Source organism: Salvelinus alpinus, chromosome 29 (genome assembly GCF_045679555.1).
Source record: "Salvelinus alpinus chromosome 29, SLU_Salpinus.1, whole genome shotgun sequence".
Taxonomy (NCBI): domain Eukaryota; kingdom Metazoa; phylum Chordata; class Actinopteri; order Salmoniformes; family Salmonidae; genus Salvelinus; species Salvelinus alpinus.
In genome coordinates, this window is record NC_092114.1 from 44,446,583 (window position 1) to 44,553,692 (window position 107,110).

Consider the following 107,110-nt stretch of genomic DNA (forward strand, 5'->3'; position numbering starts at 1 on the left):
AGCTTTGAAATAGGTTGATAAACCCTGTTTTAGAGTAGCCGACTTTCAAGGCAAGCCTACAGAAAACTCATGAAATCAAAATGTTCTCTACTTTAGGTTGACAATTAGCTAGTGATTGTCACTGACTGTCATGGACGATGAAGAGTGTAGCATGCTCTCTTTTGTGTTTTTGCTTTTCAAAGCACTGTTCTCTGCTCTGTGGTTTACTAAATATAGTCTACACATTTCAGTATTCGACAAATGTCTCGAATGTATGTTGATTTACTACGTCCCCTTTGACGTATCTATTTTGAATAGAATTTGCATCCCTGTTGTCTGCTCAGGACCTGTTCAAGACCATGTTGCTAGTCCCTTGCTTTGTCACAAAACTCGCTTGAGGAGAGGACAGGGATACGCGCCGTCCATCTGGCATTCCTTAGATTGAATTGGCTATGGACACCAATCATTTATCGGCTAGTGGTGCGAAAGGCTGTCAATCGTGTCGAAGGGCGTCTTCATAACGTACGCTGAGTGGCTACAGTTGCGAAACCTTACCAGACCGTCACATTTTCTTTTAGTATATTGAAGTGTCACCGGTCTATCACATTTGCTGAGGCGACAGGTGAAATGGAAGAAAACAGTGAACAGGAAAGACCCCTTTTGAGGACAGTAAGTCATCGATAACGTAATGTGATATATATATATATAGAGAGAGAGATGGAGAAAGATTATTTTGCCACAGTGGTCCGGTCTCTGTACTGGATTGAATAGCTTTTCTATTAAAACACATGGTGAGAAAATACGATTTAAAAATGTTTTGACAACCGCACTTATGCAAAGCAACAGTTATTTTATTTAGTTTTCTAATACTGTGTCAGATTTAGCTTCGGCTTTGGGGGATGCTAGCCAAGTTGCTAGCTAATGTCAACAAGACACTCGTGGCTTTCTGTTTCTGTCGCTATGACGCTTGTGAGGAGGATGAGCGAATCATGAACTCCTCATTGACTGTCCTAAGAAAATGTTGAAGTAAATAGCTAGCTAGCTAGTAAAGTTTACTTTTCTCTGACTGAGTTGCAAGTTAAATATGCTTTGATCAATTTAGTTTTGACTGTTAAAATTATACTGATATGACTTCCCAGGTGGACTAGTTAGCAGGTAATGTGCTGTGAGGCATGCGTGATAATAATGGCTTACTGTACTTCCTGTTTTGTTGGGTGGGTCTTTCATTTTGGTGAGAGAAAGATAAGTGTTGAAGAGGCAAAAGAGCAACATGGCCCAAAACCTATATACCCTACTTATTTCTTCTGTCCACAGTGGCAGTGCTCTCTAAAGTGAGATTAGAGTTGGTAGCCTGGTCCCAGATCGGTTTGTGCTCTTGCCTGCTGCATTGTTCTCCTTGTCAAGCATAAAATGTATGGGATGGCTATGAGTGACAAGGACTTGGCATCATAGCACAAATCAACTGGTACTCAGGCTAAGAATCGAGTGCATCTTTATATGTGGTTTCCCATCCTTTCTTACATTCATCAGTCCTTCCTTAGCTGTCACTTACTAGAAGGTAAGTATACTTGCCATTCCTCCTCATCCAATTGCAGTGTTATCATAATGATGTCTTAGGAAGTGTGTGTGTTGGGGAGGTGAGAGGGTGGAGTAAACTGACCCTTTGCTGCCCTGCGTGCATCTTTCCACTCAAGGCTGCCTCCAGTCAATCAGTGGCTTGACTGTGACACAGGAGACCTCAGACAAATGACTGCTTGAAAAGGACATGTTTAATGAAGCCCAGCTTCACTCTTTGTCAGAGCTGCTCCCCCCTCCATCTTGACTTGAAGGATACGTGATTGTTCTTATGTCAGCAGAGCATTAGATTTGCTCTGTTCACCTTTGGGACTGTTTAAATACAGTGTTACCAGGAATGTCATCATATAGGCCTAGCTGGTTTCCCATATTTAACCCTCAATCATACAATGGGTCGGTCTAATCCTGAATGCTGATTGGTTAAAAGCGCATTCCAGCCGGTGTCTATTCCACAAGTTACCACCGGCTAAATCTATGACGTTTCGTAAGTTATAAACTTGATCTCCACTATACAAAGCATGTAGACATTATCTCACATTTCTTTTAGACCAACATTTAGTTTTTAACAGCAGAGATTTGTATAAACTTGTATAAGCCAGTTGAAATCACGAATCAGCTGGCATAATTTGTATGGATATATACAAAGAAATGTCAATTGAAAAAAGGTACAACGAAACGAAGTGAAGCCAGTTTGCAGTCTTTCCAGCTTCAGTTTGAAGTGATTGTGTTGGCTGTGTTGTTGGCTAGCTCCTCTGAACAACAGTGTCCTGACGAGAAAGCACATTTTCTGTGCCAGGCGAAATTGCACCTCATTAGCTTATTGTTATGGATGTATCCAAATAAATGTCACTAGAAAACAGCTTAAAGAAATGCAAATGTGGCTACTGTTGTTATTCTGGCTGCACGTGACTGTAAGTTATCCGTAGTTGGCTAGCAAGCAAGGGATAAGAACGTTGCCAGCCAGTATGGCAATGAAATATTTAGGACAAACAACATTTATCCCTTGCTTGTACAGAACAAAAAGACGGAACGACTGGGTCGAGTCTCTGGCAACCGAACTAATAGAACGAAAGACCAGCCGGCAACCGATCCAATGGAACAAACAACCAGCCGGCTTGGGTAGCAACCCTAGATTTGTGTCGGGACTATATCTTGTGGAAGGATGAAATAGTATGAATAAATTAAATCAAAATAACGTTTTTAATGAAAATATATCAATCGTTATTTGAATTTGTTGGTAACCCTTTGTATAAAAGTGATAATGCCTTATCACTTAAGTGTAACCCTCCTGACCTCTCCTACTGCGCATGATTCCTCCTGAATCTGTTTATGGCATTTGTGGAGAGCCCCTGAAACTCCTGACAAACAATCATTGTAAACCTCAATGTATTAGATTATGAAATCAACTAACATTTTATTTGTCACATCATTTGTAAACAACCAGTGTAAACTAAAAGTGAAATGCTTACGGGCCTTTCCCAACAATGCAGAGAGAAAAATAGGGAAATTATAGAAAAAATGAAACCAACAGGAATAGATAAACAAATGAGGTGGAAGGGGTGGTGAAAGCTGTGGCCTGATTGAAGCCAATGCCCATCCAAATGGACAGCGCTGTCATGGCCACAGACCTTGCCTGTGCTCGGCAAGTCCAAATGAAACTACTTAGGTTTTAGACATCAATCACCCGACACTGAGTGAAACCAAAATAGCTTTCATTCATACACAGGCTCAGAGTACATTACTTGGTGGGCTTACTTTCCCCAACAAATGATAGCTTGTGTGTGTACACCAATCCCCTCTAAGTCAATTAGTGGACATGCTCCTACAGGATTTTTATGCACTTGGTGGGAAAGCTTTAGAACCACTTTTCAAGAGATGAAATTCAATCAGGCCATAGCTTTCACAACTCCTTCATCCTCAATTTAAGAATATCCCCCATAGTTTGAGATGATATGGGAATAATTTTCTCAAATATAATTTTGGGCATTTAGACCTATAGGTCCTATGACTGACCAGCGAACTCTTCCCATATCCAAGATGGCGTAGCAGTCGGACGTGTGTTTTGTCTTGTCCCGTGTAAATAATCGTTTTCCTCGTTTTTTCCGTTTATATTTTAATCTCACTTTCCATCTACGGACTGAATATACTCTCCTGCAACCCCCAACACCCAATGTGGTACGGATCTGCTATTTTTATACTTTAGAACCGGAACCCCCATCAGAAGCTAGCCAGCTAACTAACTACTAGCTAGTTATCAGTTAGTCACTGCTAGTGGTCTTTACCGTTAACTCGGACACCAGCCAGCCTCAGCTTGGTCAATACATGCCAGTCTGCACAGCGCGATATCAACCCAGAGAATATCGGACTGCTTTTTCTCTACCAAATCTCCAGATTACTACCGCAAGCTCTGGACCTTTACACCGGATCAGATAGCTAGCTGCAATCTGAGTGGCTACTCCTGGCTAACGTCTCTGTCCCGAAGCAAGCAACAGTTAGCCTTGAGCTAGCCTCGAGCTAGGCCAATCTCCCGGCTAGCCGAAGAGGTCCTCCGGCTAATTCTTGTGCTACAATACATATTTTGCCAATTGGCCTGGACCTTTTTTGCCGACACAGAGCCCTGCCAATCCATCACAACTGGTCTAAATCAGCTACAAGCTAATTTAGCAATTTTTTGCCGCTGCTAGCAGCTTTTACCTTCTGCACAGACACCAGCCCTGTTATTAGCCTGGATATTACTCACCAATTTACCAGCATCGGACTGTCTCTCGACAACAACGCCGGATTCCTGCCGTAATCCCTGAGCCACTACTTCTGATCCTCACAGCTAGCTTGCAGCTAGCGCAGCTAGCGCCACTGCCACGAAGCTAGCACCAGTTAGCAAACACAATTCTACAATTCACAACCTCTCTTTCGCCATCGCCATCCGGCTTGGATTCTCTGTCGACACGACCACGTCTGGTCTGCAGACGAATACCCCACCCGCTGTGCCCTCAACCGGCCTCCATCTGAGCAGACCCCCTCCGTCTGAGCAGACCACCCCCCGGGCTACTAACTTTAAACGCCGCGTGCTAGCTTAGTGGAGGCCTCCCTGCTCCATCTACGGCTGCCCCCTGGACACTATGATCACTTGGCTACATAGCTGATGCCTGCTTGACTGTCCATTAATTCACGGTACTCCATTCTGTTTATTTGTGTTTTATCTGTCGGCTCTGTGCTTTAACTCAGGATCTGTGTGTAGTTAATCCGACCCTCTCTGCCTAGTCGTCGCCATTTTTACCTGTTGTTGCTGTGTTAGACTAGCACCCTGTTATTGCTGCTGTTATCTTACCTGTTGTTTTAGCTAGCTCTCCCAATCAAGACCTGCAATCACTTTATGCCTTATTGTATGTCTCTCTCAAATATCAATATGCCTTGCATACTGTTGTTCAGGCTAGTTATCATTATCATTGTTTTGGTTTGCAATGGACCCCGTAGTTCCACTCTCCGTACCTCTGATACCTCCTTTGTCCCACCCCCCACACATGCGGTGACCTCACCCATTGAGACCAGCATGTCCAGAGATACAACCTCTCTTATCATCACCCAGTGCCTGGGCTTGCCTCCGCTGTACCCGTGCCCCACCATACCCCTGTCTGCACATTATGCCCAGAATCTATTCTACCACGCCCATAAATCTGCTCCTTTTATTCTTTGTCCCCAACGCTCTAGGCGACCAGTTTTGATAGCCTTTAGCCGCACCCTCATCCTACTACTCCTCTGTTCCTCGGGTGATGTGGAGGTAAACCCAGGCCCTGCATGTCCCCAGTCACCCTCATTTGTTGACTTCTGTGATCGAAAATGCCTTGGCCTCATGCATGTCAACATCAGAAGCCTCCTCCCTAAGTTTGCCTTACTCAACGCTTTAGCACACTCTGCCAACCCTGATGTCCTTGCCGTGTCCGAATCCTGGCTTAGGAAGGCCACCAATAATTCTGGGATTTCCATACCCAACTATAACACTTTCCGTCAAGATAGAACTGCCAAAGGGGGAGGAGTTGCAATCTACTGCAGAGATAGCCTGCAAAGTTCTGTCATACTTTCCAGGTCTATGCCCAAACAGTTCGAACTTCTAATTTTAAAAATTAATCTCTCCAGAAATAAGTCTCTCACTGTTGCCGCCTGCTACCGACCCCCCTCAGCTCCCAGCTGTGCCCTGGACACCATCTGTGAATTGATCGCTCCCCATCTAGCTTCAGAGTTTGTTCTGTTAGGTGACCTAAACTGGGATATGCTTAACACCCCGGCAGTCCTACAATCCAAGCTTGATGCCCTCAATCTCACACAAATCATCAAGGAACCCACCAGGTACAACCCTAAATCCGTAAACATGGGCACCCTAATAGACATTATCCTGACCAACCTGCCCTCCAAATACACCTCTGCTGTCTTCAATCAAGATCTCAGCGATCACTGCCTCATTGCCTGTATCCGCCACGGGTCCGCGGTCAAACGACCACCCCTCATCACTGTCAAACGCTCCCTAAAACACTTCTGCGAGCAGGCCTTTCTAATCGACCTGGCCCGGGTACCCTGGAAGGATATTGACCTCATCCCGTCAGTTGAGGATGCCTGGTCATTCTTTAAAAGTTACTTCCTCACCATATTAGACAAGCATGCTCCGTTCAAAAAATGCAGAACCAAGAACAGATATAGCCCTTGGTTCACTCCAGACCTGACTGCCCTCGACCAGCACAAAAACATCCTGTGGCGAACTGCAATAGCATCGAAGAGCCCCCGCGATATGCAACTGTTCAGGGAAGTCAGGAACCAATACACGCAGTCAGTCAGGAAAGCAAAGGCCAGCTTTTTCAAGCAGAAATTTGCATCCTGTAGCTCTAACTCCAAAAAGTTCTGGGATACTGTAAAGTCCATGGAAAACAAGAGCACCTCCTCCCAGCTGCCCACTGCACTGAGGCTAGGTAACACGGTCACCACTGATAAGTCCGTGATAATCGAAAACTTCAACAAACATTTCTCAATGGCTGGCCATGCCTTCCTCCTGGCGACTCCAACCTTGGCCAACAGCCCCGCCCCCCCCGCTGCTACTCGCCCAAGCCTCCCCAGCTTCTCCTTTACCCATATCCAGATAGCAGATGTTCTGAAAGAGCTGGAAAACCTGGACGCATACAAATCAGCTGGGCTTGACAATCTGGACCCCCTATTTCTGAAACTGTCCGCCACCATTGTCGCACCCCCTATTACCAGCCTGTTCAACCTCTCCTTCGTATCATCTGAGATCCCCAAGGATTGGAAAGCTGCCGCGGTCATCCCCCTCTTCAAAGGGGGAGACACCCTGGACCCAAACTGTTACAGACCTATATCCATCCTGCCCTGCCTATCTAAGGTCTTCGAAAGCCAAGTCAACAAACAGATCACTGACCATCTCGAATCCCACCGTACCTTCTCCGCTGTGCAATCCGGTTTCCGAGCCGGTCACGGGTGCACCTCAGCCACGCTCAAGGTACTAAACGATATCATAACCGCCATCGATAAAAGACATTACTGTGCAGCCGTCTTCATCGACCTGGCCAAGGCTTTCGACTCTGTCAATCACCATATTCTTATCGGCAGACTCAGTAGCCTCGGTTTTTCTAATGACTGCCTTGCCTGGTTCACCAACTACTTTGCAGACAGAGTTCAGTGTGTCAAATCGGAGGGCATGTTGTCCGGTCCTCTGGCAGTCTCTATGGGGGTACCACAGGGTTCAATTCTCGGGCCGACTCTTTTCTCTGTATACATCAATGATGTTGCTCTTGCTGCTCCACCTCTACGCAGACGACACCATTCTACAGTGGGGAGAACAAGTATTTGATACACTGCCGATTTTGCAGGTTTTCCTACTTACAAAGCATGTAGAGGTCTGTAATTTTTATCATAGGTACACTTCAACTATGAGAGACGGAATCTAAAACAAAAATCCAGAAAATCACATTGTATGATTTTTAAGTAATTAATTTGCATTTTATTGCATGACATAAGTATTTGATACATCAGAAAAGCAGAACTTAATATTTGGTACAGAAACCTTTGTTTGCAATTACAGAGATCATACGTTTCCTGTAGTTCTTGACTAGGTTTGCACACACTGCAGCAGGGATTTTGGCCCACTCCTCCCTACAGATCTTCTCCAGATCCTTCAGGTTTCGGGGCTGTCGCTGGGCAATACGGACTTTCAGCTCCCTCCAAAGATTTTCTATTGGGTTCAGGTCTGGAGACTGGCTAGGCCACTCCAGGACCTTGAGATGCTTCTTACGGAGCCACTCCTTAGTTGCCATGGCTGTGTGCTTCGTGTCGTTGTCATGCTGGAAGACCCAGCCACGACCCATCTTCAATGCTCTTACTGAGGGAAGGAGGTTGTTGGCCAAGATCTCGCGATACATGGCCCCATCCATCCTCCCCTCAATACGGTGCAGTCGTCCTGTCCCCTTTGCAGAAAAGCATCCCCAAAGAATGATGTTTCCACCTCCATGCTTCACGGTTGGGATGGTGTTCTTGGGGTTGTACTCATACTTCTTCTTCCTCCAAACACGGCGAGTGGAGTTAGACCAAAAAGCTCTATTTTTGTCTCATCAGACCACATGACCTTCTCCCATTCCTCCTCTGGATCATCCAGATGGTCATTGGCAAACTTCAGACAGGCCTGGACATGCACTGGCTTAAGCAGGGGGACCTTGCGTGCGCTGCAGGATTTTAATTTATGACGGCGTAGTGTTACTAATGGTTTTCTTTGAGACTGTGGTCCCAGCTCTCTTCAGGTCATTGACCAGGTCCTGCCGTGTAGTTCTGGGCTGATCCCTCACCTTCCTCATGATCATTGATGCCCCACGAGGTGAAATCTTGCATGGAGCCCCAGACCGAGGGTGATTGACCGTCATCTTGAACTTCTTCCATTTTCTAATAATTGCGCCAACAGTTGTTTCCTTCTCACCAAGCTGCTTGCCTATTGTCCTGTAGCCCATCCCAGCCTTGTGCAGGTCTACAATTTTATCCCTGATGTCCTTACACAGCTCTCTGGTCTTGGCCATTGTGGAGAGGTTGGAATCTGTTTGATTGAGTGTGTGGACAGGTGTCTTTTATACAGGTAACGAGTTCAAACAGGTGCAGTTAATACAGGTAATGAGTGGAGAACAGGAGGGCTTCTTAAAGACAAACTAACAGGTCTGTGAGAGCCGGAATTCTTACTGGTTGGTAGGTGATCAAATACTTATGTCATGCAATAAAATGCAAATTAATTATTTAAAAATCATACAATGTGATTTTCTGGATTTTTGTTTTAGATTCCGTCTCTCACAGTTGAAGTGTACCTATGATAAAAATTACCGACCTCTACATGCTTTGTAAGTAGGAAAACCTGCAAAATCGGCAGTGTATCAAATACTTGTTCTCCCCACTGTATATACTTCCGGCCCTTCCTTGGACACTGTGCTATCTAACCTCCAAACGAGCTTCAATGCCATACAACACTCCTTCCGTGGCCTCCAACTGCTCTTAAACGCTAGTAAAACCAAATGCATGCTTTTCAACCGTTCGCTGCCTGCACCCGCACGCCCGACTAGCATCACCACCCTGGACGGTTCCGACCTAGAATATGTGGACATCTATAAGTACCTAGGTGTCTGGCTAGACTGCAAACTCTCCTTCCAGACTCATATCAAACATCTCCAATCCAAAATCAAATCAAGAATCGGCTTTCAATTCCGCAACAAAGCCTCCTTCACTCACGCCGCCAAACTTACCCTAGTAAAACTGACTATCCTACCGATCCTCGACTTCGGCGATGTCATCTACAAAATAGCTTCCAATACTCTACTCAGCAAACTGGATGCAGTTTATCACAGTGCCATTCGTTTTGTTACTAAAGCACCTTATACGACCCACCACTGCGACCTGTATGCCCTAGTCGGCTGGCCCTCGCTACATGTTCGTCGTCAGACCCACTGGCTCCAGGTCATCTACAAGGCTATGCTAGGTAAAGTGCCGCCTTATCTCAGTTCACTGGTCACGATGGCTACACCCACCCGCAGCACGCGCTCCAGCAGGTGTATCTCACTGATCATCCCTAAAGCCAAAACCTCATTTGGACGCCTTTCCTTCCAGTTCTCTGCTGCCTGCGACTGGAACGAATTGCAAAAATCTCTGAAGTTGGAGACTTTTATCTCCCTCAACAACTTTAAAAATCTGCTATCCGAGCAGCTAACCGATCGCTGCAGCTGTACATAGTCCATCTGTAAACTACCCACCCAATTTACCTACCTCACCCCCCATACTGCTTTTATTTATTTACTTTTCTGCTCTTTTGCACACCAGTATCTCTTCTTGCACATGATCATCTGATGATTTATCACTCCAGTGTTAATCTGCTAAATTGTAATTATTCGATTTATTGCCTACCTCATGCCTTTTGCACACATTGTATATAGATTCTCTTTTTTTTCTACCATGTTATTGACTTGTTTATTGTTTACTCCATGTGTAACTCTGTGTTGTCTGTTCACACTGCTATGCTTTATCTTGGCCAGGTCGCAGTTGCAAATGAGAACTTGTTCTCAACTAGCCTACCTGGTTAAATAAAGGTGAAAAAAAAAAAATATATATATATATATAAAAAACAAAAAAATAAAAAAATAAACAAAAAAATATCCATTTCCCCTCAATTACTACATGCATGGTGACCGCATCCCCTTGCCTTCCCGATATACAGTGCATTTGGAAAGTATTCAGGTCCCTTGACTTTATCCACATTTTGTTATGTTACAGCCTTATTCTAAAATGATACAATTATTTGTTCATTAATCTACACACAATACCCCATAATAAAAAAGCAAAAAACAGGTTTTTAGAAATATTTTCAAATGTATACAAAATTAAAAATAGAAATACCTTATTTACATACGTATTCAGACCCTTTGCTATGAGACTCGAAATTGAGCTCAGGTGCATTCTGTTTCCATTGATCATCCTTGAAATGTTTCTATAACTTGTTTGGAGTCCACCTGTGGTATATTCAATTGATATGACATGGAAAGGCACACATCTGTCTATATAAGGTCCCACAGTTGACAGTGCATGTCAGAGCAAAAACCAAGCCATGAGGTCGAAGGAATTGTCTGTGGAGCTCCGAGACAGGATTGTGTCAAGGCACAGATCTGGGGAAGGGTACCAAAACATTTTTGCAGCATTGAAGGTCCCCAAGAACACAGTGGCCTCAATCGTTCTTAAATTGAAGTAGTTTGGAATCACCAGGACTCTTCCTAGAGCTGGCCGCCCAGCCAAACTGAGCAATCGGGGAAGAAGGGCATTGGTCAGGGAGGTGACCAAGAACCCGATGGTCACTCTGACAGAGCTCCAGAGTTCCTCTGTGGAGATGGGAGAACCTTCCAGAAGTACAACCATCTCTGCAGCACTCCACCAATCAGGCCTTTATGGTAGAGTGGCCAGACGGAAGCCACTCCTCAGTAAAAGGCACATGACAGCCCGCTTGGAGTTTGCCAAAAGGCACCTGAAGGACTCAGACCATGAGAAACAAGATTCTCTGGTCTGAGGAAACCAAGATTGAACTCTTTGGCCTGAATGCCAAGCGTCACGTCTGGAGGAAACCTGGTACCATCCCTACGGTGAAGCATGGTGGTGACAGCATCATGCTGTGGGGATGTTTTTCAACAGCAGGGACTGGGAGACTAGTTAGGATCGATGGAAAGATGAAGAGAGCAAAGTACAGAGAGATCCTTGATGAAAACCTGCTTAGGACCTCAGACTAGGGCGAAGGTTCACCTTCCAACGGGACAACGACCCTAAGAACACAGCCAAGACAAAGCATGAGTGTATACGGGACAATCTCTGAATGTCCTTGAGTTGCCCAGCCAGAGACCGGACTTGAACCGGATCGAACATCTCTGGAAAGACCTGAAAATAGCTGTGCAGCGACGCTCCCCATCCAACCTGACAGAACTTGAGAGGATCTGCAGAGAAGAATGGGAGAAATCCTCAAATACAGGTGTGCCAAGCTTGAAGCGTCATAACCAAGAAGACTCGAGGCTGTAATCGCTGCCAAAGGTGCTTCAACAAAGTACTGAGTGATGGGTCTGAATATTTACAGTACCAGTATAAAGTTTAGACACACCTACTCATTGAAGGTTTTTTCTTCATCTTTTACTATTTTCTACATAAGACATCAAAACTATGAAAATTACACAAATATATTTTATATTTGAGATTCTTCAAAGTAGCTTTGATGACAGCTTTGCACTCTTGCACACTCTCTCAACCAGCTTCATAAGTTAGTCACCTGGAATGCATTTCAATAACAGGTGTGCCTTGTTAAAAGTTCATTTGTGGAATTTGTTTCCTTCTTAATGCGTTTGAGCCAATCAGTTGTGTTGTGACAAGGTAGGGGTGGTATACAGAAGATAGCCCTATTTGGTAAAAGACCAAGTCCATATTATGGCAAGAACAGCTCAACTAAGCAAAGTGAAACGACAGTACATCATTACTTTAAGACATGAAGGTCTGTCAATCCGGAAAATTTCAAGAACTTTGAAAGTTTCTATAAGTGCAGTCACAAAAACCATCAAACACTATGATGAAACTGGCTCTCATTAGGACTGCTGCAGAGGATAAGTTAGAGTTAACTGCACCTCAGATTGCAGCCCAAATAAATGCTTCACAGAGTTCAAGTAACAGACACATCTCAACATCAACTGTTCAGAGGAGACTGCGTGAATCAGGCCTTCATTGTCGAATTTCTGCAAAGAAACCACTACTAAAGGACACCAATAAAAAGAAGAGACTTGCTTGGGCCAAGAAACACGAGCAATGAACATTAGACCGATGGAAATCTGTCCTTTGGTCTGATGAGTCCAAATTTGCGATTTTTGGTTCCAACCGCCGTGTCTTTGTGAGATGCAGAGTAGGTGAACGGAGGATCTCCGCATGTGTGGTTCCCACCGTGAACCACGGAGGAGGGTGTGTGATGGTGTGGGGGTGCTTTGCTGGTGACAGTGTCTGTGATTTATTTAGAATTCAAGGCACACTTAACCAGCGTGGCTACCACAGCATTCTGCAGTGATTTGCCATCCCATCTGGTGTGTGCTCAGTGGGACTGTCATTTGTTTTTCAACAGGACATTGACCCAAAACACACCTCCAGGCTGTGTAAGGGCTATTTAACCAGGGAGTGATGGAGTGCTGCATCAGATAACCTGGCCTCCACAATCACCCGACCTCAACCCAATTGAGATGGTTTGGGATGAGTTGGACTGCAGAGTGAAGGAAAAGCAGCCAACAAGTGCTCAGCATGTGTGGGAACTCCTTCAAGACTATTGGAAAAACATTCCTCTTGAAGCTGGTTGAGAGAATGCCAAGAGTGTGCAAATCTGTCATCAAGGCAAAGGGTGGCTACTTTGAAGAATCTAAAATATATGTTGATTTGTTTAACACTTTTTTGGTTACGACATGTTTCCAAATGTGTTATTTCATAGTTTTTATGTCTTCACTATTATTCTACAATGTAGAAGATAGTAAAAATAAAGAAAAACCTTGAATGAGGCGGTGTGTCCAAACTTTTGACTAGTACTGTATGTAAATGTGATATTTCAGTTTTTTATTTTCAGTAAATTAGCAACAATTTCTAGAAACCAGTTTTTGCTTTGCCATGATGGGGTATTGTGTGTAGATGAGGGAAAAAAACGATTTAATCAATTTTAGAATAAGGCTGTAACAAAATGTGGAAGAAGTCAAGGGGTACGAATACTTTCCGAAGGCACCGTAGGTCATTTATTTTCCTTTCACACACGTTTCCCTTGACCACACATAAGGTTCTGAGCTTTTACCACCACCTGCGTTTGACCTTGGCTCTACCTCTGTTGTCATGGAATTGTATCTCAGGTGCCAGGAGAATCGTGCCAAAAGGCTTTGTGTCCTGCTGTCTTCCCCCACTAAGATCTGAAATAGGTTCTTAGTTCAGCAGGTTCAGGCTCTCTGCTCTATTCCATTTAAAGCTCTGTAGAGGCGTTATCAAAGAAGCTGACGTCTTTCTTAATTGCTGGACTCCAGTATCCAACCAAGCCTCCATCTTCACCCTACATTTTGTACCGCATGAACCTACACAAGACACAATGGGGCTTCTGTTTATACAGTACTGTATGTATAATGCTAGGCATAGTCTGGGGTAGGGTTGAAGTAAAGCACAGTCTGTAGTGGGCTAAGACTGTAAGCTTTTAAGTGCAGTTTTTCTTGGAAGGCTCACGGCCAAGAATGTGAAAATAATACCTTTTTTGTACGCTTTTGTTTGTTTATGCTTGGTTACTTACTTTAAAATGAAATGTCATTATTTGCCGACAGAATTCTCCCCCCTCCCTAATTAAATTCCAGTCATGAGAATTTGATTGAGTTTTTACTGCACTGAACTTATTGCTTCGTCTAAGCATGATTTGTAGGAGTGGGGTCGTGAAGTAGGTACAATGGGGTATAAGCCTAAAGGAGAAACAGACCAAAATGATGGCTGGTGATTCTGGTCTCTACTCCCTACCACTGAGGTGTATTGTTCAATCTGATTTCATTGGGCTTCACCTATATCTGCGTGTGTCAGGATAAGCAGGACAGGTTATCAAATGAAAGGAAACCTCGAGAGCCCATGAAGCCCAGTAGTTAGTAAGCTTTTCCGGTTTGTGGAGACTTGATTCTGCAGTCATATGAATTTACAGGAGGTAGCTTAGTCTGAGGAGTCTGTATACTAGCTTCTCCATGTCTGAACATTCATACTGGAGTCTGGACAATAGCCTGTCTGTCTACGAGACTCAATTAGACTGAAACATTTCCTGCTCTGGATCTTTCCCAAGGTCAGGTGCTGAGAGGAGCCTGAGGACGGTGGTTTAGCCGTGAGCTGGAGTGCAGAAAGTCCCCCATCCCCACTCCAACCCCCCAAAGCAGTCAACCCATTGGTTCCAGTCCGACACCTTCAGTATACAAAAGTATGGCCCTATAAATGTGCGATACGGATAACATGGACGGGATCACAGAATCCGACATTGAAACGGAATTGTACAATATTCAAAAATGCATTTAATTTAGGGAATCAACTAAAATGTATTGAAAATGAATTAAGTTAATCATAAGACATGGACAAAATGCATCATTGATTCGTATTTCCTGCAACTTTCTAAAGAGACAATGAGAATTCCCCGTCTGTGTATGTGCGTTTACCACTTTGTGTAGCCGTTAGCGATGATGCTAATGAAAAGTCTTCTGGTAGATGGAAAGGCATTCAATTAAATGTTCACTACAACGTAGCCTATGCTTACCAGGCATAATGATACAATGATTATTTGCATCTATCCAGTGGGTATTTGTTTTGCAAACTCTACCATCACGTGTGCAATACAAAAACACAGCTTCACAACAGCCTCTTGCTGGTGCTCACTGGAATTAAAGGGTTACTACACCCCAAAATCTAAATTTCACAAATTTTTCCCAGACCTCAAAAGTGGACTCCTGATGTAGTTTAAACATTGTTGTGGACTTAGAAAATCGAATTTAGTTGTTTTTCTACATAAAAAAACAGGGGGAAACGGAAACCTGGAATAACTGAAAAAAATGAATTTTAGGGGAAATTACGGAATCAGGCAAAACATTTTTACTGATTTTATAGGGCCCTACAAAAGGCAGTGTTTTTATGATTTGATTGTTGGACCTCATGTTTCGTAAGTTCAAAATGTCATGTCTGTGCAAATGATGTTTTTCGGGCTATGATAAAGTAACATAGTTGTACTAACATAGACCTAGTTCAGGCATTTGTCATATCCTCCAGAACTGGAGGGGTGTATTTCAGTTAGGGCTGGCACAATTAGTATAATCGTGGAACTGCCAATTATGGTTGAAAAAAAATTACTTTAACCGTTTAATTTTTGTTTTTGTGGGGGACATCTGACTAAAGACGGGACAAAAAAAAATCACACAAATATAAGATAGACAGTCTGGGAGAATCAAAAATTCCAATAATGTTGCATTCAGGAGTATTTTTGGTTAAGGCATGGTGCCCCCATTGATTTTGTTATAATGTTTGAGTCACTCAGATAGCATAAACCTTAGCAAAATGTGTAGAATTCAGGGCCTAACATTTACTTTTTGGTCCACCAGCCACTGTGGCAGGTAGATCTAAAAATCTACCAGCCACTCAGATTTTTTACCAGCCAAAATATGTTTTTTACAGCTAAAATTACACCAACAAAATACCGCAAATGGATGAACATGCTTTGTAATGTTTCTAAAACAATACATGTGTTACTAGTTAGAAGTAATGTGGTATATCGTTTAATTTCATTTTTTTGTGACCTGAGTCTTTTAACCAAAATATCCCAGATGAGACAAACAATTTCACCTTCCCTTTTAAGGTTACCTTGGTAACGCGACATTAGTCATGTTTGCGACTGTGCGATTGAGAGTTTGAGTAGTTGCCCAATTGTCTTCTCTTGTCTAACAGTTGAAACTCAAACATTGAAAAACAACCTAGCTTGTGAACAAAACAACAAGAAGAAACACAAGGACAAAGTCTCACGTCAGTAGACTTCCTTTCAAGTAAATTAGACCAACTTGTCTACCTGTGCAGAGCGCTTCTCAAAATGAATCTTTCACTCAGCTCTTCACCTGCGCACAGCCCCCAGCCAGGCAGTGTTGCAGCGCGAGGCGGGATTGGCTATAGTAGGATTCGTAGTTCTTTGACTTTGTGCGTTTAAATTTACCAGCTTTGAAACAAAACGGAAGAAATAATTTGAGATCAGATACAGCAGCATTTATTTTGCTATACATGTGATCATACTTGACTATTTTCATTCACTAATGCTCGCACTGTGGAGCCCTGACCACCCGCCATCGTGGTTGGTGAAATATACATTTTACACCGCCAATACAAAATCGACCCGCCTAATTTTAAGCCGTGGTAGAATTGCAGGAAATGTGCTTCAAAGTGGTAAAATGTTCTCAGTCACATGGCAAAATATGTAAAATTGCAGGAAATGTGCTTTAAAACAGCTACATTTTGTTACTGCTGCCAACAGGCGGGTTTAAAGAATGTTGGTCAGCAACCTCACCATTGGCCATGCCCATGGTCACCACTTTAGCCCCATTTTTATCCAGAAAAAAACCAGGAGTAAAATGATGCCCCAGGGGGAGCACAGCACACCTCCAGCCAGGGTGCCCAGCCTTCTCACGGATGATCTGGGGTAATCTAATTGATCATGGCTACTGGTCAATCCCACCTGTTGGCTTCATGTCTCAGCTCTCCAGCCCTCTACTATACTAATCCAATCTGGTTAATAATCCTCTCAGATTAAAAGACTTGAGTGAGTCTTTGCTTTCGGCCATGTGATCAGTCTCTCTCCGTGCAGTGGTGGATAAATGGTCTCCAGAGCTGGTGGTGAGTCCATGGTGCTTACAAAGAAGAATAGACTGCCTGTTGCAGGCTGAGTCCCAAATGGCACCCTATTCTCTATATACTGCACTACTTTTGACCAGAGCCTATACTTAATTGGGACTCATCTTGGTCAAAATGAGACGCTGTCTTGCTGACAGTACACATAGTACAAGAACATCATTGGAGAGCCTGACCTTCAAATCCGGTTTAGAATAAATAAACTGAAAGGTCGCTGGTTCGAATCCCAGAGCCAACTAGGTGAAAAATCTGCCGATGTGTCCTTGATCAAGGCACTTAACCCTAATTGCTCCTGTAAGTCACTCTGGATAAGAATGTCTTCTAGAATCTAAAAATGTACTGTGTGTCAGCTGGCGTGCCAATGCTTTGCCTCCATGTGAGATTCAGAGTTGGCCATTAGGTGTCACCCTGCCCCCCGGCTTCATCAGAACTGTATTGTACGTGAGGCAATGATCAGATGTATGTCTTCTGTCCTGTCTTTAGCCATTCATTACTTGTTGTAGGCTAGCTTTCTGTGATTGCGACTAAAAGTTGAACATTTTCTTTTCTTTAGGCGGTGTAGGCATAGGCATCCCAAATGGCACCCTATTCCCTATGAAGTGCACTACTTTTGACCAGGACCCATAGTGCAGGGCACTACTTCTGTAGGGCTCTGGTCAAAAGTAGTTCCATTTGGGACAGAGACCTTGATTTACCATCTTCTGTCTATTACCATTGTATAAGTATGATGTTACACTGTTATTTCCCTATGTTTGACGACCTCATGTGGTCATGAGTCTCTATGGGATTAGAAGGTGCTGAAAGACAGGTACATGACCTTGAGACTGTGATAAAGATCACTAATGTATCAGAATCAAAGGAGGCAAAGACATTTAATGAGTACATCTCTGTCTGTCCTTTTCAATTCTATACGCCCTCTCGGTAATGTTTGTGTGTGTGTGTGGGCGGGCGGGTGTGTGCCCTGAATGCCATTGTGGGTGATTGAGTGTGTATGTGTGTGGGGGGGTATGTGTGTGTGTGTCCTCTGTGTCTGTGTATGTCCTCTCTGTTTGCGTGCACGTCTGGGTGCGCTCTTTGCTGGGCAAATGAAATATTCATGGTGGCGGGGGATTGGCTGCTGAGAAAGGAGCGGGCTGTCAGAGAGGAGCAGGTCTGTTTTAAGACAGGCAGCACTCTGCTTTCTCCCTCCGTATAAACACAGACGAGCAGGCAACAGCAGCCCAGTATTCCAGTGTCTTAGTCAGAGCTCAGAAACACACACACGCTCACAGAAACACGCACGCACGCACGCACGCACACACACACACACACACACACACACACACACACACACACACACACACACACACACACACACACACACACACACACACACACAGGGGAGATAACAGAGAGACAAAGCCAGCTAACGCCACAGCTGCCTCGGCTGCCGTTGATGTTTTAGCCCCGATGGAGGGGAACCATGAAGGGGAGCATGTGCTGACGGTAGGTCTGCTCTGTCTGTTTGTTTTGTGTGCATGTTCGTGTGTGTGTACGTGTGCGTGTCTTCTCCATCTCTGACATTGTCTTGCTGTACCATAGAATAGTGGTCGTGGTTACCGAATAGAATATTGGATGTAGCTCAGAGGGGGGTGGGGGGGGGGGTGATAGGGGGAGAGTCCCTGCCTGCCTCACCAACAAATGCCTCTTAGAAAGGAAATGGTCCTTCCTGCTCTTCACTAGCCCTGAGGAGCCAGAATGGGAGAAAATGAGACAGGAACAGATATGGCTGCTTTAAAGAGCGTGAGAGAGAAGGAGTAGAGGAGGAATATGGGGCAGCAGACTAGAGTATGCTCCTTTGATAAAAATGTATAGATTATGTATATGATGTTTATTGTTTATCTATTGAACATAAGTTGAGGGAAATACAAAATGTTTGGCTATTGAAATAGCCTAGATAAGGCGAGAATGACATGGAAGGGGGAATATGTAGACACCTGTGGTTATTAGGTTGTACATACAAGGAGAGGAAAATGTGTTTTAGAGAGGAATGGAAATGGTTTCTGTGACTGTGTAGCCTATGCTTTAGCCTATTTTCTGGGGGCGGGGGGCATGCAATTTGCTGCTGGCTCTGGTATTGCGTTTGGCCCATGTGTGACGGTGGAGATACAACTCAGAGGACTGGTGTGTGTCTCTAGAGCTATGTGACTCCTCACTTACGTCACCCCCCCCCCCCCCCCCTGCCTGGAACAAGGCCCAGTAACAACAGCCTGGAATAGAGGGAACCTGGCTGTCTCTGAAATCACTCCTACACTAAACACCAGTCATCCACACCGATTCATTTCACATTCACACACAGTCACGGTGACAAGCACCAGTGTTCAATGCTCAGTGAATTTAATTTCAAAAGGTAGCCCCCATTTTAACAGATATTGTAGACTATACAGTAACTGACCCTTTACACACACATACAGTTTATTGGTCTAACATGTTAAGCTAAATCAAAACCATGGATGACGGTAATTGGCCTGCCAAATGACCGCGGTCTCCGTAATATATCTTTTTCGCTCCTGACTGCATGTGCCGTCATAGAAATAGAATGAATAGAACTGTCGGCCATTGCGAGTGTACCCAATAGGAGCAAAGCAGGAAGTAAAAGCTGGAAGTGTACCCATCAGTATGTGCTGTGATTTGTTAATTCAACTGAACTGACATTACCAAAAATACATTCCATTGCATGAGCCACATCAGTTTACATCATTTGAACAAACATTCTACATTACCATGGAAAGTATTGCATCACAATACCAGGCAGCCATTGCGAGTGTACCCATGAGTTTACCAGTCAAATTGCCAGTGTCAGAGGTTCCAAACCCATTTGATTAATTATATTTCTGTGTGTGCTGTTGCATTGTGGGGCGTTGCCTAGGCAACCAACGTGTCATTTGCTAGTTTCTTGTTTCAGCAAGGAGCAACAAAGTATCATCACGTTTTTAAGAGTCCACGTTACCGCAGAAACAAACTCCCGTCTAAGACTGTTGTGGTGACCGTATTACCGCCAGTCATGAGTCATGACCGCAATAAAATTCAAAGTGATCGCTGTTGAGTCACGGTAATCTCCTTTTATGCACTCTGGACATGCGTTGGTAGTACCCAACTTGCTAACTACCATCAGGTCTCTAATGGCCTGGTACTCAGGGCTCTATTGTCCCAATAACCACACTGGCATCAATGCAAACGCAGTTGAAAATCACATCAAACACTTATCATCAAAACAGTATCATGCCTTTTAAAACTCACCTCACTGTGATGATCAATTTGGAGAAAGAAGTTCAACAGCAGGTTGAAACAGTGTAAAACATGGTTGTTTGTGGACGTTGTTTCAAAGCCTAACAACAAAATGAACAGCGCTTTCTAAGGTGATGATGAATGCAAAAAACACCCATATGCATATTAGAGCTTATTAGGCTAATGAGCCCAAGCACGAAAGAAAAGCCTGAATTAAAATGTTGATTGTGCTGTTATACAACACATAGCCTACCGCATATTACACATGGCAGAAAAACATAAAACAAAACTGATTTAAGATGTCTTTGTTCCATAACTGGTCAAGCCTATACTCCAAAATTACACAAATTGGAGTACTCGCCTTTGAGTGTGGACTGTATTATTGTGCATACTGGATGGACCTTACGCTACACTCCAAAATGTCTTTCCATGAGTCGGGGAGAGAACTAACCCGAGACGATGCTGTTGGTTCATCGATTGTGCAGGGCGGCTTACAGTTAGCCTACAATTAGTGAATTTCTATTTGATTTTGAATAGACGAGTAAAAGATAATTAATTGGGTAGCAAAAGGTCTGAATACTTATGTAAATGTGATATTTCAGGTTTTAAAAAATATATACATTTGCAAACATTTCTAAAAACCTTTTTTCGCTTTGTTGTTATGGGGTATTTTGTATAGATTGAGTTTTCTTTTAGAATAAGGCTGTAACGTAACAAAATGTGGAAAAAGTCAAGGGGTCTGAATACTTTCCGAATGTACTGTGTATACAGTACCAGTCAAAAGTTTGGACACACCTACTCATTCAAGGGTTTTTCTTTATTTTTTACTATTTTCTACATTGTAGAATAATAGTAAAGACATCACAACTGTGAAATAACACAAATGGAATCATGTAGTAACCAAAAAAGTGTTAAACAAATCAAAATATATTTTATATTTGAGATTCTTCAAATAGCCACCCTTTGCCTTGATGACAGCTTTTCACACTCTTGGCATTCCCTCAACCAGCTTCATGAGGAAGTCACCTGGAATGCATTTCAATTAACAGGTGTGCCTTGTTAAAAGTACATTTGTGGAATATCTTTCCGTCTTAATGCATTTGAGCCAATCAATTGTGTTGTGACAAGGTGGGGTGGTATATAGAATATAGCCCTATTTGGTAAAAGTCAATATTATGGCAAGAACAGCTCAAATAAGCAAAGAGAAACGACAGTCCATCATTACTTTAAGACATGAAGCTCAGTCAATGCGGAGAATTTCAAGAACTTTGGAAGTTTCTTCAAGTGTAGTCGCAAAAACCATCAAGCGCTATGATGAAACTGGCTCTCATGAGGACCGCCACAGGAAAGGAAGACCCAGAGTTACCTCTGCTGCAGAGGACAAGTTCATTAGTTACCAGCCTCAGAAATTGCAGCCCAAATAAATGCTTCACAGAGTTCAAGTAACAGACACATCTCAACATCAACTGTTCAGTTGAGACTGCGTGAATCAGGCCTTAATGGTCAAATTGCTGCAAAGAAACTACTACTAAAGGACACCAATAAGTAGAAGAGAAGAAACACGAGCAATGGACATTAGACCGGTAGAAATCTGTCCTTTGGTCTAATGAGTCCAAATGTACGATTTTTGGTTCCAACCGCCGTGTCTTTGTGAGACGCAGTGTAGGTGAACGGGTGATCTCCGCATGTGTGGTTCCCACCGTGAAGCATGGAGGAGGGGGTGTGATGGTGTGGGGGTGCTTTGCTGGTGACGGTGTCTGTGATTTATTTAGAATTCAAGGCACACTTAACCAGCATGGCTACCACAGCATTCTGCAGCAATACACCGTCCCACCTGGTGTGTGCTCAGTGGGACTGTCATTTGTTTTTCAACAGGACAATGACCCAAAACACACCTCCAGGCTTTGTAAGGACTATTTAGCCAAGGAGAGTGATGGAATCCCCCTGACCTCAACCTAATTGAGATGGTTATGGGATGAGTTGGACGGCAGAGTGAAGGAAAAGCAGCCAACAAGTGCTCAGCATATGTGGGAACTCCTTCAAGGCCATTGGAAAAGCATTCCAGGTGAAGCTGGTTGAGAGAATGTAAAGAGTGTGCAAAGCTGTCATCAAGGCAACGAGTGGCTACTTTGAAGTTTTAGATTCTTCAACTTTGAAGTTGAAGAATCTAAAATAAAAAATATATTTTTTATTTGTTTAACGCTTTTTGGTTACTACATGATTCCATATGTGTTATTTCATAGTTTTCATGTCTTCACTATTATTCTACAATGTAGAAAATAGTAAAAAGTAGATATGACAGTTATTTTATTTCTTTACATGCTCTTAAACGTCAAGATAATAGATTTCCGTAGGCACTAGGTATATTTTAAGAGGCTTTGAACTGGTAATGAACCTGGAATAATCTGCTTTTCTCAAGTGTAAACACTGGCTTAGTATAGCCTAGCCTATTTGATGCCTTGTATCCGGTCAATTTATTAAACTGATTCAGTCTCTAGCCTCCCCAAGTCCCCATCACAATGAACAGTCAACAACAGTAGTTATGCAGCCCACTGAGCCCAGCCCAGCATCATCACTCCACTAGTTCTGGCCCGCTATCAAACCCGTCTTTATTTCCTGGCTCACCTCTCACTTTTATTACCATTCCCCCATCAAGAGACTGTCAGAGAGCTAATTGCCGTGGAAATCCATGAGCAGCAGAAGAGAAGTCGGTTACTTGCCAAATGGCACCCTTTTCCCTATAATGTGCACTACTTTCGACCAGGGTCCATAGGGCTCCGGTCAAACGTAGTGCACTATGCAGGGAATAGGGTGCCATTTGGGACACCGAAGTCAGTTCAGCAGGCAGGTGCTCACTGTTCTCCCAAGGTGGTATTTCAAACGGGAGAGAAGTGATTATGGTAATGTATAGGTGGCGTGAATCTCAATGTCATCGTAAGACAGTCACATGGAAAGGAATGGAATAGATCACTGCTGCAGTTCCCTGGCCAGTGTGATGACTCTTGAAATCGATTATGGATGCTATCTCTTGAGGGGTGAGATGGAGACCCAAAGGCCATCCTAATGAGTGTACAAAAGGTTAAGAACACTTTGCTAATATTGAGTTGCACCCACCACTTTTGGCATCAGAACAGCCTCAATTCGTCAGGGCATGAACTCTACACAAGGTGTCGAAAGCGTTCCACAGGGATGCTGGCCCATGTTGACTCCAAATGCTTCCCACAGTTATGTCAAGTTGTCTGGATGTCCTTTGGGTGGTGGGCCATTCTTGATACACACGGGAAACTGTTGAGCGTGAAAAACCCAGCAGCGTTTCAGTTCTTGACACAAACCGGGGCGCCTGGCACCTAGATGAAGGGTATGCCCCGTTCAAAGGCACTTCGTCTTTTGTCTTTCCCATTCACCCTCTGAATGACACATACGGAATCCATGTCTCAATTGTCTCAAGGCTTAAAAATCCTTCTTTAACACGTCTCGTACCCTATATCTACGGGGATTGAAGTGGATTTAACAAGTGACATCAAAAAGGGATCATAGCTTTCACCTGGATTCACATAGTAAGTCTCATGTCATGGAAAGAGCATGTTTTATATGTGTGCACTCTCTGTTTACAGGTAGACTAGCTGTGTGTGGTAGACATGTTTTTTCAAGACGCATGTCACTTGTGCTGTGACTGATATGAAAAATACAATTTGTTCCATTTTAATTGACTCTTGTAAGACTTTTAGCTAGGCCTAGTTTAGATTTAAAACACAGCTTTGTGTTGGCAGTCCTAAGACACACTTGCACACTGATTGGCAGAATAGTCAGCTCTGGCAAATCTCGTTTGTCTCTCAGACAGCGCTCTCATTCACATTTCAGTCATTTCACAGACCCTCTAATCCAAAGCGATTTACAGGAGCAATTATGATTAAGTGCCTTGCTCAAGGGCACATACAACAGATTTTTCACCTAGTCGGCTCTTGGATTCGAACCAGCGCCCTTTCAGGTACTGTCCCAACGCTCTTAACCGCTAGGCTACCACCATGAAGTGTCCTTCAAACAGTGTCCTTCACCATGGATGCTCTGCTCCTTGGGGAACTGCCTTTGTGAGCACTGCAAATGTGCCTGTGGTGTACCTCTGTGTGTCTGTATCTGTGTGTCTCTCTTTGTCGTGGCTCGAGCATACGTGCTCTTCATGAGAATGGGGGCTCAGTGCAAGAGGGGCTTGTATACTTCAGTGGAGAGAGGGGTCGGGGCAAAAGGGACCCCAATGTCAGAGATATGTGCTCTGTGCATATCATGTTCCTATCCTCCTACTGTGTTTAACATCCTCACCCATTGTGTCAGCTCTCTCCGCTGCTTAGCAGCAGTGTTTCTTTGTGATTGGTGGGATATCTCAAATCCTCCTCCAATGGAGGAGATGTTGCATTTAAAGCCCTCAAATATACTGTTATTCTTCTTCATCACTTAACCAACCAAGTACCATATAGGCCTTAGGGCTGGGCGATATGGCATGACCCTAGGATGTCTTTCCCCATTCTGATTGAACAGTATAAAACAATCTCATTTGAGATAATTTCCACACTGTCATGTAAAATGTAGACCTTATTTTTGACCAAATATTGCATTTGCGATTTGACTTGCAATTTAGATCAAAACACTTGGGTGAAATGTTGGGCACTTTGAATACAGTGCCGTTTGACATGACAATGGATGGCAAAACCAGGGAGGCATTCATAGAATTAGGAATTAGAATACTAATAGGATCTTTTTGGATGCGTTATTGTGACAGGGTAGGAAGCAAAGTGTTGGTCAGCGTTTCCCAGGGGTGTGGGACCCTATAATCTTTGGCTACATTAAATGTTTTCTCTTACTTCATGTAGCCAACATATTCATGCTTTGCCTGTTCCCCTCTCATTTAGAAAACAACATGCTGATTTAGGCCTACAACAGCACTGGTATCAGGCTTTATTAGCTAGCTACGCTTGCTCTGACTCAGTACATTTAGTAGCTAGCTAGCGATAAGCATTAGCGGCTAACACGATTTATTCGAGCCATAACTTGCTAAGAAAAGACGAGCTAGCTGTTTGCAGACAGTAAGATACACAAACTAATAGTGTAATTATAGAACACTTGCGGATTTATATTAAGAAGTAAAGTGGAAGGCAGCATGGTTGTCATCAACATATTGTTGCATCTGCTCCATTGACCATGCAGACCAAAGAGTGAACCAAAGACAGTACAGTAACTCTGAGTGAACTGTCTGCAAATGACCTTGTGATCGAGTAACAACAACTGCGCTCCTTGAGTGACAGGTGGCGGGGTTTGGTGAGAGAGAGAGACGACACAAGTAGCGGAGTAAACTATAAAAACGGATTGGTGTATCCGATTTAACAAACAAACATTGAAATACCATTATAGACGGTAAAGAAGAAGAAAAAAACAGTCACGGCATCAATACCGGCATTTAGTAAAATACGGTATAGCACCCAGCCCTAATAGGCTTATTTCTATTGTATTAAGAATTTCTGAAATAACCTGTCTGTAATGACGGACTGGACAAGTGCAAGCACAGACAAGTGCTGCTCTGATGTTTTCTTAACCATAACTGAGCGGTCCAGTGGACAGCACTCCTGGTTTTACAGAAATAAAAGCCAGAAACACTAGAGAATTCTACTTCCAGCAACATTACTTTCCCCCTCTTTTAGCCATACAACATGTCCCCGTGTCCAACTTAATCCAGCCAAACTCCTCAGTATTTTAGACCTAAGCCAGCAGAGTTGTGGTTCACCCGGTGGTATTTTTGCATCCGTTATGGAGGCTCAGGCAGGTCAAAAATAGCCTCCTCTCCCAGTCACAATACCTCATGTGGGGCTGAAATAGATTGAGAGACTTGTCTGTCTGTCTGTCCTCATGGGGGGGGGGGGGGGGCAAAGGAAACAGAGGGGAATGTTGTGAAACATCACTAATGAGGGCTAAGAGGCGTTGTATTAGGTTTGGTTGGATTCTGGTCACATATCAAGTGTAATTATTATTATCAGTATAGCACTGATAAAAAATAAAATAAAAAGTTTTAATTGGACTTTGGGACCAAGAGGTTGTCACTATGAAGTGTGAACGTTTCTGTTAGGCAGTGTTGTTGCTACAAGGCGTGAAATATGAATACATTTTGGAACGGTGTAAATGGTCCTTTTGTCTAGTGCTCTGATGTATTGCCACGATCACGACTATTACGCTATTTAATTTCATTGGGCTCATAGTATTGCTTTATTTGTGGCGTTTCAATGTAACCATAGCCTGTAACAGACATCTTGGTGATTTCATTTATTTTCCAAAGCCACCTTATTAAAAATTAAAGATGTTCTGCTGCATCATAGTTCAAGGCCCTGTTTCCCAAAAGCACCTTAAGGCTAAGTTAATCGTTAGAACCTTCACAGGAGCATCGTTAAATCTCCGAGCTGTTTCCTAAAACTATTGCTCTTGAAAACGCTTGTTATATACCAAATCCGTTTGCCTTCCAGGCCAGAACAGTTAAGTGCGTTGTTAGAAAATGTTTGGCCCTTCCGTGTCACTTTATACACAGAAGATCTCCGCTAAAGATAAACATCTTGATTTTATCTGTCATTCTGTGACCGCTGATAACTTCAGAATGAATATGACTACAAATACAAAGATGCCGATTTCTTTGCAATTGTTAATAACAAGCTTATGATAAAAGGATTATTCAATGAAAACCGAGATGACTGTATTAAAATATAAATACAGTATAGGCTACATAGACCCAGGGGTTGGAACCGGTTCAGGAAACAGAACCAAAAACTGGAGGAACAGAATCAGAACTAAAGTGATTTATACTGTTTTGGAACAGAACCAATATTTTAAAAGCATGGGAACCGATTAATAGCGTTGTTTTACTTTCCGGGCATTTTTTTCAGTCCCACAAAAAAACACAACAAAGCCCTCTCTTTGTCACTCAGAAACGTATTCCAGTGTCTGCCTGCCAGCTGAAAATCCTTGTGTGTGTGTTCGTGTGTGGGCTACCTGCCTCTCCCCTTCTGAAGCATAGGATACTGTAGCCTACTGACATTACAAGCGTGATTCAGAAATTAGGGAGAATTTTTAATTACAGAAGAATGGATGAACTTTTTCAATGCTAGTTAAGGATACTATAGTTATCATGTTTCACATTGGATTTATTAACTACAAAAAGGTAAGACATGTTTAGTTCTGGTGCCGCTCTGCACACACAAGCTTGCTTTCGCTCTAGTCCAACGTTAAGCCAACTGTCGATAGTTCAAAGACATTCAAAGTTCCTCCATAGAAGCCAGTCCTCCGTAGGTATAATTCTGTGGGCCTAATTCAAATAATGCATGTCATAAGATGCCAAGCGCTTCAAGCCTAGCCTCCTAGCCTCCTCATCCACCCTCCAAGCCTCCTCATCCACCCTCTCTTTCTTTCTCCCCACCTGCAAAAATCACATATCTCGCCCTACATTTGTCTGTACATCGTGCATGTAAACAACTATAGCTTGCCCGCTCCTAAACTGCTCTATCAGCACTGATTGATGAAGTAAATAATGTCGAGCTAAATGTAAAAAATATATATTTCAGAGGTTTAAAAAGGAACGATATAAACCGGTACTTTTTGGGTTCGAACTTTATTTTGCAGGTCGGAACAGTAGAACGGAACGAAAAGAATAGTGGTTCTGTTCAGAATAGAATTACTGTTCCAACCCCTATATAGACCTATATACACTGCTCAAAAAAATAAAGGGAACACTTAAACAACACAATGTAACTCCAAGTCAATCACACTTCTGTGAAATCAAACTGTCCACTTAGGAAGCAACACTGATTGACAATACATTTCACATGCTGTTGTGCAAATGGAATAGACAAAAGGTGGAAATTATAGGCAATTAGCAAGACACCCCCAAAAAAGGAGTGATTCTGCAGGTGGTGACCACAGACCCCTTCTCAGTTCCTATGCTTCCTGGCTGATGTTTTGGTCACTTTTGAATGCTGGCGGTGCTCTCACTCTAGTGGTATCATGAGACGGAGTCTACAACCCACACAAGTGGCTCAGGTAGTGCAGTTCATCCAGGATAGCACATCAATGCGAGCTGTGGCAAAAAGGTTTGCTGTGTCTGTCAGCGTAGTGTCCAGAGCATGGAGGCGCTACCAGGAGACAGGCCAGTACATCAGGAGACGTGGAGGAGGCCGTAGGAGGGCAACAACCCAGCAGCAGGACCGCTACCTCCGCCTTTGTGCAAGGAGGTGCACTGCCAGAGCCCTGCAAAATGACCTCCAGCAGGCCACAAATGTGCATGTGTCAGCATATGGTCTCACAAGGGGTCTGAGGATCTCATCTCGGTACCTAATGGCAGTCAGGCTACCTCTGGCGAGCACATGGAGGGCTGTGCGGCCCCACAAAGAAATGCCACCCCACACCATGACTGACCCATCGCCAAACCGGTCATGCTGGAGGATGTTGCAGGCAGCAGAACGTTCTCCACGGCGTCTCCAGACTCTGTCACGTCTGTCACATGTGCTCATGTGCTCAGTGTGAACCTGCTATCATCTGTGAAGAGCACAGGGCGCCAGTGGCGAATTTGCCAATCTTGGTGTTCTCTGGCAAATGCCAAACGTCCTGCACGGGGTTGGGCTGTAAGCACAACCCCCACCTGTGGACGTCGGGCCCTCATACCACCCTCATGGAGTCTGTTTCTGACCGTTTGAGCAGACACATGCACATTTGTGGCCTGCTGGAGGTCATTTTGCAGGGCGCTGGCAGTGCACCTCCTTGCACAAAGGCGGAGGTAGCGGTCCTGCTTCTGGGTTGTTGGCCTCCTCCACGTCTCCTGATGTACTGGCCTGTCTCCTGGTAGCGCCTCCATGCTCTGGACACTACGCTGACAGACACAGCAAACCTTTTTGCCACAGCTCGCATTGATGTGCCATCCTGGATGAACTGCAGTACCTGAGCCACTTGTGTGGGTTGTAGACTCCGTCTCATGCTACCACTAGAGTGAGAGCACCGCCAGCATTCAAAAGTGACCAAAACATCAGCCAGGAAGCATAGGAACTGAGAAGTGGTCTGTGGTCACCACCTGCAGAATCACTCCTTTTTTGGGGGTGTCTTGCTAATTGCCTATAATTTCCACCTTTTGTCTATTCCATTTGCACAACAGCAGGTGAAATGTATTGTCAATCAGTGTTGCTTCCTAAGTGGACAGTTTGATTTCACAGAAGTGTGATTGACTTGGAGTTACATTGTGTTGTTTAAGTGTTCCCTTTATTTTTTTGAGCAGTGTATTTAAATTATATTAAAATCAATTTAATGTACATCCAGTTGAGTTTGATTTAGCTATTTGTACATTACTGTCTGTAATTTTTGCCTCAATATATTTAATGATGCTGTAGCAGGCTCAAGGGTGTGGGGTTTCTGCGTCACCAAGTTCAATAACAAAACATGCACCAGTAGCACAACTAGAATGCAAATGGGAAGTTTACGGGATTTTTGTACACTGGGAAAGAAGGGGGATTTCACTAATTACTTCACAGTCCACAAGCCGTTCTTGTTGTCCGTTCCGTTCTCCAGGGGTAATCCTGGTTAGTCAATATCTTGTCGGGAACGCCTACTCGGGAGAACAGCATAACCAACTCACGTGCGATTCCCTTGGTGGCCATGGTGCGCAGGGGAATGGCTTCCGGGTACCTGGTGGCATAATCCACAATCAGTAGAACGTATTGGTGCCCTCGGTTGCTCTTGGGTAGAGGTCCCACCAGGTCCATTGCGATCCTGCTGAAAGGAACTGAAATAATGGGTAGGGGAATTAAGGGACTGCGAAAATGGGGTTTTTAGAGCCACCTGCTGGCACTCTGGGCAACTGCGGCAGTATTCTTCCACTGCTTTCTTCACCCCTGGCCAGTAAAATCGTGCCTTGATCCTGTCTAAGGTCTTTCCCACACCTAGGTGAGCCCCAAGAAGGTGGGAGTGCACCAACTGCAGGACAGATGGTACAAAGGGATGGGGCACCAACAACAACTCCAGACATTCGTCATTCTTCTTCACGACCTGATATAGCAACTTCTTCTTTATAGAGAAATGGGGGTAGGTTATCTGACTTACCCCCTCCACGGGCTCTCCGTCCACTACGGTCACCTGATAGAGAGCGCTGGCCAAGTTGGGATCCTCCAGTTGGGCCGTGCCGAACCGACCCACTAGAGAGACGGGCTCTGGTGCCACCTCATGATCCATTGGGAACATGTCTTCCAGACTCGCCACCTCTCCCTCCAGTCTGACTTCAGAGTCCCCCTCTGAGAGGGGATCGGTTGATGCCTGGGGGTCCACTTCCTGGAATCCACACATCCGGGCATCCCTCCTTCTGGTGTCCCTCCCACCTCCCTCCTCCCTTCTGGTTCCCTCGGTTCATCACATCTCCAAAAATATTGGTCCACAGTTGGCGGAACATCAGGAAATCCCTTCCGATATGGACCGGCACAGGCAAGTTTGGGACGACTCCCATTGTTCCCGTGTGTTGTCCCTTTGTGGTCTGTAGGTGGAGGAGTGTGGTAGGGTAGTCCTTAGTCTCACCGTGTATGCATGTGATGGCCACAGTGTCAGTCAGGTTCGGGGACAGGGCGAAGTCAGGTTGGATCAGGGTCACCATACTCCTGGAGTCCAAAAGTGCTGTGGTGTCCTTTCTGTTGGCTCTTACCGGGGTGACAGGGGAAGTACCACTCTCCTCAGCACAGTATGCCCTCAGTAAGCCGCAAGGACACCCGGTGGCTACCTCACTAGCTGAGGCCAAAGGCCTCGGGACATCGTGATTTGGACAGTCCCAGGTGATGTGTCCCGGCTCGCCACACTTGGAGCACTTCCTGCTGTCCAGGTTCAGGAAGGGGCATCGTCTTGGGAAGCTAGCTGTTGGCATCCCCCCCATCCTTGGCTGGGCTCCCAGCATGGTCCTCCTTCCTTTTTTGCTCCTTTGGTCGAGTGGAGGGTTCCGCCTTCTTGATTGTCCACTGCGCAGGACCTCCAAGGCCACCTGTTGTCCTTCCACCAGTTCTACCAGCTGATCTTCACTCTGCGGGTTAGCTTGGCTGGATAACCTTTTAACTTAGAACAGGAGAGAGCGTATAAATGTATCTATGACCACTTTCTCGATGTCATGAGCGTCAGGGGTTCAGCAGTTAGCCAGCTCTTGGCCAGCCTAATTAGATCATGCATTTGTGATCGGGGGTTGCTGTAAGATCATACGCCCAATCATGGAATCTTTGTGCCCTGTTAATCAGGGTGTAACCATACCGGCGCAGGATTTCCTTTTTTCAGCACCTCGTAATGCGTCGCCTGGTCAACCGTCAGATCCTGATAGGTCTTCTGTGCCGCGCCTGATAGGAAGGGTGCTAGCAGGCTGGCCGCATTGCTCATGGGTCCATTTCTCCCTAGCCGCCGTCCTCTCGAAGGCTTGGGAGGTAAGCCTTGATGTCGTCAGCCTCTGTCAGCTTCAGTATAAACCTGGGACGAGAGACTGCTGCGCCTGCCGCTATGCTGGCCTGGGCGGCTGTCAGCTGGCTGAGTTCAGCTCGCAGGAGAGCGGTCTGCTGACGCTGTTCCTCCAGCAGCTCCCGATGCATAGCCTGCTGTGCTATGTTCGCCTCCAGGTCTTGGCGGATTTCTTTTGATTTTCCCCATGATGTCAAGCAAAGAGACACTGAGTTTGAAGGTAGGCATTGAAATACATCCACAGGTACACCTCCAATTGACTCAAATGATGTCAATTGAAATAATCTGTCTGTAAACAATTATTGGAAAAATTACTTGTGTCATGCACAAAGTGGATGTCCTAACCGACTTGCCAAAACTATAGTTTGTTAACAAGAAATTTGTGGAGTGGTTGAAAATGACTCCAACCTAAGTGTATGTAAACTTCCGACTTCAACTGTAACTGGCCTACAACAGTTTTTCTATTAACTTTCATCTTCAGGCAGAACCTCCTCTGTTCTACTGCACTAAGACCGTTTGAGCATGAGGCTAACTCCACTGCTTTGGTCCTGTAGCTATCACGTTGTAGCAGCGTGAAGCGCGCCCTTGCACATGCGCAGATATTCTGTGTGCCTGTGTGAGAGCAAAGTGTTACGTCGCGCTCATTTGAATATCTGCGTTGCTGCTCGTACCAACATATCGCTGAGACTCAGTTTAATATGACATTATTTTAAAGCCAATCTAGGAACTGATGTGTGTAACTACCCAAAGTTAAAAGCCAGTTACTGAGCATTGCTGACAGTGCTGGTTAATATTATATTATTTCAAAGTCCATCTATGGAGTGATGCTGCAAATTCGAGCAAGCTTAAAGGACAGTGTTAAAAAAAAAAAAAAAAAAATCTCTATTTGCTGAAAGGACACACATGCTTACACACTAAAAAGTATTGCTTGAGTTCAACAAAATAAAATCTATAATTGCGGATAGTTTGGAATGCCACAATTTCATTGTGTACAACATTTAAAGACCTGCATCACTATACTGGAAGCTTTGCCGTTTCTGAAAGGACGTATTTGGGTGTTTTTGGAGCTTTGTTCGTGTTTTCTGCGTGCCCACATACTGCCGAATGAGCCTGAGGAGGTCGATCACTGGTGGGGTAAGTTTCTCAAAACCAAGTGAAATCACAAAAAAGTGTCTGAACACTTCTATAGCATGCTATTTACATCCCAAAATAGAGATTTAGTTTTTAAAAATGTGCTTGCCCTGACTAACGATAGGCCTAATTCAATGTGTCAATGTTTGAAACTGTTCCTTAACAAATACACTTTATTATTAAATTGCCCCATTTCTGGGATGCCGCTTTTTGCATCCCTGCATTAGTACATGTATGCTAAATGATACATCTACTTACTTACTCTTGCCAAACTGTGATTTATGTTACCTTATGCTTGTACTGTATCAGTACAGGTCCATGAAGAATACTTAAAGCCGATATATGCCTAATCCCCTAGTGTAGGGCTATTCAAATCATACCCTGCAAGTTCTGGAGCCTGCTGGTGTTCTTGTTCTACCTGATAATTCATGAATTACACCCACCTAGTATCCCAAGTCTAAATCAGTTCCTGATTAGAGGGATTTTTTTTTTTTTAAAGCAGTGAAACTGGCTTCGAGGTCCAGATTTTAATTTGAGGGCCCTAGTGTATCTCCCCACGAAGACTCACTGAAACATCCTTGTGATAAAGTACTATTACCTTTCCTCCAGAGGGTGACAAATCTTCATCCTATCCGATAAGCTACATTTCCCCAAACTTCGTTAGGACCATCCTGATCTCACGAGCGATTGGTATTCTGTTTTGCTACACGGATTCAGTTAAGTGAAACGAAACGAGAGCACAGTGTTCTGGATGGTGGGATCAGGCTAACATTTCCTAGCCCAGGTGCAGGAATACTGTCAAATATGCCTATTCCCGGAGACAATATATTATAGTAGCCTGATTTTTCCTGAATCCTGAAATCAAATCGAACACACTGAAATGGCGTGTGTGTCAAAGCAGCTTGTTCTCTGCGAAGGCAACAAAAGCTGCTGATACACATGTTGTTCCCTGAATATCAGACAGACATCAATCTTGTCGGTGATTTCGGTGGTAAACCTAGACTAATGGTTGGATGTGCTGTTATGCCACTCTGGCAGTCTTCTAAAGTCGTTTTCAATATGCCTCTGGCTCAGTCTTGGTTTCAACTGTCAGTTTATTGGTCCATTAAAGGTCTGACACCTCTTTCCATCTCTGTCTCTCAGGGTCTTGACGAGGAGGCCATCGTTGACCTCGGGAAGACCAGCTCCACCACCCACACCAACTATGAGACGGAAGAGCTGGAGAGTAAGACCCTACAGTACAGCCCTACCCACTTACTGTAACGTTGTGTATGTCTAGTCCTGTGGGGAATGTGTTGGAGTGGTGTAGCAGTCAGGATGGGGGTCAATTCCACTTCCAATTTACTTCCTGAATTGATATTGAATTGACTCCAACTGTGGGCTCATGTATCAGTCAGTGTGTGTGTGTGTGTATAGCTACAGTATGTGCGTTTTCCTTTGTTACTGTTGTCTACATGCCTGTTTAGTTGTCTCTGTGTGGGCGCTTCCTGTCCACATATAGGCCTAGAGACGTGCTGTGAATAGAAAGAACAGGTGTCGCTGAGTTCTTGGCAAGGTTAAAGCCAGCCCCAGCCTGGCTCTCCACTCCTGTAGCTTCCCAGAAGGGTATGTTCATTAGCCAGGCGTACATGAGCCCACAGGAATATTGTAACTGTAATTGCACTTATCTGTCATGTACAGCTTTATTCAAGTTCAGCTGGAGACTCTTTGTGTGTTTTTTTTTTTTAAACACACCTGTAGGGCTATATAAAAAAATAATGATGTATAATTATGTCACAATTTTCCCGAATTAGCCTAGAGCTTTGGTTTCAATTACAAATAAGGATTTCCAATGGGATGAAATGCCTTGCCAGCGGGGAAAAAACGTCTGAAATGATGTCATTGCAACCAGAAACTGGTTATGGGAGGATTTGGACCAGTTTTGCCCGCTGGGATAGTATCATCTGTGGTATTGTAGTGTCATATCACATAAAACTACAGTACATAACAGTACGGTGGTGTCTCCTTACCGCAAACATTCTCTGGTTATCTAACTTTGATTAGCCGCACATTGGGAGATTAGGACATGATTAGCTGTCCACATGGCCTCTGAGTATCTCGGCTGTCTAGGTTACGATGCTAGCTTTCTCGATCGGAGCTGTACATTCAAGGGGATTTCAAACAGGACCTGTCATTATCTCTAATTACTAGGTACTGAGCAAAGACAACACATGCCAATACCTGGCCCTGGCAGAAAAAGGCTGCATATTTCGTTTGAGGTTGCAGCGCAGTATACGGAATGGTTGACCAAGAGAGCACTAAATAGTCAGTAGGCTATTTAGGGTCATACAAATCAGTATGATGAGTCATTTGAAACATGAAACATTCACAGTACGTGCTCACAAACATTCACACCCCTAAAAAAAAATATATAAAAAAAATAAAACATTCACAGTGCATTTTTCCAGGATGAGGGCAATATTTGAGTTATATTCATTTTAGAAAATAACTCTGTGTTGCCTTGAAACAGAGCTGGCAGTGAGCCAGCTGTGATTGAGAGTGATCCTCTGTGGTCCGTCTCCTGGGAACGAGGCAGACAGAGGAGAGGCGTTTAACCCTTTTGATTAAAATCAAATTAGCATAATAAAAGAATCCGCATTAAAAACCGTCTGTTTAAGCTAGAGATATTGACCTTCCGTGTTTTGTCGGACCATGAGACATCCCGTAAATCGGTCTTCTCACGAAAACGTCTGTAGTGTCCGAACGGTTTAGCCTACAAACTATTATGACATGTCTATGGAAACACGTACATGTCGGTGGTTTTGCTCTACGACCCCCACAAGCGTCACAGGACTTGAAGGTAGCCCGGTACCAGTTAAAAAAAATGAATGGACGTATACACTGACTGTACAAAACATTAAGAACATGACATAGACTGACCAAGTGAATCCAGGTGAAAATGATGATCCCTCATTGATGTCACATCCACTTCAATCAGTCTAGATGAAGGGGAGAGACAGGTTAAAGAAAGATGTTTAAGTCTTGACACAATTGAGACATGGCTTGTGTATGTATGTGTGCCATTCAGAGGGTGAATGGGCAAGACTTAAGTGCCTTTGAACAGGGTATGGTGGACATACCAGCTTGTGTCAAGAACTGCAATGCCGCTGGGTTTTTAACGCTCAAAACTTTCCTGTGTGTATCAAGAATGGTCCACAACCCAAAGGACATACAGCCAACTTGACACAACATGGTCCAGCATCCCTGTGGAACTCTTTCGACACCTTGTAGAGTCCATGCCTTGATGAATTGAGGCTGTTCTGAGGGCAACTCAATAAAAGGAAGGTGTCGTTACTGTGTTGTACACTCAGTGTATATTGAAGTAGTTTAGTGCCTAAAAAAGGGTTTAAATGTGTGTCAAAGTATTTTTTTTTCTATATCTCCCACACTTCAAAATAAACTTCCTCTTGAAGTATTCGTAGAGGTGCTGACTAAAGGAATAGGAAACGGTGTAATACATTTATGAAGTCAGACACTTTATATGCTGACAACAATTTAATAAGTTAACCATTTTTACCCATTAGCTGACTAAAGCAATAGTAAAAAAGAAAAAAGGAAGAAAGTCAGACACTATTTTCTATTTTTCCATGTATGAATCTGTTATTCAATGCTATGGGCTAATAGCAGTACGGCTACTTAGACTCGAGGGTTAAAGGAAGTGTCAATTGAGGCTCACGTCTGGAGAATGCTGCTAGCCACAGCATCATTGCCACACGTATCTCCGATTCCTCCCTCGCTGTATCTGTCGTGTGTCTCTCTCTCTCTCTCTCCCTTCGTTATCTTTTCCCTCTCCCCCCTGTTCTGTTCTTGTATTCTCCGTCTCTGTATCCCTCTAAAAGACTCTATGGCTCCTTCCCTTCATCTCTTTCTCTTTGTATATTCATCTGATAGACTCATGTCTTTCTCTTATCCTTTCCTTTCTCTTCTCCCCTCATGTCTTATTTTCGTTATTCCCTAACTTGAGAGTATCTCACAATTCAAAGTGCATCGACTCCTCCTCCAACGTGACTATTGGCACAGAAACTAGGACATTTGCATTTCAGAGCAACAATCTAACAATCCAGTGGAACAGAAACTATAATGAGGGATTGTGGAAAAAAGTAACAGCAGAAATAAACAAATGTGAAAAAAAGTGATGGTCTTTTCCTTCCCTATCTAAGTAGGTTATTCAGAGAAAATGAAAACCAGGTAAATCTCTCTCTGGTCTCGTCTGGTTTGTCTTAGGCCACAGGGCGGTCTACGTCGGGGTCCATGTGCCCCTGGGCCGGGAGAGCAAACGCAGGCACCATCGCAGAGGCCACAAACACCACCGCAAGAGGCGGGAGCGGGAGGAGGACCACGAAGAGGAGGACCGCGAGGACCCCACTTATGGTAACCAACTTCTACCTTAAAGTCCAGTAGAAAGCTGACTGTTAGAAATGTTCGTAGAGGTGCTGACTAAAGGAATAGGAAACGGTGTAATACATTTATGAAGTCAGACACTTTATATGCTGACAACAATTTAATAAGTTAACCATTTTTACCCATTAGCTGACTAAAGCAATAGTAAAAAAAAGGAAGAAAGTCAGATACTATATATGCTGACAACAATTTAATAGGTTAATGTAGTGTCTTTTTTTTTTTTTCACAATTAACTTCTATTCTACCTTCCGTGGTGGTCCTCGTTCATCTCCTCATGCAATTGAATAAATATGTGGTGGCACATATAGTGCATTCAGGAAAGTATTCAGACCCCTTGACTTTTTCCACATTTTGTTACGTTAAAAATGGGTTAAATTGTTTTCTTCCCTCATCAGTCTACACACACCCCATAATGACAAAGCAAAAACAAGTTTTTAGAAAATGTTGCTAATTTATATATTTTTTTAAAACAACTGAAATATCACTTTTACATAAGTATTCAGACCCTAGGCTGTGTGCTTAGGGTCGTTGTCCTGTTGGAAGGTCAACCTTTGCCCCAGTCTGAGGTACTGAGCGCTCTGGAGCAGGTTTTCACCAAGGATCTCTCTGTACTTTGCTCCGGTCATCTTTCTCTCAGTCCTGACTAGTCTCTCAGTCCCTGCCGCAGAAAAACATCCCCACAGCATGATGCTGCCACCACCATGTTTCACCGTAGGGATGATGCCAGGTTTCTTCCAGATGTGACACTTGGCATTCAGGCCAAAGAGTTCAATCTTAGTTTCATCAGACCAGAGAATCTTGTTTCTTATGGTCTGAGTCCATTAAGTGCTTTTTGGCAAAGTCCAGGTGATCTGTCATGTGCCTATTTTTTCAGAGGAGTGGCTTCCGTCTAGCCACTCTACCTTAAAGACCTGATTGGTGGAGTGCTGCAGAGATAGTTGTCCTCCTGGAAGGTTCTCCCATCTCCACAGAGGAACTCTGGAGCTCTGTCAGAGTGACCATCAGGTTCTTGGTTGCCTCCCTGTCCAAGGCCCACCCCGATTGCTCAGTTTGGCCGGGCGGCCAGCTCTAGGAAGAGTCTGGTTGGTTCCTGTAACGTGTACGCTAGGAGTCGGGAAACAAGTACAGGGAGTGAATTTAATAATCAATAAAACAAGAAACACGAGTAGCGTACCGACATAAAACACAGGAACAGAATCAATAAAAGGGGAAAGAACCAAAGGGAGTGACAGATATAGGGGAGGTAATCAGGAATGTGATGGAGTCCAGGTGAGTCTCATGTGCGCGTAACGATGGTGGCAGGTGTGTGTAATAATGAATAATCTGGCGAAGTCGAGCGCCGGAGAGGGGGAGCGGGAGTAGACATGACAGTTCCAAACTTCTTCCATTTAAGAATGATGGAGGCCACTGTGTTCTTGGGGACCTTCAATGCTGCAGGCATTTTTTGGTACCCTTCCCCAGATCTGTGCCTCAACTCAATCCTGTCTCGGAACTCTACGGACAATTCTTTCGACCTCATGGCTTGGTTTTTGCTCTGACATGCACTGTCAACTTTGGGACCTTATATAGACAAGTGTGTGTCTTTCCAAATCATGTCCAATCAATTGAATTTACGACAGGTGGACTCCAATCAAGTTATAGAAACATCTCAAGGATGATCAATGGAAACACGATGCACCTGAGCTCAATTTCTAGTCTCATATCAAAGGGTTTGCATACTTATGTAAATAATGTGTTTCTGTAGTAGGCTACCATGGGCTAATTTGGATAACGAGTCAGTAGTGTAGCACTAGACATAATCATAGCGTATTGGAATCACATCAACTCAAAACAACTCCCACCCCAGCTGCTACCCTCAAGCATTCTCCCAAATAACTTGGATTATTATTCTCAATTTGAATAGTGTGTTGTATCATGCTTCCCAGAGGCAGAAACAGAAACCTGTAGTAGCCAGGGTACCTGGCAAAGTCTCTCAGGCATCTGTGAGTGTTTGGCTGAGCTCTTCAAATGGAGGCAGAAACATGGAGACCTATCTATCTGTCCGTTCGTTTAGAGAGAGTGTGCATGCTGTGAATGGAACGTCACTCTTAAAGGCAAACCCAGGCCTCCAGGAGCAAGCAGTGACACTGATGGAGGGGGAGTGTGTATGTGTGTGTGTGTGTGTGTGTGCGTCTACGGGAATTCACAGCAGTCCATTCAGAAGCTAAGCGGTGGATCCTGCTCCTTGCACGCGCTCCTCCAGTCCTCGTCTCTATATCTCTGTCTTCTCCCCTCCCCCCTCCCCCTCTAGACACGCCCTCCCAGCGGGTGCAGTTCATCCTGGGTACGGAAGATGACGACGTGGAGCACGTCCCCCACGACCTGTTCACCGAGCTGGACGAGCTGTCCTTCAGGGACGGGAGCGCCACCGAGTGGAAGGAGACAGCCAGGTAGTTCACAGCCCAGCCCAGGGTCCAGCCTCCACACTCCAGGGTCCATGTGACTTCATCATGTCATTCTTTGTTCTTTGTTCGTTCAGGTCTAAATTCAGCGGCACTTTATTGCTACCGTAGGTTTTCCATGAAACGTCGATGAGTTTAGCTTTGCGTCTTGAGAATGTTGAAGTCGTCTTCTTGACTGTGGTAAAATATTCAGGGAAACCAACTTTTTAATGGCCAAAACGGTAGGCTGGTAAACTGTGGCCTTTTATAACCCCCTTGAAATTGTCTTGCGGGGGCTGGGGAACAGAGAACTATGAGATAGTGACGCGTCTTGTGTGTGAGTGGCAATGTGTTATCATGAGTAATGGGTAAGATTGACAGAGCTCTACTGCCTACAAGTCTGGCTGTGAGTCAATCTATCTTAGTCATCCTCCATAGCCATGGCAATATCACCATCCCAGACAATGTCAGCCTACGCTCACGGCTCAGACACAAATACACAGCAATTTACCTCTCTTAAAAAAACTGGTTGAAACTGGTTTCAGGCTGACAGGAGGTAAAAGCCGGAAAAACGTTATCAAACTTTTCCCATTACCTCTCAAAAGTGAACCACTCAAGGGAATGCAAATTGTCTGATATGTCCAGGCCTGGTCTTGACCTCTGGTCAAGCTGTTCTTAGTCAGCATTGGGGAAATTTGATTTCAATTTTTTTTATTGGTATGTGCTTGTCTGTGCGCGTGCGTGTTTAGGTGGCTGAAGTTTGAGGAGGACGTGGAAGATGGAGGGGAGCGTTGGAGCAAACCTTACGTGGCCACCCTGTCTCTACATAGCCTGTTTGAGCTGAGGAGCTGCATCCTCAACGGAACCGTCATGCTAGACATGAGGGCCACCTGTATCGAGGAGATTGCAGGTATATTCATATCAGAAGAGTTTGTGTGTGTGTGTGTGCGTGTGTGTATGCTCATGTGCATGCTATTTGATTATTTCGATTTGGGTGTGCAAATGATAAACAAGGCAATAATGAAAAGTTGGTTGAATAAGGTGAAACTGAATTCGTGTGTGTGTGTGTGTGTGCGTGTGTGTGTGTGTGTGTGTGTGTGTGTGTGTGTGTGTGTGTGTGTGTGTGTGTGCGTGCGTGCGTGCGTGTGTGTGTGCGCGTGCAAGCTCATGTGCAAGTGTGTGTGTACCAGTGGTGTGAACCTCCAAATGAACAACGTTACAAGGCAATACAATGCGTACGTGTGTGTGTTTACATGTGTGTGTCCAGACATGCTGATTGACAGCATGGTGGCGTCAGGCCAGCTGCAGGAGGAGCTGTGTCAGAAGGTGCGTGAGGCCATGTTGAAGAGACACCACCACCAGAACGAGAGGAAGCTCAGCAACCGCATCCCGCTGGTGCGCTCAATCGCAGACATAGGCAAGAAACATTCAGACCCGTTGTTGCTTGAGAGACACGGTGAGATCCCCTGCACCACGCACAGTCCATTTCCTTTTCCTCAAGCCTCGAGGGGGTTCACATAATCTTTGCAATCCTTGGTATTCCAAAAAAGGAAAGGTGACAGCATCTCCCACACACTCTTAGGAAAAAGCCTTCCAAAAGGGTTCTTCGGCTGTCCCCATAGGAGAACCCTTTTTGGTTCCGGGTAGAACCCTTTTGGGGTCCATGTAGAACCCTCTTTTGGAACCCTTTTCCCTAAGAGTGTATGTTTGGAGATGCTATGACCACAACAATCATGTATGTAATGTATGCCGTGTAGCCGGCACTTTTATTCAAAGTGACTTACAGTACAGTGAGTGCATACATTTTAGTATGTGTGGCCCCAGCGGGATTTGAACCCACGACCCTGGCGTTGCTAGGCGCCACGGTCTTACCAACTGAGCCACACAAGACCAAATCCACCATGGCAGTTCAGGAGGTGTCAAACTAATGAAGTGAGTAGACGCTACAATGAGGGCATAAGCCTCATAGAGACAACTACTACCCCTTCCCCCCCACGGTAAAAGATACATCTGGGTGCGGATGGTGCGTGTGGCTGGCCTGGCTCAGGGTTTGGCCTCAGAATTAACAATGGCTTCTACTCTATGTCGGAATGGTCGGGGTGATGCTCTTCTTGCAGTTTGAAATGTTTCGTTTGCTGAGCATGACCTGAGGGTGTGATGTGTACGATGAGTATGGTGTGTGACTATTTTATGTGACTGAAATAACGAGCCCGTGCTACAGTTGTAGTGGTCTCTGTCCTACTGTCACATTTTGTTCTATTGAATGCATTGAATGCAATGTTGCCTGGGTATAAAATACGTGTGAAATGTCATATATTCATGTGCTACACAATCAATTATTGCACGGCTTGGACAGATATGAAATATGTCTGGTTTGTGTGTGGTTCTGTATTTGTATGCACAATATACTGTACCCTGACACTATGCTAACCAGCCCACACCTCTTCTCCTGCTTGCAAGCATCTCTCTACCCAAAATGCTCCCCCTCAGTCTGTCACTGTGTGATTGGTGAGTGGACAAGCCTATTGGTCTGTTGTGGACACCTCACCTTTCCCCTGCAAGAACCTCTCGACGCCTCTGTCTCTCTCTAACCACACTCCTCCCAAGCTCCCACCACCTTCTCTCTCTGCCCCCAGAGAATGCACCCCTAAAACCACCTCTCTGATGACATTCTCCCTCATATGTTCCTCCTTTTACCACCCCCCCCTTTTCCTCCCTCCTCCCGTTCTTCTCTCCCTCTTTTCTCTTCTTTGTTGTTGTGTCTTCCCGCCGCTCCAGGGGAGGGCCTCTCTGCCTCCCGCCACTCCCTGAAGCCGGGGGCCTCCGTCTCCAACCTGTCCCAGAGGCGAGAGTCCCGGGTCTCCGTCCTCCTCAACCTCCTCCTGCCTAACTCCTCTTCCTCCACCTCCGCTGGGGGGCCCTCCCCCGGACCCTCGCCCCTCACCACCCCCCAGAACACCCCCCCTACTCCCCGCCGCTCCCCAGACCCTCCCCGCGCCCCTGGCCCCGCTCCGGTCCCCCAGGCCATCCCGGAGGTGGTGGTGTCACCGCCTGAGGACGACGAGTCGCCACCCACCGACATTACAAAGGATGAGGAGGCGTATACCAATCGGCAACCGTCGCTGCAGACTAAAGGGCTCCAGCAGCTGCCCTTAGAAGGCAAATATCTGTGTAGCCTGCCAGTGTGAGTCACGGCTTGAACAGAGAACACTAGCACCAGCATGCTGGCTGTGCCTTCCTTCCCTACCCGACTACAAATCCATGACAAACCCCCCAGCAAGGTTCACTTTTTATACCCCTCCTCTATTAACTCAACAAGACCTCACACTGTTTCCCTCTACCTTGTTCTTTTCTTGCATACCTCTCTGTCTGTGTTTCTCTAGTTTAGTCTTATCAAATACATTTGTCTGCACTCTCGCCTTTTCTCTCATATCTCGCGCCATTCCTAGGCTATTTATTGTTCACGTTCCTTTCTCCCTCTGTCTCCACCTTTCTTCATCCAGCCCTTCCACACTAACCCCACCTTGCTTGGCTTGGTCCCTCCACTTCTCTCTGCTCAGTGTGTGTGCATGGCTCCCCTCGAGAATGTGTTTCATAATTTACCATACCATAGTTCTGCAGGGTCCGACATTAACAATGGCCCGCTGCGGCGGGGCCGGTAAAAACATGTCGAGCCAGTGGATCTCCTCAGTCACTGGGCTGACCGGGCCAGTAACTTCTCAGTGCATTTTGGCGTTCCAGTTGACATTTACCTGCTATGTAATCTCTAATGGACAGATCTAGGGAAACATAACTGGTACCTTAGAATCTGTTGGGAAGGAATGGGATGTGTGGGATAGCAGGGAGCAGTAGTTCTGGTGTTAGGGTTTTCCGTCACTGGTTATTTCCGTCACTGACAAGTCAGGATCTCGTAGGTAAGGGAATGGTAAGGGAAAATTCAGCCCGTGACTTGCAAAGAGAGAGGGTGGAACTCGTCGTTCCGGTTCCGCTCCTCGTTCTAGCATCGTTCTAGCACCTGGATGGCAGTGATGTACTGGGCTGTACACTCTACCCTCTGCAGTCCCTTGCGGTTGGAGGCCGAGCAGTTGCCATACCAGGCAGTGATGCAACCAGTCAAGATGCTCTCGATGGTGCAGCTGTAGAACCTTTTGAGGATCTGAGGACCCATGCCAAATCTTTTCAGTATCCTGAGGGAATATAGGTTTTGTCGTGCCCTCTTCACGACTGTCTTGGTGTGCTTGGACCATGTTAGTTTGTTGGTGATGTGGACACCAAGGAACTTGAATCTCTCAACCTGCTCCACTATAGCCCCGTCGATGAGAATGGGGGCGTGCTCGGTACTCCTTTTCCTGTAGTCCACAATCATCTCCTTTGTCTTGATCCCGTTGAGGGAGAGGTTGTTGTCCTGGCACCACACGGCCAGTTCTCTGACCTCCTGTAGTCTGTAATAGTTTGCAAGCCCTGCCACATCCGACGAGTTTTGGAGCCAGTGTAGTACGATTCGATCTTAGTACTGTATTGACGCTTTGCCTGTATGATGGTTCGTCGGAGGGCATAGCGTGATTTCTTATAAGCTTCCAGGTTAGAGTCCCGCTTCTTGAATGCGGCAGCTCTACCCTTTAGCTCAGTGCGGATGTTGCCTGTAATCCATGACTTCTGGTTGGGGTATGTACGTACAGTCACTGTGGGGATGACGTCATCGATGCACATATTGATGAAGCCAGTGACTGATGTGGTGTACTCCTCAATGCCATCGGAAGATTCCCGGAACATATTCCAGTTTGTGCTAGCAAATCAATCCTGTAGCTTAGCATCTGCTTCATCTGACCACTTTTTCATTGACAGAGTCACTGGTGCTTCCTGCTTTATATTTTACTTGTAAGCAGGAATCAGGAGGATAGAATATGGTCAGATTTGCCAAACGGATGGCGAGGGAGAGCTTTGTACGTGTCTCTGTGTGTGGAGTAAAGGTGGTCTAGAGTTTTTTTCCCTCTGGTTGCACATTTAAAATGCTGGTAGAAATTACGTAAAACGGATGTGTTTCCCTGCATTAAAGTCCCTGGCCACTAGGAGCGCTGCCTCTGGATGAGCATTTTCCTGTTTGCTTATGGCCGTATACAGCTCATTGAGTGCGGACTTAGTGCCAGTATTGGTTTGTGGTGGTAAATAGACAGCTACGAATAATATAGATGAAAACTCTCTTGGTAAATAGTGTGGTCTACAGCTTATCATGAGATACTCTACCTCAGGCGAGCAAAACATTGAGACTTCCTTAGATATCATGCACCAGCTGTTGTTTACAAATCTACATAGACCGCCACCCCTTGTCTTACCAGAGGCTGCTGTTCTATCCTGCCGATACAGTGTATAACCCGCCAGCTGTATGTTATTCATGTCGTCGTTCAGCCACGACTCTGTGAAACATAAGACATTCCTGTTTTTAATGTCCCATTGGTAGGATATACGTGCTTGTAGTTCGTCCACCTTATTATCCAGCGATTGTACGTTGGCCAATAGTACCGATGGCAAAGGCATATTAGCCACTCGTCGCCGGCTCCTTACCAGGCACCCTGATCTTTGTCCAGTTCAAGATGAGTAATCTCTGTTCTGATGTCCAGAAGCTCTTTTCGGTCATAAGAGATGGTAAGCAGCAACATTATGTACAAAATAAGTTACAAACAATGCGAGAAAAAATAAAAATAAATAGCATGGTTGGTTTAGAGCCCATAAAATGGCTCTAAATTACCTGCCGTGTTGCAGTCTTGAACACCATTGAAGACTACACGCGGAAAAGTCATGCTGTTTGTATTTGAGAAATATGAACAACAGATTTTTGTTGTTTTGTATTTGAGAAATCATTCAACCACGCTGACCGCGACTCACAACTTCTCGAGCAGTACATAAGTTGATCTGCTCACGCGGCACACGCGAGCCGTCCAGAGTAAAAAGAAGAGCTCACCAATCCATTTACTTTAGGGAAATTGATTTACAAACGTCAACCTTCAATAGTGAAGATGCTAGCAATATGCTGGCTACATTTACATTTAAGTCATTTAGCAGACGCTCTTATCCAGAGCGACTTACAAATTGGTGCATTCACCTTATGATATCCAGTGGAACAACCACTTTACAATAGTGCATCTAACTCTTTTAAGGGGGGGGGGGGTTAGAAGGATTACTTTATCCTATCCTAGGTATTCCTTAAAGAGGTGGGGTTTCAGGTGTCTCCGGAAGGTGGTGATTGACTCCGCTGACCTGGCGTCGTGAGGGAGTTTGTTCCACCATTGGGGTGCCAGAGCAGCGAACAGTTTTGACTGGGCTGAGCGGGAACTGTACTTCCTCAGAGGTAGGGAGGCGAGCAGGCCAGAGGTGGATGAACGCAGTGCCCTTGTTTGGGTGTAGGGCCTGATCAGAGCCTGAAGGTACGGAGGTGCCGTTCCCCTCACAGCTCCGTAGGCAAGCACCATGGTCTTGTAGCGGATGCGAGCTTCAACTGGAAGCCAGTGGAGAGAGCGGAGGAGCGGGGTGACGTGAGAGAACTTGGGAAAGTTGAACACCAGACGGGCTGCGGCGTTCTGGATGAGTTGTAGGGGTTTAATGGCACAGGCAGGGAGCCCAGCCAACAGCGAGTTGCAGTAATCCAGACGGGAGATGACAAGTGCCTGGATTAGGACCTGCGCCGCTTCCTGCGTGAGGCAGGGTCGTACTCTGCGAATGTTGTAGAGCATGAACCTACAGTTGATACAGTTGATACAGGCTACTGTTGATAGTCTGCACAAAGAAAGCTACAAAAAGACACCTAGCATTTGTCTTGGCTAGCCTACTGTGGCCAGATCAATAGCTTCTCTTTTGAAACACAGTCGTCTTAAAGGGGCACTGTCCTATTTTGAGATGTAAAAAAAATATTCTCAAAATGAAACAAAGTGAATGCGGCAGGTAGCCTAGTGGTTAGAGCGACGGGTAGGCTAGTGGTTAGAGCGTTTGGCCACTAACCGAAAGGTTGCTGGATTGAATCCCTGAGTTGACGAGGTAAAAATCTGTTGTTCTGCCCCTGAGCAAGGCAGTTAACCCACTGGTTGCCGAAGACAAGGATGCTGATTATGGCAGCCCCCCCCCCCCCCCCCGCACCTCTCTGATTCAGAGAGGATGGGTTTAATGCAGAAGACACATTTCAGTTGAATGCATTCAGTTGTATGACTGACTAGGTATCCCCCTTTCCCAATTCATGCAATTTTAAATAATTATATCGCTAGATTCTATTACACAGCGTTTTGATACATTGCTAGCTGAATATAGAGAGGAAGCCTGCCAACCTATAGGCCCTGCTTGGGCAATGCATTTTAACTACACAATGTCCGGGCCTGTAGAAATTCTGTTCAGGCCAGTAGATTTTTGGCCAACAGTAATAAAAAAGTATTCTGTTGAACACTGGTTCTGTGATATTTCTTTGTCCACTTTTTCCATTGCAAACCTTTTTTTTTCATTCAGTCCTAAGATGAAACCTGAAGGGGGTTTTAATCGACTGCACATTTTCCATCCCTTATTTTCCATCCCTTGAGGGCCTGTTTAATCCAGTCAGTGTAAGAGTTGAGTCGCCCGACTCGCCACTATGGCAACAGGTCTCATATCATGGCGTATCCTCCCAGCTATAACTGTCACTGCTCTGCATGACTGTCCTATTGTGAATATACAGTCGGGACAGACTTAAACAACTTAAAGACGTCTCGTCTTTTTCCAGAGCAGCATTGTTTGGCGTCGCTCCTCCGTAATTCCCGAGTATAAACACACAGATGTCTCAGAGACGTTTTCTCCATTAAGAGTCTCGCTAGAGACTCCTACGTGTGCAAATAGCATGCTAAATATAAAGCCATAGAGTGGGGTTGGGAGGGTTGTAACGTTGGCACGTAACTCTCTCAGTCCCAGTGTCATCCACCGTGACTATTTGTCTTCCCAGACCTGGATAGTCTTTATCCCCTGTGTGTATATATATATAGCAGTGTGTGTAGAAGAGAGCTGAACTGGAAGGTTGGGTCATGACAACTAGAGACTGCTGGTTTGGAGAGAAACATGAATTAAGGGTGGCAGCTTGTGGTCTTGTTATAAGTACAAGTGTGGTTCTGTAATCTTCCATTACTTAATGTCTGTAAAGACAACGTTTGCCACGAAACAATATAAAGTACTTGACCACGTTGTGAGTATCGCTCGAGTGAACGTTGAATCCCATGCTTGACAACATTTGCAAACAAACGATATACTACGTACTTACTTCACCTCGTTCTGAGTATCGCTCATTTGAGTTTGAATCCCATGCTGGCATAGACAGGCGGTTAAGGATGATTTGTTGGAGCTTTTAGAAGCATACAATGAATAGAACACCCTCCCTACAATCAAAGATGGGGAGGTTTGATAATGCTGTGGGGTTGCTTCGCTGACTCTGGTACTGGGGGCCTTGAACGTGCACAAAGCACAATGAACCTGCAGGTGTTTTGGAGTGCAATGTTCAACCCGGTGTCCAAAAATTGGGTCTCCATTGAAGGTTTTGGGTCTTCCAGCAGGACGACGACACCAAAACACGCATCCAAAAGCACCCAGGGATGGTTCAAGAGAGACGATGGACCGTAATGGAGTGGCGAGAGAAGAGGCCAGATCTTAATCACATCTGAAACTTATGGCGAGATCTGTAAACAGCAGTTGGTGGAGGGCACCGCCTCAAATATCGAAGAATTAGAGCAGTTTGCTGCTAAAAAGTAGGACAAATGACCCGTAAAAGGTGCAGCAAGCTCATTGATGGCTGCAAGAACGTCTGCAGTCATCTTGGCCAAAGGCTGTGCAACCAAGTACTAGCTCCGGGATGCCGATCATTTTGTCCATGCCATTTGTCTTTATTTTCTAAATTAAAATGATAAACTTTATATAGTTTACAAAACTAAAATTGGTTCTGCAATGTTGGATGCTGAGTGTACAAAACAGTGTACTGTTATTTCCATGACAGACTGACCAGGTGAATCCAGGTGAAAATCCACTTCAATCAGTGTAGATGACGGGTTAAAGAAGGATTTTTAAGCCTTGAGACAATTGAGACATGGATTGTGTATGTGTGCCATTCTGAGGGTGAATGGGCAAGACAAAATATTTAAGTGCCTTTGAACGGGGTATGATAGTAGGTGCCAGACACATCGGTTTGAGCATGTCAAGAACTGCAACACTGCTGGGTTTTTCACGTTCAACAGTTTCCCGTCTGTTTCAAGCATGGTCCACCACCCAAAGGACATCCAGCCAACTTGACACAACTCTACGAAGCATTGGAGTCAACATGGGCCAGCATCCCTGTGGAATGCTTTAGACACCTTGTTGAGTCCATGCCCCAACGAATTGAGGCTGTTCTGAGGGCAAAAGGGTGTGCAACTCAATATTAGGAAGGTGTTCACTCGGTGTATACAAACGTATGTGGACACCGCTTCAAATTAGTGGATTCGGCTATTTCAGCCAATGTCAGCACAATAACTGTTTGTCAGGAGCGTCATGTAAGGGTTTCCATGGCCGGACAGCCGCACACAAGCCTAAGATCACCGTGCACAATGTCAAGCGTCTGCTGGAGTGGTGAAAAGCTCGCTGCCATTGGAGTCTGGATCAGTGGAATCACGTTCTCTGGAGTGATGAATCACGCTTCACCATCTGGCAGTCCGATGGACGAATCTGGGTTTGGTGGATGACAGGAGAACGCTACCTGCCCCAATGCATAGTGCCAACTGTACAGTTTGGTGGAGGAGAAATAATGTTCCAGTGAAGGGAAATCTTAACGCTACAGCATACAATGACATTCTAGGCGATTCTGTACTCCCAACTTTGTGGCAACAGTTTGGGGAAAGCCCTTTCCTGTTTCAGCATGAAAATACCCCCGTGCACAACGCGAGGTCCATACAGAAATGGTTTGTCGAGATCGGTGTGGAAGAACTTGACCGGCCTGCACAGAGCCCTGATCTCAACCCCATCGAACACCTTTGGGATGAATTGGAAGGCCGACTGCGAGCCAGGCATGATTGCCCAACATCAGTGCCCGACCTCACTAATGCTTATGTGGCTGAATGGAAGCAAGTCCCCGCAGCAATGTTCCAAGATCCAGTAAAAAGCCATCCCAGCAGGTGACGAGCAGGTGTCCACATACTTTTGGTCATGTAGTATATATGTAGTGTGTGTATATATATATATATATATATATTTATTATTATTTTTAAACCTATTTTAGAAGAAATAGAGAATTATTTATGAAAAGTGAAAGGGTGACAAATTATTTGGCCGAAACTGTATATACAGTACACCTACTCACATTTTGATTGCCGGATTCTCTGGTAATAACTATCTAATGAACTGTCTAATGCCACGGAAGCACTCATGCCACAGTACCACACATTAACATGTCGTGTCAGCTCTTAGTATGCAGATGAAGGCAGATTATCATAGAGTCAGTAGTTTTTGTCCTCAGTGTGCCCCTGGTTTTGGAATGATATGATTTGATTATTGGGACTCGTTTGCATATGGACCGTGGCCTGAGGTCCAGCGTGGAGCCCGCATTCCCGGGCTTTATCTTCCTGAATGAAGTGTGTCCGCGGACGCAACCTCCACTAATCCCCGTCACTCCCAGAGGCTTTGTAAGGAATGTGAGCGATGGCGCTTCTGTTCATCCCGACATGGCTGCCTAGTAGCCCGTAGGGCCGGGTTACAACAGGTCACAGGTCAAGGATGACCACAAGGAAACTCACCTATTCATTTTCAACATTCATCTACGTTCTAGATGATTGAGACAGAGGGAGGGGAGTGTGTGGTGTCGCTATGTTACAGTTCATTCATTTCTGTGGTAATTTCCTCAATGCATGTCTCCCTCGCTGAAGTGCTGGCGTTTCCTGTGTACGGCTCACCTCACATGGCTATAGGGTGCATTGAAGTGGGGAGGCGGATGTGCAATTTCTTGAACCCTTATCACTGTAGGCCATAATGAATTTTCATTATGTTAGCAATTTGTTAAGGTCTTTGAGAGTGTATAAATCAAACTATGTATCAAATACTATTATATATGCATATGTAGTCTGGGCCTATACAGAGAACCTATTGAAAAATAATTGCAAATCTGTCAGAGTATAGCTACATCATTTCTGAATACATTTCAAAAGAAGAACCTGTATTGTGTTTTGATGCTTTGCAAACTCTGCATATAAATGATATATGAAAAACACAATGTAATCAAATGTAGGCATTCTAATGTATCCACGAGAATGCACTGAGCAGGTGCCTCGGTCCTCCAGAGCTGAAATTTCTAACACTCTTCTGCCGCTATCCCATGTCTGTCTGTCTGTCTCTGTCTGTCTGTCTCTGTCTGTCTGTCTCTGTCTGTCTGTCTCTGTCTGTCTGTCTGTCTGTCTGTCTGTCTGTCTGTCTGTCTGTCTGTCTGTCTGTCTGTCGTTACAGGGCCACTGATGTCCACGCACTCTGTCCCCAGTAACCTGGATAGCAGCAGCAAGACTGGAGACAGGAGGCCCTCCAGAGCTGGGGTCAGTAAAGAGAACAGCAGTGTGGACTTTAGCAAGGTAACCCCTGCTACTGGGCAAAGAAACCCCCCCCATCATCAGCCACTCTCATCCAGACATCCAAGACAACCATCATCAATCACAGCCCTTACTCTCTGAGCATAAGAAACTTCACCCACTCTCTGCCTGCTAGAACCAAGAGCCAGTCTCAAAGTGAACTGTACATTGTTTTAATTCAATAACTGGGTTTGGTTAAGTGAGATCTTATCCCTCATTATATCCATTTATGACTCTTTTCAGCCATGAAATAAGTAGGCTGGCGGCCGTGAGGAGTCATCAGCTTTCATGTGTTTGCCAAGAAGCAAGCTCATACTTGACTGGGGTAGTCTAATCAAAAGAGGGAGAAGGAGACAGAGTGTGTGTGTTTGTGGAAGAGAGAGAGATGCAGATATTACCCATCTCAGTGGGCAAGGTCTCCCAGCTCTGTTACATCGTTCAAACAACCGACCTTGTGATGAAAGGGACTCCTTTGCTCAGTACTGCCCCTTATAGCTTCCCTCTACGCCACTAACACCGTAGCTTCCTCCAACCCTAGCGTCCATCTGCCACTGAGCATGATCGCTCCATCCCCGTCATTCCTTCCTTTCATTTGAAGTCTCTCCCTACTCTGTTGTGCCAATTGGGCTCCAGGTAGATATCATGACATAACGTATATATTTTGCTCGGCTTGATTTGTTATACCAGTGTTTCCCAATATAGGGCCGCACTGCCGTGTGCATCCCGCGGGACCTATGGTCCCCGACAGATCATAGCAGCGCGGTTGGCATTTTTCATGCTGTGGGCGGGCGGTCAGACACAACTTTGGGATGAAAACATGTTACAGTCCCACAGATAATTTTGAACGGTTGTCTTTCTGTGTTGTATGTGTTATCTATTGTATAAAAACACCTTTTTGTGTCACAGTTCACAAACTCGTATAGGCTAGTTCTGCTTCCTCGTTTTTGTTGGGCGCGCGAGAACAAATGCGCCTATGTGTGGTCTCAATTAAATAGCCTGTAGCCTATATGCATGGGCGGAGAAGCACGACGCAGTTGTCTTTCCATGGAAAATGACTTCCTAAATAGGATTGGCTATAGTTTAGGCTCCGACATTGACTGGAAATAAACATTGATGACGCATGAATTTGTCTGCCTGCGAATCGTCCTGCTTCTTTTAAAGTTGTGCAAGGTTATTTCGAAAGGGTTAGTCTTTCTGTTTTGTATGTCATGTGTTATCTAAATTGCTGGGACCGGGGATGCAAAAGCAAGCTGTGTCCCATACACCTACATTGCGGGCCTGGGGCCAGATTTGGGACCAGTTCTTGCGGGAGTGGGTGGGAGTTGGACGAGAAGTCAGCAAGAGCGGGCGGGCGCGGTAAGAAAAGGAGTGGGTGGGAGTCGGACGAGAAGTCAGCAGGAGCGGGCGGGCGCGGTAAGAAAAGAAGTGAGCGGGATTAAGAATTCAGTCCGGCGCTGTCCTCTATTTCCCAATCCTGGTTCTGGAGACCCAAAGGGATGCACATTTTTTGTTTTTTTCCCCCCCTAACACTAACATGTTGTATGTGTCGAATTGCGATCTTGGACAGGTCGCAGTTGCAAATGAGAACTTGTTCTCAACTAGCCTACCTGGTTAAATAAAGGTGAAATAAAAACACTAACACACTTGATTCAACTAATCAACTCATCATCAATCCTTTGATTAGTGCACACCTGATTCACAGGACCAGGATTCACAGGATTCACAGAAACAGAGCCAGGATTGGGAGACACTGTCTCATATAGTCGTTACTTCCTAAAGTCTCTCTCTCTCTCTGTCCCATTCCGCTTCTTTTAGGTGGACATGAACTTCATGAAGAAGATTCCCCCGGGCGCCGAGGCGTCCAACGTGCTGGTAGGGGAGGTGGACTTCCTGGAGAGGCCCATCATCGCCTTCGTACGCCTGTCCCCCGCCGTCCTCATCACAGGGCTCACAGAGGTGCCCGTGCCCACCAGGTAGGTACACTACATCTCCACACCCACTCTCACTGCTCTTTCTCTGTCTAACCTGCTGTTTCTAGGTTTTATTCATGCACCTGCTCCCCTACCAGTAGCCTAAACCATTTTGTATTTGGAGTCATATCACCAAATATACTAAATTATGTTGGGTTTTGAATAAAACACATTGTATCTGCCTATACCTGCCTATACCTGCCTACATTGCGTTCAGTCTAATGCGTGAAAATGGTTTGTGTCCCCTACAGGTTTTTGTTTCTGCTGCTGGGTCCACACGGTAAAGGCCCTCAGTACCATGAGATTGGCAGATCCATGGCCACACTGATGACAGATGAGGTGAGAGGACGGGAGACGTTTTACGTGCTGCTGTTTGTGCACTTATCCTTATAGTCTTATGAAGATTGGTAACATTCAGTCATAAACATGAATTAGCTCCCCCCCACGTGCATAGAATAGACTAACTCCTTTGAGTAACTTTTTCCCATCGGGGGGGATGGGTGTGGCGTTCAGACTAGATCAATTTTAAGATCAAAACGTAAAAGGTATACTCTTTCCTGCATTTCTCTGTAGATATTCCATGACGTGGCGTACAAGGCCAAAGATCGGATGGACCTGCTGTCTGGGATAGATGAATTTCTGGACCAGGTGACAGTCCTGCCCCCAGGAGAATGGGACCCCTCGATACGAATCGAACCCCCCAAGAACGTCCCATCGCAGGCGAGGGTCTAAGTTGACATATATAAACAGAAACAGAAAATCAACATGAAGTCTGAAGTCAAGCCTGATTTCAGATGATTGGTCACATAGTGCTCTTCAATCTTGATCCTGGAGACCCACAAGGGGTTTTTGTTTCAGCCTAGCACGAGCACACTTGATTAAATTAATCAAGGGCTTGATGATTAGTTGAATCAGATGTGTTGGAAGTATAGTCTACCCTGTACCACCAGTGGGTCTCCAGGATTGAAGAACACTGGCTTGCATGTTAGTTTTCCATGATGTTTCCATGATGTGTATGACTGTGCCTCCTGGTGGCAGTAGAGGATATAACAGCCCTGTAATAACTTAGTCATGCGGTCATGCGCGCATGTATTTTTCGTATGGATGGCCCCAGCGGGAATCAAACCCACGACCCTGGCGTGGCCAACTCCATGCTCTACCATCTGAGCCAAACCTATAATGGCTCTCTCACTTGTAGTTGAAGAGGAAGATTCCCTCGCAGCCCAACGGGTCGCCCTCACCCTCTGGGGAGATGTTGAAGGAGGAGGACGAAGGCCACGGAGCTGGGCCCGAGCTGCAGAGAACCGGACGGTGAGCTATGCGTACGAATTCATAGGGGAGGTTTCCGGGGACACAGATTAAGCTTCATTCTGGACCTAAAAGCATTTTCAATGGAGATTCCCCACTGAGCTTGCTTTTTATTCCAGGACTAGGCTTAATCTGTGTCTGGGGGAAACTGCCCCATACAGAAGAGTTGATAAGGGTAAATCTCAAATGACACCCTATTTCTTACAAAGAGCTGTGATCAACAGTAGTGGACTACCATACATGTGGAATAGGGTATCATTTGAGACACTGCCTAAGACTTTGCTTTAAATACTATGGTATGACATAGGCAATAGGTTGTAAAACTCTTCTTTTTTTTTTTACTGTTTTGATGCTTTTTATTCTTGATGAAATTCATTAAACATGTATAAGGTAATCCATTATTGAGACTGTTTATGAAGACAAAAATGAATAACATACCATGCCCACATACTGTGACATGCACCAATGCACTGCACACGTTACAATTACGATGCTGACATAAGTAAATACTCATGCTCTTCTGCTGAAAGCCTCTGAGATCGCGTGGCTGCCCTGCTGGTAGAGTGTGATTATTTGTGACCTCACTCCCCCAGGACACACACACCTCGCAGACTGGGCACTGCATTATTTACCCCTCCGCAGATCCACTCTCGGCGTGCTGCTATAAAAAGCAGCATGCCGGCAGAGAACGACTGAGAGAGAGGTAGAGGGGGGGAAGGATAAGGGATAGGGGATAAGGGATATAGAGAGAGAGAGAGAGAGAGGGACTAAGGTAGGGATAAGGGATAGTCTTTACGGGGTGTTATGCAGTCCCTGAACACACAAAGGTGTGGTGACTTAGACCTGAGACTGGTAGGTTGAGTGTGTTTGTGTAAGTTAGCGGAGTGTGTGTGTGAGGTAGGAACCTGGGTGTGAATGGGTTGAGTGGTGTCTGGGTCAGAGAGCAGGAGTGTGTCCAACCTCGGTGGGAAACTAACAGGGTTCCCCTCAGCAAGGAACCTAGCTCTAAGCATCACAGTTAGGAAATTACCATTAACCAAAGATCTCTAAAATGTCAATTAATTCTTGTAGGAAGTGTCTATAAATGTGTACCACATTTGGGGGCTCCACATTTTTTTCTGGCAGACCCTATTGATGGTAGTGTTGTCACGATACCAGAATTTTGACTTCGATACCAGGTTTAGTATCATAATACTCAATATCAATACTCGATACCAAGGCAAAAAAAAAAGTGGATTAGCCAAAGTCACAGAATAACCTATGGGCATCTTTTGAGTTTTTGTCGTACTTTGTGTGAAGGAAGTTCTAACTTCTAGCACAGATGTAATGGTAGGCTGACTCGCTGTAGCTGATGTGTGGACATTAGCCTAAAATCCTTCTGCAAAACCATATATGAGCATAGAAACATTTTACTATTAACTGTTTTAAAATGTAATTTGATACATATCAGGGTACATCTACTCATCCATGGTCATAATATTAGGTCAAATTATACTGAACAAAAATATAAAAGCAACATGCAACAGTTTCAAAGATTTTAAACCCACCGCCACCATGAGGCACTCTGTTCGCAACGTTGACATCAGCAAACCACGTGCCCACACGACGCCATACACGTGGTCTGCAGTTAAGACATCTGTGGCATTGTGTTGTGTGACTAAACTGCAAATTTTAGAGCGGCCTTTTATTGTCCCCAGCACAAGGTGCACCTGTGTAATGATCATGCTGTTTAATGAGCTTCTTGATATGCCACACCTGTCAGGTGAATGGATTTGCTTACTGCCCCAATAGATCCACAGATCGCACTGCACACTGTCCTATCCCATCTGGACAAGAGGATTACCTATGTAAGAATGCTGTTCTTTGACTACAGCTCAGCATTCAACACCATAGTACCCTCCAAGCTCATCATTAAGCTCGGGGCCCTGGTGCATCAAAGCAGGGACCGAGAGACTGAAAAACAGCTTCTATCTCAAGGCCATCAGACCTTGTTAAATAGCCATCATTAGCCAGCTTCTACCTGGTTACGCAACCCTGCACCTTGGAGGCTGCTGCCCTATATACATAGACTTGGAATCACTGACCACTTTAATAATGGAACACTAGTCACTTTAACAATGTTTAAATAATGTTTACATACTGCTTTACTCATCTCATATGTATATACTGTATTCTATTCTACTGTATTTTAGTCTATGCCGCTCCGACATTGCTCAATCTAATATTTTATATATTTCTTACTATATATATATATTACTTCCATATATATATATATATATATATATATATATATATATATATATATATTACATATATATATTACTTCCATACTTACTTTATATATTATTTCCATTCTTTTACTTTTAGATTTGTGTGTATTGTTGTAAATTGTTAGATACTACTGCACTGTTGGAGCTAGTAACACAAGCATTTCGCTATACCCGCAATAACATCTGTGTATGTGACCAATACAATTTGATTTTATATATTTATCTTGGAAAAGGAGAAATTCTCACTTACAGGGATTTGAACAACTTTGTGGACACAATTTGAGAGATACAAGCTTTTTGTACGTATGGAAAATTTCTTCTATCATTTATTTCAGCTCATGAAACATGGGACCAACACTTTACATGTTGCGTTAATATTTTTGTTCAGTGTACTGAGCTGAAACAAAAGATACTAGAAATGTTCCATGGTATGGGCAGGCATAAGCTATGGTCAATGAACACAATTGCATTTTATTGATGGTAATTTGAATGCACAGATATACCGTAACGAGATCCTGAGGCCCATTGTGAGGCACGTTTTCTTTAAGGTGTCTGTGACCAACAGATGCATATCTGCATTCCCAGTCATGTGAAATCCATAGATTAGAGCCTAATGAAATTATTTAAATTGACTGATTTCCTTATATGAACTGTAACTCAGTAATATCTTAGAAATTGTGGCATGTTGCGTTTATATTTTTGGTCAGTATAATTGTCGAACTGGAACGCCAAAGGCGCTGAAAGGTTAGGCTGCTGGCCCAGTCGTCATGTTACTAGACAGGCTTGATCATCTCAGTCAGGGAACCGTTTCTCATGTTACAGTATCAGAAAGTACCTAGGTTATGGTGTACCGTACAACACTGATGTTCTGAAAAAGTTATCTGTGGGTCCTAACAAATCTCTGGGAGCCCTATAGATCCAAAAGAGTTATCTCGGAGTCCAATAATGCGTTCCCACTGGGCACAGACGTCAATAACGTCTATTCCACGTTGGTTCAATGTCATTTCATTGAAATGGCGAGGAAAACGTTGACTCGACAGGTGTGTGCCCAGTGGCTTGTATGGTCCCCTGTATGGTCCAAAAAACCTAATCCAGATGTCTAAGGATGTAATCTGGGATTCATCTGGGATACTTTAGTTAGCCTGCTGTGAAGCGTTGTGGTTTTGCCCGTCCTCTAGGATCTTTGGAGGCCTGGTGATGGATATAAAGAGGAAGGCGCCGTTCTACTGGAGCGATATCCGGGACTCGTTGAACCTGCAGTGTCTGGCCTCCATCCTGTTCCTCTACTGCGCCTGCATGTCCCCTGTCATCACCTTCGGAGGGCTGCTGGGCGAGGCCACTAAGGGAAACATAGTGAGTGGGTCCTTGTCCATGAGTGTCAATGAATGCCACTCCGATTACAGCAGTCTGTCTTCTATCTGTGCAGTATCCCTTAATGTATGCAAGTCACTTAGAGTTTAACAAGTCAATGTAAGCCTTGCACTAATTATGTATACGTTTAACAAAAGGTCTTACCAAAAGGTCTTACCCTATTTGCTTATTACTATATACAAATATCACTAAAAGCATATAGGATTCATATCACTATAAGCACATCGGATGTGGTTAGACAGTGTCCCTCTTCCTCACTGCGAGCTACTCAGAATACTGTCTCCATGCTTTGATCCTGACAATGAGTTACACACACAAATCCTACAGTAACTCCAGAGGGAGACTGTTGGCGTAGCTAGCGTCAGCGTGCCGGGGTGTGTGATGCGTCTGAGTAAACTCATTAGAAGGCCAGTGGCGGAGGGATATAAGTACAGACAGGCCGACGGGGTGGATGAAGTAAAGCAGTTTATCTACACTGTCTGATGCTAGGCAGCCTGAGCTGGAATGTCACTTTAAACTGATGTGCTATGTTATGTGGGGTGTTCTGTCCACTTTGCCTTATTCCCCTTAGTCTCTCCCTCTCTCTGGTTTCCTCTTATGTATTTACCACCTCCTCCTCTTCCTCCCGTTCTCACTGCTTCTTCCCCTCCCTCTCTTATTTTGCTACAGAGTGCCATAGAGTCTCTGTTTGGGGCATCCCTCACAGGAGTGGCCTTCTCTCTGTTTGCGGGGCAGCCCCTCACTATACTGGGCAGTACGGGGCCTGTCCTAGTTTTCGAGAAGATCCTCTTCAAGTTTTGCAAGTGAGTGTGCAACCATATCCTGGGTTCACTGTCATTTGCACTGTGGCCCTCTGGTGGTAACAACCTGCAAGTACATGCTCACCTGCCATTTGGGGATTTCTAATTTGTTTCTGATCAGTAACTCCCTGAGTTTTATGTACTGTATACATGCACAGTAAATCAAGTGCCTGGAGTTTTTCTTGGTCAAGTCACATGGTCAGGAAAAACTCAGGGCCATAACTAGTTATGAAAGAAGTCGGGACAGGCTCAAGGTCATTCAATCATTTCATAAGGCATGGTCCGAGTGCTTGCTCCTCCCCTACAACTGTCATAACGTTTATATGCTTTGAGCTCACTGCTTGCAGTACCTAATAAGATATGAATGTGAAAATACACTGAAAACATCCAAAATACATTATATATATACAGCTAAAATCGAGTACAATGCCTTGTAAAGTTGATATTGAGGTTAAATAAAGTGTGCTTTCTTAATTTACCAAATTTTTCTAACCGTTGCTTTAGATAAAATCAAGACATCAATATTCTTGTTATGTTTTCTTGTATGAAAAATCTTAAATTACAGCTCACTTTGAGCAAATTTGTAATTTGCGAATAATCGCAGAGAATCCCGCGAGTCAACTCGATTGCATTGTTTAGTGATTTGACAGCCCCACCACTATTGAGTCTCGAACTCCTCTCCTCTCCTACCCAGGGACTACGGCCTGTCCTACCTGTCTCTGAGGACCAGCATCGGCCTGTGGACGGCCTTCCTCTGCCTGGTCCTGGTTGCCACAGACGCCAGCTCCCTGGTCTGTTACATCACCCGCTTCACAGAGGAGGCCTTCGCCGCGCTCATCTGCATCATCTTCATCTACGAGGCCCTGGAGAAGCTCTTCCACCTGGGGGAACACTACCCCGTCAACATGCACAACGAGCTGGACAACCTCACCCTCTACTCGTGAGTCTGGGTCAGAGAGCCTCGGCGGAGGGCAAAAGCCGCGGGAAATGGGAGCTGCCATTTTTCCGCTGCCTTTAAAAAAAATAGCTGACCAAACACACATTTTATTCAGGAAATGTACCTTTTCTATTTGGATTGCAGTGTTTCAGATGATATTACCACCGACTCGCGCCCAAAGATGGAAAAGGGGAAATGATGGTTGTGTGGGGAGTGTAAGGCATGGAGTGTGTAAGATTTCTTCTCTTGACTCAGGTGTCAGTGTTCTCCACCGGCCAACGCCTCCACTGAGATCTTGCAGACGTGGAACCAGACAGGACACACACCAGACTCTATCTCCTGGAACAGTCTCAACGTATCGGTCAGTCAGAGGACACACACAAGGAACACACACACTGCGAAAACATCTGTTGAGCCTGTGTATTTCTCTGACCCTTTTACTCTCTTTGCCAGATGTGTAACCTGCTCCATGGAGAGTTTGCTGGTCCTGCCTGTGGTCACCACGGCCCCTACATCCCAGATGTCCTCTTCTGGTCCATCATCCTCTTCTTCACCACCTTCTTCCTCTCCTCCTTCCTCAAGGAGATCAAGACCGAGCGATACTTCCCTACAATGGTGTGTTATTCACTTGCGATCAGGGCGTACAGCTAGTGTGTGTGTGTGTGTGTGTGTGTGTGTGTGTGTGTGTGTGTGTGTGTGTGTGTGTGTGTGTGTGTGTGTGTGTGTGTGTGTGTGTGTGTGTGTGTGTGTGTGTCCATGTTCCTCTAAAAGTGTATTGTGCTGCAACAACATTCACAGTTTAATTTCAAGGTCGTCACATTCTTCCCACACAATATGTCTCATGCTTTGCTGTTACCATTAGCTACTGTGTGTGGGTGTTCCCACTGAGTGAATTACAATGGCTTTGTTGTTTACACTTTACCACGTTTATGAAAAATGTCATTATTATGGGTTGTGCAGGTACGCTCCACCATCAGTGACTTTGCCGTGTTTCTGACCATTATGATCATGGTGCTGGTGGACTATCTGATGGGCATCCCCTCTCCTAAACTCAACGTACCCGACCGCTTTGAGGTAGGACTCTTTTGATACTGTATCTCTGTGTAGGCATTCAAAAGACGCCGTACTGCCATATGGCATACTGATCATATCAACATGTCATGTGATACTGATGACAGCAATGATATATATATATCCTGGGCTGATACTAGAGGCAGTAGTGATACCAGTAAGCTAATGTGGACACTGACCTATTCAGATCTGTCGAGCGCAACGGGATGGCTTTCTTTTAGCCTTAGCGTTGAAGCTAACTCTCTGCCCTGCTGCAGATCCACCTCCAAGCACCACGGCAGGTGTAATAGTGTAATGCGATAGCTAGATACTAGCCTTTTGCATTATAGCTAAAATCAATCAAAGTCACACAGGATACAGTAAAGTGTACACAGGACAATGCAATGTACAATGAAAAACATCATGAAGGACCACACACAACCCAGCCACGGACTGTTCACTCCCCTACCGTCTGGCAGACGGTATCAGAGCATCAGGTCATGGACCACGAGGCTCAGAGACAGTTTTTACCCACAAACCAAACACTTGAACTGGAACTGACCATTTACACTGACTCTCCGTACCTTAGCACACCTGCACTCACTCAGTCAGTCACTCAGTCACTAAGTCAGTCAGTCACTAAGTCAGTCACTCACTCAGTCACTAAGTCAGTCACTCACTCAGTCACTAAGTCAGTCACTCACTCAGTCACTAAGTCAGTCACTCACTCAGTCACTAAGTCAGTCACTCACTCAGTCACTAAGTCAGTCACTCACTCAGTCACTAAGTCAGTCACTCACTCAGTCACTAAGTCAGTCACTCACTCAGTCACTAAGTCAGTCACTCACTCAGTCACTAAGTCAGTCACTCACTCAGTCACTAAGTCAGTCACTCACTCAGTCACTAAGTCAGTCACTCACTCAGTCACTAAGTCAGTCACTCACTCAGTCACTAAGTCAGTCACTCACTCAGTCACTAAGTCAGTCACTCACTGTCACTCAGTCAGTCACTCAGCCACTCAGTCACTCACTCAGCCACTCAGTCACTCAGCCACTCAGTCACTCACTCAGCCACTCAGTCACTCACTCAGCCACTCAGTCACTCACTCACACAAGCCCACACATATGCAGGTACAAACACACACACACACACACACACACACACACACACACACACACACACACACACACACACACACACACACACACACACACACACACACACACACCACTGCTGCTATTGGACTTCTGTTTAATATTGCACAACACACTTCATATCTCCCTTCCCCGGCACACGTGTAAATATTGTAATGTGCCTTCCTTGTATTTATAGCTCTGCTAAATATCTATTCTATTTTATTTTAGCTTCTATTGACTTCTACTCTTTTTATACATTTGCATTACTTAATTATTTTCTATTCTTATTGTTGTCGCATTGTCGAGAGGGGAACCTGCAAGCATTTCATTGTACTGTTTACACCATGTGTTCCTGTGCATATGACAAATAAACTTAACTCGAACACTATAGCCTGACTGCCAGCTTTGAGCATTATAGTTTAAAAGCTAACTCTATGCTCTGGTCTACAGCCTACCTCCAAGCATCGCGGCTGGCTGATCTCCCCGCTGGGCACCAACCCCTGGTGGACCCTGCTGGTGGCGGCGCTGCCCGCTCTGCTCTGCACCATCCTCATCTTCATGGACCAGCAGATCACCGCCGTCATCATCAACCGCAAGGAGCACAAGCTCAAGGTGAGCCGGCGCTGGTTTATGGCATCGACTTCCGTAGTCTACAGACTCCATTCACACCGTCAAGGTGGGGTGGAACAGACGCATTTCTTACAAGGATGTTTTGTTCTGTCACCTTGTCCTGTCCATTATATTATCATTCACTGTGTTGAATGTAGCTAGTGTTTTCATGAAGCGTATTCACTGTGTACAATTCGGTGCTCCCAACTACAGTATACTATAATCACTTTTTATCCTCGTCTTTTCCCCCCTGGTCCCCCCCCCCCCCTTTCTTCTCCGTCATGTAGAAAGGCTGTGGCTACCATCTGGACCTGCTGGTGGTGGCGGTAATGCTGGGGGTTTGCTCCATCATGGGCCTGCCCTGGTTCGTAGCCGCCACCGTGCTCTCCATCTCCCACGTCAACAGCCTCAAGGTTGGCAAGCCTGCGGCTGTCTTTTGTTTATTCGTTCTAGGTCAGCGGTGTAAAACGCAATTCCCTTGTACCTCATTGATCAATTAAGGTCATCAATTAGTTAGGGACTGCTCTCACCTGGTTGTCTAGGTCTTAACTGAACATATTGATAGGAAATGACAAAAACCGGCAGACATTCGGCCCTCCGGGTATTAAGTTTGACACCTCTGTTGTAAGTGATTAGTTGTGAGTTGGGTTTTTGTTAGAAAAATAATGTATTTCTCTTGAGTATAATAGACATTCGTCTAATGTGATCGAATCAAATCTAAAAGGTGGAGTCGGGCTGCTCGGCGCCAGGAGAACAGCCCAAGTTCCTGGGCATCAGAGAGCAGAGGGTCACCGGCTTCATGATATTTGTCCTCATGGGCTGCTCCGTCTTCATGACCTCCGCACTCAAGGTGACACCTCTTTGGGTTTCAGAAAAGTGTTATAAAAAATAAGATGGGTTATTAATATAAGACGATGGGCGCTGGACCCATAATGCAATGTGAATGACTCTTATGTGTTCACCTTACAGTTGACATGGATGATTTTTTTTAAAGACGCTTGAAATTATTATTATTATTATATACTGTATGTCCAACCTTTCTCCCCCAACCTCCAGTTCATTCCTATGCCGGTGCTGTACGGGGTCTTCCTCTACATGGGAGCCTCTTCACTCAAAGGCATTCAGGTGAGATTATATTCAATGATTAGTTGAGGATATGATCAGAGATTTGGATCTTTAGACAGTAAAGCAATGCAATGCCTTTGTCTGTAATGATGAGCCTACTCTTTTTGTAATTAAACTCCCTTTGATCAAGAAAACATGTCATTGCAGTTGAACTCTTTCATTTCAAATGTGTTTCCTGACAAAAAAATGCGAAACGGATGATGAAATGGTGCTCAGGACAATGTTCACATCTCTCTCCCTCTCTCTTAGTTCTTTGACCGTATCAAGTTGTTTGGTATGCCAGCCAAGCACCAGCCTGACCTGATCTACCTGCGATACGTTCCCCTGTGGAAGGTCCATGTTTTCACCCTGGTGCAGCTCACCTGCCTCATACTGCTGTGGGTCATCAAGGCCTCCGCAGCCGCTGTCGTTTTCCCCATGATGGTAATACCCATAGAGCTAAATGTTTTATAGTAGTACTGCCATCACTCTATCTCTCCATGGTTAATATCACTCTCACAATTTACAAACTGGAGAAATGTGATATCTTGTCTACCAACAAGGGTGTTTGTAAACATGAAAATATCTAAAACCGTGTGTATGGGCCTGTGTAGTTCTTTTGCTTCCTCTCTCCCTCTTAAAATATCCTGTTTTTGCTTAAAGGTGCTGGCCCTCGTCTTCATTCGGAAGCTTCTCGACTTTTTCTTTACCAAGAGGGAGCTCAGCTATCTGGACGACTTGATGCCCGAGAGCAAGAAGAAGAAAGAGGATGACAAGAAGAAGAAGGAGAGGGTGAAACGGGTAACAGACAGTGGCACTTTAAAGCCATTAGTTCCCCCCCCCCCCGACAACATTCCCCGTCTAGCACGCTAACATGACTTGCCCCCGCAGAAATCCAACTAGATCGGGCAAAGCCGCCGCTCAGACGATGTCAATTTGACTGCACTCTCATGGGTACACTCGATTGTAATTCTCCGCTTGTCCCCTTGGTCCCAGGCTTTATTGCTCATAGAAGAACAGGTGGGCGCGAACGCTGTGAAGGTCCATTATGACGGTGGGAACCTGCTCAAGATCCCAGTCAAAACGTTCTCAGGGAGGTGAGTGGCGCCCACCACGCAACAGGAGTACAATACGAAACATTACACTAGATAGATAAATGAAGGGCACACTTTTCTTTAGCTTTATCTTTGTGTGATTTGACGATATCATTTTATTATGGTATAAAACAACAACAACAAAAATCTCCATCTCTACATTCTCGGTATTGCAACGTGAAGGTAACCGTGACGATGTTAGTTCGGTAACGTGTTTATCTTGAACAGATCGTACAGAATAATCGCTCATACCTTCCCAGTGGATGAAGAGGCGGTAGGGGTGGGTGTCTGATATATCCAGCCCACGTGATGAGTTTTAACCCTACTCAGGAATATACAGTAACGACAGTGAGCGCATGGCCAAAATCGTAACTTGGCTATTTACTATACCTGTAGATGATGCCTTTTTATCGAACACACACTCCCTGCGTGTTGCGTTTGTGTGTTGGGGGGGGGGGGGGGTTGTTATGATACATACTGCTCCATCGTATCATGGCAAGGTAAAAAGGCTCTAAAACCATGTGAATACTAATGACTAATGTACACATTGATTACATAGAGAACTCACCCCAGACAACCATCCTCCAATAGTCACAATTGCCTCCAAAGCTGGTGCCAAGTAGCCCTGTTTGCTTCAATCTTTTGTTTGTTTACCTTATCCATATGCATGCATGTCTCCCCTCCCTTGTTCTGTCCTGTTCCTCGCTGCATGTAGCTCATGTGACCTCGGCAATGTTAATATCTCTGAGGAAATGGCCAAAAGCGGGGCATGCAAAGCAGTGGCGTTGAGCGCCGACTTCGGCCCGTCTATGAAGCGTAGCCAAAGGTAGCTATGCCGACAACGACTCGTCTTTAGCTGTCACCCCTCTTTGTCCTGAAAATGGAGGGGCCTTTTTTCCCAGGCACACCTCAGGTCTACTGAAATCTCATTAAGACAAGATCACATTGATAACTTACCCCTTGTAGATCATATAATTCTATTATATTCTGTGACTATTCTTATGGACAGTAACGAATCTAATATAACTAAATAATCAACTTAATTCTGTGACTAGCCCATGAATTAATTAATAGGTATGATAAGGACAATCTATCCATTCGTATGTAACGAGAGTATTAAGTTATTGCTTTTGCTGTGTCATAACTTGCATCATGTTCAGTCGCTTGTATGTTGTGAGATCTGAATTGTGTGTGGATATTTCCATAAAACAAGAATACATTCTATTCTCCTGAATATTGTATTTGCCTACGGATATATTTGCCTACGATATACATTTACATTTACATTTAAGTCATTGAAGAGGCTTTGCCCTGAGGTTCTTACATGTCCTGAGGATCTAACTCGGTGCTGCCACGTTTTATCCTTCCGTCCCAATTATAATAGTTAAGAACAACATAATTTAAGACATGAGCCCGCCATCTTCAAGTCTAGGGTGTTAACAACCGTATATTCTTAGAGCATGATATGAGCTTTGAGTTTAATTTTAGCATTGCCGTCTGACACTTTCACAGACAGCATTGCACTTACATCAGAAACACATTTCCTGCTTATCCTTGACACATTGATATCCTGGCCCAGCACAGCACAACCAGCCCATTGATGCCTCTCTTCCCATCTGCTTCCCTCCCTTGTCTCTGGCAGCCAGGAGAAGGTAGCCTGTGTTAGAGTCAACATGGACACTACCGAGGCAGGAGGAGAGAGTTCAGCCTTAGAGACTGCCTTGTGATGGAGGAGACCTTGTCCTACCCCCCACCTAACCCCACAGAGGGCCACCCTGGTACAGTGAGCAAGCTAGGACTTGAGCAGAGCAATCAGACTGGTCTCTGGAAAAGAAGCCCCTTTTGTGGGTCTGCTGGGTCAACAGTTGAGCTCCAGTGACCTCCAGTGGTCCAGTGTAGCTATGGGGGTCTTGAGGCCCACCAGTGCACAGAGGACTGACTGCCCCGCAGTGGCGAGCACATTGCCGGGACATGAATGAACCAGACTCACACTGCCTACCGAAACCCCGTGTCAACCAATCATTTCCCACCCACTGCCACAGATGCCAAAGGATGGGGCCACCACCGTCACACATATGCGGAATCTTCTTCAATTGTTGTGTATGCGTAAATTTACTTAATTGTACTATATAAGGTATATTTTCTCATGTACATTTTAAGTTATATTTTATTACCAATTAAGAGATTCACCCTTGCATCCTGTTTTTTGGGGCACATGTCATATGTGAGCTATTCTGGTTTGTCTACATTTTTTAAATAATATATATTTCCTTTCCAAAAATGTACTAAACACAAACCAGCTCCAGAAACACATGTCAGTCAAGCCATGATGATTCAAGTTGTTATTTCTGTGATTTTCGTCAGTGCAAACTGGTTACATCATGACTTAACACGGGGAATCTAAATCTAAACTGTTGCAAACCAAACAAAGAATGTAGACATTCGGACGCCTTTACCCCCATAATCTGTCTTGCTTGTGAAACATTGACAACGGTTGTAGTGGCGACATCTTTTCACTGCCCCTGTACTGTATCTGTACTGTATACTCTGCAAGTTGCATTCTCACTATTGGTATTGCTGCTCAGATGAAGTTGTTCAACTGAGAATATTTCTTTGTTTGTAAGTATATGTTGTTATGCTGTTTCTGTGGGATTGTGTGCTTTCTGTTGTATGTTTCTATGGAACATTTTCTGAAATACTAATTTTAAGGTTAAGAAAGTGATGGGATGAATACTACAATAAGCACTTTAGATTTGTTTGCCAGTAGGAATTAGTGCACAGGTCTGAATTGAGTTAAAAACCATTGAATCTGAAGATCCACAGAACTGTTGCTCAAATGTCTAGAAAAAGTTACAACTTTGAAATCAACATGATTTCTGATTGTGGGAAGTTTTTTACACTCATCGCTTGTCTGTCACTATTCGCACAGTATTTCACTATTATAACCTATTTGTGTATTATTGTTGGATTTATTATTCTCGGGACAATTATTTTTGGTAAACAGGAAAGTGAACAAAAAAGTAATGTGCCGTTAGATTTCTTCTAAAAGCAATGAACAACGTTATTCTGTGCAGTCAAATTGTATTCTCACAATATTGTACAATTTATGCTGTACAAGTTTTGATACTTGTGTGTCACAATGTACACCGTATCAGTAGGTTCAATATTGCAGATGTCATTTTTATGCTGAAAAATATTTCCAAAAATGATCTGTAAAATGCAATTATATATTTCTCATTTGCTTAGCGCACATGCTCCTGTTTTAGCAATAATATACGAGTTTTCAGTACGATACAATGTCTGGAGTGATGCTTCTATTGAGCTGTCTAGGGGGAGTTTGTCAAACCCCATCCACGTTGTGTGTCTCCTCTATTGACTATTAGTGTGTAGCTGATTTATACAGACAATAGCTTACGTGCCTTGTGAATGCTCTTTGTTGGTCTTTTATTCATACTGTAGACATAGTGTTAATGTTCAAGTAGTACACACACACACATTGCCCAAAAGGCGTAAGAGAGACGAGCAAGCTAGGACGGAATATCGACAGGCTGTTCATATCGGTTGAAACTGAAGTGAAATATGAATGCGGTAGTGCTCTGAATGTTTTTGTGAAAGTCACGTCCTCCTCAACCCGACAACCAACCTGATGTATTACATGACAAATATGAACTCATTAGTACACACTTCATCATACTAATTTGTCGATAATGTACTGTATGTGTTTGTATGTCACAGATGTAGTGTTTGTTCACGAATGGGTATGAACTGTAATTTTTGACATGCAATATCAGTGAATGTGCACAGAATTATTGTAACTTCAATATCACTAATGAAATTTACAGAAATCTAATGCATTTCGCCAAACACCTATCTTTTAATAAAAATTTAAATGTGCATTGTTGCAATTCGTTTGAACACAATTCTGGTAAAATGTTGGCTATTTTAAGTCATTACAAATGTTGTTTTGGTATTTGTGATACTATATGTATGCAGTAGGTACAATTCATTGTAGAACACAAATGGTATTGCAGTGCAATGGATTCCATCTGTATTATATGATCTTTACCATAAATAATATATGGCTCTGATCTGTACTATAAACAGGGTATTCTTTAGGACCATGTATTACACTGACCTCACTACTGCTGTCAGTCAAGCACAGAACATTCTCCTGTAATATGTTGTTGAATACGATAAGAACATGTAGGATGGAAACTATTTTTTGTAAGTGTTGATGGAAAGCAATTAAAAGTAAATGAAATGTCTATTGTTCCTCTCTGCATATTTAAGCCAAGTGCAAAGCACACCATCAGTATGTGTACAATACCTACGGTGAATCCCAAACCCCTACCAACTCTCTCTGGGGGCTCTCCGTTGTCACGTGTTGCTGACGAAACTCGCAGGGTGACTTCAAGAGTGGCGAAGGGATCAAATAAACCCATCAACTCCAGGACACACCCTTGACTTGAATGATGCAATTCATGTTCCACATTTAAATAATAAAAAAAGCATGAAATTCAAATGAAATAATTCCCCCTGTCGTTTTACACGATAAAAACCTTGGTAACAGTTAAACATTTAATGTGGGAAGTATTTCAGATGTAAAGTGTCATGTCTCGAAATCAGACACAAATAAATACAGGTGAATCATAATTAGGCAAGCCGATATTCATTTGTTAAATTGCGCAAACTCAAAAAGAATGCAGTGCGTTATGGGATACCACTTCGCTCTGAAGCCGCAGCGGTGGGATAAGTATCCAATTGTCATACTTGAGTAAAAGTAAAGATACCTTAATAGAAAATGACTCAAGTAAAAGTGAAAGTCACCCAGTAAAATACTGCTTGAAGTATTTGGTTTTAAATATACTTAAGTATCCAAAGTATATGTAATTGATAAAATATACTTAAGTATCAAAAGTAAAATTATAAATCATTTTGAATTACTAATATTAAGCAAATCAAGACAGCATCATTTTCTTGTTTTTATTTATTTACGGATAGCCAGGGGCACCCTCCAATGCGCAGACATAATTTACAAACAAAGCATAGGTTTAGTGAGTCCACCAGATCAGAGGCTGTAGGGGTGACCGGGGATGTTCTTTTGATAAGTCTGTGAATTAGAACATTTTATTGTCCTCCTCAGCATTTAAAAATGTAACGAGTATTTTGGGTGTCAGGGAAAATGAAGGGAGTAAAAAGTACATAATTGTCTTTAGGAATGTAGTGAAGTAAAAGTTGTCTAAAATATAAATAGTAAAGTACAGATACCCCAATAAACTACTTAAGTAGTACTTTCAAGTATTTTTACACCACTGGAAGCCAGTGTAGCAGATTCAGTCAAAGTGGCTATCGGAGGGTCCAATTAGCTTCTACACCCCCCATAATTTTCAGTCACTCAGTTTTGAGACACTTGTGCATATGGTGGAGGCGCGTGTGAATGCGCAAATGGAGGGGCGAGGGAAACAGGATGATTTGGGATTCAGCTAAAGCTTTTTAAACTGTTTAAGAGATAAAGGCATTATTCTGTAGTGTAGAGATTAAAGAAAAACACCAGACTAAAGAAGTTGAGATTGAAGGTGAAATTTAACATGTTTAATCAAAATGATATCCCTATATTAAAAGGTCATATTTGGCAGCTTTGGGGATTTTCAGCACTTTGTAGACTTTGTTCTGGAACATTGTGGTGAAGTGAGGTCGGGAGTTGATGGACAGGAGGGTACATAGCGGCAACTTTCCCGTTCTCCACGTCCCAGATCCCAGAACTGTGAAGTGTAGCACAGTAAGGTGGGAATCAGTGTGAGAGAACATAGTACAGGGCTTTGTTCATAACGCACCAAATGGAAGAAAACGGACTGAAACGGAGGGAAAGTGACCAATAACAAACTTGTTTTAATTTTCTATTGCAAAACGTATTTGTCACATGCTTCGTAAACTACAGGTGTAGACTAACAGTGAAATGCTTACTTCCCAACAATGCAGAGAAAAAAATATAGAAATATAAAAATAATAACAAGGAATATATACACAATGAGTAACATATTTTATTTATATACAGTACCAGTCAAAAGTTTGGATACACCTACTCATTCAAGGGTTTTTCTTTATTTGTACTAGACAAAGGGAAGACATCAAAACTTTGAAATAACACATATGGAATTATGTAGTAACCAAAAAAGTGTTAAACAAATCAAAATATATTCCATGACAACAGAGGTAGAGCCAAGGTCAAACGCAGGTGGTGGTAAAAGCTCAGAACCTTATGTGTGGTCAAGGGAAACGTGTGTGAAAGGAAAATAAATGACCTACAGTGCCTTCGGAAAGTATTCGTACCCCTTGACTTCTTCCACATTTTGTTACGTTACAGCCTTATTCTAAAATTGATTAAATATTTTTTTCCCCTCATCAGTCTACACAAAATACCCCATAATGGCAAAGCAAAAACTGGTTTCTAGAATTGTTGCTAATTTATTAAAAATAAAAAACAGAAATATCACATTTACATACAGTACTAGTCAAAAGTTTGGACACACCAACTCATTCAAGGTTTTTCTTTATTTTTACTATCTTCTACATTGTAGAATAATACTGAAGACATAAAAACTATGAAATAACACATTTGGAAACATTTAGTAACCAAAAAAGTGTTCAAATCAACATATATTTTAGATTCTTGAAAGTAGCCACCCTTCGCCTTGACAGCGTTGCACACTCTGTAAGTGCTGTTATTGTGAAGTGGAAACGTCTAGGAGCAACAACGGCTCAGCCAGGAAGTGGTAGGCCACACACGCAGAATGGGACAGACGAGTGCTGACGCGCCTAGCGCGTAAAAATCTGTCCTCGGTTGCAACAATCACTACCAAGTTCCAAACTGCCTCTGGAAGCAACATCAGCACAAGAACTGTTCTTTGGGAGCTTCACGAAATGGGTTTCCATGGCCGAGCAGCCGCACACAAGCCTAAGATCACGATGCACAATGCCAAGCGTCACCATCTGGCAGTCCGACGGACTAATCTGGGTTTGGCGGATGCCAGGAGAACGTTAACTGCCTCAATGCATAGTGCCAATTGTAAGGTTTGGTGGAGGAGGAATAATGGTCTGGGCTGTTTTTCGTGGTTCGGGCTAGGCCCCTTAGTTCCAGTGAAGGGAAATCTTAACGCTACAGCATACAATGACATTCTAGACCAGTGGTTCCCAAACTTTTTATAGTCCCAAACATTCAACCTCCAGCTTAGCACCTTGGTCAGCGCACTCTCAAATGTTGTTTTTTGACATCATTGTAAGCCTGCAACACACACACTATCCGATACATTTATTAAACATAAGAATGAGTGTGAGTTTGTCACAACCCGGCTCGTGGGAAGTGACAAAGAGCTCTTATATGACCAGGGCACAAATAATAATAATCAATCATTTTGCTCTTTATTTAGCCATCTTACATATAAAACCTTATTTGTTCATCAAAACTGTGAATAACTCACCACAGGTTAATGAGAAGGGTGTGCTTGAAAGGATGCACATGACTGCAATGTTGGGTTGTATTGGAGAGTCTGTCTTAAATAATTTCCCACACAGTCTGTGCCTGTATTTGGTTTTCATGCTAGTGATGGCCGAGAATCCACTCTCACATAGGTACGTGGTTGCAAAGGGCAGTGTCTTAACAGCGAGATTTGCCAAGGCAAGAAAATGAGAGCAGACCTATCCAGAAATCTGGCAGTGGCTTCTGATTCAATTCAATTTTCACAGAACCGCTTGTTGCAATTTCGATGAGGCTCTCTTGTTCAGATATCGGTAAGTGGACTGGAGGCAGGGCATGAAAGGGATAACGAATCCAGTTGTTTGTGTCGTCCGTTTCGAGAAAGTACCTGCGTAATTGTGCATCCAACTCACTCAGGTGCTTCGCTATATCACATTTGACATTGTCCGTAAGCTTGAGTTCATTTGCACACAAAAAATTATACAATGATGGAAAGACCTGTGTGTTGTCCTTGTTAACTTCTTTGGTATAGGGAGCAGCATTTTCACTTTTGGATGAATTTCGTGCCCATAGTGAACTGCCTCCTACTCTGTCCCACATGCTAATATATGCATATTATTATTACTATTTGATATAAAACACTCTGAAGTTTCTAAAACTGTTTGAATGATGTCTGTGAGCATAACAGAACTCATATGGCAGGCAAAAACCCAAGAAAAAATCCAAACAGGAAGTGAAAATTCTGAGAGTGGTCGTTGTTAAAGTCATCGCCTATTCAATTCGCGGTAATATATGGATCTGTTTGCACTTCATACGCCTTCCACTAGATGTCAACAGTCAGTAGAATGTGGAATTAAGCTTATGCTGTGTTGTGGGACCGGATGGGAGGGGAATGAGTCAGTGGTCTGGCAGATTGCCAGTTCTTGGTCACGCGCTTTCCTCATTATACCGTCATGCGTTCCATTACTTATAGAGACTGAAAAGAATTCTCCGGTTGGAACCTTATTGGATATAAATGATAACAACATCCTGAAGATTGATTCTCTACTAAGTTTGACCAGTTTATTCGACCTGGAATATAACTTTTTTAAGTTTTCGTCCGACGTTTGCCTGCATCTGCGCGAGCGTTTGGACACGTGTACTACACATGCTAGCAAAATTAGCTAATTGCAGAAAGAAAAGAGCTCTAACTTCTTAATCATAGCCTCAATTTTGTCCCGCACATTGAATATAGTTGCGGAGAGTCCCTATAATCCTAGATTCAGATCATTCAGACGAGAAAAAGCATCACCCAGATAGGCCAGTCGTGTGAGAAACTCGTTATCATGCAAGTGGTCAGACATGTGAAAATTATGGTCAGTAAAGAAAACTTTAAGCTCGTCTCTCTATTCCAAAAAAATGTGTCAATACTTTGCCCCTTGATAACCAGCGCACATTGTAAATGTTGTAAAAGCGTTACATGGTCTCTGCTCATATCATTGCATAATGCAGAAAATACACGAGAGTTCAGGGGCCTTGCTTTAACAAAGTTAACCATTTTCACTGTAGTGTCCAAAACGTCTTTCAAGCTGTCAGGCCTTGGCAGGCCTTGGCAGCAAGAGCCTCTCGGTGGATGCAGCAGTGTACCCAAGTGGCGTCGGGAGCAACTGCTTACACGCGCGTTACCACTCCACCATGTCTCCCTCAAATCAAATCAAAGTTGGCCCAGTCTCCCAGTTCCTGCCGCTGAAAAATATCTCCAGAGCATGATGCTGCCATCACCATGCTTCATCATAGCGATGGTGCCAGGTTTCATCCAAACGTGACACTTGGCATTCAGGCCAAAGAGTTCAATCTTGGTTTCATCAGACCAGAAAATCTTGTTTCTCGTGGTCTGAGAGTCCTTTGGATGCCTTTTGGAAAACTCCAAGCGGTCTGTGATGTGCCTTTTACTGAGGAGTGGCTTCCATCTGGCCACTCTACCAGGCCTGATTGGTGGAGTGCTGCAGAGATGGTTGTCCTTCTGGTAGGTTCTTCCATCTCAACAGAGGAACTCTGGAGCTCTGTCAGAGATCGGGTTCTTGGTCACCTCCCTGACCAAAGCCCTTCTCCCCCGATTGCTCAGTCTGTCAGAGTGACCATCAGGGCCTTCTCCGCAAATTGCTCAGTTTGGCCAGGTAGCTAGCTCTAGGAAGAGTCTTGCTGGCTCCAAACAATTCCTTTGACCTCATGGCTTGGTTTTTGCTCTGACATGCACTGTCATACCTTATATAGACGTGTGCCTTTCCAAATCATGTCCAATCAATTGAATTTACCACAGGTGGACTCCAATCAAGTTGTAGAAACATCTCAAGGATGATCAATGGAAACAGGATGCACCTGAGCTAAATTTCTAGCCTCATAGCAGGGTCTGAATACTTATGTAAATAAGGTATTTAATTTTTATTTAATTTTTTTATAAATTTGCTAAACTTTCTAAGAACCTGTTTTCGCTTTGTCATTATGGGGTATTGTGTGTAGATTGATGAGAAGAAAAAAAACAAATTTCATCAATTTTATAATAAGGCTGTAATGTAACTAAATTTGGAAAAAGAGAAGGGGTCTGAATACTTTCCCAATAGTCTGTATGTAATTGCATGTTACCAGGTGTTACATTGGGGGTATAGAGTTGAGACCCTTGGGATGCTATCATACCATTGGAATTCAATAGATCTCTCTTGAAAAAGGTCACAAAAAAATGTCAAATTCTGAGGAACGTAATTTCACCAATTTACCACAGCATATAACTAAATAACTGCAATTGTGATGATTCCAGGTTTGCAGACTCGTGCGACATCGTTTCTCAGTGCGATGATGGCCTAGAAAACTCCACCGTACAGGAATGAGTGTGACGAAATAACACTTGTCCCTGGGCATATACAACGCGTGTGACAAAACATTTATTTGTACTGCTCTAATTACGTTGGTAAACAGTTTATAATAGCAATAAGGCACCTCGGGGGGTTTGTGGTATATGGTATATCAGACCGTATACCACGGGTATGACAAAACATGTATTTTTACTGCTCTAATTACGTTGGTATATATGGCCAATATACCACGGTTAAGGGCTGTGTCCAGGCACTTCGCGTTGCGTCGTAGTTAGGCGTAGTTTATCTCTGATGAAAACAGACACGTCAACTCCCATCTTCTTTGGTTTGCAAAACTCAGTTGAGAGAAACACATTTCCGTGCCTGTCGTTTGTTGACATGACGGCCAAATTCAATGCAAATTCAATGCCTTTATCCTTTCCACCATTCCGGATGACTTCGGTTGATTGTAACAATTACTCATCATCCCTTTCAGAACTAAAATTGGGCCTGATCGAGTCTTCAGGTTCAGACTCCGAGTCCGATAATGCCTCAAAAAATTACATAATTGCCAGAGATACCAGCTTGGCAACTTGTTTCAGAATTTTTCAACCGCTTATTTTCTTTGTCAAACTTCGAAGTAATGAGCTAACGTTAGTTTGCTAACTAGCAAGCATTTCAGTCTATTTCCTAGTCTACTCACCCAACCAGCAACCAGGGAAGAAGTGTAAAAGGATGTCAAAGTGCCAAATTCCCAAACAACATAAAGCAGATGGCAAGTGAAGCCTAAAGAGAGAAATAAATAACATTTGATCAAATCAAAATACATTGATCCATCATCAAACCATCATTTATTAAAAATGTTAATGTTGGAACTATACTATGATAATTTCACAACAACAGCAGATAACAGTATGTTTCTTAATCCTGTGACAAGTCTGTCTAAATATCAATTCAGTAGTAATACCAGGTGCACAACAAGTAGTGACGTCATCTTGGCAGTGGAGATGGCCTGTTATTTGATGGGCTAACAGACATGCAACCTGAAGAGACAGACAACATAAGCATTTCAATGTATTGTCACGGAACCCTACTGTACAGCTGAGGATCTTCAGTACATAAACAGAATCTTGAAAATTGACTGGTACATCCCAGGTATGCGTTTTTACCTCAGTGTGTGGATTTATTTACCTGAGTTAGCAAAACAAATTGGGCAAATGGCCAAGGAGGAAGGAACAACACATTGCAAGCACCAAAAATTACTAGGGATCTTCCGGTTGGAATGCCTACAAAATGGTGCAAAGACAACAGTATTATTTGCATGAATCATCAGTGACATGTATTAATTTATCTAAGTGAATATATATCTAACTGAATATTTATCTATAAAACATAAATAGGGTTTTGAAAAGAGTGGTGAAGCCCAAGATGGTTATAAATAGTTAAGATCAATGGCATGTGAACTGAAAATACGTGTTCACAGCAGCATCTGCAGGACAAAGAAGGGATAGGAGAAGCTCTCCCTCAGCGGTGGAGTCCACATGACCCGAGTGCTCTGGAATACATAGCATGAGTTGAGATTACGCACTGATATGATATTTTTGGCCGATACCGATATCCAATACTTTCCTTGCCAAAAAAAATGATACCGATAACCGATATTAAATTTTTTTTGCGGCCTTTTAAGCATTCTAGTACAGTTAAATAGTTAACACACACGGACACAGCGGTCTAAGGCACTGCATCTCAGTGCAAGAGGTGTAACTGCAGTCCTTGGTTCGAATCCAGGCTGTATCACATCCGGCCATGATTGGGAGTCCCATAGGGCGGCACACAATTGGCCCAGCATTGTTCGGGCCGTCATTGTAAATAATAATTTGTTCTTAACTGACTTGCCCAGTTAAATAAAGGTTACACACACACACACACACACACCACACTGACCAACAAGTTATTTGTTGGCATTTATGTACAGTATGTCCCCATTACCAGTAAAACATAATCAAAACCTATTTCTTTCACTTACTTGCTTTTCAGTCGTTTCATTCTTACACCAGGATTTCTATGGAACGCCGTTTGCGTCTTTGCGCGTCAAAAAAGATACACGTCAAATAACACTATTTGAGTGTCAAATAAGCTTGTTGACCAATCAGGACCCGAATATGACAGCACGTCACATAAATAATTTAACATGTTCATAATTTTTTTACGTAGTTATTACACATTGATTACACTATCACTCGTATTTCATATGTCACGATTCATCGATACGAATGCTATGATGCTGGTAAAGTTGTCTCGCGCACCTACAGTGCTGGTCATAAAAAAAAGCTAGGTAGCTCATGGATGCAAACAATTTTCTTCCCCAAAAACATATCAAAAGGACAATCTGTTTCAGTAGCTATAGTTAGCTAGCTGTTTCACGCCCTGACCATAGTTTGCTTTGTATGTTTCTATGTTTTGTTTGGTCAGGGTGTGATGTGAGTGGGCATTCTATGTTGTATGTCTAGTTTGTCTGTTTCTATGTGTTTGGCCTGATATGGTTCTCAATCAGAGGCAGGTGTCAGTCGTTGTCTCTGATTGGGAGCCATATTTAGGTAGCCTGTTTGTTATTGTGGGTTGTGGGTGATTGTTCCTGTGTCTGACCATATGGTACAGTTTCGTTTTCGTTCGTTCACGTTGTTGTTTTTGTTTCAGTGTTCTATTTTCTTTATTAAAATATGGACACTTACCACGCTGCGCATTGGTCCTCCGATCCATCCTACTATTCCTCCTCAGAAGAGGAGGAAGACGAGCGTTACAAGCTGACTATATAGCTAAGTGTCATCATCTAAAATAATCCTAATTTATAAGACAGTTCTTATTTGATTAATGGTGGTCGGACCCATCTATGTGAAGCTAGCCACAATAAGGATTAGCCACAATAGTGGAAAGTATGGCGAAGTTCTACTATTTGTATTCATTTGCATCACTGTCAATGACATACTTTTATTTTGAAGGCAACCCGCAAATTCCACTATTGTGCCTAATCCTTACTGTGGCTAGCTTCACAACACATAACCTGGTCTGGTCGAGCATCACAAGCCAGATGAAGCTAGCTGGCTGCTTATAACGTTAGCTTTGGGCAACAGCTGGCTAGCTATTTATTTTCATGAACTGAAGTTAAATTTTACTAGGCAAACAAGTGGCAACCTAGCTAATACTTTCTCACAAGGATTCCTAAATCATTGCTAAGAATAATGAAAATGACTGCAGTTTCTACTGGTCATTGTTTTCAGGCTGGTTGTATTGGTGCTAGCTAGGTATCAAGCTAAAGCTAGCTACCCCAGAAGTTGCGGTCGAACAAATCATGCTTTATTACCAACGCGGTATTGTAAATAACATTGTTTGTGGCCGGTGTTTGCAGACTTTTTTGTACAGCTTTAACAGTGCTACTGTATCTTTTTTGATACCCAAACAGCGTTCCATAGTATGTATGTCGTGAAGCTAATAGCAGTGACGCTATTACTGTGTAACTCTGTTAGGGAAACATCTGAAAAATAGCGCACTTGGTAGAGTGCACCAGTGCTCGACCAGTCGGCAAAAGCCAACATCACCCACGACAGAGAACGGTTGATTGTCAAGGTCAACAAATTCCATTATCTTGGCTTTAATGGATTTCGCCTTTGAGTTGTCTCACTGAAATGTTCTTACTCTTTCAAATGACTGCTCAACTCATTTCGTTATGTACCTACGTTATATAGGTATGCACGGTAGCTTTGACATCAGATTTTTAACAGCGGCGTTAAACTAGACATCAGACCGATACCGGTGTTGGCATTTTTAGCTAATATCGTCCGATTCCGATATGTTCACCGATATATCGTGCATCCCTAGTTGAGATAGCATTCACCACCAGCCAACCCCCGTGAGGATCTAAGATAGAGTTTCCATACACTGTATACAACAATCAATTTACATGAATCTCAACAAAACATGAATTTTTTCAATTTAATTTGACCTTTATTTAACTAGGCAAATCAGTTAAGAACAAATTCTTATTTAGATTTGACGGCCTACCCCGGCCAAACCCTAACCCGGACGATGCTGGGTCAATTGTGAGCCACCATATGGGACTCCCAATCATGGCCAGTTGTGATACAGCCTGGAATCGAACCAGGGTCTGTAGTTATGGCTCTAGCACTGAGATGCAGTGCCTTAGACCGCTGCGTCACTCGGGAGCCCCAAGTGAGGAAACTTTCATATGGATTTCACAGAGTACACAGCTCCAAAGTGCAAAACTCTCTCTTACTTCTCCATAGTTGAAGAAGAGACACAGGACGTTGATGACACCTCCAAGACAACTGCCACTGGAAAGGACCACCCCCCCAAAAGGGGCACCAAAACAGCATGGATACCAAAGACCATGGTTTTATGGAGTACCATAGGGAGAAACTAGCCTGGGTACCTGTCTGTTTGTCCATCATGCCACTACTTGTCATGGCTTACAACAAACCAGTGGTCATCGACTGGTCGATCTTCTAGGCATTCATAGTTGATCACCAAACATATATTTTTTTGCGCTGTTGGCGGTAGGTTCACTTGATTCAGAAGCCCTGCGCACCAGGTAAGCAAAGTGTTTCCCTTTTGGACCATTTCATTTGTCTGAAAAGACAAACTCTTTCGAGTGTGCCTACAGCGCTGGCCAATCGGATAGCTCAAATCACCATGCCTGCAGCTTCCACGACCCCAGCCAAAGCAAAGTTTGATACTAGACTGAGATTTCATAACCTTTAAAACCATGACCAGAGAGAAACTGTCAAAGCATACAGCAAAGAGCTGCACTTTTTACGAGTGAGTTCATGTTTAAGTTTTTATTCAGCAGTCAACACTGTTTTACTTCAACACTATTGCAAAACATAAAACGCGCTTCTCCTTACTTCCAATTGCGCTGCCGCTGCAATGAATAAGTAGCCAAGTGTATCGATAGCGCTGCGTTTTCATTATTATTAGCAGCTCGTCGTGTCTATTTTAATATAGAGGAATATTTCACTTTCTCTGGTCATAGGAAAATGTTTTATTTGTGAATGAGGCAGATGCAAATGTAGTTGCAGATGCGGTGCGACTCGAGTTTCGCCATCAGGTGCAAGACGGCGTAACCTCTCTCTGGTCAATCTCACCACAGGAATGGAAGGACAGAGCAGGGACCATGAGAGGCGGACCCTCTGCTGCTCACTCCTTCCCTCCGCTGAGATTAATACTGTCTTCAAAACAACTGGGAACTCGCATATCTCAGACTTCGGTGCGCTCAAGACAACTGGGAACTCTGAAAAAACGAGATTAAAATTAAATGGTAGCCATTGTTTCTCCTTTGTCTCTGTTTGGTGAAATAAATAAATATCTGCACTTGCATATTTACAAAATGATACATTCTTGCTAGCAAAATAATACCAGATAGTTCCAACTCCTTACAGTGCCTCTGAGAACAGATTGAGCCTCTTCAGAGCATTGATCACAAGAGGGTACTCCATGATCAGGTGGAGCCAATACAAATAGGATGGTGCTTTGATGAAGAACTTGAAATGGGAATAATACAGATCCTGACAAATAAAACCAACAAAATGTTTACAGCAATACATATGGGCTAAAAAGACGTTAGCTGACATGGGCTAGTTGATCTGGACATTTCTATAAATAGCTCTGTAAGGTATGCATTACAAGATGAACTGATGATGCACTACCCAATTTCGAAATTGCACCTTGTGCATTCTACTATTACAACTTTCAAGAGTAAGTTTCTTTTGGGGGAGCGGGGAATCACTGCAATAGACTAATTACCTTTACATTTCTGCATCTGGCCATTGCCTGCCGAGGCACAGTAGCTAGGTTATAGCCACATACAGTACCTGCATATTGACCCTACCAATGTAGAAGTCCAACCAAGACAGCTGTCAAAAAGGGGCACACCGGTTTGTCATCAAATTAATGAATGCTCACTGACAGTCATAGGCTAATAATAATTATAAACTGGGTAGTTCGAGCCCTGAATGCTGATCGGCTGACAGACGTGGTATTTCAGACCGTATACAACGTGCGTGACAAAACATTTATTTGTACTGCTCTAATTACGTTGGTAAACAGTTTATAATAGCAATAAGGCACCTCGGGTGTTTGTGGTATATCAGACCGTATACAACGGGTATGACAAAACATGTATTTTTACTGCTCTAATTACGTTGGTATATATGGCCAATATACCACGGTTATTAAGGGCTGTGTCCAGGCACTTCGCGTTGCGTCGTAGTTAGGCCTAGTTTATCTCTGATGAAAACAGACACGTCAACTCCCATCTTCTTTGGTTTGCAAAACTCAGTTGAGAGAAACACATTTCCGTGCCTGTCGTTTGTTGACATGACGGCCAAATTCAATGCAAATTCAATGCCTTTACCCTTTCCACCATTCCGGATGACTTCGGTTGATTGTAACAATTACTCATCGTCCCTTTCAGAACTAAAATTGGGCCTGATCGACAGAACTGAGAGTCTTCAGGTTCAGACTCCGATAATGCCTCAAAAAATTACATAATTGCCAGAGATACCAGCTAGGCAACTCGTTTCAGTATTTTCAACCGGTTATTTTCTTTGTCAAACTTCGAAGTAATGAGCTAACGTTAGTTTGCTAACTAGCAAGCATTTGTTGTGACACTCAACTTCAGAGGACGCGCCGCAATTTATTTAGTAACCATGGAAACCCAGTATCAGGACGGTTTTACTGCACCATTGTTATAGTAATTCATATAAAAAACAACAATATACGTTTTTTTATACTGTATAAAATATTTTCTTAAAAAAAAAAAGTTGTCGGTTTTCAATCATGCTTGAGCTCGAGCATGTATCTGATGCTCACGACCGTTACCAACAAACGAACGCCCCAAGGTTCCATTTTAACCGATTACGCGCCAAACACATCACAACAAATATGATTTAGGGTACTTTCTAACTGATTGCTTGAAGTTTATATTAACATAATACACTTATTATACAATTTAACAATTATTGCAACTATACAGACAGTACATAGTTGATTATTCTTTCACACAGAAATAGGGCTAATTATCATTGTATTAAACAGATAATATTACACAGGGATAAATGTTCTCCGTCTTTATAGTTTATAGTTCATAGTTTCCTATACTACAACGACCGAGAAGGTTATACTGAAGAATATTTAGATCTCATGATATTGAAAGTTTCAAATTATGTCATTTTCCCCCAAAGTGTCATTCTGTTGTTCACTTCAAAACCTTTTTGTCTGTGACCATTCAGTTCTTCGGTAGTGCCCTGTGATCAGGTAGATGTACAATGATTGTGTAGACCTAGGGGTGAACTCACTGGGCATACTAAGATAGTGTATTCAGTCCAGTCACTAGTGGCATTCTGACTTCCATGGCTCATTGCCTCAGTTGGCAGCATTGGGGGGCCCCTCAGGTATAAGAGACATGAAGAACGTGACAATAAATGACCAAGTTGTATTGAGGAAGCCAACATGGGGAATACCATTGGGATCCTCTGGTCCTTCCTCTCCACTGTCCGCATCATCATCCATCACCCGCTCCTGTGTAGGTCAAACAACACAAACTGTAAAACTGGATAGATTTTTTCCCCCCGTCTTACAATTGTAATCATTCACCATAGCAATGCCATATTACGTTACCAGACAAGCATTACATAAATCATGCATCACTGCTATTGCAAATTAAATTACTGTATCATTCCAGGGGTTCTGTCCTGACATTCAAAAGCACTTAAACTAAAGGTAAAAGGTCAGAGGTTGCAGATGACCTACCGTCTCTTGGAGGTCATGATGAAGGTCAGCCTCCATCTCGTCCTGGTGGGGCCCGTCCCCAGGGTTCTGAGGTTCGTTCTCCAGGTTAAAGGGGAACCACTCTGCTTGGTGCCTAACGAAAACACAGAGAAACAGCCAATAACAAACCCTGTGATACATAATAGGTGACCATTTCACAACACATTTGTTGGGTCAAAGAGCCAAGAAAGGTATAGGGTTAAAATAAGGAAAGAAAGGTATAGGGTTAAAATAAAGTATTCAGAACTCACTTTCCATTTACACAATTTGTACAAATACACTGAGTATACTAAACATTAGGAACACCTTTGCTAATATTGAGTTGCACCCCCTTTTTCCCCTCAGAACAGCCTCAATTCATTGGGAAATGGACTCTACAAGATGTTGAAAACGTTCCACAGGGAGGCTGGCCCATGTTGACTCCAATGCTTCTCACAGTTGTGTCGAATTGTCTGGATGTCCTTTGTGTGGTGGAACATTCTTGATACACACTGGAAACTGTTGAGGGTGAAAAACCCAGCAGCGTTGCAGTTCCCCGTTTAAATACCCCGTTTAAAGGCACTCACATTTTTTGTCTTGCCCATTCACCCTCAGAATGGCACACACACAATCCATGCCACAATTATCTCAAGGCTTAAAAATCAGTCTCCTCCCCTTGCTCTACACTGTTTGAAGTGGATTTATTTTATTAAACTAAGTCAGTTAAGAACAAATTCTTATTTACAATGACGGCCTACCCCGGGCGAAACCCACACGACGCTGGGCCAATTGTGCGCCGCCCTATGGGACTCCCAATCACGGCCGGATGTGATGCAGCCTGGATTAGAACCAGGGACTGCAGTGACGCCTCTTGCACTGAGATGCAGTGCCTTAGACCGCTGCGCCACTCGGGAGCCCATTTAACAGGTAACATCAATAAGGATCATAGCTTTCATTTGGTCAGTCGGTCATGGAAAGATCCTGGTCCCAGAGCTGTATAGCTATCTCTTTGGATATTGGCAAGACAGCACATACATCGAGTTCTGGGGCCAGTCTAGTATGTCACCGCTAAAAGGGACAGACAGCATTAATTTCAGAGGGTGCATGGGAATACTCACAGGTATAGCAGCAACATGGCACCAATCACCATGACGAAGCGGCTAAAGGATGAGTAAAAGTAGACTATGCTGAGCAAGATGGCGGCGCGTGACACAGTGTACACCCAGTCCAGCCAATCACAGTTCTGATCCTCCTCGTTCAGCAGCGCCTCCGCTCCCTGGGCATTCAACTGGATGTTGGGGTCGCCATGGCGCTCCTCCGGGGGAGGCGGGTTCAGAGGATCTGATTGGCCAGGCTGGGCCAAGAGCAGGTCAGGCCTGAGATGGTGAGACGAGGCAGCCAACATCTGACTGAAGGGCGAGGGAGAGAGACAGAGAGAGAGAAAGGAGAGAGAAATGAATGTATAGAATCTGGATTAGTAGTTAGTTTTCCATCTAATTGTTGACAGATTTCATGCGAATATTATAAAATCCACATAAAAACAATATTTGTGCATGAAGGCGTTTCCACCGCAATTTATCGCACTATTAATTTTCACGACACAAAAAGATCCCATGTCGAACAAACATTTTCTGTCGACAATTATGAAATTGTACCGATACTTCCTCGTTCCGTCAGCATGGTCGTGACTTTTTTCCATGCGCCAGATAATTCGTCCACCTGAGAACCTGGTTAGTTTTATATAGAGAACATGTGAAAGTGAGATAATTGTGATTGAATCTCAGTGATTCCATGACACAGCATGGGTAATTGAGCATATTGTCACACAGTTATTGGGAGACAGCAGACTTACTAGTGCATGTAGTATTGCCGGGCGTACACCTGCTGCCACCACAGCAGCGTCATGGGATTGTACTGTATGCCAGGGTAGGCTGGCATGTTGGTGGGAGGGCCTTGCTGTGGCGGGAATTGGTTCCACATGTAGCTGCAAGGTAAGTACACAGCTGCGGGGTAAGGGATTTGGGCATTACCAGTAGACAACAAGCGCATTAACACATAAAAACACACAAAAATCTATTATGAAGTGAGACCTCTCAACAGTAGTTCACCTCTTGGCCAATCATAACGTGTCCAGAACTAACCGTGTTGGTGTATAAGGACTTACCCTTGCATAAAGGCAGGGTGTGCTGCATGGTTAGGGGCTGGGCCTGTCCGATGTCTCAGCCCGTCAAAGCTCTCTTCAGAGGAGGTTGATTGACTCTGGGAGGGGACACTGGGGCTCTGACCCATCTGAGAAAACAGACAAATACGTTTGGATTATTTTACTTCTCTAACTCCACTTTTTTAATTTAATTTATTTCACCTTTATTTAACCAGGTAGGCCAGTTGAGAACAAGTTCTCATTTACAACTGCGACCTGGCCAAGATAAAGCAAAGCAGTGCGACAAAAACAACACCGAGTTACACATGGGATAAACAAAAGTACAGTCAATAACACAATAGAAACATCTGTATACAGTGTGTGCAAAATGAAGTAAGGAGGTAAGGCAATAAATAGGCCAATAGTGATTACAATTTAGCAATTTACACTGGAGTGATATGTGAAGTTGAGGATGTGCAAGTAGAAAATACTGGTGTGCAAAAGAGTAGAAAAACAAAAACAAATATGGGGATGAGGTAGATAGTTGGTTGGATGGGCTATTTACAGATGGACTGTGTACAGCTGAAGCGATCGGTAAGCTGCTCTGACAGCTGACGCTTAAAGTTAGTGAGGGAGATAAGTCTCCAGCTTCAGTAATTTTTGCAATTCGTTCCAGTCATTGGCAGCAGAGAACTGAAAGGAAAGGCGGCCAAAGGAGGTGTTGGCTTTGGGGATGACCAGTGAAATATACCTGCTGGAGCGCGTGCTACGGATGGGTGTTGCTATGGTGACCAGTGAGCTGAGATAAGGCGGAGCTTTACCTAGCAAAGACTTAAAGATGACCTGGAGCCAGTGGGTTTGGCAACGAATATGTAGCGAGGACCAGCCAACGAGAGCATACAGGTCACAGTGGTGGGTAGTATATGGGGCTTTGGTGACCAAACGGATGGCACTGTGATAGACTGCATCCAATTTGCTGAGTAGAGTGTTGGAGGATATTTTGTAAATGACATCGCCGAAGTCAAGAATCGGTAGGATAATCAGTTTTACGAGGGTATGTTTGGCTGCATGAGTGAAGGAGGCTTTGTTGCGAAATAGGAAGCCGATTCTAGATTTAATTTGGATTGGAGATGCTTAATGTGAGTCTGGAAGGAGAGTTTACAGTCTAACCAGACACCTAGGTATTTGCAGTTGTCCACATATTCTAAGTCAGAACCATCCAGAGTAGTGATGCTATAGTCGGGCGGGCGACAATCGGTTGAAGAGCATGCATTTCGTTTGACTAGCATTTAAGAGCAGTTGGAGGCCAAGGAAGGAGTGTTGTATTGTGTTGAAGCTCGTTTGGAGGTTTGTTAACACAGTTTCCAGCGAAGGTCCAGATGTATACAGAATGGTGTCGTCTGCTTAGAGGTGGATCAAAGAATCACCCGCAGCAAGAGCGACATCATTGATATATACAGAGAAAAGAGTCGGCCCGAGAATTGAACCCTGTGGCACCCCCATAGAGACTGCAAGAGGTCCTTACAACAGGCCCTCCGATTTGACACACTGAACTCTATCTGAGAAGTAGTTGGTGAACCAGGCGAGGCAGTCATTAGAGAAACCAAGGTTGTTGAGTCTGCCGTTAAGAATACAGTGATTGACAGAGTCGAAAGCCTTGGCCAGGTCGATGAAGACGGCTGCACAGTACTGTCTTTTATCGATGGCGGTTATGATATCGTTTAGGACCTTGAGCGTGGCTGAGGTGCAACCATGACCAGCTCGGAAACCAGATTGCATAGCGGAAAAGGTACGGTGGGATCCGAAATGGTCGGTGATCTGTTTGTTCACTTGGCTTTCGAAGACTTTAGAAAGGCAGGGCAGGATGGATATAGGTCTGTAACAGTTTGGGTCTAGAGTGTCTCCCCTTTTGAAGACAGGGATGATCGCGGCCGCTTTCCAATCTTTAAGAATCTCAGACGATATGAAAGAGAGATTGAACAGATTAGTAATAGGGGTTGCAACAATGGCGGCGGATAATTTTATGAAGAGAGGGTCCAGATTGTCTAGCCAAGCTGATTTGTAGGAATCCAAAGTAGAAGTCCTAACCGGCTTGCCAAAACTATAGTTTGTTAACAAGAAAGTTGTGGAGTGGTTGAAAAACTAGTTTTAATGACTCCAACCTAAGTGTATGTAAACTTCCAACTTCAACTGTATGTATGTACAGTGGGGAGAACAAGTATTTGATACACTGCCGATTTTGCAGGTTTTCCTACTTACAAAGCATGTAGAGGTCTGTAATTTTTATCATAGGTACACTTCAACTGTGAGAGACGGAATGTAAAACAAAAATCCAGAAAATCACATTGTATGATTTTTAAGTAATTAATTTGCATTTTATTGCATGACATAAGTATTTGATCACCTACCAACCAGTAAGAATTCCGTCTCTCACAGACCTGTTAGTTTTTCTTTAAGAAGCCCTCCTGTTCTCCACTCATTACCTGTATTAACTGCACCAGTTTGAACTCGTTACCTGTATAAAAGACACCTGTCCACACACTCAATCCAACAGACTCCAACCTCTCTACAATGGCCAAGACCAGAGAGCTGTGTAAGGACATCAGGGATACAATTGTAGACCTGCACAAGGCTGGGATGTGCTACAGGACAATAGGCAAGCAGCTTGGTGAGAAGGCAACAACTGTTGGCGCAATTATTAGAAAATGGAAGAAGTTCAAGATGACGGTCAATCACCCTCGGTCTGGGGCTCCATGCAAGATCTCACCTCGTGGGGCATCAATGATCATGAGGAAGGTGAGGGATGAGCCCAGAACTACACGGCAGGACCTGGTCAATGACCTGAAGAGAGCTGGAACCACAGTCTCAAAGAAATTCATTAGTAACACACTACGCCGTCATGGATTAAAATCCTGCAGCGCACGCAAGGTCCCCCTGCTCAAGCCAGCGCATGTCCAGGCCCGTCTGAAGTTTGCCAATGACCATCTGGATGATCCAGAGGAGGAATGGGAGAAGGTCATGTGGTCTGATCAGACAAAAATAGAGCTTGTTGGTCTAAACTCCACTCGCCGTGTTTGGAGGAAGAAGAAGGATGAGTACAACCCCAAGAACACCATCCCAACCGTGAAGCATGGAGGTGGAAACATCATTCTTTGGGGATTCTTTTCTGCAAAGGGGACAGGACGACTGCACCGTATTGAGGGGAGGATGGATGTGGCCATGTATCGCGAGATCTTGGCCAACAACCTCCTTCCCTCAGTAAGAGCATTGAAGATGGGTCGTGGCTGGGTCTTCCAGCATGACAACGACCCGAAACACACAGCCAGGGCAACTAAGGAGTGGCTCCTTAAGAAGCATCTCAAGGTCCTGGAGTGGCCTAGCCAGTCTCCAGACCTGAACCCAATAGAAAATCTTTGGAGGGAGCTGAAAGTCCATATTGCCCAGCGACAGCCCCGAAACCCAAAGGATCTGGAGAAGGTCTGTATGGAGGAGTGGGCCAAAATCCCTGCTGCAGTGTGTGCAAACCTGGTCAAGAACTACAGGAAACATATGATCTCTGTAATTGCAAACAAAGGTTTCTGTACCAAATATTAAGTTCTGATTTTCTGATGTATCAAATACTTATGTCATGCAATAAAATGCAAATTAATTACTTAAAAATCATACAATGTGATTTTCTGGATTTTTGTTTTAGAATCCGTCTCTCACAGTTGAAGTGTACCTATGATAAAAATTACAGACCTCTAAATGCTTTGTAAGTAGGAAAACCTGCAAAATCGGCAGTGTATCAAATACTTGTTCTCCCCACTGTATGTATGTATAATCATCTCAGGAGCTGGTGTGGATTACAATAGAAAGTAGGCCTAGATAAGCCAGGTCTGTTTGTGCTCTTGCCATCTCCATAGCTCATTGTCAAGCCATTTTTGGCATGACAATGAGTTGGCATGATAGCACAAACAGACTGGCACTCAGGCTAGCCCAAGGTGTGCTGGGATGATGAAATGTGTGGCAATCAATGGGTGCATACCGGTAACTCACCGTGGAGCTAGTAGAGGGGACTCCAGTGGCCTTGTTACTGTGGCTCCTGAGGACCTTGGGGGACCCAGGAGGGGTGCGTGATGCACACACCAGGTGGACCATGTGATACTCATCCTGCTGTAAGAGTCATCCGTGGCCATTAGCACGGACAGCCACACTATTGCATTAAACTACAATTGTCAAAGTAATCATCTTGACTTTAAGAATGTAATCTAAGATGAATGCATACACTGCCGTAATCTCTGGACAGAATATCAAGTGAAGATGAAATAATAAGAAAATGAATGCAGCACACAGACCTTTCTGAGCACATCTTTCAGTGTTAAGTGATCCAAGAGCAGCTTCCCAGAATACACCAGCCTCTGGTCTTTGGAGCTCTACAATGAAAATCAGACAGTTCAGAACATAGAACTACTTATTTATTATCTGACCCTGCTGGTCATCTATGAACGTTTTGAAAAACGATTTGGCCACATGTACTCTTAAATCTCAGTTTAGTTAATCAGATTGACACAGGTTTTTTTTCTGGATCAAAAGGGGGCTTAGGTAGCCCGAAAAAAAACACTTGGGCCATACGCCCAAGGATTACAATGGCAGAAAAATCCCTGCGACAGGTGTTAGGAAACCAAGGATTAGGTTAGTAGGGTAGGGTAATGACAACGCCGGGAAGCAAAGAAATAGCATACATAGAACAGATATACCGCTTCTTACACTGGCTTTCAATGAGAATGACAGATTTATAACTCACATTTCTATGTGAATTTGGTCAGGTCACCCAAAAAGTTACATATTGCAGCTTTAACAAAGAAGGCTGTCACCTGGTTAAAACTATTATGGTAAACAGTGGTAGATGATGCTAACCAGAGAAGTTGGAGAACACACAACAGACTGAGATTACCAGACGAGAGTGATTTTAAGTGCTCAGTGTTTACTGAGCAGGAACCATAAGGAAATCAGAGAACAGAGGAATCTCACTGGCCTCCGTCCAGCCTGACGTCAAATCTACACACTTTCAAGACAGGAATCTTTTCAAATACAGGCCAAAGCACAACCTTTCATTATTGCTTTATCCATGTGATGGTGAATTCAGCAAAGACTAAATGAAGCTAGTTAGACTGTCAGTATTCTGCAGTCCTTTTTTCACAGACAAATAAACAAGGTAGATAAAACACATGACAAGGTTTATAAACCTATACTACTAATTGGCTCATTCACATCAAAACAAACCGAGCCAGGTTCTGTTTCTCTCTCTCCAACTAATCTGATTAAGCCCACTCATTGAAAAATATTCACGTAAACAAAAGATTCAATTCAAATTAGTCTTGGACTACTAGGTTATGTATCCTACTTATAGCCTACCCCTGCATCAAATCACAACGCATCCAGTCACTTACATCTTTGTACAACAGATAATCCTCGATGATGGCTGCTGTAACTGTGCATACAAATGCAGCCCTGGAAATTTGAGGGAGAAGTAGGCCTAACCCAGATGTCAGTAGCCTAACCCAGGCACAGATGTCAGTTTTGATGTACATTTGGTTGAGTTATCAACTAAAGTGAATTCAACGTGAAATCAACAAAACATTTCACCATGTCATTGGATTTAGGTTAAAACTTGGGTGGGGGAAAAAAGACTACGTCGAGGACTTTTTGCAAATCCAATTCGTTTTCCACGTTAATTCAAAGTCATCACAGATTTTGGGGGGGTTGAAATGACATGTAAACAATGTTGATTCAACCAGTTTATGCCCAGTGGGAAAACAGTAGCTAGTTTAACATTTGTGCTACTGACAGTCTGCCTATATGATGTTTCAGGGATAGCGACAAATTGTCCCAGATGGCTGTAACCTCCAAGAATTAAAAAGTTAAATAAACAGGGAAGTGCATTTCAGAATCAAGACATCCCACATCAGAGTGGACATGGCTCTATTGTTCTATTTTATTGAATCTACTATGCAATATATTTCTATACTGAATGTTCAATCCCCATCTGAACCAATGATTTTTTATATATATTATTGATCTGAACAGACCTCAAGGGAAATGAAAACTGAGACCAATCTCACTGTACGTAAGCCATAACCTACTCACCGGTTTACTGGGATACACATGTGAGATATGGGTTTTTAGTTGATCCACTGTCCAGTTCAGGAAGCAGTTGATTGTCTGGTCATCATACTTCTGGTTGGGTGCCTTAATGACAATGATAGCAGGACTGTCGGCAACACCCTGGTCCATGTTTTACACCATCTGTTAGTGTCCTCTTGGAGTCTTATGGTGCCTTGCACATAGCCCAGATATGTTGGGCTGGAACAACAGAATGGTCTCTTCCAATGCGGACGACTACAAAATGCTATCCAGCTGCAAGATGTAACATTAGCTGATACTTGGTCACCGCATTGAAACCTGAAAAAAGATTAAAGACACATTGTTTGGTGAAGTTTACACTGTGTTATGCAAGTAGATTCGATTTGCACAGACTACAATACCTAGCTATGGTTTGTCAGAACATACAGTGTCAGGCGGAATGAGGATCACATCTCTGATAGTGCTTTCTTAGAACGTTAGCTGGCTACGGCTAATAACAATTTACCATATGTAACTTTTTTATTTTTATAAAGCGACCCTTCGAGTTATGACACTGAAAGGAAGGGAAAGGGGGATACCTAGTCAGTTGTACAACTGAATGCATTCAACTGAAATGTGTCTTCCTCATTTAACCCAACCCCCCTGAATCAGAGAGGTGCGGGGGGCTGCCTTAATCGACAAGCCTAGATAGTACTTATTAAACAATCAAGCTAATTTACGTTAGCTTGCCATTTCATTTAGCACGGATATTTGATGTTTGTTAGCTATCTCGGTACCAGCCTATACTACCAGCAGAAGTTTGCTATCAGAGTTAACATTCGTTAGCTAGCTAACAACAGTTATCTTTAGTTATCCTCAACTCAACGTTCTGTCTGTACCCACCTTAGCTTCCAGGGGGTGTACTAAGCCTTGATCACCTGTAAAGCTCAATTACTGTACTTTGCCTTGATCACCTGTGAAATTCAATTACAAGTCCTTCAATGTAATCTGAATATCCGAACGGTTGTTGTTGTTAGCTTGCTAGCCAGCCGATAGCTAAAAGAAAGCGGATATACGTCATCGTGTCCGAAACAGCTGTTCCTCCCACATCCGGAACTCTTATAATCGAATGGTCCGTGCTAACCGGAATCCTTGGGACTTCCATACCCCATAGAAGTTTACATTTACAATGGGTTAAGGTTAGGGGCTACGTGTTTAGAACTCTTACATGGTGGTGGTTGGGAGATAATGGCGACTGTGCTAGAATCTGAAAGTGCGGCAAGTGAAGTGTGTGACAATGAATGAAAAATAGTGAAATCAAAGAATGGAACAAAACGAGCAAAAGTTGAAGGACCGGTCCAATAATGCATTTGTTATTGGACGAGGAGATTCATTTGGGAAATCCATTTGTGATATCAAGGGTTGTGAAGACAGCAGTGGGAAAGATGGATTCAACCAAGGTGACTAGAAGCGGCCTTGTTTTGGTTAATTGTGTTGATGAAGAACAGAACAAGCTTGCACTGGATCTGGCACAATTATCCACGAGAGAAGTAACATGTATTGATTTTCGGAGCAGGGCGCCTGCCAAAGGAGTTATAGCTGGAGGCTCGTTGGAAAAAGACGAGGAGGACCCACGAGTGCACGTCGCCTGACCCGTATGGTAAATGGAAGGAAGGGGAAAAGGCTGTCGATATTATATATATTTTTTTAGGAGACTACCAGAATATGTGAAGCTTGGAAATCTAATTTTATTGGTCACATACACATGGTTATAAAAAAGAGCTAACAATGTAAGAAATAATACATAAAAAAACAAAATACTGCAGTTTCCTAAGGACTTGAAGCAAAGCTGCCATCTCTATGTGAGGTATGCGGTGAGAGCATTTGTGTCCAAACAATTACAGTGTGGGAATTGGCATTCTCTCAACCAGCTTCATGAGGTAGTCACCTGGAATGCATTTCAATTAGAAGGTGTGTCTTGTTAAAGTTTATTTGTGGAATTTATTTCCTTCTTAATGTGTTTGAGCCAATCAGTTGTGTTGTGACAAGGTAGAGGTGGTATACAGACGATAGCCCTATTTGGTAAAAGACCAAGTCCATATTATGGCAAGAACAGCTCAAATAAGCAAAGAGAAATGACAGGCATTCATTACATTAAGACATGAAGGTCAGTCAATCTGGAAAATTTCAAGAACTTTAAAAGTTTCTAAAAGTGTAGTCGCAAAAACCATCAAGAGCTATGATGAAACTGGCTCTCATGAGGACCGCCACAGGAAAGGAAGACCCAGAGTTACCTCTGCTGCAGAGGACAAGTTCATTAGAGTTAACTACACCTCAGATTGCAGCCCAAATAAATGCTTCATAGAGTTCAAGTAATAGATACATCTCAATATCAACTGTTCAAAGGAGACTGCGTGAATCAGGCCTTCATGGTCGAATTGCCACAAAGAAACCACTACTAAAGGACGCCAATAAGAAGAAAAGACTTGCTTGGGCCAAGAAACATGAGCAATGGCCATTAGACTGGTGGAAATCTGTCCTTTGGTCTGATGAGTCCAAATATGAGATTTTTTGTTCCAACCTTCGTGTCTTTGTGAGATGCGGAGTAGGTGAACGGATGGTCTCTGCATGTGTGGTTCCTACCGTGAAGCATGGATGAGGAGGTCTGATGGTGTCTGTGACTTATTTAGTATTCAAGGCACACTTAGCCAGCATGGCTACCACAGCATTCTGCAGAGATGCACATCCCATCTGGTTTGTGCTTAGTGGGACTATAATTTGTTTTTCAGCAGGACAATGACATACCTCCAGGCTCTGTAAGCGCTATTTGACCAAGGAGAGTGATGGAATGCTGCACCAGATGACCTGGCCTCCACAATCACCAGACCTTAACTCAATTGAGATGGTTTGGGATGAGTTGGACCACAGAGTGAAGGAAAAGCAGCCAACAAGTGCTCAGCATATGTGGGAACTCGTTCAAGACAGTTGGAAAAGCATTCCAGGTGAAGCTGGTAGAGAGAATGCCAAGAGTGTGCAAAGCTGTCATCAAGGCAAAGGCTGGCTACTTTGAAGAATTTCAAATATAAAATATATTTTGATTTGTTGAACACTTTTTTTGGTTACTACATGATTCCTTAAGTGTCATTTCATAGTTGATATCTTCACTATTATTCTACAATGTAGAAAATAGTAAAAAATAAAGAAAAACCCTAGGAGGTGTGTCCAAACTTTTGTCTGGTACTGTATGTGGAGACGTTGAAGAGAGTCAGAGGGGCAAGAGGCAGCCGTGTTGAAAATTTGGTGGTGGACGCATTGCAACCAGTTGCTAGTGTTTTGAGTCAATTGAGTTATCTGGATACACTCATTGTGAAGAAAGGGGATTTTGTGTAATTTATAGCCACAATTGTAAAGCACAAGTGCCTAAGAAGTCCAAGAAGCTAGACATCATATCTGCAGCCGAGAAGTTTTTGGGGCTCTAAGACTTTACGGCAGAAGCACTGCAAGGACTATTGTCGCTAGGAAATGTCTGTGAATTTTCCAAACAATTCAAACTAACCTTGGCCTAAATGTTTTGATAACTGTAATTCTCTTTCGGACAAGGTGAGTTTTATCAATATATTTGCCTCAATTTGCTCTCAAAAATGTGAAATGCTAATAAGCAACAGAGAAGACCTCAGCAAGACTACAAATTCCTGCAGGAAGTTCCTGCACGTCATCTCTGCGCGATCAGAGACCTGTGCCCAATCCATGATGAATCCATGTGCTGTATTGAAATTAATTGAATAAAGGGTTGAACTTCTTCAGTCCCCTTTCTCTGTCTTAGCTAGTCATTGCCTACACTTTATCTATCTACAGTTGAAGTCAGAAGTTTACATACACCTAGGTTGGAGTCATTAAAACTCATTTTTCAACCACTTCACAAATTTCTTGTTAACAAACTATAGTTTTGGCAAGTCGGTTAGGACATCTACTTTGTGCATGACACAAGTAATTTTTCCAACAATTGTTTACAGATTATTTCACTTATAATTCACTGTATCACAATTCCAGTGGGTCAGAAGTTTACATACCCTAAGTTGACTGTGCCTTTAAACAGCTTGGAAAATTCCAGAAAATGATGGCATGGCTTTAGAAGTTTCTGATAGGCTAATTGACATTATTTGAGTCAATTGGAGGTGTACCTGTGGATGTATTTCAAGGCCTACCTTCAAACTCAGTGCCTCTTTGCTTGACATCATGGGAAAATCAAAAGAAATCAGCCAAGACCTCAGAAAAAAAAATGTAGACCTCCACAAGTCTAGTTCATCCTTGGGAGCAATTTCCAAACGCCTGAAGGTACCATGTCCATCTGTACAAACAATAGTATGCAAGTATAAACACCATGGGACCACGTGTTCTGTCTCCTAGAGATGAACGTACTTTGGTGTGAAATGTGCAAATCAATCCCAGAACAACAGCAAAGGACCTTGTGTAGATGCTGGAGGAAACCGGTACAAAACTATCTATATCCACAGTAAAACGAGTCCTATCAACACTAACCTGAAAGGCCGCTCAGCAAGGAAGAACCCACTGCTCCAAAACCGCCATAAAAAACCAGACTACGGTTTGCAACTGCACATGGGGACAAATATTGTACTTTTTGGAGAAATGTCCTCTGGTCTGATGAAACAAAAATATAACTGTTTAGCCATAATGACCATCGTTATGTTTGAAGGAAAGAGGTGGAGGCTTGCAAGCCGAAGAACACCATCCCAACCGTGAAGCACGGGGGTGGCAGCATCATGTTGTGGGGGTGCTTTTCTGCAGGAGGGACTGGTGCACTTCACAAAATAGATGGCATCATGAGGAAATTATTTCTTACCCCCTTCGTAGTGTGGAGCTTCCTTTTCTGGTGAATGCAGGCCCATTTTTCTTTCCCAACGTAAAATGGCAGCTACCTGAGCATTTGCAATAACGCAACAATTAAAGTACAGTGAATAAAAATATAAACGCAACATGCAACATTTTCAAAGATTTTACTGAGTAACAGTTCATATCAGTCCATTTAAATAGAAACTCATTAGGCCCTAATCTATGGATTTCACATGAATGGGAATACAGATAAGCAACTGTTGGTCACAGATACCTTTTTTGTTAAGTAGGGGCATGGATCAGAAAAACAGTCAGTATGTGGTGTGACCTCCATTTTCCTCATGCGACGCGACACATCTCCTTTGCATAGAGTTGATGAGGCTGTTGATTGTGGCCTGTGGAATATTGTCCCACTCCTCTTCCATGGCTGTGCGAAGTTGCTGGATATTGGTGGGAACTGGAACACGCTGTTGTACACGTCGATCCAGAGCACCCTAAACATGCTCAATGGGTGACGTATCTGGTGAGTATGCAGGCAATGGAAGAACGGGGACATTTTGAGCTTCCAGGAATTGTGTACAGATCCTTGAGATATGGGGACGTGCATTATGCTGAAATAGAAGGTGATGGAGGCAGATGAATGGCACGACAATGGGCCTCAGGATCTGGTCACGGTATCTCTGTGCATTCAAATTGCCATCAATAAAATTCAATTGTGTTCGTTGTCCGTAGCTTATGGCTGCCCATTCCATAAACCCCACCGCCACCATGGGACACTCTGTTCACAACGTTGACATCAGCAAACTGCTAGCCCACAATTGAAACCGGGATTCCTCCAAGAAGAGCACACTTCTCCAGCGGGCCAGTGACCATCGAAGGTGAGCATTTGCCCACTGAAGTCGGTTACGACGCCAAACTGCAGTCAGGTCAAGACCCTGATGGGCTTCCCTGAGATGGATTCTGACAGTTTGTGCAGAAATTCTTTGGTTGTGCAAACCCACAGTTCCATCAGCTGTCCAGGTGGCTGGTTTGGCACATTGTCTGATGGCCCAGTCTGAAAAGTACTAGCGTCGGGCTAGCTTAATTTCCATACACTTACCAGTGTAGAGCAGAGAATGCAATAGCTTTAGGCAGCCCCAAACAGAATTTGATAATCAAAGCTATTCCCCTTCATTTTAAGTCCACAACAAAGGAACAACATAACATAGGCTATACATTATATACCTTCCACTATTGATATACACTCCCCTATGTATTTATTTGGACAGTGAAGTTAAAACATTTAATTTGGCTCTATACTCCAGTATTTTGGATTTGAGAGCAAATGTTTTATGAGGCGACAGTACAGAATGTTACCTTTTTATTTTATGGTATTTTCATGCATGTACAGTGGCAAGAAAAACATATGTGAACCCTTTGGAAATACCTGGATTTCTGCATTAATTGGTCATACAATTTGATCTGATCTTGATCACAACAATAAAACACAGTCTGCTTAAAACTAATAACACACAAACAATTATACGTTTAAGACTTTAAACATTCACAGTGAAGGGTCGAAAAAGTATGTGAACCCTTGGATTTAATAACTGGTTGACCCTCCTTTGGCAGCAATAACCTGAACCAAATGTTTTCTGTAGTTGCAGATCAGACCTGCACAACGGTCAGGTGGAATTTTGGACCGTTCCTCTTTACAAAACTGTTTCAGTTCAGCAATATTCTTGGGATGTCTGGTGTGAACTGCTCTCGTGAGGTCATGCCACAGCATCTCATTCGGGTTGAGGTTAGGACTCTGAATGGGCCACTCCAGAAGACGTATTTTCTTCTGTTGAAGCCATTCTGTTGTTGATTTACTTCTGTGTTTTGGGTCGTTGTCACCCAACTTCTGTTGAGCTTCAATTAACATTCTCCTGCAAAATGAGGTTTTGATGTTGGTGTGCTGTGCCTTTTTTCTCTCCATACATAGTGTTGTGTGTTCCTTCCAAACAACTCAACTGTACTTTCATCTGTCCACATAATATTTTGCCAGTAGCGCTGTGGAACATCCAGGTGCACTTTTGCAAACTCCAGACGTGCAGCAATGTTTTTTTTGGACAGCAGTGGCTTCTTCCGTGGTGTCCTCCCATGAACACCATTCTTGTTTCTTGTTTTACCTATCGTAGACTCGTCAACAGAGATGCTAGCATGGTCCAGAGATTTCTGTAAGCCTTTAGCTGACACTCTAGGATTCTTCTTAAGCTCATTGAGCATTCTGCACTGTGCTCTTGCAGTCATCTTTGCTGGACGGCCACTCCTAGGGAGAGTAGCAGTGCTGAACTTTCTCCATTTTATAGACAATTTGTCTTACCGTGGACTGATGAACATCAAGGCTTTTAGGTATACTTTTGTAACCCTTTCCAGCTTCATGCAAGTCAACAATTCTTCATCTTAGATCTTCTGAGATCTCTTATGTTCGAGGCATGGTTCACATCAGGCAATGCTTCTTGTGAAGAGCAAACTCAAATTTTGTGAGTGTTTATTTATAGGGCAAGGCAGCTCAAACCAACATCTCCAATCTTGTCTCACTGATTGGACTCCAGGTTAGCTGACCCCTGACTCCCAATTGGCTTTTGGAGAAGTCATTATCCTATGGGTTCACATACTTTTCCCAACCGACACTGTGAATGTTTAAATGATGTATTCAATATAGACAAGAAAAATACAATAATTTGTGTGTTATTCATTTAAGCACACTATATTTTTCTGTTGTTGTGACTTAGATGAAGATCAGATTAAATTGAAAGACCAATTTATGCAGAAATCGAATTTGAAAGTTATATTACCCAAACCACCTGTGTATCCCAAGTTTTTTGTCCCATCTTGAGACCGGGTCCTTGTTTGAACAATTTATTTGTCTGTGGTGACCGAATAATCTCTGGAGCTTTGGAGAGGGAACAGTTCAAATAGGTTTGGAAACCTCTGCCAAACTCAGTGACAGAGGTACACTACAGCAGTGCAATTTGACTTGACACCACTAGATGACAGAGAAGATCTAGAAGAGATAATAGTCAATTCAACTCTGAATAGTTGATTGGTAGCTAATAGTAAGACTAGTTCAATTAGGTGGGTGAGTGCAATGGGTTCATTATGTGACAAAACTATATCTTCAGATAAAGATGGGATGTAAGTGGCTGCATTCCAAATGGCATGTATTCCCTACTTTTGGCCAAGACCGATATTCTTTTTTTAAAGTAGGGTGCTATGTAAGAAATAGGGTGCCATTTGGGACACTTTTTAAAATGTCTTTATAATATATTTTACTTGTTTTATATTCAGTGGTTCTCATGAATAGACCTGGAACCAACTTATTACTACTGAGCACTATGACTGTGGGATTGAAAATAACCCATTTGGAGAGTTTTGTTGGCTTTTACCTACAAAGTACTTACAGTGAGAGTTTATTCCATTTGGGAAAAAATACTTTAAAATTCTACAAGTGGGTAAGTTCCGTTTATCACATGAAACCCTAATAGACCCTAATAGATGGTTCTCTTGACAAGAAAATATACACTGAGTACACAAAACAGACTGACCAGGTGAATCCAGGTGAAAGCTACGATCCCTTATTGATGACACTTGTTAAATCCACTTCAATCAGTGTAGATGAAGGGGAGGAGACATGTTAAAGACAGATGTTTAAGCCTTGAGACAATTGAGACATGGGGTGTATATGTGTGCCATTTAAGTGCCTTTGAACGGGGTATGGTGGTAGGTGCCAGGCACACCAGTTTGTGTCAAGAATTGCATCACTGCTGGGTTTTTGACACTCAACAGTTTCCCATGTGTATCAAGAATGTTCCACCACCCAAAGGACATCCAGCCAACTTGACACAACTATGGGAAACATTGGAGTCAACATGGGCCAGCATCCCTATGGAATGGAGTCATCACTTTTTAACATGATTCAGTATTTATTTATTTTGGTTCAGAAAGTTGGCTAGTTGGCTACTAACTAGTTGGCTACCCACTGTAGCTGGGGACACATCATTGATGGTCACCCGTTGATAGTGTTGTTAGGTAAAGTGGAAGTCTTGGGTAACAAAGACTTATGCTAGACCCAAGGTAAACTAACCCCTCTGGGACACTAGGATACAGTGTCTAGTAAAAGTCTACACACCCCTTTGCACAGTTTTCACATTTTTTCTGCCTTAAATTGAAATCTAAAAAAGGCAATTAAAGTGAGAATATTTAATCTGGGGGACACAGGAATGTGCCACAGGAATGTGCCACTTCAATGCCACAGGAAGATGGTTTAATAATGTGACTGTTCTTCGAATTCCATTCCCTCTTTTTCTGTGAATGACCTTGGGCAAACGGAGACGTCAGGGTCACCACTTTTGAACATTCCCAAAACATTATTGGAATTCCAGGTGCAAACAGTAGGCTACTTAGATTATCGAAAATACCCCCGCTCTTCTTATGTAGAAGGGGCTCTTTGAGAGTGCATGACAGTACAGAAGTCTTCTTCCTGTCACCTGTCTTTCTACCACATATGCCTGGGGAAGACACTGATGGTTCCAAGAGGCGCTTACATGTTACCAAAGAGACTGTGCATACTAGTCCCTCTAATGGTCCACACTGCATTAGTGGCTAAGAGATGTCCAATTTATTTTATATTCTTTTCCCTGTGTTAATACGTCCATTTATTCCCTCAACACAAATACTTGTTCACACTGCAGCTCCAAAACCCTCAATGGGCATTAATTACTCATCAAAAAGGAGGACCAAGGCACTCTTCATATAATTAATTAAAATGCCTTTATTAGTATGGCATGTTCAATAGAAACAAAGTTGTTTAAAATCCGACGTGTTTCGGCTGCATGGCCTTCGTCAGGGAGTACAGAAAAAGGAGAATACAATGTCCTCTTTTGAAAGGCTTTTCCAATTAGCCCTAATTAGAAGAGGGAGTGGTTACCAAATTGGACACACCTAGTAAGCAATAATATACACATGAAAAGGTGAAATACTGTAGCTATGTTATCATGAGCATACAACTCTAAGCTAGAAGCATCAGAACACCCAGAGAGGCAGTTCCAACCCTAACCATGACTGGGAGAAGTGTCCAGAACAAGAAAGCAATATATTCCACAGTACACCAGACCACAGCAAAACATGAACAACAGTCCAAACATAGCTAGAGGGCAATTGAGCAAAATGTCCACTAGATGACAGCAAATGGACCCATCACGACCCTACAGGAAGGGTGAGAAATCTATATCTTCATTTAAACCAGGGTACTTAGTGGCCTGTAGTTTGTAAATCCAAAAACCTTCCCTTTGGTTTAACTGTTTAAGACGGTCCCCTTTTCTAATAGAGGCCGGAACATGATCAATACCCATAGCTTGTAGGGAGGCAGGGTTACCATGGTGTAAGGACTTGTAGTGCCTTGCCATGGGGTAGTCTTCATTGCCTACCCGTATGGCGTACTTGTGTTCCGCCAAGCGATCTTGAAGGCGTCTCTTTGTCCGTCCAATGTAGAACACCTTGCACTGTGGACATTCCAGTCTATAGATGACATGAGTGGTTTTGCAGTTAATAAAATGCTTGAGGTAATACTCCATTTTAGACGCTGTGTCAACAAAATACTTTTTCTGTGCAATATTACTGCAATGGTTGCACTGGTTACATTTAAAAGAGCCCTTGGGTTTGTGGTCAAGCCAAGTTTTTTGAGAGTCACCCGGAAGATAACTGGACTAATTTGTCATTTAGGGTAGGACATCTCTTAAAGCTTATGACTGGTGGTTCAGGAAAGACTTGGCGTAGTAGCGTATCACTTTGGATGATTCCCCAATTATTTTTAATGATTCTTTTAATGTTCTCTGCTTCAGTGCTGTATTTTGTAACAAAATACACTCTCTCTGATGTATATTTTGTTACAAAATACAGCACTGAAGCAGAGAACATTAAAATAATCATTAAAAATAATTGGGGAATCATCCAAAGTGATACGCTACTACTACTAAGACCGGTGACGTCGACCGCCGAGCGCCGCCCGAACAAGGAGAGGGACCGACTTCGGTGGAAGTCTTGACACTATGTGCACTGTGCAGAGAGCACAAGATCTGTCAAACGTGGCCTTTAGCAAACATAAATACTTTTCTCAGACAGTGTAGATCCCTGCTAACTAATCAGAAAGAAACATGCACTTGTAAGGATCGGACATTCTGAGGCAGAGATATTGGAACTAAAGGAGTCAGGTGTAAATGCAGTCAAAGTTGACATTTTTTAGGTAGTCAAATAAATGTATACACCATATATATACTCGTAATTCATGATGATAGATTATTGAAGATGATTACTGTAACTCATGACACACAAATACACATAATTTCAAAAGCATTTGAGGACATGTGCTCTTGGGTTGGGACCATTCTATAGGAATTTAGCCACCCTCTAAAGTTTGTCAGGATAAAAACACTTCATCCAAGACGTGTTATGCAGGGCCTTCCTTTAGCGTTTTAATATCAAATGTAACGAATCACGTGTAGATATAGCAAACAAACATTTGGATTGGTGATAGTCCAGTGGCCATTTGATTAATTGTTCAGCAATCTTATGGCTTGGGGGTAGAAGCTGTTAAGGAGCCTTTTGGTCCTAAACTTGGCGCTCTGGTACTGCTTGCCGTGTGGTAGCAGAGAAAACAGTCTATGTCTTGGGTGACTGGAGTCTGACAATTTTATGGGCTTTCCTCCTTCACCGCCTATTATATAGGTCCTGGATGGCAGGAAGCTTTGCCCCAGTGATGAACTGGGCCATACGCATTACCCTCTGTAGCGCCTTGCGGTCAGATGCCGAGCAGTTGCCATACCAGGCCGTGATGCAACTGGTCAGGATGCTCTCTCGATGGTGCAGCTGTAGAACTTTTTGAGGATCTGGGGACCCATGCCAACATGTACGTGTTCGTGAGATTCTCATCTTTCCATACAATAGTTTTTGTAGGCCAAACCGTTTAGATGCTACAGACAATTTTGTTAGAAAACCAATTTTCAGGATGTCTCATGGTCTGACAAACACCGCTCGAGCTCTTTCACTGTTTCACCGCTGATGCGGAGGTGTTACATAGGCGGATGCGGTGGATTGAGACGCATCCAATGCAAGAAAAAACGGATATTTGGAGGTTTACCTCCACTGTATTCACATCCTACCATACCTTTGTCTGTACATTATTCCTTTAAACTATTTTATCGCCCCCAGAAACCTCCTTTTACTCGCTGCTCTAGTAGCTCTAGGCGACCAATTCTCATAGCTTTTAGCCGTACCCTTATCCTACTCCTCCTCTGTTCCTCTGGTGATGTAGAGGTGAATCCAGGCCCTGCAGTACCTGGCTCCACTCCTATTCCCCAGGCGCTCTCTTTTGATGACTTCTGTAACCGTAATAGCCTTGGCTTCATGCATGTTAACATTAGAAGCCTCCTCCCTAAGTTTGTTTTGTTCACTGCTTTAGCACACTCTGCCAACCCGGATGTTTTAGCCGTGTCTGAATCCTGGCTTAGAAAGACCACCAAAAATTCAGACATTTTCATCCCCAATTACAAGATTTTCAGACAAGATAGAACGGCCAAAGGGGGCGGTGTTGCAATCTACTGCAAAGACTGCCTGCAGAGTTCTGTTATACTATCCAGGTCTGTTCCCAAACAATTTGAACTTCTACTTTTAAAAATCCACCTCTCTAAAAACAAGTCTCTCACCGTTGCCGCCTGCTATAGACCACCCTCTGCCCCCAGCTGTGCTCTGGACACTATATGTGAACTGATTGCCCCCCATCTATCTTCAGAGCTCGTGCTGCTAGGCGACCTAAATTTGAACATGCTCAACACCCCAGCCACCCTACAATCTAAGCTTGATGCCCTCAATCTCACACAAATTATAAATGAACCTACCAGGTACCACCCCAATTCCGTAAACACGGGTACCCTCATAGATATCATCCTAACAAACTTGCCCTCCAAATACACCTCTGCTGTTTTCAACCAAGATCTCAGCGATCACTGCCTCATTGCCTGCATCCGTAATGGGTCAGCGGTCAAACGACCTCCACTCATCACTGTCAAACGCTCCCTGAAACACTTCAGCGAGCAGGCCTTTCTAATCGACCTGGCCGGGGTATCCTGGAAGGATATTGATCTCATCCCGTCAGTAGAGGATGCCTGGTCATTTAAAAAAAATGCCTTCCTCACCATCTTGAATAAGCATGCCCCATTCAAGAAATTTAGAACCAGGAACAGATATAGCCCTTGGTTCTCTCCTGACCTGACTGCCCTTAACCAACAGAAAAACATCCTATGGCGTTCTGCATTAGCATCGAACAGCCCCCGTGATATGCAACTTTTCAGGGAAGCCAGAAACCAATATACACAGGCAGTTAGAACAGCCAAGGCTAGCTTTTTCAAGCAGAAATTTGCTTCCTGCAACACAAATTCAAAAAAGTTCTGGGACACCGTAAAGTCCATGGAGAATAAGAACACCTCCTCCCAGCTTCCAACCGCTCTGAAGATAGGAAACACTGTCACCACCGACAAATCCACTATAATTGAGAATTTCAATAAGCATTTTTCTACGGCTGGCCATGCTTTCCACCTGGCTACCCCTACCCCGGACAACAGCACTGCCCTCCCCTCTGCTACTCGCCCAAGCCTTCCCCATTTCTCTTTCTCCCAAATACAGTCAGCTGATGTTCTAAATGAGCTGCAAAATCTGGACCCTTACAAATCAGCCGGGCTAGATAATCTGGACCCTTTCTTTCTAAAACTATCTGCTGAAATTGTTGCCACCCCTATTACTAGCCTCTTCAACCTCTCTTTCGTGTCGTCTGAGATCCCCAAAGATTGGAAAGCAGCTGCGGTTATCCCCCTCTTCAAAGGGGGGGACACCCTTGACCCTAACTGCTACAGACCTATATCTATCCTACCCTGCCTTTCTAAGGTCTTCGAAAGCCAAGTCAACAAACAGATTACCGACCATTTCGAATCCCACCACACCTTCTCCGCAATGCAATCTGGTTTCAGAGCTGGTCATGGGTGCACCTCAGCCACGCTCAAGGTCATAAACGATATCGTAACCGCCATCGATAGGAAACAATACTGTGCAGCCGTATTCATTGACCTGGCCAAGGCCTTTGACTCTGTCAATCACCACATCCTCATTGGCAGACTCGACAGCCTTGGTTTCTCTAATGATTGCCTCGCCTGGTTCACCAACTACTTCTCTGATCGAGTTCAGTGTGTCAAATCGGAGGGTCTGTTGTCCGGGCCTCTGGCAGTCTCTATGGGGGTGCCACAGGGTTCAATTCTTGGACCGACTCTCTTCTCTGTTTACATCAATGATGTCGCTCTTGCTGCTGGTGATTCTCTGATCCACCTCTACGCAGACGACACTATTCTGTATACTTCTGGCCCTTCTTTTGACACTGTGTTAACAACCCTCCAGGCGAGCTTCAATGCCATACAACTCTCCTTCCGTGGCCTCCAACTGCTCTTAAATACAAGTAAAACCAAATGCATGCTCTTCAACCGATCACTGCCTGCTCCTGCCCGCCTGTCCAACATCACTACTTTGGACGGCTCTGACTTAGAATATGTGAACACCTACAAATACCTAGGTGTCTGGTTAGACTGTAAACTCTCCTTCCAGACTCACATCAAACATCTCCAATCCAAAGTCAAATCTAGAATTGGCTTCCTATTCCGCAACAAAGCATCCTTTACTCATGCTGCCAAACATACCCTTGTAAAACTGACCATCCTACCAATCCTCGACTTCGGTGATGTCATTTACAAAATAGCCTCCAAAACCCTACTCAATAAATTGGATGCAGTCTATCACAGTGCCATCCGTTTTGTCACCAAAGCCCCATATACTACCCACCACTGCGACCTGTACACTCTCGTTGGCTGGCCCTCGCTTCATACTCGTCGCCAAACCCACTGGTTCCAGGTCATCTACAAGACCCTGCTAGGTAAAGTCCCCCCTTATCTCAGCTCGCTGGTCACCATAGCAGCACCTACCTGTAGCACGCGCTCCAGCAGGTATATCTCTCTAGTCACCCCCAAAACCAATTCTTCCTTTGGACGCCTCTCCTTCCAGTTCTCTGCTGCCAATGACTGGAACGAACTACAAAAATTCTCTGAAACTGGAAACACCTATCTCCCTCACTAGCTTTAAGCACCAGCTGTCAGAGCAGCTCATAGATTACTGCACCTGTACATAACCCATCTACAATTTAGCCCAAACAACTACCTCTTTACCTACTGTATTTATTTATTAATTTATTTTGCTCCTTTGCACCCCATTATTTCTGTCTCTACTTTGCACTTTCTTCCACTGCAAACCAACCATTCCATTGTTTTTTTTTTTTTTTTTTTTTTTTTTACTTGCTGTGTTGTACTCACTTCGCCTCCATGGCCTTTTATATTTTTATTTATTTATACATATATTTGTTTGCCCTCACCTCCCTTATCTCACCTCACTTGCTCACATTGTATATAGACTTATTTTTATTTTTTTTTCACTGTATTATTGACTATATGTTTGTTTTACTCCATGTGTAACTATGTGTTGTTGTATGTGTCGAACTGCTTTGCTTTATCTTGGCCAGGTCGCAATTGTAAATGAGAACGTGTTCTCAATTTGCCTACCTGGTTAAATAAAGGTTAAATAAAATAAATAAATAAATAAAATATCTCTTGTTTAAACTGACAGATTTTTATGGGGATTTTGTATTATGCTAATTAGATTTCCGCAGGGGCGCGTACATCGACCTTAGGGGGCTTAACAAGCAAAATAAATTTCAGGCACTTTTACCAGGTTGGATGGTCTACTACAATCCTGATTCAAAGATACAATTGGGACTGATGCATGCTA

At 43.6% G+C, this 107,110-nt stretch overlaps 2 protein-coding genes across 8 annotated transcripts; one reads left to right on the plus strand and one right to left on the minus strand.

Moving 5' to 3' along the window:
- Nucleotides 1–366: 366 nt before the first annotated feature.
- LOC139559062 (sodium bicarbonate cotransporter 3-like) lies at nt 367–69,257 on the plus strand. Of its 6 annotated transcripts, none has more exons than XM_071374719.1 (27): nt 367–648; nt 34,048–34,129; nt 37,168–37,314; nt 39,635–39,773; nt 40,514–40,674; nt 41,032–41,220; nt 42,543–42,923; nt 51,228–51,346; nt 53,159–53,316; nt 53,565–53,652; nt 53,887–54,039; nt 54,518–54,624; nt 58,070–58,244; nt 58,932–59,065; nt 59,757–60,002; nt 60,255–60,360; nt 60,453–60,614; nt 60,960–61,073; nt 62,636–62,797; nt 63,082–63,207; nt 63,519–63,644; nt 63,851–63,919; nt 64,169–64,342; nt 64,562–64,699; nt 64,895–64,995; nt 65,708–65,818; nt 66,635–69,257. In XM_071374719.1, exons 1-27 carry the CDS (start codon nt 607–609, stop codon nt 66,717–66,719), a joined length of 3,795 nt encoding a protein of 1,264 aa, XP_071230820.1. In that variant the 5' UTR covers nt 367–606; the 3' UTR covers nt 66,720–69,257. The 6 variants fall into 6 exon arrangements, with proteins under 6 accessions (XP_071230820.1, XP_071230822.1, XP_071230823.1 ...); XM_071374721.1 differs by having other exon boundaries at nt 51,228–51,310; XM_071374720.1 differs by lacking the exon at nt 367–648 and adding an exon at nt 18,180–18,501.
- A 13,008-nt stretch (nt 69,258–82,265) lies between these two features.
- LOC139558806 (homocysteine-responsive endoplasmic reticulum-resident ubiquitin-like domain member 2 protein) lies at nt 82,266–92,454 on the minus strand. 2 transcript variants are annotated; one of them, XM_071374250.1, is made up of 9 exons: nt 92,264–92,454; nt 91,385–91,699; nt 89,593–89,670; nt 89,294–89,407; nt 85,280–85,404; nt 84,968–85,099; nt 84,234–84,524; nt 83,119–83,230; nt 82,266–82,887 (listed from the first exon to the last, which is right to left on the minus strand). In XM_071374250.1, the coding sequence occupies exons 2-9, from the start codon at nt 91,529–91,531 to the stop codon at nt 82,732–82,734; spliced, it is 1,155 nt and encodes a 384-aa protein (XP_071230351.1). In that variant the 5' UTR covers nt 91,532–91,699; nt 92,264–92,454; the 3' UTR covers nt 82,266–82,731. The 2 variants fall into 2 exon arrangements, with proteins under 2 accessions (XP_071230351.1, XP_071230350.1); XM_071374249.1 differs by having other exon boundaries at nt 89,294–89,410; nt 92,264–92,452.
- Between the last annotated feature and the right edge of the window lie 14,656 nt (nt 92,455–107,110).

Coding starts and splice junctions, on each gene's coding strand:
- LOC139559062 (XM_071374719.1), top strand. CDS start 607: ATGGAAGAAAACAGTGAACAGGAAAGACCCCTTTTGAGGACA. Junction 60,615..60,959: donor AGCGATACTTCCCTACAATG/GTGTGTTATTCA, acceptor TGGGTTGTGCAG/GTACGCTCCACCATCAGTGA. Junction 63,208..63,518: donor CCCACGTCAACAGCCTCAAG/GTTGGCAAGCCT, acceptor CAAATCTAAAAG/GTGGAGTCGGGCTGCTCGGC.
- LOC139558806 (XM_071374249.1), bottom strand. CDS start 91,531: ATGGACCAGGGTGTTGCCGACAGTCCTGCTATCATTGTCATTAAGGCA. Junction 85,405..89,293: donor TCCCCTCTACTAGCTCCACG/GTGAGTTACCGG, acceptor CTGTTTTCTCAG/ATGGGTCAGAGCCCCAGTGT. Junction 83,231..84,233: donor GCCATGTTGCTGCTATACCT/GTGAGTATTCCC, acceptor TGTTTTCGTTAG/GCACCAAGCAGAGTGGTTCC.